The sequence below is a fragment of the Prosopis cineraria genome, unplaced genomic scaffold, assembly GCF_029017545.1.
Source record: "Prosopis cineraria cultivar Desert tree isolate PC_DT_omini unplaced genomic scaffold, ASM2901754v1 PC2, whole genome shotgun sequence".
Lineage (NCBI taxonomy): Eukaryota > Viridiplantae > Streptophyta > Magnoliopsida > Fabales > Fabaceae > Prosopis > Prosopis cineraria.
In genome coordinates this window covers 10189995-10328351 of record NW_026555333.1, presented here as the reverse complement: position 1 = coordinate 10328351, position 138357 = coordinate 10189995, and the positions used below count along the sequence as shown (strand labels likewise).

Below are 138357 nucleotides of genomic sequence, written 5' to 3'. Positions count from 1 at the left end.
TCCTTCTTTTTTTTTTTTAACGTCTCTAGATTGGATTAGGATGTTGTTTTAGACATTGTGATGTTGGGTGAATTTTGGCCATTTTATTGTCTTTCTTTCCCACTCACCTTGTGTTTCCCAACCCACTCAAATCAGATGGGGCTGTTTTAAAAATAATTGCCATGTGAGTGACTAAATGAATATTTTATTGGGTTGAGGCCACGCTAGGGAGTTGTGGGTTCCCTCATTCGGCTCGCTTGCATGACTACTTGCAAAAGCAGACCGCATGGCCATCGAAGTCCCAAAGATTCCAATACACAATATCATTAGAATAATGAAACTCCCTCCAAAGCCAACATCACAAGTCACCCACGCTGTTCCCAGCGGTTCACTCCCTTGTTTCTCTATTTTCTTTATTAATATTGTTTTCACTGTTTTTTCATTGACGTTACTTTTTTACGTTTTCTGACAACCTGCACATTATACATAACTAGTTGTTACCCGCTGCCGGAAGAATCAGAATTACTAGAGCTGAAGTTGGAGAACCAGGCTTATAAGTTTTATTTAAATAAGAATTTAAACTTTAGAAATTATTTTTTTTTAAAAGAATTGGGCTCGAGGGCCTGGCCCTAATAAGTCCTGTAAAAAAGGGCTAAAGCCCGGACGGCTCTCCAAGTCTTGATAAGTCTGATTATTTTATATATATATGCACATACATACATATATTTGATGATAATAACACAATTTAGTTAATATTTATTGTAGATGATCAAGAAGAAGTTATAAAGTTAATTAACATTGAATTTTTACCTTAATCTTCAACAATTACACTTATATCTAGAATTAAAAAAACAAGTTGAGCCTGTAAACTAGCCTATTTAGTGCATGTTTGGATTACTTGTTAACTGAGGTTAGAAGGACTCCAACTTCAGTTGAAATGAAAAAAGCTGATTAAAACATGTTTGGATAAAAAAATTTTTGAACTGAGCGTTGCTGCAGAACGAGCGTTAATTGCGAAGCCAGACAGGGAAGCTTTTTTGACGCACGTTATGAACATTGGCTAGACATTTATTGTCAAATTCCTCTCTTTGGTCCATATTCTCTCACCTTGCCCTCGCATTCTTCACGCTAGCTGGGAGACGATAAATGCACGATGGTGGGAGAGGGAGATGATGCTGGTGGTGGGGAGAGGGAGAATCAGATGGAGGGAAGTAGTGTAGAAGGGAGATGAAGTTGAAAGGTTTTGTGGAGACTCTGCAGGATAAGGAAGAAACAAAGGGCTTGGAGAAAAAGAGGAGGAAAAGGTGGAGGAAGAAGGTGCTCACTGTGTGTGTTTTCAGGTGTGTATGCGCGGTGCTCGGTGTTGAGGAGGAAGAAGATGATTTTGCTGTGTTTCATTATTTAATATTTAATATTTAATATTTAATTATAATTTATAAATTAATACAAAGTAAAGGAAGAAGAACAATTAAAATATTATTTCATTATTTAATTAAAATACACTCCACTTAATATAACTTTATTTGTGAAACATTAAATAAAGGGAGAAAATATAATAAGATTAGAATGAAATAATTTTGCATACTAAAATTAAATTGTAGATAATGTGAATTGAATATTTTATAATTTATGAATTTATTTTAGCTTCTTTGAATATTTCAAATTTTATTATTTAATCCTACCTTTTTAAAAATTAAGATATTTGACTAATTAATGTATTTTATATTTGTAATCTAATTTTTTTAAAAATTGTAATTTTAAAATTAATAATTTTTTCTTAAAAATATCAAACTAGTCAAAAATATATATATAACAAAACTCATGTCTATTTTGGTCATTATTCATCTCAACTGGCTTTTGAATCAAATCATCCAAACAAATTTTAATTTATCCAACTAACTTTTGAAAAAAAGATATCAAACGTAAATCACGTTACTTTTTTTCTAACCTCAGTTTGCTAACCTTAGTTGATTTCCAACCTCAGTTATAAATTTTTTAATCCAAACACACCCTTAACCTGCACAATTTGACAAATTAGGTTGAAGAAATTGACCCGTTTTTCAAAACGAGCTTGGTTAGCCCAACCCGCAAAATCACTGGATTAAAACGAGCTAGCCCGCTGGCTAAACAGGCTAGCCCATGGGCTAACATATTTTTAAAAAATAATTTTTTATTTTTTAATTACGTTATATCTATTTATAAATTTACAATAATGATAATATTTCTTAAATATATAATTTATGACTCTTAAATATATTCTTTACATTTAAAATATAGTGCAAATCTTTTTTACAATTTATAAATAAAATATTTGTTATAGTTTGTGAAGATGATTTATTAATTTTTATATAAATATTTTAAATATATATTATTTATTAATCTCATAAGATCTATTGATTGAAATTATAAATATAAATTCAATGAAAAAAATAATATGAGTTTATATTAAATTTTTTTTTTTAATGACAAAGATAGCATACCTAGACGAGAAGATGATTAATAGTAAAAATCTAACAAAATGAATTTATTTAGTTGAATTTTATGTTTATTTTATTTATTTACAGTTTTTTAATTACTAATTTACTTTAAAATATGAAATATATATATTATATTATATAAATTTTAAATTATTAAAAAAATTTGATAATTTTTTGCGGGCCAACTCAGGGGTTGACCAGCCTGCTAGAAAATGAGTTAGGTTGAATTTTCTAACCCATTTTATCTGGCAGGCTGGCTCAACCCAACTCGCAAAAATGCCAGTCAGTGCAAGATGGCTCGTAACCCGTTTGTCCAATGTTACTTACATATGAGGGATTTAATATTTTATTTGTAAATGATAAGGATGAGAAGGATTTGAGTTTTGATTGATGAATGTGTATTGTTTAGATTTTTAAATATATTGTTAATTTTTAAAATATTGTGTGGATTTTATTTTTTTAATTTTAAAATATTTTAATTAATTTATAATGTTTAATTTATTTATTTTTTGAACAAGGCTTTCGGGCCCGACACTGAACTCTTTATATAAGGGTCGGGCTTTTAAAAAAAATTAAAAATAAATAACTGAATTCAAAGACTTAAATTTTTAAGGGCTAAACTCGCGTGTATTTTCAGCTATAAAAATCACCAATCAATAATATACTCTTCCAATACAAACCCCTCAAAGTCAAATGTGTGTGTGCATTTATACAGAGGCGCACAAATGCACATTTACATCCGCAGTAGAGCGGAAATTGACTAGCATTGTCAGATGCGGTAAAATTAAACGCACATCTGCTCCGGGACAAGTCTATATATTAAAATTATTAAAGGAAAAGTCACGTCTCTCCTAGATACGTTATTTTTGATATCTTATACCATGTATTTTAAGAAACGTAATATGTGTGTAGATTTAATTGACTTGTGTGATTTATTTGCCGAGTATGTATTTAAAATTAAATGATTTTAAATTATTCAGGCTAAATATGAAATCTCTAGATAATGTAAACATGTCTCGTATAGCAATTGAATTCCACTTGGAAGGAAAATAGTGGGGGTGGAATGATTTGCAAAGTAAATGTGAAACGGTGAAGGCAAAGATTAGATAGCAGTTAATTAATTAATTAATCCATTGAAAGTGGGGGAGTGATGAGTGATTTACAGCAAAAAGGGCAATGAATGAAGAAAAAACAAGTGGGTCAGTTGCACATTAGCGTATGGAAGGAAGGGCGAGGCATTGTCAAATAAGCTGTACATGTTGCCATCATTATGCCCATCTCACCCCCTCCTCCTTTCTTTTTCTTTCTCTTTCCCTCGCATATAGCTTCACGTATCTACAAAAAAATTAATTCGCCTGCATTGTTTCTCTCAGGCTCAGACACACACACACACACACACACACACACACCTGTACCCATCGTCAACCACGGTGTGGGCATGTCACAACTCGCTTTAATTTGGTAATAGGGTGGAATTGAAATTTCACCCACCCAACGCCCAATTATTTTGATTTCATCCAGGCTGCAAATATCAACGTGCATGGATTCCAGAAACTGAGAGTAACTAGACTTTTGGGTCAATGTTTTTCAATATTAATTTTTGAAGCTCCGTTGACAATAATTGCCCATTTTATTATAAGGATTTTACTCGTATTCACAAAGCTGTAATTTCAAATTTTGTTATTACTGCGAGGATTTTATTAGCAAATAATTTATGAATACTTTTACTAATGTTCTCCGAGTCCGAAAGCACGTGAGTCTCGAGTATTCAACTTACTTCAATTTTTGTTTTATTTAAGAAAAAAGTTGAAGCTATCGTCTAATTTTTTTGCTGTTCCCAAGTTACAGAGCCAGGTCGGTGAGATAGGTTGACCGATTTAGAGAGGGTGTACAGCATTGCAATGATGGGCCAAAATAGGTGCATGATAATATTCTTAGATTCTATTTCTCCAAGTGGCAATTATATATGCATTATGTTTACTACCAAGCAATAGTGACTACATGCAAGACACGGTCAACGACCACGTTGAACAACCAGGAATGTTTTGCCCCCAATTTACATTTTTAGGCCAGGTTTGAACATAATTTAAGCCAGATTTAGTTGGCTTTTTTAATGTTTTTTTTCCACTCATAGAAAGTGTCTCCAATACACTTACCCTCTCCTATCATCCTTGTTACAAGAACATATTGGCAGTATTAAAATTTTAGTTTAGTTTTTAAAATGTTATAATTTTAAACTTACGCTGAATGAAATTTATAAGAGAAGAGTCAGGGGACAGGCAAATGAGCAACTGAACTGATCCTCAAGGCCGCGACACCACATAACTTGGACGTCACAAACTCACAATGACTAGTCACGCAACTAAAATTAAATCCCATCTTCAAGTCCTACAAGACAGAAACAACACGGAGGGACTGCTATAAAGTCCTGTACTTTTTTTTATATTTTAAATTTTTAAATTTTTTTTAGTGTTTTAAATTCCTTTAAATCTCTACACTTTATTTTTTTTAGGAATGACAGAACATTAAAAAATAAAAAAATATAAAAATTTATAATAAAATGCTAGCAAAGTGTAAGGACTTAAAATTGTATTTTTCATTATTCATTCATTCATGTACTAGGCACGTTTACTTTTTTTTTTTTTTTTTTAAGTTTCATCGGTGTTAACGACCTTCATTGGGCGCTAGAAGTACAGTAGATGATGATTGATGATCATAGGCTCTTAATTATGCTACACTCAAAAATTATAAGGCCCATTCTCACAACCCAACCCAAATAAAGACCCACGAGTGCCTGCCCCCTGTGCCAGCCCATCGCCCATCGTGTTTGGTTATGGCTAGACGACGACGGTTACTTGAGCCCCGAACCATCGCCCATGCAGTTACATTCATAGCAGTCGGATTGAACCCTCGATGGTGATACCTTTTAGAAGTGTTCATGGAACGAGGCGGAACATGGAATGGCCCCAAAAAAAAATCAAGATTAAATTTTAATTCTGTATTTCATTCCATCTCGAAAGTCATCCTGTTCTGTTAAGAGTCAGAACGGGACCGGGACAAAATCGGGACATCATGTCGTCTCGATAAATGGAATAATATCAAAAAAAGATTTGGATAATAACATTTATTAAAATTTTAAATCATATAATTTATTGAGTTTTAAATTTAAACAACACAAGCACATAAATAACAATAATTTAAAATTAATTATTGAATTATATTAGTCACAACTACATATTATAATAACAAATACAGGTGATCTTTATGTTATAAGATTAGCAACAACAGGTAAGTCAAATACAACATCAAATTATTATTTTTCTACTTTAGTGAAGATGTACTAAGCTAATTACTCTTCTAAAAATAAGCAAGAAATATGTTATAAATAAAAGTTATTCAATATATATATATAAAAATAAATTATATTAATATAATTAATATATTATAAAGAAAGATATCGCCATGTTTACTCCATGCCATTAAAATTATCAATATAAAAAAACTTTACTTTTAAATAAGAATTGTAAGTATTAAAATTATAATTGATATAATTAATATAAATATAAATTATATTAATATAATTAATATATTTAAAATAAAAACTAATATATATGATATTCGGGACGGGACGGGACGTCCGATGGTAATCCTATGTCTCGTCCCGTCCCGAACTCCTTTCCTGTCCGATCCCATAAAGTCCCGTCTCGATTATTTTCAGGTTGGGACAAGATCCGTCCTGATATGATCGAGATGATACGGGGTCAATTGAGATGGGTCCAAACTGAACACCCCCAATACCCTTTACTTTATTAATTGGGTAGTCGGATTGAGTCCTAAACCAAGTTCAGTTTCTTATTAAGAATTCATTAGACTTCAATTAAAAAAATTAATTATCAAAAAACAATATTGTTTGTATAAATTTTTCAAAATTAACTTTGATAAAATTAGGGATTGGATTTCTAAATGAAACAAAATTAACCTTCTTCCAAATGAAAGTTTTGAAAAAATTAAGGTGTTTTAATAAAAATTTCCAAAACTGCAATTTTGGGGTCAAAATTGATTTTCAAAATACATCCAAGTAGACCATGATTTTGGAAAATTGGTTTTAGTGCAATGCTCATCACTTGATGAGCAATTTGAACCATCCAAATTAAAAATTTGAACAGTTTAAATTTTAAAATTTTACTTTTTATATTTATTATAAAAAATTATAAAATTTTAGTAAATTTATTTTATTATTATTTTGAATAATATATATTAAATTTGTATAAACTAAATATTCAGATGTATTTTGAATTATTTCAATTTAATAATAAACATTTCTAGAATTTTTATAAATTTTTATTTTATTAAATAAAATACTAAAAAATAAACATAACGATGATCTTCAAACTGGCACTTTAAAAAGACTAAGAAAAAGTTGCAACTTAAAAATTTTAAATTCAAACTATCTAAAGTGTATATAGATAGTTTATTAGACCATTTAGATTAAATTTGTATCGTCCAATTGATGATTAGATAGATTTATTAAAAATTTATAATTTTTTATAATAAATATAAAATAAAATTCTATAATCTAGGCCTCCAAATTGTTCACCACATGATGAGCACCAAAACTGAATCCACATCAGTGTCCTTGAACTCCCTCTTAGATTCACCGTGAAAAAAAAGGGAGAATGACAATTAAGGACCTGTTAAGAACATTAATTTCAATTACGGACCGTGAAATTTTGAAATTTCTGTTAAGGATCATGGTCCTTAATTGTGATAAAAAAATATAATTTTTGAAATGGGATTCACTAATGTGATTTGAGAATTTACTAACCCAACTTGAAAAAATTAGTAATGTATATTGTGAAAACATGAAACCCCACTTGAAAATGAAATGTTTAACAAAAAATGCCATTTAAAAATTCACTAACTAAATTTGAAAAAAATTTTTAACGTATATTGTGAAAAAATAAAACCTCACTTGAAAATCATTAATAAAAAGTAACTTGTCTAAATTAGTGTTTTTTATTAAACAATCAATTTTCAAGTGGAGTTTCATGTTTTCACAATATAAGTTAGAAATTTTTTCAAGTCAAGTTAATGAATTTTCAAATGACATTTTTTGTTAAACATTTCATTTCCAAGTGAGGTTTCATGTTTTCACAATATACATTACAAATTTTCTCAAATTGAATTAGTGAATTCCCAAGTGGCAATAATGAATTCCACCTCACAAACTATATTTTTTTTATCACAATTAAGGACCATGATCCTTAACTGAAATTTCAAAATTTTACGGTCCATAATTGAGATTAATATTCTTAACAGGTCCTTAATTGTCATTCTTTAAAAAAAAAAACCAATAAAGAGAGAACTAATACCAGTATGCTTGTCTCATCTTATACCTCATAACATTCTTAATTACTAATTGGAAACCTGAGAATGCATTTGTTATTCAAACTGATTCATCACAACAGACACGAGTTTAACACAAACGTATATGTTTCTCAACTCGAGAGTTTTAATTTTTTTTTTAAATAATATCTTTACCAAATCCAGCGGCTTCTCTCTATCATCAGGAAATTGACGATTGACACTGCTAAATTAATTTAAACAATTTTTTTAAAGACAATTATTTTAAGATCTTCACAATACAATTAAACATTACAAGATTTATTGTCACCAGATGTTATAATATTTAATTAATTGTGTTAGAGAATGCGTAGGTGCCATCCTCCATTTATTTATGCAAAGCGTGTGTGTTAGAGAAGACTTAGAGTTGAGACCACATATTATTATTTTAAGAAAATGGGTTTCGGTGGGAATGGCACCGAGCGGCGTGCTCTCTCTTTTATTTAGAGTTATAGACTATTTGAAATTTGATTGATTCTTCCAAGACTTGCACAAACGAAAAGCATTCAAAATAAATTAAAATTGTCAAAAATTATTATTTTAATCTGTCGACTTGATTCCTTGTTTGGATCCGAATAAACATTTTATAGAGAATTGATGAATTCGTGATCGGATTCGAGAGCCGTCATCAACTCCGGGGGAAGACAGATTTCCAGGTCTATGCTTCCCCCTCCTTCACGTCCAGGATATGACGTCACCTTGCCATTAAACTTGTTTGCGTATCGACTTCGAACACCCACCGCTTTCCCCATTCCAAATTCATTCCCATACATGTCGAATCTTGGTGAGCTCCCCATCATCACGCTGTACGGCTCACAGTACCGACCCAGTTGAAACACGATCGGGCTCTCCAACCACTTCGTTACAAAACCACGCACTACTCTGTCGTCGTGGTTCGCAACGGCCGCATGTATCTTCCACGCTGCCCATCCAAGGTCGTGCTCTAGCAACTCCCCCGACGTCGTTTCCGCTGTTATCGCGTGGATCGAGTTCCCGAAGTACTCCTGCGGCAGAGGAGGGTCCATTCTTGATCTGTTATTTGCCGCCAACTTACAGCTTGTTCCCTTATCACCGGGGAGACTCCGCGCCCGTGTTATGCACCTCCATGCGAGTGCCGATAATGATTGGAAGGACGATATCTTGGTGGTGTTGGACTCTTGGTTGGCCTTTGCTTTCAGTTTCGCAACAGACTCTGCCGTGAAATGGAATATTCTCTCTCTCAGAGGCGGTGCTTCGAATCTGCTTATGAACTCGTTGTGATGTCTGAAGGGAAGATTGATGAGGCCCTCTGGGAACCAACGATTGTGAACCGGCGGGTGTGAGATGGGAATAGAAACATCATCACTGTTATATTTATCACCTTCCAGTGCTCGAAAGATTTTGGCCCACGCGTTGAAGAATCTCTAATAGGAAGTGCCGTCGGCGAGGCAATGGTTCACGGAACAACCGATGAAAACGCCGTCTACCAATTCGGTGACCTGAACGGACAGCAAAGGTAAGGTGTGACCGTCGTGGTTGACCGCCCTGTCATGGTCAAAGAAGGACTGGACAACGGAGGGGACATCGACGGGGGAGAGGATGTCGGAGACGGTCATGTCAAGAGTGGCGCAGATAAATCTTGCTCCCTGGCTGTTGCGGCAATCAACGAAGACGGAGTAGGAGGGAAGAGGTGTGGTGACTAGACGGCCGGCGAGGGGATAGAAATGTAGGAGGGCGAGAGAAAGGGAGTGCTTGAGGCGGCGGAGAAGAGTGTCGATGACATGAGGATGATTGGGAGGAGAAGGCTTGAGGAAGAGGAGGCCTTTCTGGATGTAGTGACCAGATAGCAGATGATGGGGTCAGGGTGATTGAGAGGAAGGGGTGGCTTGATGAAGCATTCTGAGATTCGTCGGACGGAAGGGTGAGAATTCATGTCTAGTTGGGTGTTGATCAATGTCTGAGTTATAACTCTCAAGCAGCAAAACGCAGTCCACCCAACTTGGCTCTATGTATATAATAATGGTGAAGACCTGGACCATACCATATCCTTTTTCTTTTTTTAATTTACAAGGATTTCTACCAAAATAAATTCACAAGGATGCCCCTTTGCTGCATGATGCTTGATCAGTAACTGTAAGTTGCTGATCGGATCATGGCTGGGACATCAATCCTAGATAACACAACAATGGTCAAAGATGGAGGCTGACTTTTTTTGAATGGCTTCCTTTGATTTACCATGCTGGAACCCTGGAATGACCCAACTCGGCCGCCTTTTAAAACCATAGTTAAAAAAAAAAATGAAAGAAAGAAAGAAAACTTTACTCTTTAAAAATGTTTTTATAATACAATTTTTTTTTATTTTATTAATAGTCTGTATTCTGAAAACTGTTCGTACATTTCAATTTTTTATGGATTTTTATGTAAAATAATTATAACTTTATAAGATATTAAATAAGAATGAAATTTTGATCCAATCATGATCAGAGGAAAAGAGAAGGAAGGGGAAAAAAGTTCATCTCTTATCTACGCAAAAGAAATGCATCATAAGCTACTGAAGTTTGAAAATTGATTTTAGCACGGGAGAAAAAATTTGAAAACAAACTAAATACATCATCGAAGATAGTCTAAAGTAAGCTACTCTCGCAGACTTTATTTCTTGAGAAATTGAATAACTTGTTTTATAATCTCTACAAATTTTATAGTACTTACCGACGTAGAAACTTTTATTTATTTCTTTTTACCGGAACAGTATAAACTCTAACTACAATGAAAACAAGTTACTATTTGTATGACTCAAAAAAAATTAGTATTGAAAAAAATAAGAGGGAAACTGATGTCAGCACGAACTTTCGGTAAAAATACGGAGCCTGACATGCAGTTTAAGTGAGAGGAGCTTGGCTAACTCGTGAAGAATGTGGTGGGCATAAATTTCTCAATTTAATGTTTGAAAAAACTGAAAAATCACAACCTTAAGTTTAGCTAACAAAGTTTCTGGAATAATATTCCTTCCCCGGGGAACATCATGTACTTTGCCCCACGCGGAGAAACAAAAAGCTATCCCAAACCAAGGGTGTATCAAAAAGACCGAAAAAAATAACAAACCAAACCAATCTAAAGATAGGAACAAAAGATCAAAACTCCATCTGAAAGAATTACCGTCAAATCGAGCAAAACAATCCTGTAGAACTACATTGCAATAAAAGGCTAAAAGCAAACTCGACCAAATAAATAAACTAAAGGATCCCGCAAATGAAACTAAGCCTAACCAATAAATAGAATACTCCATAGTTAAGAACAAAACATAGCTTCCCTATGCATTGACTGACATCAATGTCTAGGAAAAGGTTGGAGCAGTCGCAAGTAACCAGACTGCATAGATTGCAATCAATCGACCTCACAAACTCTTAAGAAACTAGATTATCATTAAGAGAGAGCGAAGCCAGTTGATCGGTTGGGCTGCTACCTTGCTGAGCAACATTTCTCAAAACGTCCATGGCCTCGGCAACTTTAGCCTTGAGAGCTTCTGGTGATTCAATAAGATGCAACACCTCAGGCTGGTCCATCTCCAAAAGCATGCCTGTTACCTTAGCTGCTGCATCATGCTCCAGCTGTTCTACTAGGGGGTATAAAGCTTCACCCAGCATCTACACAAACATTCGTGAGATGGAGTCAGCATGACAGAAATTCATCATCCAGTGCAAATAAAAGCAAAACAAGGGGCTTAATTAAAATGCAAAAAGTTAGAAGAAAACAAGACTTACGGTCCTCTGCTGTTCAGGTGGCGCATTAGCGAGGGCCGTTGCCAATGCCTGCCTGGGCAATGGTTGGCCTGCAGCATCCCGGATTGGTAAACCACTCATGTCATAAGGGGGAGAAAGCATTCCACCAGCTCCTCCTGGCATTGGAACATCTTGCATGCTGCGACCAGGAGGGTAACGATAGGCACGTCCTCTTGGAATCATCTAATTAAGGAACACAGAAAGTACCTAACTCATCAGTCATGCAGAATCACAAAGAAAAAATTACAAGCAAACAATGCAGGAACAAACCTGCTGCTGCATCAGTTGCATTGGTTGCTGGGATTGTTGCAAAGGACCTGCTGCACGGCGTCCACCAGAACGTGGGCCTTGTTGACCCTGCTGGACCATTGGAACAAAAAAGTTTGGCATTGCAGCACCACCAGGCCTCATCCCAGGAACAAGCTGCTGCTGATAACCAAACCCAGCCTGAATTGAGGTTCAGAAGGTTGATTACTTAAATAACTCAAAGCACACAACATATTTCAAATACAACAAAGGCAGACAATAGCAATCTTCAAGACAGCCTACATATGTAATAGATGCAGAAGGAATATACAATACTTCAATTACCCACACCTTTAGCCACTACTGTATGATTAAAATTTAAAAATTCAAAAGGTAAGCACAGTGTAATAAGGTGAAAACTATGGTAATAAAAAGAATAATGACTATCACATTGTTTTTGCACAAATTATTCAGAACTTCGAGACACATAATGACTATTACATTTTATTTGCATAAAGTTAAATCACAAGGCATATATAACTTGTGAAGAATTACTTGTGGAGGAATCATGGCAGGAGGTGCTTGCCCATACAAAAATTGTTGCCCAAGACCTGGAGCACCAGGAGGATACATTGGCATGCGAGGACCAACCGAAGGCATCAATTGAACAGGCCTCATTTGTGAGAATTGTGCCTGCAAGAAACAATTACTTGGGCTGGATAAACAAGAAATAACAAATAAAAATAATAGTTTTTTAAAAAACAAATTGAAACATGTACTTAGTTACACATAAATTTTTTTTACGTGAATACCTGTAATCTTGCTCTTCTGTCTTCTTTTCTTTGAGCATATGCAACATACAGAGGTTTACCCGCAACCATTTTACCATTCATCTCCGCAAGCTAGAAGAATAAACAGATATGTGAATGAATATACTAGTTCCTTGTTAAAAAGATATGAAATTGTCACAGAAAGATAATAACTTACAGCCCGAGAGGCTTCTTCAGGAGCCGAGAAGGCAACAAATCCTGATCCCCTACTTATTCCATTTGGTTCTCGCATAACCTGATATTTCAAGTCAAGAGAACTGCATTTATTAAAAACTTGCTGTGAAGACGATTTGATAGTTTGACCAAAAAATATACTGGGAGTATTGTATTTAGTTACCTTGCAGGATTTTACTGTACCAAATCCAGAGAACAGTTCCTTTAATTTCTCATCACTGATGTTATCATCCAAATTCTTGACATACAAGTTTGTGCCGTGATATTTGTCAAGTGCTTCCTTCATAACCTCCTCAAAACGTCCTTTCAACTCAAGCTCTCTTTCATATTTCTTTTGAGCTTTTCCAACATACCACTCCTTATTATCAAATTTCTTTCCATTAAGTGACTCAACAGCTTTGGCAGCATCATCTGCATTTTCAAAATTCACAAAACCAAAACATTTTGATTTACCATCTGCATCTCTCATTACCACAACACTAGTAATGGTACCATATTCTCCAAAAATTTTCTTCAAATCTTCATCCATCATTGACTCTGACAGGTTTTTCACATAGACATTATTAAATTTTTCCTTGTTAGAAAGACTTTCTCTATCTTCCTTTCGCAGAAAATGCCCTACGTAGACCTGTTTATCATTTAAAAGCATGCCATTTAACTTGTCAATGGCATTTTGTGCAGATTCTTCTTTGTCAAATTGAACAAACCCATAGCCTTTGGACTGGCCAGATGCATCTGTTGCTATCTTGCAAGAAAGAATATTTCCAAAAGCAGAAAAAGTATCATGTAAAGCCTTGTGGTCAATTGTCTTATCCAAATTCTGCACCACCGTTAGAACAGGAAATCGCATTATTAAAAAGAGATTAAAACAACTGACAGGAAAAATAGTACACCAAATGATCACCACTCGTAGAAGTACCTTGATAAATATATTGGCAGCACCACTCTTCCGACTGCTAGGATCCCGGTTGGAATACATAATCCTGATGGGCTTGTTGTTCAGCGGTGTGAAATTCAGTTCATCCACTGCTCTGGCCGCTGCAGATAAATATGACAACAAATAATAAGTAATCACTAACCCCTATCCATCGTTTCTCCTATCTGTGCAATTTTAGTAGTTGTGTGTGTGATAGAAGGGTGATTCCACAGTTACAAATAAGAACTAACAAAACAACCCACAATGCAAAGTTTATTAGCAACTACATATTATTCATAAGGAATCGCCTGCAAAAGTTTAAGACATGTGTCCACAACAAAGTTTCAACAATTCAGTGACTGCTGCTCTGAGGAAAATATTTCGGAGGTAAACAGAACGAAATACATCTCACGGATCAATAACCATATAGCTACAATTTTCGTTGGCAGGCGAGCACATAATATAACATTACAGTAAAGACTAATTAAAGCAAAATATAAAAGAGATACGACTGACCATCCTGAGTATTACTGTAATTGACATAACCATAACCAAGAGATCGACGGCTGGTGACGTCCCTGCATACTCGAACAGAAATAACTTGCCCCAACCGATTGAAGAGATCGTAGAGCTGAGAATCGGTCACGTCCAGGTCAAGATCCCCAACGTACAAGGATGCACCCGGGAATTGGTTCCCGGTAGGAGCCGGCGCTACACCATTGACAGCCGACAAGGGGTTCGGATGCTGCACCTGCATTTGCGCCATCTCGCACACAACAAAGAAGCCTCCGTCTATTCCTTCTAAACCTGCGCCTTTAAATTTGGTGTTTTGAGGTATTCAGGCCTACACCCCCCCTCTAGTTGAGGATGAAAAACTTTTAGAGAGGGAAAACGACAGTTACACAGTTTAAATCCTGAATAGATGATTATCAAAAGATACACACTGGTGATCTAACAAAGTGTCTATGACAGTTTATGGATTTTCTGCGTAAGTAACGATGAATAAAGATGAATAAAAAGGGATAAACCCGTCGGAGATCCGAACGGTGGCCGCGCAAAGAAAAACCAGAAACGGGAAGGTTTTTTTTTCTTTTTGGGAGGGCAGTCTCTACCTGCACCGCACCGGCCAATACGAAACAGTGTGAGTTTTATAGTGGCTTTTGGAAACCCTAGGTTAATTCCTAGAAGGATGAGGATTCGATTCAACGGCTCGGATCTAATAAAACCAAAGAGGACACGAAGTGGGGCCCGGGAAGAGAAATCAGATAATTCTCTCTTTTTTCTTAATATTCCGGAGAAATCTGATAATTCTTTTTCTCTTTTGATGATAAGGAGAAATCAGATCTGGTTAAAAATAATAATAAATCAGATAATTCTATCCTGGTGGTTTAATAGAGAATGTGCGACACGTGGCATGCTGACCACTTCTAAACAGACCAGTTTATGGCTTGAATTCTATCTCAGATATATTTCTTGAGAAATTTATTCCAAAAAAATATATTTTCAAAGAAAAAATTGTGGGCAGGAGCTGCGTTTTTTATGTCCCTTGTTAAAATTATAAATTATAAAATAATTAAAAAAAACTCCTCATGGTGTCTAAGGCTATTAAAATCAAATGTCAAAAGTAATCTTCAAAAACCAAAATTTAGCGTAGTTTGGTTGTTTGATTAGAAGCACCTAAGGTAGCCACGTTGGATGACGGAGTTTTTTAGGCAAACTGATGTGCCAGACTGATCTACGACGTGGCGAACATCATGGAAGACATGGAATTTGAGCGCATGCCTTGTGTGATGTCTGAAATTTTTTACCAACACACTGCAAACATTTAAAAAAAAATATTATCAAAATACTGCACCGTAAAAAACCCACATGCTATATTAAAAATTATTCGTATTGAGAACAAATTTATTATATAAAAAAATTATTCAGGTCAAGAATAATTTTATAATAAAAAATTATTTTTTTATTTAATGAAAAGTAAAATCATTTATTGAGTGAATGATTTTAACTTTTTTATTTATGTGACATTTTATTCATTGTTAATTGTGGAATTTTGCTTTTTTTCTTGTTTTACTTTCCTGCGTGATTCATTGAAGCATAAGATAAATAGTCACTTAATATTATTAATGCTCCTCCGGCTTTCGAATTTGACAGAACATCTGAGTGCATGCAATAATATTAAAATATACCCAACAATAAATCTAACATATTAGTAGTAATATTAGGTATGTGATAAGTTTTTTACCTTCTTCGACTAGTACCATCTTTTTTCTAATAATGTCTTATTGTTTATTTTAAGTTGACATAACGAAGAATTTATACCGGCTAATAATTAATTATCATTCAAAATGTTCTCATTACATTAATTATTGAGATATGGTTGCTCACGATCAATGCAACATCTTACTTGTAATGAAAGAATAACAATTTAACAGGAACCCTCAGTATACTCTATCAAGAGTTCAGTTGCCTCTTCTACAAATTTTTCAAGATATACTAAGCAAACAATGCGATAGCTATTTATCTACCCAACCATCAATTAAAAATGAAAATGTAGAAAAATAAGAGCCTCAAAATTTTAGTCAATTTCATTACATGCTAACCTATCATTATCATCACCCCCTTTCACCTCTCCCAATCCTATTCAATTTGAGCATCATTATGTACCACTCTCATCATCATCACTTTTCAACTCACCTACTCCTACTCAATGGTACTAGTGGAAAAGATAAAAAACTTACTACATACCTAGTATCACTACTAATACATTGGATTCACTATTAGGTATGTCTTTGATATCATTACAAGTACTCAGATGTTCTATTAGACCAATATTAGCCATCTATCCCATGCTTAAACGAATCATGCAGAAAAAGCAAAGCAAGAAGGGAAAGCAGATATCCTCATTGTTAACAATGAATTAAATATCATATCAATAAAAATGCTAAAATTGTTCACCTTTCATTTGTTAAAAAATAGTTTCCGATTATAAAATCATTCTTGGCTTGAATGATTTTTTCATACCCACAAACTCATTCCCAATATGAATGATTTTTAATATAGCATTTGAATAAATATTTTTCACAGTGCAGTATTTTATTAATATTTTTTTACTGTTTGCAGTATATTGATAAAAAAAATCAATATCCGCTCAAGGGCCCAAGGCAGGAGCTCTCGGTATCATCCCCCAACATGATGTTGTCTTATTGCATGGACCATGTGATCCTGAGACTAGAGAGTATTTTTTCGAACATGTTATCATCTTAAGAATGATATTTTATCATTTAGATTAAATAATATTTTCTAACGCTCTAATTTTATATTAAAAAAGTATTTCATGTACGCTTTCTAAATTTTAAACATTATTCTTTTAAAAAATTTCATCCCTTCTCTTATATTCTGTTTGGATAAAGAGAAAAACATGTGAGGAAAAAATGTAAAGGAAAAATATGAGAGAAAATATTTTTTTCCTTTTGGATGAGGAAAGAAAAATAGGAAAAAGGGAAGTATAAAAGAAAATAAGATGTGTGATGGATCATATTTTCTTCTCAAAATTTCTTTCCATCCGTGGAAAGATTTTGAGTTGTGTCTGCCGCTTTTCCCTATTGTTGTCTTCAAATACAAATTTACAGCTTGCATATATTATTTGTACAAGATTCATCGCCAACTCATCTTAGGAATTTTCTCTTCTTTTCATCAGCTAGCCTCTTTGTTTTCTTCAATTTCTGCAACTTACCTGATTCCATTCCATTGGCGGAGCAATATCAGCACCAAATCTGGGAGCGACTCGTCGCTTTTCTCCTTTTGTTGTTGAATTCTAATTTCGATTAAATGAGTTAATAATTTTTTTATTTTATATTATTATATTTGACTTTAGAAAATTATTCACTTTTAATTTTCAAATAGATTTTTTTACTAAATTATATGGTTCTAATATACTTTTACTAAATTATTTGGTTTTAAAATACAATGACGTGAAAATATATTTTTAATAAATAATTTGATGTTAAATTGTTTTCACGAAATTAATTTGAATATAATTTTTCCTCCAATTTATTGTTATGAATAAAATCATATGTATGTGTAAGTATGGACTAATTTAAACTGTGAAAATGTGAATAGCTCTTTTTTTTAAATAAAATTATATGAAATATAATATATTTTTATATAAAATAACAATCATGGTACTATTTGTTTATTTTCTTGTTTATATATTTTTTTATCAATTTTCTCTTTCATCTGTTTTAAAACTTTCTTTTTAATATAAAGCCATGAAAAACACATGCGACGGGAAATAAAAAGTAGGTCATGTCAGATTCCATGAAGGATCTGCAACCTGAAGGTGGATGGTTAAAAATAACAAGATCTAAATTTTCTTGGGAGACCTAGTGAGGGAGCATGTCAATGCGTCTATTAGTTTTCCTGAACATGTGATCAAAGGTAATGATTCAATCTTTCATGACAAAATCTCTAACTTTCTTGATAGTTTATAAAAGAAGGTGATTATCAGAGAAATTATGCTAAATAAGTGAGAGAGCTTTTATAGAATTAGAAGGGATATTGATTTTAGTAAATCACATATTCCAACAAAGTTGAAGCCCTTTTAAGATGCTCAAGTGTTTCACAGTGGCGCTAGATTGGTAGTTAAGATGTTTGAAAAACCCTTAATTCAATTACCTTTGTTGTCCTGTGTGATACCACCACAAGTTGCAGCTCCATTGGATCTGACAGAGAAGTCAACATCAAGGCGAATCCAACCTGCTTCCGGATGTCTCCATTGTACCTCAAATCTTTCGCCGTCACGAGATACCAACTCTTAATTGAAGTCTCATATCATTGATAATTTGTTGGGTGCTCGAAAAAAAAATGTCTATGTTCTAATTGATCTCTTCAAAATAAATATTTTTTGCACCATGTTTTCCAAATGTTCTAACAGATTTAAGTAAAAAGCCTTTGCCATGAGATTCTTTTCGTGTTCAAGTTGCCGACCTTGATTTTCGCATTTTAAAATATTTAATCATGCACAGAAAGAGAGAATAATGTATTAAGTTTAGAAGGTTTAACAAGTTTAAGTCAAACATTACTAGCTTCTTTACAGTCTCACATAATATGAATTAAGGAATCAGGTGAGTTGCACCTAAAAGTTCATGTTTGTTGAAGATTTCCTTTGATGTTTATGAAATTGATTTGAAGTCTATCCCATGCAACTTTCTACAGAAAATACTTTATTTTTTCATAAGCAGGCTACTTTCAAATCCTAAACCAGATATCAGTGTTGGCTTGATCCTTTTGAGATACCAAGGCCTTATAAACAAATTTAATAAATAAGTTTCCATTAGAAGAAGGTTTCCAAATAAGGACATCTTTATCACTATAGGGGCTAGGTGGTTGCACAAGTGCAGTATGACTCAGCACCCCAGGGTGAAGGTGGCAATTTAAGAGGTTAAAATTCCATCCTCCTAAGGGATTGTGTAGATCAAAGACTTTTGCATGGAGGATAGGCTTAGCACTTAGGAAGGCATATTTAACAAGAGGTTCCAAGAGAGAGGACCATTTATTGTACTAAAAAGAATTTTGGTCTCCCTTGCTAACTTTTCAATCAACATGAGCCATGAATTCAACTTAAATTTTACATGTATTATTCCAAGTGTAAAAAGAGGAGCTAGATATAAGGTCTTCCTTACTAATTCTCACTCAACTACAAGAACAAGGTAATCAAGAGACTAACTCAAAAAAAATTGCCAAGTTTGTAAGCGTTACAAACGGGATTTTAAGTTTTGAAAACTTAAAACACCTCAATACAGCTTCATTATTAAAAAAAAATAGAATTAACAATGTATGTGGAAGCATGAAATCTTTCACAAGTCAAATCATTTACAATAAAATTGAAAACAAAAAACAATACAGCAAAAAAAAAAAGGTGTGCCACGATTTATGTAATAATTTCATTAGCTTCATTAAACCCTAATAAGCCTAATTAAACCCATAAACCACTAACATAATCCTCACACTGTCTATTTACAACTTAGGATTTGCTTGAATCAATAAAAATTCAGATAAAATGCTTAAATAACTCATACCCACTGCTCCAGCAACAAAAATATATTTCTAACAACATTATTTCATCTCTCTATGACGGTCAAAACTTTTTTCATAGTCAAAACAACTATAAATTTGAATTTATAAAAAATTTCAAATCTTTCACTATCAAAAATTAAAAATAAAGTAGAGAAATAAACTCAAAATAATATTTATAAAATTTATCTAGTTTTAAAAAATCTCAAATCATATTAAAAATATTTGATAATGGAGTTTAACCTTAAAAAAATTACGTCCTAGTGTAAATCTCTTACGCTTGAACGCCGGAGAAGATGAATGGGAGAAAAAGCAAAAATGAAAGCTCGCCTTTAGGAATTTTAAAATAGGTGGTGTGGGTCCCACATCACTTCCCCAATTCACCTTTTTTTAATAACCCTATACCCTTGTAGCCCGTGAAGGTGCGCGCGCACGTACCTACATACATAATATTATCTATTTTATTATTCCTTTATTTCTTGATTTTATATTTCACTTATTTGCTTATTAATTTTTATTATTTCCTCCTAAAATTCAAAGAGTTAAACCAAATTTGTATATTTTTGTTTCAATAAAATGTTCATAATATTAAAATATTTATAATAAGCTAAGTTGTGATAATATCTTAAATAATTTAATTCAATTCTTCTTAACTTCATTTATTTTCTTCCCTTTTCTAACAACATGACTTAGAGAAAAGTCCGCAAAATTTAACCCCACATTAATCTCAATTAATTTCTAGCTTACTTTTGTTAGTTTAAATTTTTGAGATGTTATAACTTTGTCTATTGTTATTGATTTTAGGCTATCCTAATTGAAGTCAGGCCCAACTCAAGTTGGTCTCTTGCCCTCATCCAAATCAGATATATTCTTATCTTTGCCAAAGGCTTCAGCTGCTATATCATTCTCTCATGTGTGACTTCTCTTGTTCCTTAACAAATCTTTCCTTCTCTATACTTTTTTTGACAATCTTAGTTGGGGGTTTCATAGGTGGACTATTGGAGGTAGCTGAATTATTCGTCTTGTCATCATCCTTATGCTCTAGATCGATTAGGCCATCAAATCTAGACCTGTTTTATGGGTTAGATCCTTGATTTGGTTGGATTGGTCTATTAACCGTTAGAAGCTTTAAGTTTCATGCGTGGGCTAGTCGTCAAAATTTTATCCACTCTCCACATATTTCCTTTAATGGGTAAGCTTCCAACAACCCCTCTAGCGATTTAGCCTTCTTTTCTTTAGTTATCCGGGCTTCTTGTTGTCTCATTGTGTTTTGATTGTTACCTTGATTAGGATTGCTAGCGTCAATCTTGCTCTTCTTTTTCTTTGCATTTTTGTTCTCAGGACTTGATAACTTATAATATTTAAATGAATTTAATAGAGTTTTGAATACAATCAGAAGTTATTTTGTGCAGTTAATTAGCAAATATATTGTTAATTAGATAATTATTTGTGAGATTGAGGTGGATAAAGTTCAAGACAATTGTAGAAGTTATTAGATCGATTGTGGCATTAAATTTATATTTTATTCATATAGGGTTGCCCAATTTATAGGCCCAAAGCTAGCAATTTTAAAGCCCACAACAACTTAAATTATGCTCAATGATACTGCAGTGCTAATTTTGGATATCACAACATCAGACCAGTTTTCAGCAAAATGTATAGCTTTAGTTAAAATCATGTTCTAAGGGTTTCTGACTATCATTATTGTTTCAGATCATCTTGAACCAGCAGCTGCACACCAAGGGAGCATTTTAAGGTGGAGGAAGAGTTGTAAAAGCTTGGGAAACATTTGAGTCTTATGATTTGTGACAGAAATCATCCCTCTTAAGCTTTCTTCTTCCTTTTCTCTACATTTTGATGTATCTTTTATTGAATGTTGCTGATTTAATGGCTTTTAGTGACTAATTTTACTTAACCTAGAGTAACTATGAACTTGTTGGTAGATTAGAGATTGTTTTTATACATTAATTATGCTTAATGTTGATTTGGTTGCTCAATCTTGCATTTAACTGTCTATTTGATGTTTGGCCACTAGTAAATATGAATTTGGGTGTTGGGTTTTTTCATTAATGAAGGAAAATCTCATTTGAACCCTTAGATTGAGTAATTTGGTATTAAATTATTATCTAATTTGCAGTTAGGATAGAAACACACCTAAGTGCTCCATATAATCAAATTCAAGTGAGTTGGAGTTGAATTTGCCTCTTGAATAATTTTGTTAGAAATAATATAATTAATTTAAGAAAGTGTTATTTGATGTTCGAAAGGCCCTTATAGCCATCAATACTCTACATTAACAAAATTAGCATTAAAATTAATTAATTGGGTAAAAAGTAAGATTTATGAAGCTAGTAGGGGATTAGTAACTTTAGGTTTTCTTGGACATTTGCAGTTGTTAGATCAAGAATCTCATTGTATTTTACTTATTTCACTTTTTAACTTTAGTTAATTAATTGATTTTAATTGGTTTTGTTTAACGTAAATAAAAGTGAAAACTTTATTGCCTAATTACTATTGTGCTTGATTCCTTGTAAGATCAACCTTGACGCACTAATATATTGTATTCTAACCTGTACACTTGCAGTGAAACATTTTTGTATGCATCAAGTTTTTATATGGCTAGTTATTTTTGCTGTGGCCATAGCAACCACACCCAAAAAATAATAATGTTTAAGCTTCCACATTCTACATCATAAAGTTCATCTCTAATAAGAATTTTGGGCACAAGTTTCTTTTGAAGATCAATTTCAGCACTAATTTATACAAATTTTTTCCTTTCTATTCTACCAGACTTGTTCTTAGCATCAGCTTCTGAGAGTGTGTTTATATCCACCTTTAATGTTCTGCCTATGCAATTTCTTATTCTCCATAGGATCTATTTGTCATAGCATTGAATAGAAATATTGTTTAGTCTTATCCAAAGTGCTATCTCTCAAGGTTATTTGTGCTAGGATTGAAGCTTGGTGACTGACGCTGAACCATAATGCAATGATAAAAAATTATCCATGGACCTCCGTTGAGAATGCTTTGATATGCTGCTTGATTCTTGGTTTTGATTATATAGTAGCTATTAACCAAATTGATAAGTTCAAAGTCTTTAATCTGTTACATCTTTGCTAATATTGGCTTGATAGATTTATGATTAGTTAAGTTGTATTCCTAGAGTGTTAGTGACCAAACATCCATATGAGGTGTGCATATTTTCTTCCATTCCTCATTTGAATTCTGAGCACTAGGATACTGATTCCATCAATTTCTTAGTATATTCCAAGGGAGTCCACTTTTGCTCTAATTCCTTTGCTAAAGTATCATTATGTACTCATTGTCGTTCCCTTCATTGATACCATATCATTCATTATAACCTATCAAAGATTCTTTGTAAGAAATGTGAGTTTTAAATGCTTTGATTCCCTAGATTAATTATTCTTTGCTTGGATTTGCTTTTACGTCAGGAGTGCTATCGGACTTGTCCATTGGTTGAACTTGTTAATGTTTGCTTTTTGTTCCCTCGTCTATGATTTCTTCATCTACTTTGAAAGCATTTCGGTTGAGCGAGTCAGCTTCCTATTTGGATGCAAGTGGATCCATAATAGCATCTTGGGTGGTTGAGGCAGATAAGACGAAGTTTGGATCAGCACTAGGCTTGGAATTCATGGAGAAGAACTTTGTACCAGCTACGAAGGATTTCAGTCTCTGCGTGGGATATTATTACTCGGATACAAGGATATTCGTTTAAAAACTTTCAAACACGCACTAACCACTTTAATTATGGCCCACACATCAATTTTTTTTTAATGCAAACCTACGCAACATTGGAAATATGCATTGAATTAAATGTGCGGCGAGTTGTCAAAATAAACAAATTATTTTTTAGAAAATGAAAACACGGAGTTAATATTTTCTTTATACAGTTATCCGACATCCTACAACTTGAGCATCGTTGGTTGTAGCCTATTAGGGCGATGCATTAACCTTGGTAATTTAGTCAACCCAATCCGACCTGATCTCATTTAGTCCAGTCCAAGCAAGCAAAAAAAAAAAATGAATCAAGTTTGGGTTAGACCAAATCGGGTTGGACACTCGGAATAAGCCCGGGTATCAAATTGACCTTCCTACTAATCAATCCAATCCATCCAACCCGGTGGTTTATAACTAGTATCATATATATATATATATATATATATATATAAATATTATATGCGTGTTATATTATAAAAGCATCTCCAGAGTCTTTTATTTTATTTTATTTTCTTAAATAAAATTCCCATATTCTTTATCCCCTCTAGCATCAAATACTCCCTCTTTTCTCATGAGGAATTATTTCTGCTCCTCATCTCGCCTCTCACATCATACTTTCCCTCTTAATCTTCTTCATCTTTTTGTTTAATTATTCATTGAGTAGCAAGGAAAATCTTCGGTTCATCTCCACTCTCCTTCATCTCCATGTCTTGTCACCAACGATGATGAAAGATGTAGATTCTAGATGTTTGTCGACAACAAGGGTGAAAGTTTTGAGTTTTTTTGCCGTCCCTTTTCCAGATCTCACCTTGCGAGGCCCTACCTAGTTCATCAACTTCTCCTCTTTTATAGATTGAAAATTTTGCTATGCGATCTTTCTTCCTCAAGCTCTCTTTCGGCTCATCTTTTATTTCCTGCCCTAACTCCCAAGCCCATTAATTAACATTCAAATTCGATAGACCAGTCTCTAGCCCAGTAAGCCAAGCATGGTTTGGTCTTGTGTCAGGTTATCAGCAGGTTAGACCAAACCTCATGCCAACATGCCTAGTCTAAGGTGTTATCTAGACCAAACCTCGGGTTAGCTACTAGCCTGGTATGGTATGGTATTGGTGCAGCCATTTCAAGCCTATAACGGAGAGCATTTCTTCAACATGATCCTTTTTCAATATACAAAATTCAAACTATTGATTTTATTCAAAGTCAATCTAGTTCCTTCCACTTAATCCAATCACCGTATTAGTTAAATATTTTATACTTTATCGCATTCACAATTAATTCTAGGCCATCTACAGTGCTTGGCCCAATTATCGACAGAGTCAAATAAACATGAAAGACAGAGCGACAACATGGCTGAAACGTCGGATAAGTAAGGCCCAAGTGATCACATTGACCAGCAGATCTGAGACGATGCAATTCGATCCACGAGGCCTAAGAGTTTGTCGCATTTACGTGGTCTGCTTATTTAAACGGTTCTCATACCTCCAGCATTGTGATGGAAATGAATGAAGCCTACGGACCTTATTATGATCTTAATCAAAACATACCAAGTGATGGTTATGTTCACTGTTCAACGTTTCGTTTCATCTATAACCCAGGAAAACAAACAACGTTTCATTTATAATTAAATTTTATTTTTAATTACTTTTTGTTTAACTTTATTGCATATATATATATATATATACGCTCCACCTAAATTCGTTTGTTTTCTCAGGCTGGAAAAGAAGCCCAATGTATTCAAAACAAGCAACTGCAACACATGCATAGATAAAGAGAGAAATGTGCATCCCACAGAAGTTTGGAATAGTCGAAGAGACTAATATGTAATAAATCAATGTTCAAATTCTTGATGTGGGAGGTGTCAGTAGTTGATCAGAGTCAATTTTCTTATGCAAGTTTTTTTTTTTTCAGCCATGTAATATGAATATGAATGACATTTTAAAAAAGTAATTTTGATTTTTATCACGAGGTTCATTACAGTTAAGTTAGCCTTTACGTGTCATTTGTCAAGGAGACGTGTTGACTAAGATGATCTTTTCATCAGGCAACAGCATTCAGATTTTTATATGCTTTTATGGATGGGGTATTAATAATATTTTTATCAACGTACCAACATTTATGCCTCGTGTTCTTCTCCAATATTACTTTGGTGAAAATCGTGGCGAAAAGCCTTTACAATTTACTTTTAAAATGTGCTCCTTCTAACTTTTTATATGAATATGATCATGCTACCTCAAAAATTCTCAATAATTCATCAACTTATAACCTTTGTTTATATTTTTTTTCACTCCTAGAACTATTTTTGTACAATTATTTTTCATTTTACTATTAATATTAATTGATCATTCCTAAAAAAAAACTAGACTGAATAGATCTAAAATAGCAGTCAAATATCAAGGAATTCAATTGAAATTATTTGTTTTGTTGGGAAATTATCACAATGAACGCCGTCTATTTTAAAAAATACCATTTACTTCAAAGTGGCATGCATGGCTCCTAAACCATTATTACTTTCTAAACATTTCTAATATATTATATTTGTATAATAAAAATTATAAATAATCTTAAATTAATATTTTTTTAGTAATTGTACATTTAAAAATATTTTTCATTATATTGAAAGAAACCAAACAACTTTTAGTTTAATAAATTAACTTTTGAAAAAATTTATAATAAATTCCATGCTCTTCTTCTGGTAATAAAAACAATTATACGGTTCATTTGATGGGGGAAAAAGAGCTCAATATCGAGAATCGATAAGTGGAGTAATTCTGTCTGTCTCTCATCTTCTTTAAATGCCACAATTTGGAAGATTGCAAGAAGAATAATGACGCTTAAACACAGCGTATTGGATATGACCAAGGCTCGATTGAAAACGGAGAAATAGTTAGAAAGTATTTATGAGAATGGGGAGTAACTGCCCTAAAATTAGGGGAGAGAATAAAGGAGAATGACACAATATTTTAATTCAAAACCTCAATAATTAAATTTATGAGTAAATACTTATTTTATGGTAATTAATAAGCACAACTTTTTTTTTAATATGGCCTGTAGGATTTCTTTTATCAACTTAAATTTATTCATATTCAACAACCTAACAGTAAAAATTCAGCTGGAAATAATTTTTGATGGTCATGTTTATCCTCTTTTTATAAGGTCTCACGGCAAGGTCGTGGCAGGGCGCAGCCCTAGTGGTGCTCTTCCCAGTTCCTACATCTTTTTCCTCCCTCGAAGGGCATGGATGCTTCAGTATATAATCATTTTTAAGATTATTTTTTATTCTTCATTTTTACCTCTAATTTTCTTTCATGTTTACCCCCCCACAGTAATTTTCCCAAAAAGAATCGTTAATTTTGATAAACCCTTTAACCGTTGAACTAGCGATTTCGGTAATGATAACGTCATGACACAGAAAGCGAGAAGAAACCGGTTGGCGATCTCATAAGTTCAAATTGCTGATTCTCTCTTTTCCCTCCTAATTGTTGAGAGAAGTGAAGGAGGAGTGGCCCTACTGACCACTAATATTAAATATCGTGCGATAATTAATAAAAAAATTGCATGTCAATGATGGGAGTTCTTTTTTTTTTTAACTGAGTTCTCTTTGATAGTTGGTGTGCCTGCCAACTTTATGAAAGTCGAATGAATAATGGAGCAAGTGGAGTATCTAGTATGATTTTCTGTCAAGTTTTCGGCTAAAGGACAATCATGCTTTTTCATTAACGAGCTTAGTTAAGATGCAAAAGGGTAGCTTAAGAAGGAGAAGAACAAGTAGGTGCGTGGACTTCAGTGTTCGTAGCTTGCACTTTTAACCTAAAAGCTTCGATCCACAAGTTTCTGTAGTGAAAAGGGCAGTTTTTTTTCAAAGTCACACACCCACCCCAGGAAGAAAATCGAGGAAAAGGCTAAAGAGAAATGAAAAAGAAGGGCCTCGATCGGTTGCAAAGTCAGGAGAGGATACCATTAAGCGGTAGAGTACTGAGAGAAACAACTTTGTCTTTCTTCTTTCCTCAACACGAAAAGAAAGAAGAAAAATAAAGCAAAGCGCACATAATTCAATCAGTATTTGAGTAGAAAGATATCACGTTGGTGGTTACAAAAGCTGCAGGGTACAGATCAGAACATGGCGGATAAATGATGAAACCCCTTCATCTGCCTTCCGGGTGCAACGGGAAAAGCTCCAGAGTTCTATGTTCTTCCTCTTTACACGTCCTGCTTTGGTCTTGAAAGCCCTCGAACGCCCAGCTCCTGCACTTCTTCCTGTACGGACTATCCTCCTCTGCCCCCACTATTTCACCCTGCGTCCAAAATATTTAAGTAAGCACGGGCCCATATCAACCGGAGATGCTAATAAATGATCAGAGAATATTTATGTCCGGAACACACAGTCATAATAGAGGTACGTACCACCCTCGCGTCAAAAGTCATGGCAGTAACGGGGGTGGATACTGTGGATCTGGGACTGTGAGAGAGGCCGAGACTGTTGCGTTTCTGCTTTTGTCTCTCGCGTGCTTTGTGGTTTTGGAACCAATAAAACACGTTCTTGCCTTCGATCTTCCCGTACTTGCCAAGCTGGGCCGTGATCTGCTCTATCTGGTGAGCATTCGGGGTTCGCATCCCGCCTCGGTACAGCATCTCCAATATCCCAATCTGCTCCTGCGTGGGGTTCCATCTCGTCCCTCCGGGATGCGTTTCCACCTGCAGATCATGATCAAACCAAACAAGCATTCATGATCAGCTAAGCCTTCTTTATTTCACCAGAAACATTAAAACAGCGCATCATCAGCCAGGCTGCGTCGTCGCACCTGGGGAGAGTCCTTGTGAGAATGGTCTTGAGAGAGTTTTCTGGGGCCACTTTCGGGGCGGATGAAGGTCTTGAGGTCGAGTGGAGAGGGAGAGGAGGGGAGCTTGGGGGCGAGAGGGCGGAGACGCTTGCAGCCGAGAGAGAGGGAGGGTGAGGGTTCTTGCTCCCAGCAGAGTCCACGTGCCAGTTGGTGCACCTTCATGCTTCCCATGGTCGACTACTTGAGGCTACGCACCTCTCTAATTATATAGAACACGACACGCTCACTAAAGTCACCCAGTGGGGAGTGAGGTGGTGCCTGCAACAGCCAAGACCAAATCATGAGCCACGGTTGACTTTGGATTTCCCTCCTTTAATTAAATTAATTAATTACCCTACTCCCTCTTGTGTGTGTCAGTGTGTGTTGGCCCGTCAAATCCCTTTTCCCCCTCTCTTTTTCTTTGCCTTCTTCTTCTTTCTCGGTGTGTCATGATAAGGTCTCCATGCTTTTCGGTGGCCTCTTTGGCTCTCTCTGTATTTCAAAGCTTTTGGCGATTAAAGTGACCTCAGGGCAGAGGAATGAAAAAAGATTCCTCCAATCCCAAAACTTGAAAATGCACTCCTGTGATCTACTGCTTTTTTAGATACGGATTTTACTTATTTATATAAATGGATGGATATATGATATGAGGGAGAGAAGCGTGGTTTTACCGAATTCTCTCTCTCTCTCTCTCTTCCTTTTTTCAAGTGGCAGAGAGAATGTTGAAAACACAAACTTCATCACATCTGAAACCTATACTCACAATTTCCCACTCGTCTTTCGGAACTGTATCTCCATTTCCCATACTATATGCTTATAAAATATATGTAGAGACCCGACCATGCACATCTAGCTAGTTTCCATATTTACGCGCAATTTTAAATGCAAATCATTTGTGTATGTCCTACCACCAATGGAATTATATATACATACATGTAACGTGCGTGTGTGTATTCAATTTCAATAATAGGATTGGACAATAATTCTCACTTCCACGTAAACACATCATTGAGTTTTGAGTGCAGCTGGAAACCAACTCGTCACGTGAGTAAAGGCAAACAACTAAGCATTGAGGAAATATATTTATATATGGCCAACACAAAGCCACACACGTGCGTTTCAATACGTGCACACGAGAGGCACGCACCGCACACGTGTTTCGGTCAAAATACATGATGGTTAATCATCACAATTATGCACCCGCAAGCGAGGTTGCTTTCATTATCTATCTTCACTTTTGATTCTGTACATATGTGTTCATGAATTATGATGATTGATTTTCATTATTATTATTGCCCTTCTGCTGCTTGCTCCCATTATGTGAATCCCACCAGTGAGGAGACTGTCCCAACATATGAAAAGTGAAAACAGAAAGCTTTCTCGTTCCTGGCCATGGCTAATAATGTCCAGTGGCAATTCTTAGGTATGGTTCTATCTACTTCTCTGTGTTTCTCCATTTTTTCTCCAACCAAGTTACGTAGTTCGCTTGACTTCCAAAATTAGCTACTCCACGTTATGCGAATATTGTTGTTCACACATAATATTACATTAGCGTTTAATTTTTCACCAAAAAAAAAAAAGGACTGAGGACGATGTGATAAATTTCAACATCAAGATCGCGCATTAATAGATGGAAGGTTGAAAGAAAATACACGTACAGCCGCGCGCCACTAACTTTATTGATCTTCTTCGGGTAGAGTTTCTTATCATGGTTCGTTATTCGGACAAGTATATATCAATATATCATTTTAGTAAGTTAGCGATATCGTAAAAAGATAGATGAATGATTTCCTTTCAAATGTTAGAAAAGCCCTTTTAAACCTAGAAATGCAATAAAGAGGGGACTTCATATAAAACACTGATGTGAATTTCTAGCCCTTCTCGATTTGGCACAAGAAAGAGGTTGATGGTTTTTTCAAGAAAAATATTTGCTTATAATATAATCCTTGACGTGACCTTTATTGTGATCTCTTTAACCCTTCGAACGCTCCATAATCTTACGTCCGATGCCGACAGGAAATCATTTTTCTCCGATCTCCCGACTGTTTGCGTGCAACTTAATCTTGTTCTATATCCTTTTAAGGTGTATGAATTTTCTGTTAAGCTGATCTGTGTATGCTGGTAATTATTTTTTTTCTTATACAGTTTTATCCGGGGTCTTTGTATTTTTTGTTAAAGCAAAACGTCACTCTTATTTCCATCCTGGACTGCATGATTGGATACTTGCAAACAAATATCAATATATATTGGCTTATTCAATTCATATTTTGATGAAATATAGGTAAGATATAATTATTAGGTGTATCTTAGATAAGTATATTTGGAATTATTTTATTAACATTATTTGAAAAATAGTATTTAGAATATTCATTAATTTAATTAGAATTTAAACATTATCTAAAATAAAATAAGATATATAGACTAGCTAGATTATCTTATCATCATTTTTAAAATTTAGATAGATTGTAATTTAATTTTAAATTGTCTATAAAAAGAATATAAATATAAATTTTTATTTTTATATTTTAATATTTCCAGGATAAAAATAAACACGACTTATATAATTTCCTATTGTAATCCAACTTGGTTATTAAGTAAAGTATTTTAACAATAATAATATGTGTTTTCACAATATGATATCTAATATTAAAATGATGGATCTTTATTGCAGTAGATTTCTTTAAGAAGACCTAAAATGTCATTCTCCTCACAATAATTTCCGCAAGTTATGTTGAATGGCTACTTTTGATCCAGACAGTATCAAATTAAACCTGAGTTGCATGGTGTGAAAATATCAGTGCAGTGAGTTAATTATTAATATTCCTGGCTTGTGATGAAAGGGGAAATGTTAAGTAATTCGAGTTAACTTTAAATTTTAAAGCTGGTATGGGATTGGCCAGCTGTCACTGTATGTGGAAGTGAGAATGGGGGAGATAATGATACCAAAGTTGACAAAATGTAAATGTAGGGATTAAGATGAGAGGGAGGCCATGTTATTTGGCTTCATTCAACACAGATCCCGTATCTGATTGCACCACATTTATATCATATCGGCCTTCAATCACGACAACACAAAGCAACATTTTCTTCCCAGCTTCAATCTAGCCATACACCTAGATAGGCTTTCATGATCCTGTTCCTATTTATCTTCAAATAGCCAATTCAGGAATTTCTACAGCTTCTAGCTACCCCGCCAGCCTCTCTCCTGCCAGCTAATCTTACATCTCAATTATACCCCACGTCACTTCTTGTCTTCCTAAACCTACGCAATTATATGATGCTAAGTATTACGTGTCTGTTTCTGTAATTATAGATACAACTTTTATATATATACGTTTTCTCTGCTTCTTATATTATAACGTGCTTTCAACAAAATTATTCTCACCCATATACCAAAACAAAAAAAAAAAAACCTAGTTACATGGTTCGAAGATAAAATTGACCAACGTTTGGAAAATATTATACCACACTGTGTTATAGGTCTTACAAAGTTTTTAGAAAATCAGATCCCCTATAATGAGAATCAAAAGAAGTATATATGTTGATAATGGCAAAACACACCACCACAGGTAGGGGCAGAGCCAGAATTTAAGAATAATGGAGGCCAAGATTAAAAAACATATATACTATAAAATTGTTATAAATTTTAGCAAGACTGAAAATATATAACACTTATATAATATAAAAAAAATTTAAAAAGTTGATAGGCCTTGCTGGTCCTCCTCCCTCTGCCACTAACCATAGGTAGAAGAGATATCATTAACAAACTCATAATCATCATATAATTAAAACATAGGAGTATTATGAAGATATGCATGTTTATCCTAACACCTTGAAACAATAGTTCCATGAACTATGAATCATTTTAAATTATATGTATCCCCTTCAATTCTTGATCTAATTATAACATGCAAGACTTCTTTCAACATCCGCTCATGTTTCATGTGCCAACAAACTCAATTTGGCTTCCATCAAATTTAAAACGAAATGTTAACGAGACTTTCAGAAATTGCTTCCAACAAAACTGCATATATATTGCTGGTCATACTATTTGCTTCTTGAGTTCGAACATAGATCTTTTGTTTCTGGGGGTCCATGTCCTGGCCGATCCGGAACATTTTATTCAGTGGAAGCAGCCTCAATGGAAGAGAAAATAATGGTTTGAATTGAACTCATATAGTCATACGCCACAAACTCTCCTTCAAACAAATATAATTAAAGTTCTAAATTAAACTTTGAAGTCCCTTCATTTCCATGTCTTTCCAGGCAGGCCATTCCATTATTGTTTATTTGCACCCAGTTGCGGAAGGAATTAAATAGCTGTATGACAAATGTTTATGACTTGGAAAGGCGTTATTGGAACGCCCGCAAAGCTTCAGAAGCTTGGGCATGCATATATCATTTGTGGAATAAGCAATTAAAAAAACAGTTCGATGGTTTAGGCAAAGGGAAAAAAAACAAAACGAACAACATAATTGCGTGACTGCTACAGATGATTGTACGGTATGATGATGATGAGTGAGGGAGGAAGCGCCGTGAGATGAAACTAAGAAGAGGGGCAGAGATAACAGAAACGAAACACACACACATACACGCAGAGAGAGAGAGAGAGAGGTGGGGGGGGGGACAGATGAAGCGATGTAAGTGGAAGATGAGAAGGTTTTGTCGTGTAGAGAGTAAAGAGTAGGAATGTAGAACGTAGAAGGAGGAGGAGAATTGAGATTTTTTTTTTTTTGTTAATAATTGAGATTTTTGAATGTGGGTCAAATAAAAAGGTTGAACTTGGGTGGCATGATAGGAGGTGGATCCCACACAGTGGAGGAAAGCGGTGGGAATCCATCATTAGGGGAAGACAAGGCCATCATTTGCACGTGTCCATGGACCATCCATTTCAATCCCCATTCATGTAAACTTACACTGGTCTTTCTTCATTAATCTCCCTTTCATCTCCACTTGTGTCCTCCATTATTTCTCCACTTTTAATTAACTAAATATTGGTTGCCTCTTCCACAATTGTTAGTTTAATTTACTAATTAATTTCCACTATTATTCGGAAAATAGGTTTCATTAATTGAATTATAATTGGGTTTATTTTATTCTTTCTGTTTGAATATGTTAGTTTGGAGGCCCATGGGCAGTTTGCAAACTTTGTTTTCATTGAGTGTTTGTTCGGTTGCTTTAGTGTTACACTGGGTTTTCCTCTTCAAACCCTGTTTTTTCCATTGTAAATTGAAGGTTGGTTTTACAAAACTGAATTCAAGCATTGTTTGATTCAATTAGGGATTTAACCTCCCAAAACTGATACTTCAACATGCAATACGAAATTGACTTAGACTGTATAAACTCATACTTGAAATAGCTACTATTCATGGTGTTAGTTTTTTATATAGCATATAATATATACAAATCTATAGATGGGAGAAGGAGACTGTTGTTTTTTAGCTGTTATGATATGTTCATGTGTAGATATTTTTGTAATATATAGATGCTGAAACTCTAATTGTTAAAATTAGGGGTGAAGCCAGGATTTTATATAAAAAATGAGAATTAAAAGCAATGTATAAACTTTGGAAAGAAATGCAAAACATATGCTCCTCTTGTCCTATTTATAAGGTGGAGAGAGTATTAGCTTTGGTTCTGTTTAGAGGACATTTCTTTATTTTCTATGTTTATTTTTACATTTACACCCTTATTAGATATTTAAAAAAATATTAAAAATAATTTTTTTTGTCTTTATTAGAGGGCAGAAGTAAAAACTTATTAAATTTTAAGATAAAGTTAATAAGATTTTAGATTTTTTTTAGTTTTAATAAAATATATTAGAAGTAACTTATAAATAAAATAAGAAAAAATATATAATATTGAAAAATATTAAACCTTAAAGTCAAGTTCCTATATGAAGGAATTTTATAAATAAATAATATATTAAAAAAGAAGTTGGGTTAAAGTTTTATCAGATCCAAATGTTGTAAAATCTACTTGACAACCATATGAGGTCGGACTGCTAGAGTCCTTTCTAAGGTACACAGAACATATCTCGCTCTAAAGTGAGTTATTACTTAAGTCTCTCATCTTTATTTATGGTCTGAGGAGGTTGACATGAAAAAAGAAAATTCAATTGTCATAATTCGTCTAATAATGGAGGAAATAATTTAATTGGAATAATTATCACAATAACTGTAGGGAATGACTTTCTGTTTTTGAACGAATCAAAAATCATTTCAACATTAATCTTTATTTTCGGATCAACTTTTATTAATCTGGAATATGTTAGATATCCACTGATCGCTTTGATATAATGACCCGATTCTCATCAGAGATGGATCAGTAAATCCAACCCAGTGTTTCTCCATTCTATCCACCACTTGTTTCTGATCATAAACTTCGTCTATAATGGAATCAAACCCGTTGTTGTCGGGAAAAAGAAAACTCAAGCACGGAGATGCTGCCCAAATTAATTTAAATGAAATGAAGTCCGGAACCCAGCTTTTGTATTTGAATTTGATAGGATCGAACTCGAACAATTTACCAGCGTGGATGGTAAGCAAATGCAAAACGGTGGTAGGTGAAATGTCTTGATGCAATGACCTGAGGCGGAAATCATAAAATCTAGACGTAGGTGAAAATGACATAGCAAGATGTGTAATTTTATGAGTGGGAAGTGAGTGAGATGACTTTTTATTTCTATTCTCATGGACCTTATTTTGGTTGGAAACCTTTTAGCTTGGAAATTGATGGAAAAGGATTGATGGTTGCTTTAATGTATAAAGCTAGCTAAAGTGAAATGCGGGGATCATCATTGTTTAGATAGAAATATATTCGCAACTATATCTAGATGGGGCATCTTTATATTCACATAACTCATGACTTCTATGTTGCACAGTGTTAATTCCACCCTTTCCCTTTCCTTTTTTCCCGAGAAAGAGAAAGAAAGTTGAGGAGAAGAATGAAGAGCATGATCGCATAGTGAAACACTTGTCATTTCATGCAAGGGAAAGTGGGTGCAAATGTGCAGAAAAATTAAAAAGCTAAGATTTTGTCAATTAAGGGAGGGGGAGTTAATTAATCGACTAAATGGATGACAGTCCGAGCACACTTGGTTGAATTGATGGCATTGAAATGTCATTCACTGTACAAACTTTTCACCTCTTTCGTCTCATCATCTCATCTATTCCTTCTTTGCCTTTTAAATTCTTCCCTCCTTTTACTTCTTGTGTGTTGCTTTTTATTTACCTCTTTGTGCTGTTTGCACTTTGCACGAACTCGATTCACGATGCGTGTAATCTTCACCGCTCTTCTCAACTCCCATATGTCTCTCTGACCATCTTCCTTATCTTTTTTGGGCATTAAAATTTTTTGTATAAACGTTAGCCATGCACTTTTCTAATTTGGGGGTTAAGAAAAAAAAAATAGAAGGAACAAAACGCGCCTCAAAGTTAACAGAGAGGGATATTGACCTCGTCGATCTTGTTTTCCCGCCACAACACATGCCTATAATACATACATACATCTCATTGCCAGCCCATTGTGTCATGTCTATGTACCAGCCAAATTTTATTTCGGCGTCTTTAGTTAACAAAAATATTAATGCATGTTTTGACATGTCAAGGATATTAATTATTTATGCTAGCTCTGCTTTCTCGTACATGGGAACACGGAAACATATACTGAATGCTGATTAATCCATAAGTTGCATTGAAACACAGGGCTGGGACGATAAAACTCTCGAGCCTAGACTGCTGGTTAAGTTTAGTACAACCTTCTACTAACTGAGTAATGTGCTGGTTGGTTAAAAAAAGTCATTTAAGTTAAGGTACGAGCTAAGTTTATGCAGATAAGTATGCCGTCCAGTAAGCCGTAATAGAATGTTTAGCCAGCAGTAACCGTTGCTCCCCTGATCTATTTATCTCTAATAGGTTGTTCTGAAAAAATTGTTGAGAGAGAGGGAGTCATAATTAGATAGAAATTGCCGTGCGAGGAGCTGCCAGCCACCGCCATCTTTTTTTCAATTGTACTGTTTGTTTGAGTTTGAACGATTTTCATTGAAATGAGATTTAAGGTTATTCAAAACTGATCCAAATCAATTGAATTGAACCAAACTGACATGAATTGATCAAAATTGATTATAAATAAAATTTGGTTTGACTTTTTTTTCAGCAAAACCAATATGTTTGGTTCAATTCAAGTTTGTGTCTCTTAAAACATGAACCAAATCTTACTATATTTATTTTATATATTTTTGTAAATTTCTCTAAGTTTTTTTCTTTCATAAATCTAGTTATTTGTAAATCACTAATAAAAAATCTATTACAATTAGTTAAATGTTATCTACAATTGTTTTTTATAATTTTTTAAATTTATAATTATTTTAAAGATAATATATTAGTTTTAAATAGCTTAATGTGCTGATTAATTGTTAAGAAAATATTATTTTGTCCTCAAGAAAGCTTTTTTGTGTTGAAAATATTAATTAATAGTTAAAAATTATTAGTAAATATGTACATACATTCGTTGTAAAAAAGTCTCAAAAAAAATCTTGAACTTGAATCAAAATCAAACCAAATTGAATCAAATCACTCAAAAATCAAACCAAACTGATTAGAGGAAAAAAACTAAATAGATCTCAAGTTTTCGTAAATTGAGTGATCTGGTTCAATTTGGTTTTTCCTTAAAATTAAATCAAATCGAAGGTGTGTAAGCACCTTTACTTGGACTTGTGTGTAGAGGTAGGAATAGGCCACAACCTTATCAAAAGTATAATGAATGGCCTACTTTAAGCCAAATCTAGCCTATTTACTAAATAGATCCAAGTCATGTTCAGGCCTTTGATTAGGCATATGTAGTTTGTAGCATCCTAAAAAGTTAACATTGATTAAGTTAAGTTAAATGAATGTTTTGGATTGTGGTTTTTGCATTAGGATTGGGTTCGAAGCAAAGTTGGGACACTTGAACCTCAAAATTGGAGAAAAATAAGAGAAAGTATCTTTGTGCCACATGTTGCTGCGCACGAGCCACTAAAATGTGAAGCAAGCTTCTCTACACTATAAATTGGGTGCATGAACCAGACTTTGCAAATAAGTTTGCGACAAAATTCAAAAAAGGAGAAAGAAACAAAGGGAAAACAAAGAGCTGGGAATTTTCTCAGTTAGGGCTTGCACATTTAAAGGGTTAGGAGCATTTCTAGGCCATCAAACACCAAAGATAAGATTCTTAAGCTCCTTCCTTCTCTTCCTCTTTCATTTCTCTAGTTGAAAAAGAGTCAGGGTTTGTGCTGGGATAATGATTTTCTATTCACAATAACTATGAGTCCAAATCTATTGACTTATATAGAGTTGATAAAATTTTTTTAGGTTATTTAAACCTAGCATTGATGGTTTTAAAAGTATTTGGTAGGTGGAGGCCATAAATAGTTGAAAATGGCATTAAGTATGGTGGTTAGGATGAGTAGAATGTCATCAATGATGATGTAGGAACTTAATGTAGCTAATGAGAGCTAAAGAGAGCTATTAAACTCAATGAGTATGTTTAAAAGTAAGAGATTATGATTTTTGTAAGTTGAAAGTGTTGAGCTAGAATGAGAGGATTCATCCTAGTGAAGGTATTAATGATGATTGATGCAATTAATTATAGATTAATCATCATATGGTGCCATTTGAGCTTGATTAGAGCTTTGGAAGAAATTGTATTGAGGGGTAAACTTTTGACTTCTCAAATGTTTGAGGTAACTGAAAAAAATTAATTTATACAATTGTGTATTAATTGGTTGTAAGCATGTATAATTTGATTTGAAAATTTGAGTATGTCTTGAATTATATGAAAGGATGCAAAAATGGCATAAAATTAATGTTAAAAGTCTTTAACTTGAGAATGGACTTGAATTATGTGAAAGTATGTTCTTATAGAGCATGATGAAAGAGAATATGAGTTTATAAAGTGAGAAATTATGTTGGGAGTGTATAAGTATGTGAAATGGAGAGTGATATATGTATGTCTTGAATGTATTTGATTAGTAAAATTGATAAATAAAATGCAAAGAACATGTTGAGTGTGTGTATAATTGTATATGCTAGAATAAGCATGGATTGTATTGCATGATTATTTGAGGTGGTAGTTTGCGTATAAGAAAAGAGTAGATATTAAAAATCTATGTGATATGGCCGCCATTTAAAGCTCGATGGCTTTCCATTAGTTATTTTTTCCATTTATTCATTAAAAAAGTTGAACCTAATTAGTCTTCATTAGTTTATAAGGAGTATAGCTTAGAGGTATAATATTCCATGATTATTGGTATTGGGGCAAATCGTGACTCGTAAGTGATTGTAGTAACCTTAGCCAGGTAACTTCTCACAAATGGAAGGTTTGGATAATCTAATTACAGTGACAAAGCCCACTGAATAACCACTAGTTTTATGTCAAAGTTATCAAGAGAATATAAGGATGACATATGTCATGCATATCATACTTTAGTCACATAGTTGTTATTATTATGGCCTTACATCTCTTATTGAGAGTACATGGTTGTTAGTTTTGTGATCCTCTCATATTGCTATTGTCAAGTCACATGGCTATCAATATTGTGAACAATGACAAAGCAAAACCTGTGCTAGGAGGTGCATAATAATTTTAAAAATAATAATTCAAAAATAATTATTTATTTTTTTAAAAAATAATCATATATTTCATAATTGTCCCTTACTTATTGTCCAATGCTATTAAAAATATTTCCTTCTATATAAGTCACTAATTTATGATATTATTTATATATAAAAATTTATAAATATATAATCATTTTTAGCAAAAAATTAAAAAAAAATAAATAAGTATATTTTTTTTCTAAAAATCATATTAAAGTTTTAGATTTAATATATTCAAAACTAAACTTAGGTTAAAACATTCACCAAAAAAGGTTAAGATTTTAAAGGGTGTAAAATTTTGGGGCTGGAAAGGATAAAATAGCAAATTCTATACTACTTATTTATAATTTCTTCTAAATTGAGAGAGTGCATATGCCCCTTCTCAAGCTATGTAGCTCTACCATTGATTGTAAAAATGATGAATGTGATGATTATGTTGAGATAAATATGTGATAATTTATTAGTGCCATTTGCATCACTATAACTGACTAACATGCGTTTGTATAAATTAGATTAACCTTCGTTATTGAATGATCGTTCTCACCATATCTCTCTTCAGTATTTACAATTCCTAGCTCAAATCAAACAAAAGAAGAGCACTAGAGGTTTAGGGCATTGATTCCTAATTTGTGTGCCACTATTGTTTTTTGATGTGTATTTTGATTAGATAATTACCAACTAAAAAAATCATATTATTTTGGATTACTTGCGTTGTATGATTTTACACCAAAATATTAGTGCAAGTATGACATTCATGACATAGATAATTATAGAGAAATATTGTGAAATTTTATAGTAAACTGGCTCCCCCCCTTTTTTTTGTGATTAAAGGGTTAAGTATTGATATTAGTGATTTATGAGTTGTTGAATTGTTGTGATGTGTTGCACAGGTCCCTCATAATTTATTGAGTATGATTTAAGAGTTTTTATGTGCTTTTAGTACTTGGATATGAAACCGGACATCCTAGTATTGGACATAATAGCTTATAACATTATGTTAAGTTTAAGTTTTGGTGATGATAAATATAGTTATATTAACATAGTTAATATGGTTGAAAATATAGAATAGTCGACTATCTGCATTAGTTGTTTTCTTATATATATATATATATATATTAGTTGATTATAACTATGGAACAAGTTCCTTAAAGTTTTTTTACTTATATTATTTCATACTATATAAGATTTGAAAAAATGGTTTATGTATTTGAAAGTTATTTTGTTCTATCATATTTTTCCTTATCCTAAAGGGATTATATATCCAAGAATGATCAAGGTGTTATTTTTCATATAACTTGGATATTTACAATATATAAGATTTTTTTTATATGCATGGCATGATATAATAACTTTTATACTTATTCCCATGCATATTGATACTTGAACTAACCACTTTATTCATGACATATTAATGAAGGTTATCCAAAATAAAAATATGAGTGAGTATGAAGAGGAAGCCACTGAAGTAATCATTAGCATGCTTCACTTAAAAATAAAGAACACAAAGATGATGAGAAAGATAATCCAATCAGAACTCAAGTGAATAAAGACTTAAAAGCTTGAATCCATCAGAGTCTTTGTCCTGATAAATACAATATCATTAGGCTTTCTAATATTTATGTTAAATTTAATGTTTTATATGCATTATAACATACAGTTTAGTTTTAAAATAAACAGTGAGATATAACTTAATCTTGTTTTCAATCAATTAAATCTCACAAGATTTAAAAATTTTTCTCTTAAATATTGTTTGAAAATTAACTCCATAAAGTTTTAAAAGTTATATTTACTCAAAGTGGAGTTATATTATTAACGTTTGAAATTCATTAAGAGTTTAGGAGATATTTAGTTTTGACCTTGATTCAGTATTTTTTCTATATCTTTTAATATAAAAATCTATTTAATGTGAAACTTCTTTCATTTAAAAATAGACTTATAAATATTTTTAAAGATATTTATTTCATTCAAAATAGATTTTATATGAAGTAGATATAATTTTTTAAATTTGGCTGTTAAAACTTCCAACACTCAAAAAAATGCTACTAATCTTTGCTCACATTTTTTATCTTATATCTTAAAATACTTTGAATTTTTGAGTGGCTATTATTTCATTGAAAACTATACATCCAGAGCTTTCCAACCGTATGTTATTTTCCTATTTTGGATTTAAAATGAAAGAATTATAATTGTTAGAATTTGACCCATAAATTGTGTTATGGAAATGTCCATTTAGCACCGGTGCTGTGCTATTAACACTAGTGGTATTTTTAAATATATAATCATTTTTTAACAAAAAACCTCCTCTTTAGCACCCGTACTAAGTGCCACCTATGCTATTGATATTTGAGCACCAGTACTACTTTTCTACACCAGTACTAAATCATCTTTCTTCAAAAATTCTGGTGTCTATTTACATGTTTCAGTGGAAAGCTCCGATGCTATCTCTTCTGCCCTATTCAACTTGCTCTCTAAAAAAATCATCTAAGTTATTTTAACACCTATGATATTTATTATCATTAGTATTATTCTTCAAAGCTTTGAAATAGAAGATTTTGTTCAATTTACATTAACACTGATACTTTTTATCAATACCTGTGCTATAAATCCTCATTTGAGAAAAACATTTATTTTCATGAAATGAAAAATATCATCATCATTTACGAAGAGCCCTATATTGGTACCATCAAAATAACACCTATATTATTTTCACTGTGTTGTCATTATTCCTCATCACAACACCGATACTATTGCAAATAGCACTGGTACTAAATTGGTTTTTCATGCTCTGTTTTTCATTCTCAATTCTAAACTTTTCAAAACTCATTTCTTAGCTATTATTTTTATCTGTAATCAATTGTGTTCATTTAATAGCCTTACTAGAATCTATCTAAACATAATTATTGCTTGGATCAAACTCTTTGTAATTCATTTTTTATTTGCACCATCGATGCTAAAATGCTTCACCTATATAAACCTTTACCTGCTTTTATCAAAGCATTAAATATGTAAATGTCGTTATATTTGCTTGTAGCTCTAACATATAAACCTATCTAAAAAGCTGTCAATTCCTACTATCCTTTTCAAGTAACAATACCATTGTAAAGCAACAAAGCTACACTTATAACTATAATGATACAGATTGAGCAATCACAAAAAATTGATTTTGTCTAATGAATACTTTACAGAGATGCAAGAGAACTCTATTGAAAGAACTCAATAGACTTATACTTTATGAAGAAGATCATAAGAGATAAGGAGACTACTGCAATGTCTATATTAATAAGTCTAATGATTTATTTATCAACTTCAACTATAAAAAGACTCGTCTATGAAGATCGAAGTAGAGAAGAGAAGTGAGTAACATAAGCTGTGATATTTAATACCTTCGACTACTCTTTGTATTTGTTTAGAATATTATTTTACTTTAATATGTTTATTTACTCAATGAGTGAGTTTGTATTGATTAGGATCACTTTATGATCAAAATTTCTCTATCATTTATCTAAGTAAACTTAAGATCAAGGGATATTAAGTGATAAAATTACCTCTATAAGGGAAAGAGAAATAGACTTATAAGTCCGAGAGATTGTAAGAGGCTCCACAAGTGCTTGAATTGAATTTGTGAGATTTTTGTAAGAGAGAGTGATACAAACATTAAGTCTGAGATTATACTGTGGCTTCACAAGTGCTCAGATCAAACTTGTGGTTATAGTGAAAAATCTCAGGAGGTTCTTGGGGACTAGACATAAGCCAAGTAGATTGGGCTGAACCAGAATAAATTCCTTATGTATTGCTCGTTATCTCTCTCATATTCATTAGCTTTATTTATGCTCTCTTCATTCATATTCCAAGTTTTTGTTGTCAAAAGCTTTAAGTGAAAAATTCAAGGATACCAAACTCATCCCCCTCTTGGTTGACCAGCATATCTTACACCTAGTTGTGTTTGGATTGAAAAAGGAGTGAGTATACGAATGGGTGTCCAACTTTTAAGGAGAAATAATACGTGAGTGAGACTAGTGTTATTGGCTAGTGCCCTGAAAGAGCTTTCTATATATACTTAAATTACCTCAATCAAACATAAGATGAAGAAACGAGGCATGTAGAAGTTCACCTTAAGGAGTTATCATCTAACGACAATGATGCTGTCATAATTGTGTAATGCATCACGGCACATGGTATAAAGAAAAATGTGCCACGATACACATTTGTTTTACTATCTTTTCTACTTAAATGCAAATGCTTTTGACACAATTTGGTATTTGATACTTTTCTAAACATGTTTTGCTCTTATTCTCAATTACTAAATAATTTTAAAGCATTTTATGAGTTTGAAAATTTAGAATCTCATTTATGTAAATTTTACAAACTTAGTTATCCATTTCGATTAGCCCATGATTACCTTTGATTTTAGAGTTTGAAGTGGATTAGTAAGGAGAACTTTACATAATTAAATAGGTCGAGCATATTTTTACAAGGCTTAAGTTACAAGCCTAATAGGCTAGTCTATGTGTGCGTGTGTGTTATATGATATATTACATACACATTAATTTTATCATTTAATTTTTAATTAATTTATTTTTATTTATGTTTTCAATCTAGATTAGACATGCATATTGATTTTAATGTTATTACTTTATTATTGTATTGTTGTTGATAAGACATCTTAATTATTATATATTATAATTAATAAATAATGTTATATAGACTATAATAGTCTTGAGGCATATTTGAGATGTTTAAAATTGACATATAAGTCTACTTAAAAGGTTTATTTTTAAGTTTGTTTTTTAAATAGGCTTTTAGGCCATGTGAGGTTTTAGATAAGCTTGGATTTAAACCGTGAAAAAAAAATCATATACAAACTTCAGGTTAGGTTTAGATCTTAAACTTATCATATAAACTTAGATTAATTTAATTAAAGCCTAACTCAAGTGTATATTTTACTCCTACTTCGCGTGTTAAGATTAAGATTCTTTAGACAGGTCTATTTAAAATAAAATGAAAGTCCAAAATAACTGCCATGTTCGAAAAACGGCGACATAAAGCCGCGCTAATACAGAACGCATAGAGAATGGGCTCAAATGGGCCCCTATATCCTTGACGGTTCACTCTAGACATCGGATCTTAGGGAAGAGTAATGAGAAAACAATGTCTTAGGATTATGGATCCAATAAAAATAGCTAATTTTTTACAAAGACAAATTAAATTTTGAATTCGTTTGGAGACGCATGGAGATTTAATATTCGATATTACCTCTAAAAGGATTACCTTTAATATAAAGATAAACGTAGGGCAAAAAGGCCTGGGATTTAACTTCACGGTGTGGATTGAGAAAATTCATTTATAACCTGGAATAATGAGGCTAGAGGGAAATTATATTTTCTTCTCAAATATGCCAAAATTATTTTATTTATTGTATTAGCAATATATACGACAACGACTTTCAACCAGTGCCTTTGGTCTCTCAAATCAATATTGATGTATCTAATAAAAGAAGAATAAAAGTAATATTATTTTATCATTTATTCATGTGATTTGAACAAATATTTTTTTTTTATGTTAGAATGGTTTGAACTCTTAATTTTTTTATTTGAAACCCATCTTATTATTATTTTTTATATAACTATCTAACTAGGCTATATTTGAGCATTATCAAATTTAGAAGGGATAGCTCCTCCCAACTTTTTCCCCCTAGTACAGCCCTCCCATCTTTTTTTTTTACCTACAAGTATCATCTTATTAGAGGCAATCTTATTTGAGATACTATCAACCACTAAATGTGGGCTTATTTTCTAATAAAAATTTTAATTTTAATTTATTATGTCATGAGTAATTAGTTTATTCTACTAAACTTAATTCATGTTGGTCCTTCCATCTTATTTTACATCTCGCAATGATTGAAAAATGAACTGGGCCAGATAGAGTGTCCATTTAATATGCCAGAAGAGGTGAGCTGGGCTAGGAAAAGTCACCGGGAAAGACAGAGCCCAATTTGGCCCTCCGCCTAGCCACATATCAGATGGATTGGCCCATTTGTTTTTTTATTTTCCTCTAAAACTGTGCCAAATTTAATTGCCCCAACCTAGCTATATTGTCATGAGCACCACAAGTTTCTTGTCTCCTTTAAATCACATCGACGAATGTCGAATATATTGAAAAGTACATGATTTATTAGTATTGTCGAAAAAATTGAAAATAAAAATTAGAAAAGTAGAATAAGCGGGCTACCCTGCGAAGGAAATTCCATTCAAGCCGAGTTGGCATGCTTTCCTAATATACCGTTACAACCCCAGCAAGCTCCAGGTGACTGAGAACATTTTCAAATAATGCAGACTCATTTACCAAAAGAAAAAATAACAGGGAAGACCACTGTAGAGAATCAAGAGGTTCTAAATTTTTTTTTTGAAATTTTAATTCAATTTAGACGAGAAAATTCAAAAAAAATTTAGATAGTGAAAATATCAAAATACTTTTAACTTATTATGTAGAATAATTGGTTTTTAATTTTTTTATTCCACTTATTAATTTATAAATATGAATTACAAATTATATAAGTTAATATATCAATAATTATATAAAACTTGATATTAGTTTTTCAATCATAAGCAGCAGCATTAGTTGTTAAATTGTTAACTTTATTTGTTAATTTACTAACATCAGTTATAATTTACTAATATGTCTTGTAATTTACTAACATCAATTATAAATTACTGATAGATCTTATAATTTACAACTAGTGTTAATAAATTAGCAAGTAAAGTAAGCAAATTAATAATTGGTGTTACTGATTGTCTGACAAACGAATGTAATTTATAAGTGATATTGATAAATTAATAAGTGTAGTAAAAAAATTAATAACTAGTAATTCTACAGAATAAGTGAAGGATATTTTAGTATTTTTATTGTCAAAATTCTTTTAACTTTTTTCTCTTAGACTGAATTAAAATTTTATAATTTTTTTAAACTCACCTGAAATTAATTTTCTACAACAATCCTCAACTTAAATTCTCCCAAATAACAAAGTATTAATCTCTATTGTTTTATTGAGTTTTTTTATTAGTCCCTGTATTTTTTTTTGGCCTCAGGTCTCTATGTTTTTTTTTATATGCAACATTAGTTCATCTATTTTTTAAATAATCTCAAGGAGGCGATGATGCAATACTAACTATGTTAAATTATCTCACATAGAACTAATGATATTAATGGAGATGCCGATATGTTAAATCAAAATGAATCGATGATCACTTTTCAACAAAGACTAATTTTTTTTTTTTACTGAATTCAGCAAAGACTATTACAGCCACGGTTTTTGTCAACACAAAAAGAAAACAAGGTTGTCAGTCATTATAGGCCAGGTCTTTTACTTTTATGTGTCAAATGTTCTAAGCAATGGCCCATGGATTCTACGCATTGTGCTTCAATCGTTTAAACTTTCACCTTTCCCCCTAATTCTTTTCTAATTTATTGATTACATTGCTGCCTCATCCTTAATTATTTTAACATTAGATAATTCAATGTTGTAAGTGACATATCATTGTTGCTTTGAGAATATTTAAAAGTAAAAAAACTAATATTGCATGTGAAAAAAAGAGGGACTTGAAATTAAAAAAAGTACGGAAATCAACAGCAAATGTTATAATTATGTTTTTCTTATATTTAAATTTATAAAGAGTTACACTATCTTCATGACTCATAAACAACATACCTTGCATCTTCTGAGCACAAGTCCAAAGTCTATTTCATCATTGTATATTATATAAAGCATAATAAGACATCAAATAGTCACTGCGTAGTATATAACTACGTACATATCCAACAAGAATCATCATGTCCAATAAAACTTACTTATGATTTTCAAGTAACTGTTATAATGCCACGGGGCGCGGCCGGTGTTGTGCATGTTCGAAAGCACCATACTGAAAAAACGGTTATGCCTCCCACACTAAAATGATCTTTGGTTATATTTATCTTGAAACTAATATGTACCACGGGGGTTAAGATGAATCAATAAAATATTTATAAAATAGTACTAGATAATTACATACACAAGTGATTAATATTTTTTATGGACAAATTACAGTAAATCATTTAAAATAAGTCATCACTTTAAATATATATAAATTATGCAAAAGTATATTCATATTAAATCATTTAAAATAAGTATCGCATTATATAAAAGTATTTTGAGTAGTAAATCATTTTTTTTATCAAATTATTCCCCTGTCAATTAATATCATGTCATTGTTGAAGAAAGTATATTAAATAACGATATTTTAAAATAAAATTGTCACTAAAATTAAAAATATAATGTTAGAAAATAAGTATTACTTATGATATTGCGTGAAATCATGATACCCTATTAACTTCATATTATATTAGTTACATTATTGATCCTATGTGAATTTTTTTTTGCCATTCATAAATCAGTGACAACTAATCAATAATATAAATAATCTTCATGGGGGGAAAAGCGTGAATGCTAAACTTCAATTCGAAAAGAGTTTGAATACCATTCTTCAATAAAGATAAAAACACCATGCACCATACAATTACCCACACCTCTTCGCAATATTACACTTCATAAAGCAAGAGATTTCACAATAAAAAAAATTGCAATATATCTAGATGCATCAATGATGCAACATTGAATTTTGAATCTAGAAGAAAGGACATTGAAAGGTGGTTAAATTCTGAAATATGTGAATTTATGATTCCATTGCCAACACGTTAAGTTGGGGTAAAAACTATATTTAAAGATGAATTCAAACAATATGAGCAGAAGATTGTTAGAAAGAAAATTGAATGTGAAATTCTTCCTTCAAATTAAAAGGGAAAAGGAGAAGGACGTATGTACATGAGAATCACAACTTTTACAATTTGTAGCAATAAACAGTACATCTTGAAGGAATTTGAGGAAAAGCATGGCTTGATTGGTTTGAAAGAGAGGAAGATGATGCACCCATTAATACGACCATAGTGAACTTAGAATTTATTTGAAGCATGATATGGCATGAATATTGACAGATATGGTGCAAGCAATAAACAACATCAATAATGGCAACTGCTCTAGAAAATATAAAATTATATATGTGTGTGTGTGTGTGTGTGTGTGTGAGAGAGAAGAAAGGATAATAGAGAGAATTTCAGGTGTAGAGAAGTTAAAATAAGATATAGAAGTTAACATGGGAAGCCAAAAATATGAACCTAAAAATTAAGGGGAAGTTAGACTAAGGCATATTTATTACGTCTAAATAATATATTACACCAATTAATTAAATTAATTTAAATTTAAATAATTGTAAAATCTAATACATCACAAATTTTGAATTGTAAAAACGAAGAGAATATGATATTAGATAATAGAGATCATGGAATATGGAATTTATTCCAAGTTCAAAAATTTTGCATTTAAATCTAAATTTTAAAAGTTTAAAATTTAAATTTTAAAATATTTAAATTAATAAGAATTGAGGGGTAGTTATTAGAATGAGAAAATCTATTATGCTAATTAACTAAAATGACTTAAACATAAATAATTTTAAAATATGATACATCACAAATTTTGAAATTAAAAAATAAAGGAGTTACGATATTAGGAAACAGAGAGGATGTGAAAGTTATTCATGGTTTAAAATTTTCACATTTAAATCTAAATTATTTAAATTTTAAATTTTAAATATTTAAACTAATAGAAATTAAGGTGTAGTAATTAAAATGGTAAAAATCTATTATACGAATAAGATAAATTGAGGAAGTTATGATACTTGACATTTTTTAAGATTTTTAAAATTAAAATTTAAAATTATGAATTAGTTAAAAATTTATTATTGATATCATGAGAAAGAATATTTTGAAATAAAGGAAAGCAGTTTTTGAGATAATGTTAATATTATTTTTTAAAAATATCCTTAGAAATTAATGATGATATGGATAGTCTAGAATTACAGTTTTTAAAAATATATACGTGTCAAATTTAAAATAGTGCTTGTTATTCTTTATTATATATATAGATCTGTGTTACTTTATTTTAAAAAAAAAAACTAAGCACACTGCACGGTCAGGGAGTTATTTTTTAATTAAAAAAAAGAAGTAAATTCATGATGTGTGTTATGGTGGAGACTGATATATATATATATATATATATATTCTGTTCATTTAAAAATATAAGATATTTTTTAAGGAATTGAATGTTAAAAAATATAAGGTATTTTTAATTTTTTAAAGTGTAATTATTGACTTTTTTAAAAAATATTTTTATTAATAATGATTTTATATTTATTATAATTGTTTAATAGAGATAAATTAAAAAAATAAAATTAATTTAAAAATAAGTAATAATTTATTAAAAAATTAATTAAAAATATTTTATATTTTTAAATGAAGAGAGTATATATATTTTTTGTGTGTGAAAGTGATTTTCATTTCTCGGAATGTGAAATCACACACGCAACATCATCAACTTACACAAGCATACAGATACTGGTCCAGAGAAGAAAATGACATTTGATATGAAGGTTTATTCGCTTTGGGATAGAGGGATCTGTAGCGTCGCGTTGAAATTCAGTGGAGTTTATTGGTAAAGTCGGTGCTGTTACAATTAATTTTCAGGGCGGTATCATATTTAATGAGCAAGTTAAGAACAATTATGCAAGGATGAGAGGGACTACTTGTTGAGGAAAACTCGATCATGTCCTTGATTATTAGTTGATAAGGGTATTTCCAAAATAAAGTATAATATGATTCCCTGTATGACAGGTGCAGAAGGAGAAGCAAAAGGTTACAGGTGTGTTTGGTTTTCTTCCGTTTCACATTCAGAAAACAAAATTTTACTTTTAAAAAGTTAAAAGTTGTTTGGGTAGAATATTTTACAGGAAAGCACATCCTGAATTTTTGAAATGTAACTATTTAAAGCTTTTAAAAAATAGATTTGAAAAGTAGGATGTTATTTGACCATACTACCCTAAGTTTAATCTCTTATTTTTATTTAAAAAATAATTAATTCATTAAAAATATAATTATTATTTTAATAATAATAATAATTAGGTATCAATTTTTTTAGTATTATAAATTGAGTAATTAATCATGTTAATTTTTAGCATTAATGTATGATAAAAATTACAAATCTTTATTATATCTTTTAAAATTACAAATTAAAAAATACAAATAATTAGAGATCAAATTTTTAGGATTATAGATCAAAATTTATGTTATTTATAATCTTTATTATATTTTTTAAATATTTTAAATATATTATATTTGTATAATAAAAATTATAAATCATTATAAATCAATATCCTTTTTGATAATTGTACATTCAAAAGAACGTTTCACTATCACAAACCAAACAATTTTTAATGTATCAAATTGACTTTTAAAAAAATATATTCAAACACAAATTTTGTACTTTTATAAAATTGACTTTCACTAAATGAACTTTTACTAAATGAACTTTTGACAAACTGAAAATCAAACGCGCACTATCATGATCTCGTTTTCAGTTGGACGGATGATGTGTCTCCAATTCACTGGTAGGGTTTGATGATGAGCACCACCACACTCCGTGACATCATTTCCTTCAGTTTCTGTGCAAGGGATTTCAGTACAATTGAACAGCCAATGTAAGGGTGTTGACAGATGATTGAAAATTATATTATCATATATTTTATATATAAAATAATAAAACAACCAAGGACTTGTTTGCTTCGTGGAATTATCGATCAGGTGATGGAAAAGGAATACCGCCGTCTCCTCCCCATTGTCAATGGTCAAGCGCATTTGGTTGCTCCATGTCCCCTGCAAGACCGTGCATTAATTCTTGCATTTTCACATGACGTCGATGCGTGATGCTCTTTTTTACATTGGCAATGATCCTTGCATTTGATCTCAACATGCGCCTTTATTTTTAAGCAATACACACATACTTAAGAATGAGATCTCGTATTTAATCATCTAAAACTAATTTTACTATGTTTAACCCCTGCTAGTCAGACTATTTCTTTTCATCACGTCAAGATCTCTTTCCATTTCTTCCCATCAGTTTAATCTTAATATCCAGCAATCCCTGAGTTTTTGTTGATTGATGAAATGAACCCTAACAATATTTAAGTAATAATGCAAATTGAATCTTAGCTCTGCACAGATCATAATACGCACACCCACACGCACACGCACCACTTGAAAGGAAAACAACTCGAAAAGAAAAAGGGTTCTCTATTCTAGATCATTGGAAGTTGAATATATACTGTATATTAAGAGCTTCCAATAAAATTTGACAGAAGAATCGGACTCCCTGGGGGTGGCTTTCGTTAGAAAGAAAAATAGGAAATTAGACAAATATAACGTGTGTGCGTGCGCGCGCGCGTAGAGAGAGAGACTTAACTGATGCTGACTTCAAAAAATCTGCCCTATGTATGTATGAAGCGGGGATGGTCGTGTAAAATAAAGGGTCGTGATCAAAAGCGTTAGGTATCAGGGACTATTTGTCAGCTAGCTCTGGGATTTTTCTGCGTGATAAAGATCTCGGGTTCAGCATTCGATAAGGCTGATCATCCTTCGTGGAAAATGAATATCATCGATACATGAGCTGCATATCTAATAACTTATTCATAAATTTCAACTAATTTGTCTTGTACTTCTTGTTCGGTCAGAATTAGATAATTGATTTGGGTATGGCAGCACTCAGTCCCGTGCTTCCTTCTCAGCCGTCCTTTGTAAACTAATTAAACTTCATTTGAGCTTCTGTCAAATCTTTTGACTCGCTCGCCAATGCCCAGCAATCACAAATTGAAATATCTCTTCCTGGTCTCGACAGTCATCATATCAATCGATCACATATTAATTATTTCTATGATCTCCCCAAATCACTGTCCGTGCCTGGTTGCCGGTGCAAATTAATTAATTAATTAATTCTTATAATTAACATTCTATTCGTTTGAATTAAAATTGCGTCTTATTTTGAAGCTTTTAAAACACTTGTTGAAGACATGTTCCAGCTGACTTGAAATTAAACATGTTTATATATAACAATCTGAAGGGTCACTCGTACATTTTGTATCTTTCGTGTCCCGTTTTCAAAAGTAATAAAGAAATTTAAAATAAAATAATTCTCGCACTCATTGATGGCGGTGAGCTAGTTGGAATTCTTCAACAATGATTGGAAGGCAAATATATAAACAATGAAGAATAGTTACCGTCCACCGAGAATAGGTATATATACTACGTATTAATCTTGTTTTATTGGTATGAGCAATACACACACACACATAGAGAGAGACACACGCTCTTTAGGACACATGGAGTGCAGAAAGTTTGTAAAGAGGACAGATGGATCGATCACACGCCATATCAGAAACATTAAAAGGTTTGGCCAACGCCGCACTGGGATAAGATGGAATTTTGCAATTCATAAGAATAAACAGGAAAAGAAAAATATGACAGAGGATGCGGGTAGGGTCCCACGAAGGATATGAAACAGCGATAAACAAAGCTATTGTAAGCAATGCGAGGACGATCGGTGAGGGGCAACCTTTTCTGATTGAGGTCCACTAACTCTTGAACTTTCTTCCACTGTTGTCCCTCTTCTCTGTGTGGTCTCCACAATCTCCTCATCTCATATTTTTTGTTTTCCTGCTCATCAACCCAACTCTCCCTTATCTCTTCATCCACTTGTTAATTACCCTCAACATCGATTCAATTCTCTCTGTTTCCAGGCGGCTTTCTTCTTCCACCCCTCTTCCTATCTTCATCCCTCTAATCCCCTCCATCCTTTTGTTTTTCTTCCCTTCCCTCCCAGTTATTCCATTCACATAATCCAACACAGTTCCACAGAATATACAACATATATGTTATTCACATTAGCAATCAAAGCTTTATGTATGTATATATATTAGAACAAAATATATAGAAAGAACAGTTCTTTCTTTCTTTTCGAATAACCCGATGGAAATAAAATTAAAAACAAGGAAAAAAAATCTCCAGCAACAAAGAAGACAGGTCATTGGAAGACTACCAGATACAAACAGAACCATGTGCCCAGCGACGTGGAGCGGTACCATGTACCTTGTTACACCTGGGAATATTACACCATAAGCTTCACCGGGAAGACTAAGTATATCATATGTATACCTACTACTACGGACTATATATATCTACTGGAGAGCTAATTAGAGAGGACAGATTCAGGATCATAGTTGCTTGCATATGTATCAGCTAGTTCTAATCCTAGACGGAGTCTTCGGGTTGGGGGTACTCGTTCAAGTCGGGTTTGCAAGAGGTGGTTTGGGTAGAACTGGAGGGAGAGGAGGAGTGAAGGGCGGTTTGAAGGGCGTCAACTCTGGCGCCGACTTCGGTGGCTTTCTTGCGTATGGAATCGGCGGACATGTCGCCGCGAGAGAGAGCGTTGTTGTCTTGGAACAAGAGTTCGGGGAAGTTAAGCGAAGCAGAAGGGCCTCGGAGGTAATAAACGGCGGTGTCGTAGGCGCGTGCGGCGGCGATGGGAGTGGTGTAGGAACCCAGCCAAATCCTTGACCTCTTGTTGGGTTCTCTGATCTCAGCCACCCACTTGCCCCACTTCCTCATCCTTATCCCTCTGTATGGCTTGTCCTTCGCTGCTTTCTGGTGCTGTCTCTGTTGCTTCCGCTTCTCTGGGCTGCTTCTGATCGTCGTGATCGTCGAATCCCTCGAACAACAGTCTCTTTCTTCCATGTTGATTATTGTACCTACCCGCCGACTTTTGGGGTGGCAATCAACCTAGCTATCTTTCTCCCCCTATGAAGATGAAATATTAGAGAGCTATTTCTATTTCTTCATCCCCGTGTACGCATAGATCTGTCAAGAAATATCAGGTTGTGAGCCCTGAAAGTTAAGAGGAAGATTCTGTTTTCCACGCCCAGAAAAGGCTTGGCCCCCGAACCTGTTGCTGTTGTGTTAGTTTATATTTATAGACAAGAAATGACGGGGAAAGAAAGAAATTGGACAAAGAAGAAAATACCACCGTTAATCTTATTTATAAGATATAGAGTGAAAAATTTTATTTTATTTATGAATTATTTTATTAAATTTTCATCACATGTTTTCTTATTTACTTTTCATGAAATATTGGATAAAAAATATATAATTAATATATATATATATTTAACTGTGACAAAATGTAAAAAATTATTAAATTTTTAGGTAAAATTAATAAATTTTAAAATTTATTATTTTAATAAATAATTTATAAATAGTGCTAGAGTAAAAGAGACTTATTTATATAATGTGCGTGATAGTTTCCATTAACTATTTGAGAGAGAAGGGTTTCGTACTTGGCTGCTAGTCTGTCGACTGGATGCGGCCGCCACGTTGAGCTTCCTTTAAGATAAATCCAAACATGGCCGACACAATCCATCAGACCCATCTCTCTCTCTCCTTTGAAAGGCCAATTTGTTCCCAGATTCATCATACCCTCGAGCGCCGACGAGGACCGCTTACGCCTATCTATCTTCTTTCAAGAAACCCTGACTAGTGCCGATAAATATAATATTTTTTTTAAATTATATTTTAGAAGAGCAAAAATTTTACTCTATCAGTGATCCGTTTATGAAAGAGAGATTTTACTCTTTTAAAAAATAATTTAAAAAAAATAACTCACTTATTAATACAAGTCATCCAATATTTGTTAAATAAAAATGAGTAAAAATATACTTTAACTCTTATTAATATTATGGCATTCATTAATGTATATTCTTTCGATTCAGCATATAAGTCATTTTCTAGAAGTATAATCTGATCTATTTTATAAGTCATTTATTGATGGAATTATTTTGTTTCAAATTAAAATTTATAAATTACCTTTAAAAAGTAAGAGAAAGAAAGACAAAAAAATAATATTATATTGTTGACTTATTTTTTACTTTTTGCTTGAATGTTATGTTTAAAATTTCACTTACTTTTACTTTTTTATATTTTTATTGTATTGGTATTGATGATGTTAATAAAAATTACTTATAAATAAAATTAAAGGGAGTACTTTGCAAATATAAGCACTTCATATTTTGAAAATTTAATAAAAATATATAAATAACACTGCTCCCTCCATCCTCTAATATAGGTATTCTGCTATTGATAATTATTTCATGATTTTTAAAAAGGGCTAGCTAGAATTTTAATCTTTTTAAAAATTGCACTCCACAAGTCAGTGTTACGTTTCTAAATTTGGTTAGAATCTTGAATTTTTTTAAATTTTTTCATATTTCTAACTATATATTAGTTGACATATTCAAAACACTCTTATTAATTACATAAATTGAATATAATAAAATGAGAATATAATGAATATATATATATATATATATATAAAACTTATATCCATTATCTTATAGACTTATATATATATATATATATATAAACTTTTAAACTAAGCGAGACTTTAAAAAACACTCTGAATGTGATCCATGAAGAGTATGTCTTTTAAATTAAACCTTTATTAAATGTCTTGTATAAATACCTTAATAATAACAATTTATATTTCAAATAATAATAAATGAAATAAGGATATAGCTAGAAAAAATATAAAAAACTATCAAGTGTTCTATATCCTGAATAAAACAAGGCTTTTTAAAAAATATTCTATATAATGAACCAGAGTACATTGTAAAAGACTTGATGATTTTAAGTTCTCTATTATTATTCATGTTAATTTTGATTAGAGATATGATGTTGATGGTAAATTGTAATGAATTTTCATGGACACCCGTTTTCTCTGCTTCTGCGAGGTTTTTTTTTTCCCCTCTACGAAATCATGCTATAATACGTGTGTACGCGCGCGCGCATATATGCAAGTATGAAGGTAATTACGTATAATTGGAAATGGGATGTTCAGGCCCCCCAAAAAAAAAAAAAGAAATGGGATGATTAATGAAAAAAGGTGGAAAAAAATAATACTCCCTCCATCTCAAATTATAAAATACTTTTAGAGAAAATTCAACTTCTTAAAATATAAGATATTTTTATAAACATAAAGTTTCATTAATGATACTTTTCAAAATTATCCTTCTCATATATTATCTCTTTTTAATAATCTTTTATTAATGAAGTAATAAATGAAATGTATTTTTAAATTTTTTTATTTTTATTTTAAAAATAAAAAATTATAAAATATATTTAATAAATTTTATTAATATATAAGATTTTATTTAAAAATATTTTATAATTTGATACAGTGGAGTATTAATAATTTTGTGAAAGGGATTAAGCATGAGACGTGGGAAAACACATGATTTAGACGGGGGGTGAGTTAGTGAATGGTGATGAATAAGCAAGAGAGCGAGTGAGAGATGATGAGAGATATACGGGTGGGCGGAGAGTACAAGTGGACAATACGTGATGAGAGAAGTGGGTGGTAGATGGAAGGATGAGGCACGAGAAAACTTGAGGATTAACTTTCCTCCACGCAATGAAAAAGAGGCTTCAGGTTAACACAGCACAGCAAAATCAACAACAAAAAATGCATTTAATATTCTTAAACCCTGTTTCATTTGTTATGCGCGTTGAAACTTCACCACCAAACAGATGCATGCACGAGTTAAACTAAGATACAATATTATGCATCTTGCCAAACAAAAACAATATGCAACAGTTAACATGATTTAATGTTTTGAATAGATTTGTAGCTACAGTTACGATGGTGGTCTCGTGTCTGTGTCTGTGTATTACGAAATATTCTCTACCTGTAAGTTATCGCAAAGGTTTAATTTTTAAAAAAACTTATATACTTAAATCTTTATATAAATTTTTAAATTCACGATGTAAACTCAAATCACTCTTTATATAAATTGTCAAATTCACAATGTAAATTTAAATCATAAATTCATAAGAGTTTATTTTTATTAATAAATAATTATTAAAATATATAGTTAAATAATTAAAATATAAAATAGGATCATAATTTGATTTAAATATAAATTATTGAATTTAAATTTATTTATATTGACAGATTATCATACTCAACATAAAAATTTTAAAATAGGACAACTTATTTTTATTATTGTCTTTTTTGTTAATATTAATTTTTGTTTTTTGAATTTTATTTTTCTTTGAACTGTGTCTTACTGCTTCTTTAAAGCCAATTGTACATAGTATATACCTAATTTGTTCACTAATCAATTAAAAACCAACAAGTTTAACAAGTTTAAATGGTGATAAATTGACATGATTTTGCAAAGCTAAAAATATAATAATGATAAATTTGGAGAGTTAACTCATAAGTTTAACTGACTTTTCTTTAATCCAAATTTATAAGTAAGTTGACACGATTTTATAAATTAAAAATATAATAATGAAAAAAATTGGAGTCAACTTAAGAGTTTGACAATCATGCTTATATATTGTTTTCAATTAAATCAATACATATAGGTATTTAATCAATTATTTATTTTATAATAAATATTTATTATTAATTTTATTAACATATTAAAATCAATTTGTAATAATTTAATTGCATATGATTAAGTATATAAGTTTTACGGCAATAATTGAGTTGATCGTATAATTTCCTCTCAGGCGAGAACTCAATAATCTATCATTATGTGTACTCCATATGTCATTTTGATTAAGAGTAGATGGGGTGATTAATCACAAGTTGACGCGAGAAGCACAATAATTAATCGACGAGCCTCCAGAGACATATATATAGATATATATTAAAAAAAAAAAAAAAAGCCACCCTTAAACAACCAAAACAAGAAAAGGATATCTTTTCGGCCAAGCAACAAGAAAGGTGGAGAAACCAACTGAAAGCTGGGGAATGTGGAATTCATGGGACCACACCCACGCAAGGACCACAGCTTGTATGGCGGCACATCCCATTCTTAATTTCTACATCAATTCCTAATCAAACCACGACTTTAAATCTTATATATTCATTAATAATTATATATAATAGAGAATAGTCATAGAAATTCCAAATTTATAAAAAAATATATGCATAAATTAGATTTTGGAGTTTTGTTAATTTTCTCTTTTCTTTTCTTTTCAAACAGATAGGAATATGCACTACGAATCTACACGTATTACGAAAATTATCGTTAAAAAACTTTAAAAAGCTGTATCTTTTTTTTTTGGAATTTGTTCCTTTTAATTTCTACTGTTAAGAGGGGAAAGAAAAGGATTCGTTATTAAGACAAGTTAGGATTAATTAAGATAGTAAGTCTGAGATGTTGAGTCGCCATGGGCATGATTTATGGAGCTGAAAAGGTTGAGGTTGGGGGGCATACCATAACGCAATTAGGCTTCTTTTTTTTTTTTTTTTTCTTTAGGCCTGATTTAGACAGAGAGAAAAATGAAAAGAAAATGAGGATGAGAGGATATCTCTAAAAATAGTAAATTAGTAGTATTTTTCTTGGATTTTTTTCTTATAGTTTTTATCTACTCCCTGTTCTTCTCCCCATCCAAACCAAGAGGTAATGTGTAAAACTAAAGGAAAAACTTCATGCTTGGGAAGGAGAATGTATTTTTCTTATACTTTCCTCCTTTAGTTTTCTTTCATTCCAAACAGGGGGTTAGAATATAAAAAACAACCAATTAAATTGATCCAATTAAGCCGATAGGAATTAAGTCAGGTGAAAGGAGTTTATCCTAAATAATGTGGCAAGCTAAAGTTAAAAATTTCAACGTAAAGATATTTGCATTTAGTATTTGATTGTGTTTTGAATATAATTATTTTCTATAAATATGTATATATGTATGTGTATTAATAAAAACTAATCCAACTAGCAAGACACCTCACAAGGCCATGGAGTCAATTTTCACTAGTGATATATATATATATATATATATATATGTCAGTGGGTGATTCATAAGTATTTTTTTAGTTTTTAATATTTCACCATATATTTTGTTAATTAGGTCCTTTGCAATTTTTTTCCTTAATTTTTTTTGTAAATTAAAGTTTAAATGTTTAAAATAAATATATTTTTAATTTTTCAAAACTACTAATCTCTCACATGATCACAGGAAAAAAATGGCGATCAATTAGAGTGGGATCAGAAGAAAGAAGAATGAAGTGAGGAAGACGAACGAAGGACGAAGGGAGAAAATTTAGGTGATGGAGGATGTGGGCCTCCACCTAACTGCCCAGCGTGGAGGACGTTTAGTCGGCAGTCCATTTTGTCTCCTACTGCCGTCATCATAATCATAATAATACTAACACCATATAACCATTCTCAAATTATTTCACCTCATTATTATCATCGTGTCGCGCTTTGACATTACTACTCCACAGCGTCCTTATCAATGCCTAAAACACATTATATAATATATATATATATATCATTAAAATAAAAAAAAAACTCTCCGTCTCCGGCCGCCTCCTCCTTAGCTTTTCATCAGCCCATCATATTTAACCAGTAAAGATGCATGAATTGGCCATGAAATGGTCAAGACTGCAGAGACCCTGCAACTTGCACCCGCAGATTTATATATTCATGCTTCGCCACTTTACCACTTGATGGCAACCAGACTCTGAAGCCGTCCATTATGTATTACAAGAGTGCACGATACCAATGACTTACTTTTCCAATTTTTTTTATAAATCATTTCTTTTAATATTATCAATATTAATATAAAAAATAAAAAAATAAAAGTGTGTAAAATTTTAAATATACTCTCATATAAAGAATTTAAAAAATAATGTCATATTATCTTCTCTATTTCTTGAAGTGTATTTTTAAAAATATATACTTTTTAAATATTACTTAAAAAATTATATTATGATTTATAAATAAAACTAAATAGACTTTCTAAAACAAGTTTCATGAGTGGAATTGGAGGGAGTATATCTACCGATCACTGCAAACCTTAAATATACCAACGGATCATATCCTTCCAAGCAACATGACAAATAGAAAATCCCATATCTCTGTCACACCTTAGCGTTTTAGGAGCAAGATCAGTACTATATTGTATAATTCAATGCTCACTCGACCACCTCGAATCAAGGCATGTACCATCAATTAGATGAGGAAGATACTATTAAGAAAATATAAATAGGGTGGAGGAGAGCCTAAGCGGAAGGAAGCAGATCCCTCTTATAACTCCCTCTCTCCTTTTCTTCTCCTCGTCTCATCTCCACTCTTAAGTAATAAAATCAATGGTTTGGATTTAATTGTTCTGTTATCAACACATTTAATTATTTTATAAAATAATTATCATATAAAAAAATAAATTTAAATTGTTAAAAATTTAACCCGCATAGTTTACAGTTGCATATTGTTTATGAAATTTTTTATAAATTAAAATTTTCATTTATTTATTTTATGGTAGTTATAAATTGAGTAGGTTTAATTTTATTAGTTTAAAATTATTTTTTTATTTTATTAACAACATTTAGTTAAATTGGTTGAGAGAGTTAGATCAGTTTATTGTATAATCTTAGGTTTGAGTTTTAAATATGCAATTACATTAAATAAATATGACAAAAATATTTCTAAAATACACATGAAGCAACCATTGATAATACGGTAGCGAGGGTTTGTATTAATTTGGCATTCCTTGTAAAATCTTAGTGAAAATAGGATGAGGAGAATTGGCAAAAAAGAAAAAGAAGGTTGTGCAGCATATCGTATTGTAGAGGATTCAAATTCGAAGGCAAGTAGGTCGCCCTCCTGAAGATTAAGCTGGCCTACTAGGGACCGACACGTATAGGGGGGGTTGTGTGTGTGTGTAGAGTCTGATTACTAAATTTAGATTATTAGTTTAGACAGCTTGAAATATATGCAACTGCTACATTTCAAAGTCATGCCCCTTAATACCCTCAACTTCTCATATTGTTGTCTCTTATATCACTGCAGCAATAACTTCAAATGCTTCTTTAAAAGAATCGAGTTAGAGCTATCTCTCAATCGGCTTATATAAACAGCTAGTCAGATATAGAATCATCTTGAATTGTGAAATATAGTCAAGCAAATAAGTTGTCTCCGTCTTTTGTGTGTATAAATTTTCAACTTGTGCTAAAAATATTCACACAATATAAGAATTATTCATCATACTTTCTTTGTCAATTTGGTTGTTTGTTTTTTTATGAGTTCGTCAATCATTTTCTATCTTTTTATGTGTTATATTTGGTCTCATGCTTGATTTCCTACATTATATTGTAGTGGAGACATAACAACGTATGCCGGTCTAATTCCAAATCTCACACATGTTGATCAATTGTCATAAGTCTTTAATATTTTTACCTCAGGAGAGCTACCTTCAGTTGTCCATAATTACATTTTTTTCACTTCAATGCGACTAAAATTGGCTAGAGGAGAACATAGGCCTTAGTTAAGTATGGGGAATTTCAATGATTTTTTTGGCCTAAAGTGAAGAGTTGGGTGCTTGGATCAGAAGTTCATCAAGGATTTCCATGTTTCAAGACTTGGTGGATGAGTTTGGTTGGATGGATATGGGTTTTAAGGGTCCTAAATATACATGATGTAACAATAGGCTCAATGGTACTCATATTAAAGAGAAGATTGACTGAGTATTTAGGAACGTTGAGTTAAATAGATGGTTTCCTAAGTTGCAAGTTTTTTCATCATGGGCTTGTTGGGTCTGATCATCATTTAATCATTGCTGATCTCAAGTATGTTGAGCAAAGACTCTGAGGGACTTTAAGTTTGAAGCTTACTGAATTGATCATCCTAAGTGTAAGGGGGTGGTTAAGGAGGGTTAGCATGGAGTTGGGGAGGATAGAGTGGAAAGAGTTAATGTCTTGATTAAAAGGTTGAATAAGCATCATAAAGTGTTTAAAGTAGAGTAAGGAAGCCTTTCCTAATAATAGGAAAGAGATTGAGAAGCTTACATATAGAGTAGTTGGGTAAGGCTAGGGAGAGGGTGTGGTAAGAGAAGAAGCATGCATAAATTACTGGCCTTGTTGAGAATATTAAGATGTTAGGGAAGAAGGAGGAGAAATATTGGCACCATAGGCCAAGGGTAAGTTAGCTCAGATGTGGTGACAAGAACTCTAAGTTTTTTCACCAAACAACAGTTTAAAGATGGAAGAGGAGTAAGGTGCTAAGGTTGAAAGGGGAAGATGGTAGGTGGTTGGAAGACAAGGGAGAGATTGCATAGAAGTTTGAAATTATTATGAGGGTTTGTTTGAGAAGTTTCAATCGCGGCAAAAGGATATAGCTATGAATTCCTTGCACCTTATAATAAGTGAGGAGGATAATGAGGAGTTGAGGAAACCTATTGGAGAAGTAGAGATACATGAAGCTATATAAACAATTGGGTGGGTGAAAGGCTCCTTCGTGAGATCAGTTCTTTAGTATTTTCTATCAAAAATCTTGAAAAGTAGTGAATAATGAATTGGTGGAAATAATGTAGGATTTTTTAGAGGTGAAGGGAATATTGAATGTACAGATAGAACTGACTTTGTGTTAATATTAAGAATATGGGTAATTATAGGCTAATTTCTTTCTGTAACTTTTGTTACAAAATTAGATCCAAAGTAATGGTGAATAGGATGAAGGTTTATTGAATAAAGTAGTTTTGCCAACATAGAAAGCTTCTGTGCTAAACAAACTCATTTATGATAATATTTTCATTGCTCATGAGGTTTTCAATTATATGAAGAATTAGAAAATTAGATATAATGGGAGTTTGTGGTTAAAATAGACATGAGCAAGGCTCATGATCAGTTGGAATGGGATTTTTTTTTAAGAAGGTGGTGCTAAGGGTGGGATTTTGTCTATATTGGGCACATAAGGTGATGAAGTATGTGAGGTCTATGAAGTATCATCTTATTATCAAGGAAAGTGGTTGCATCAGTTGTTCTTAAAAAGGGATTAAATAGGGGGACCCTTGTCCCCATATTTATTCATTATGGTGGTAGATAATGGTAGAGCCACATGTTGATCTTAGGGTGGGCAAATCCCTCCCCTCGAATTTGAAATTAAATGCATATTTTTACATAACTTTAACTGAAACCCTCTCATATCTTAATATGCACCCACTGGTTGGAAAAGAGATTGTGAGGGAAAGTAAAGAGTGAGCGAATGGCAACATGGGATTGGGAAGGAGAAGGAAGAAATGGCAATGATTGAGTGTCATAAACAAAATGCTAAAAATAAGCTTAATATATAATGTGTTTGTGTGTGCAAGTCTTTAAAATAGTGCTTTCAGTTAATCAAACAATAACAATAATATTGTTTTATATTTATATTAGTTATCTAAGTCTTTATACAAAACAAAAAGTTATCCAAGTCTTATGAATCAAATTTTTAGAATATTAATTTAGAATATTTGCATCAATAAAAAGTTAGAAAGCATGTAATTTATTTAGTTATTACACACATGTATAATATATTTTACTTTATTTGTTCAAAAATATAAAGTATTTTTAATTGAATCTTATTCCAATAAAATAGTTAATTATTTTTTCAATTAACACAATCTTTTCATAAATATTGTTATTTAATAGAGTGTTTTAATTCAAAATAAATATAAAGTGATTTATTTATTAAGGAAAAGGAAAATGACAGCAAAATTCATTTAAATTAGGTAAATGATAGATTAGTTTTACGAAATGGTATAATTCTCCAGGAGTCCCTTAGGATCTTTTTGTCATTAAGGAATTAAATGAAATGATCAAATTACCTTCAAAGTAAATAAAAATCTTAATCCTCATTGAAGAAAATTCGCGCGCACTTAGGCTCTGCTTCATCTTATTCATGTTCTCATCTTCTTCTCTCCTTCATGATATTCTTCTGTATGTCTCTGTCTCCTTTTCCTTCTCCTTCTTATTCTTGTGTTCCATTTTTTTTAGTTTATGTACATGGGTTTTTTATTTTTTAGTTGATGTGTGTGGGTTTATATAAGCAAACATTTTTTCTCTATTGCATCTGTTATACATGGGTAAATTTTCTCTCTTCCTTGAAATTTTCTCCACCCATATGTGATAGTTGAAGTTCATATAGGTTATTGTGTATAAATGATTGAAGTCTTCATTTTCTCTTTATGTTTAAAGCTAAAAAATGTGGATACTAATACTTACTCAGAAGGTACTGGTAAATTATAATTTCTTGTTGTATAGCTGTGAATTTAAGGACAAAACTTATTAATATTAAAATCAAAGTTATGAATGAAGACTTGTGAATTTTTAACTCTGATGCATGTCTAGACTTGCACATCAGGACTTGTGAATTTAGGGACAAAACTTGTTAAAATTAGAACCAAAGTTATGAATAAAGACTGAATTTCCACCTCTGATGTATGTCTGGACTTGCACACCAGAATTTGTGAATAGCTAATAAATTGTTATGAATTTAAGGATAAAAATTGTTAATCTAGGAACTAAAGTTGTGAATGGAGACTTATCAATTGCTAAGCCTGATGCTTATTTGGACTTGTACATCAGGACTTGTGAATGGCTAATAAATTATTGCAAATTTAGGAACAAAAGTTATTAACTTAAGAACCAAATTTGTGAATAGAGACTTGTAAATTTCCAACTTTGATACTTGTCTGGACTTGCACACCAAGACTTACAAATGGCTAATAATTGTTGTGAATTTAGGGACAAAACTTATTAATATTGGAACCAAAGTTGTAAATGGAGACTTGCAAATTTCAAACTCTGATGTATGTCTAGGTAAAAGTGTCATTTCCTTTAATTTCCTAATGATAAAAAGATCTCAAGGGACTTCAAGGGAATTATACCATTTTGTGAAACTAATTTGTGATTTACCTAATTGGATTTTACTATCATTTTTCCTTAAGAAAACTTTAAAAAAATATTAATTACATATTGAAACACTAAAAAGCCTTACATTTTTTTAACACCCACCCCTAAAATTCATAGAAAGAGTAATATTTTTGTAAATATATTAAATTTTAACCTAATAAAAAACCTTGCCTTTATTAGCCTAGGGTTATAGCTTTGCCATTGGGGGCAGAGGTGCTAGCATATATGGTAGATGCTTGTGTTCAAAATGGCATGTTAAAGGGGGTAAAAGTAAGGGTGTTCACATGATGAGACGAGATCAAAACACTCCTATCTCGTGTCCCGTTCTAAAAATTATCAGGATTAAATTTTTATCTCATATCTAGTCCTATCTCGAAAGTCATCTTATTCGTTAGGAATCAAGACGGGACTGGGATGAGATCAGGACATCCTGTCATCTCGATAAAGTTGGACAATATAGGAGAAAAGCATAAATTATACATTCATTAATTAAAATTTTAAAACTAAAACAACATGAGTACATGAATTACAATAATTATTAAATAACATTAATTACAATTACAAATGTACAACTTAAATTCAAATATACATGAGACATAACACATTATGATAGTAATTACAAGTGATCTTTATTCTATAAGAGCAACAACAGATAAGCTCGTCATAACCTCAAGTGATTATTCTTTTTCTTTAGTTAAAATATCTTAAGCTATTGACTTTTCCTAAAATAAAGCAAGAAATATGATATAAATAAAAGTTATTAAATAGGTAAATAGAAGAACAATATATTGTAGAGAAAGATATTAACATGTACTGCTTATTTCATATCATTAAAATAATTATTATAAAAAAGTTTTAGTTTCAAATAAGAATAGAAAATATTGAAATTATAATTAATATAATTATAAATTCTACTAATATAATTAATATATGTAATGTATATTTTTAAAATAATAAATAATATATATATATATATTGGGGATGGGACGGGATGTCCCAAGAGCAATCCTGTGTCCCATCTTGTCTCGAATCCTTTTTCTGGCCTATTTTGCAAAGTCCTATCTTGATTGTTTTTGGAGCGAGTCGAGAACCATCCCCATATGACCAAGATGGAATCGGGCTAATCGAGATGGATATAAGTTGAACACTCCTAGGTAAAGGTGGCCTAATTTGCTCCTGTGGTTTCTCACTCTTTTTTCTCTCATGAAATATGCTAGCTGATGCTAGAAATAGAGACACCAAGCTCAAGTATGCTAGGGATCAGTGGGATAGACCCTTACTACAGTCAGACAAACTAAGAGCATCACAATCTCTAAGAATATCCTTAAGAAAAAAAATTCCTATTAGAATCCTAAGCTATCTTAGCCAAGAAATCTACAAAAGACATATGATCACGAGGAGCATATAAGAGTTTATACCTTCCGTGAGCAAATAAAGTTGCTTATACCTCAATAATGTCTTCAAAGAATGGATGAGTTTGATTAATGTTTATGTAAATATAGTTCACAGCATCTATGAAATTTGAGAATATTTCTACCTTTTCCAATTCATATTTGCATAAAGTTTCAAGCCATATTTGACGGCTTTAATTTCAGCAATTATAATTGGTAAATTATCTAAATTGCATGTAAACCTACAAGCTACTCACCTTTATAGTTTCTAGCTAACCCCCCACAAGCTGCACTGTAAAATTAAGAGAATGATGCATCCACAACTACCAAAACTTTTCCTTACATTAGAACAGCCCAATTATAGTCATGGTTGGTTCTATTGCTATGTTGAATTGTAATAGAACCCAAGTCTCTTTCCTCTATCAGTCTCTTTATGCATACGTTAAGGTGTGGTTCCTCTATTAGTCTCTTTATGTATACGTTAAGGTGTGGTTTCTCACTCTTTGATGATGACATTTTGTTCTTTACTAATGTTGAGGAAGGTAATTACCGCATGTTGAAATGTATTTTACACGACTATCATTTAGCTTCAGGTAAGAGGCGAATTTAGACGAGTCTAATCTTTTCTTCTCGAGTAATATACTGAATGATATAAGGGAGAGAACTTATAGGGTGTTGGGGATTGGTGAGTCGGAAGACCTTGGTAAATATTTAGGTATTCCTCTGTTGTGGGGGCGATTAAAGGTTAAGGCCCTGACTTATATAAGGGACAGGTTGAATGCTAAGGTGCAAAGTTGAAAGCATAGCTTGCTTTCTTAGGGTGGTAATGAGGTATTGCTAAAGATTGTTGCTTCAACAATTCCTGCCTATCCAATGGCGTGTTTCAAGTTCTTGATGCAAGTTTGTGATGATTAAAATTCAACTTGTGTTAAGTTTTGGTAGGGAAAGGTTAGCGGAAAGAAGGGTATTTATTGGAGGGATTGAGGGACAGTGACGAAGTGTAAGAAGGAAGGGGGCTTGGATTTAGAGAGTTTAATAATTTTTATCCGGCCATGTTAGCAAAAAGTGCATGGAGGATTCTGTAGCATCTTGATGATTTATGATACAGGATACTGAAGGCCAGATACTTTCCTAAATGCTTATTTCTTGAGGTTGTTAAAGGGCATAGAGCTTGGTGGGCTTGATCTAGCCTCCTTGAAGGTAAACATTTGCTCCAGCAAAAATTATGTTGGAGGACTGGCATGGGGAAGAAGCCCAGGTGTAGGTGGATAAGTAGATTCTGGGTTTGGATGGGGTGTTATTAAAAAAAGGGCTTAAGACATCAGAGGAAAAGAAGAAGCTGAGAGTGAGCAATATAATTGATGGGTATGAATGGAACTTGCATATTATTAAAGCAAGACTGTCAAAGAGGAAGGTAATGGAACTTATAGAAGTGCTTATTACTAGTGACAACCGATATGAGACTAAAGAAGGGTAATGATAAAGGTTCCTGGACTAAAATCTGCAAGATAAAGGAGCTTAAGAAGATCAATCATTTCTTATGAAGGATTGCAAAGGGAGTCTTAACGACGAGGAGTGCTTTATGGAGGAGGAATTGCAGGAGAGACCCTTTATGTCTTATTTGCAAAATGAGGTAGAATTTATTGAACACCTTTTTTTTGTTTGCCTATGGGTTAGGCGAGTCTGGTTTGGTTGCTCTTTATCAATTCATGTTGATTTAATTGGTTCAAAGAGGTTTGAAGTGTGATTGTGGAAAGTGGTCAATAGAGTGGATGAGTTTAATAGCAGTTTGATTTTTTTAATATATTTATTGGAAAGTATGGAAGGAAAGATGTAAAGTTGTGTTTGAAAGGGCTGTTGCTAATGCGAGAGAGGTAGTTGATGGGGTTAGGAGACTTATGGAGAAATTTTGGGCTGTGTAGGTAGGGGAAATTACTAAAGGAGTAAGTCCTGGCTGCTTAATGACTAATATTTGGGTTTCGTCGGAGGAGGGAGTAGTTAAAATAAATTATAATGGTTCATTTAGGGAGGATGGACGGTTGGCTGGGATTGGGGTGGTTTGAAGGGATGATTGTAATATTCTCAATCCACGAAACACAATTAAATAATAAAAACTCATGATAATTAAAGGATTAACCTAAAGAGTGATTACCAGGGTTTAACTCAAAGCAAGGGATTTAAAGTTTTATAAATAATAATGAGTTTAAATTAGTCAAAATCCTTCATATCAAAGTAAAATAAGTTTCGAAAGTATAGGATATCTTGAAAGTGTGAAAGAAATTAAAAACAAGTGAAAAATAACTTTTATAATGTGTGACAGAGCAGTGTGCTGTGGCTTGTGCATGCTGTGCCACGGCATGTTGCTCTCTGTGCTATACGCCGCAGCTCAGGCGCCATGCGCCACAGTGTGTTGCAAAAAAATTGAATTGATTCTGCTATCATTTAACAGCAGAATCGAAAAACTTCCAACATGCCTTGATTCTCTGTCCGACGTTCAAATGATGTTATCTAGGTGTATTGAAAAACTCTTTGCATAAACTAGCTAATGGAATGGGTTTTACTTCTAAAACAAGTCACACCAAGAAATTGGACACCTAAACATATTTTAATCACTTTTCACAACTTTCGCACAAAATAGGTGTCCAAAACCCTCAATATATGCCAAAAGCCTTTCCTAATACCTGGACCATATCCATTGAACTCAGGATTACTAGTACAACATATCACATACATTGAAACCATAATATAACAGAAATTCACTCATCGATCCCTTTTTACCAAAAATAGAGGAGGAAGTGAATTGGTATTACTTTACACCCAAAATAATCAAAACATGCTCAAATATCTATTTCTATACTTGCACTAGTATTTTGGCCCTATTAACAAATATATATACCAACATACACAAAAACTCAGGGCCCAAATGCAAATCTAACATTCCCAACAATAAAATAGTATAAGTGTGATGGCATGCATTTTAAAATTGGCAAACATATACTATTACACAAAATAAACTAAGCTAAAGTCATATAGAAAGGAATATACTAATTTCTAGCCTCTTTAGCCTTCTCCCTCTCAACACTAGAGCTAGAGCCTCAAAAGTGTAAATGAAAGGGGTGAGTCTAGCTATTCAGTAACTAAAGTAGTACCTACTCTATGTAGTTATATATTAATCATAAACTAAGTACATGCATAAGAAATTGAGTATGTAAAACATGCTCACATATATCATAACTTGTCATTTATCCTTTAATAACTTCTTTAACTCATATATACTAGGGGCATTATCACCATATTCTCAAATATGTGACCTTGACCCATTACTCATGTGACTTGCCACAACTTAGAACGTGTGACATGTCATATATTTATATAGGTAATGATCAACCAATCTTATATTCTCTTTATTTTTTAGACCAAAATCGTGGGCTATAACACTGATTAAAGTTCTGTCCATGTGATTAGACTACCCAAGCTCACCAAGTATAAGGTGTGACTCGGCCAAAGATCACATGGCTCACTCTTGGACCATGGCTTTTCTCATTCTTGAATCTCTGGGATGTCTCATATCTTAAGCTATTCTCCTCATTGAACTGGTGGAGATAGTTAGATTTTAGTCCCTCGACAAATTATGGGACAGTCCCTCGACAAATTATGGGATAAGGTTATACCGCCGTGCACGAAAGGGCAGCATAAATATCATATGGATTTTTTTCTACTTCCACTCCCTAGGTGAACTCCACTACTAATCATGCCATGATCAATACTCACTCATTTTCACATTTTCATTTTTGTTTACTCATTATCACAACAATCACGTTGGGTTTACGACCATGCGCTACCCAAGTATGTATTCTCATCATTTTTTAACATTATTCTCACTTATCTCAAAATCCATTTCTCATCAACACACATCCATCTCACACAATCATCACATTCATTTTTCAAAGGCATATGTAGGTTCATAGTCCGAAAACTATCTTGATTTTACATTTGTATTTCAAACCAAAAATAGCATCATGCACATTTAAATTTTCATACACCTATTGAAGCTAATACATGCTTTCACATTGAGAATCAATTCATGCATGCAACATTAATGATTAGTAATAAATTTATAATCAATTAATATATAATTACCCAAAATAGAGTTTTCCCTGATTATCTTAAACCTTTGAGAGGTCAAAGGTTCACCCCTTAATTTACTAGCTTTCAAGCTTAAATTTTCAATCTAATAGGTGACCAAGAGTCAGATACTACAATCAACCAAGTTTAATTTTATCAATATTACCATATCAAGCATCAAACCCTCAATTTCCTCTTCTAAATTGCCCAACATTCACTCCATAAAAATTTGAGCCTATCCCTTGGGTTTTATTATTACCTTTAGTCCCCAATAACATCAATGAACTATTAAATTCTCATTAATGATATCACAATCTTCCAACCACTTATAATAAATGAGACTTTTAGATATTAATGGTGCCCGACAACTCAAGATATCAAAACTTATTATACTTAAGTTTAGATACTCCAATCTACTCCCGTTAACTCTATTTAAGTCAATAAATTCAGACCCATAACTCATATGGATTGAAATTTCACTTTCATTATTAAACCTTAACCGTAAACTCATAAATGTGAAAGAGGTAGATAGATTAAGGAGTTTGGTACTTACCTTGGGTGTTTGTAGCCTTTAAAATACTCCCAGTGTCATCTACTTGCAAACCTTAGCAGAGCTTGGCACACCTCTTTCGGTTTCTCTTTTTTTTCTCTATATTTCTGTCTCATTTTCGCGACTGACATTTGTAGAAAATGGCCATGCGCCGCGGTGCATGGCACAAAGAGGTCCTCCCTCGCATCAAAAGTGTTTGTGCGCCGTGGCGGATGATCTCCATGCCTCGGCTTGTGGCACAGCAATATTACTCTTTATTTTTTTTTCTCCTTTTGATGCCCGGGTAGCATGCCTTAATGCCGGATCCACAATTAAGGCTGAAATATAATCAAATATGATTATTAGACTTCCCTAGCCACACACCACTTTAACTTATTTAATTACCTTAATTAGGTTTAATTAATTGGGGAATTAAAATTGGGATGTTACAATAATTCTGGAGGACTAGCTTGTTTTCATGTTTGGGGCTGAAGCTTTAACTGTTAAAAAAGGCTTATCTATAGCTATGGGCATGGTTGATAAGAGGGTGGTAGTGGAAACTGATAATGAGCTTTTGTATCGGGCTTTGGTGTGTAAGGATCGATAGTGGTGGTTGGGACTGGAGGAGTTTTCTGACATTGGGGGAGATTCTGGAATTTTCAAATAATCTCTTCACTCTCTTATTTTCTTTGGTTTTGGATTAGGGAACTGTGCTGCAGATTGTGTTGCAGTAAGGGCTGCGAAGGGGATGGGCATCTTCACTTGCCACTTTGTTGAGGATAGACTGGGACAGGTTTTTGCTCGAGAAGTAAGAGGGAAGTGGAATTGGCTGATGGTTTTTGCGTTTTTCTTTGTTTACTGTTTGTTCTTTATTGCTTTTAATTAGGTTGTATGAGTAGGTTTACTTGCTTTCGTTGTTTTTTTTAAATTTTTATTGTTGCACGGAGTATTAGTGCGTGTAATAACTTTTCATATCAATAAAAAAAACGTGATTAATATTTCATGCTTTCTTTTTCATTTCAGAAAAAAGAATTCTTATTTGAAGCATTCTTTTTAGTTAATAGAAGAAAGTGCCCACTTGATGGTGATACAGTTCCAATAAAGGTGTGTTGTAGAAAACATCTTTAGTAATTCAACATGTATATGGCACCTGATGTTTCGTCTATATTTCATTGGAAATGATAAAAATTAGGGGACCGAAAAGAACATCAATATATCAAAGGATACGAAACGAAATTATATCAGTGAACAACTGGTTTGAAATGGTAATTTTGTGTGTCTACATGACGTCTGTTTAGGGAAAGATCGTGATATTATTCTCTAAAAATTGATCCATCAAAGATATTTTTCTTAAATAGCTCACTCCCTTATGATGTTTGATGAAGCTTTTACTACAATTGAAATTTTTTCAAACATTGCCTCTGTCTGTCTAACTCCCTAGGCTACAATGAAATCTCTAACTCCCAAGGTCTCCATGACTCCACCTTGTTTGGATTTACAAGGTCCTCCCAACACCTGAAGCTTTATAGTTTCCAGAATCAACATACATATACTTCTTACGAGCTATGACGCGATGTTACTGTTCAATTCAATACAGAGGTTATACTTTTATATTGACTACATAAAAATATCGGATCGGTAATGTACAATAACCATAAAATATTGATTCAGATTTGGCCTTCAATTGGTGCATTTGTTTTGAAATGGTAAAATGAATTTCACTCACTACCAGAAGGGATCTGGTTAAAAAGAAGAAGAGCCTAAACTTTTATCACCTACTCATATCACATCATAATTAGAAATCTTCTTCATGATGGTATCTAGAGTATATTTTTCAAAGCACATCACCAACTTGGGAAGTTTAGAGGGCACGTTTGTGAATGGCCTCAGTTTTTGTTGGCCAAAAACAAAAGCTATCAGTTTCATCTCGTTGCCCTCTTAATCTATGAATGACGCTTAAGCGAGTTTTCAATGTTAAATAAAACTGGTAAAGTGGTCGTCATGCAAAAGAAAATTAAGGTGGCCAATTGAATAGCATATTTTAAATTATAAAGCAAGCAGCCTGATTTTATAAAAGTTTCCATGGTGCTATTTTTTTTTTTTTTGCTTGATACTAAAAATCATATAGTTGAATCGTGATCAAATCATTACAAGCAAAGCATTTTTATTGAATCGGTCAAAAAAATTTAATTATTTACGAGTTTAATTAGGCAGGTTAACCTGAATTGTTATATGATGACTTCTTGTCTTAAATTGATTTTTATTTAATCATGGTTGCGAAAGCAATCAAGCCAATTTGGAGAACAATTTAGGTCAAACTCAAATATAAAATGATGCAATTTTAGGCCTTAGGATAAGGAGAAAAGGAGGGGGAGGGAAGGGGCAGAGATCCAATTCTAGCCGGTGCTCAATGAGGAACAAGAAAAATCTCAAGTCCCATTTGCGTACTAGAAATAAATAGAATGAAATGAATTAAAAAAATAAAAATAAAAATAAAAAGCTCAAAAGGGTAGGTGAGCACATTTGTAAGTGGGAGGGGTAATTTAATTCATGGGATTGAAAATTATGATCCACAAAATTTTTGGAGAGTGTGATGATTTTTACATTTGTAATATATATTAATAAATTTTATTATATTTACCATGAGGATAGAAGTAATTTAATTCATTTTTTATAGATTTTTTTAATCTATTTCATTTCATTTTTTTTTATAACCAAATGGGACTTTAATTATTTCTGTTTATTCTTTCCATCCCAATATATAATTTTATCTACATTTTAATTTGAGTCTCGCTATTCTCAAGTGAATATCAGATCTTCATAGTCTTCCTAAAAATATTAATATACAGCAGAAAGCAGCAGGCGCCATATAGTGAACATAGCAGAAATTGAAGTTTATGGCTATATCAGGACACGACGCTTTTAAAGCATGGCATGCACCTCCAGAATATTATTACCAACAGACACTGACACATTAATGCCTAGCACTCTAGTAAATACCCCATGAAGAGAAGAGGCGTTGTGCTGACGCATGCGTGACACGTCGTTTTTGGCTGTTGAAGAGCCCATCGATCGGGCCCTTTATTGCAAGCAAACTTCCACAAACGGTTTAACTTATCCTCAGAGAGAACTCTTTGTCAGCAACACGAGGGACAAACCAGATCATGAGCTCTTACTTATATGTTATTTTGCCCTGTCATTCTGCATTGAAATGCCCTTGGCCTCATCATTAGTCATACCCATTTACCCTTTCTTTCCCTTTTGCTTTTCAACAAAAAGATCGTTTTTGTTCCCTTTATCTTTCCCTCCTCGTCTCGGTTCATCTTTTAAGGCAAGAGTGCTCGCCTTCCCTGTTTCGGTTGACTTGCTACTCATTGCCTCCCATTTAATTTCCCTCACTTTTTCATCTCTATCATCCTTCTTTTAGTTGATCCTAGTACTCAACAAGATTAACTGAGTTGAGTTTAACTCAGAAGAACTATACTATTGGTCAAGGGAATGAGAATTACCCATAATTCCCCACCATGACAAGGACGGCATATATAGCACCCGCGTCCACCAGGGAATAAAATAGAACACCAAAATTCTTGCTAGATTTCTTAAAAGGAACCAAATCCAACTCGCTGTTCATTCCGAAAAAAGAACGCAAAGTTCTTGACTTGTGGCGTCAATTTGTGGCGTCAATTTGCTTTACGACATCCTCTTGGCATCTTCAATTCCTGCTTCAACGTTTTTGTGGTCGTTCTTTGATTTTACGCTTTCACATAGCCACACACAATTCATAATCAATTTCCTTCTTTAACATTATTTGGAAAATTCTGAAAGTTCCATTGAAATATTGTCATTTGCAATTGGATTAATCGCCAATTTACACGTCATTCGGATTATAATAAATTTACTCGAGTTTGTCAACGTATTAGCAAGGGCACGCGATCCTGAAACTCCTATTGGTCAAGGCACTTGGGTTGATATTATGATCTAACGAGATGTAATAATTAAGTACCCTGCAACACTAAATGTAAAAGCCACCAGTCATAATGATTTAAATAATGATCGCCTCTTTTCCCAGCTGCATCAATCCAAAGAGAGGAAAAAAAAAAGGGCGTACAATGATGTACCGTCATAAAAATTAATAATTGGTAAGAGAATGATTATCAATTATAGGGTTGATTGCTCCTTTACTACTCCTAGCTCCAGTTTGTTTTGGATCTAATCAAGGCCCAGACGACACCGATCGTTTAACAACCTGAAAATTTATGAAAAACGCAGTGACGAGAAAGTCTACTTTTGAAGAGAAAAGACTCGTAAGTCTGCAACTGAAATTGAGACCGTCCACTAAAATTGAGATTGAATTTATAATAATTAGGGGTAAGCAAAACTTAATCAAACCCAAATCAAATCGAGTGAAATTGAATTTTTGTTATTTGATTTGATTTTTTAAAAAAAATATTTCAGTTAACGAATTCGATTTGATTATTAAAATCTAAATTTAAATAAACCGAACTAACCGAATTATCATGTATATATATAATTTATTATATAAATTATATTGAATTTTTAATTACTTTATTTTATTTATTTTTTAATTTTATAATTAAATAAGAGTAAACATATAATTTGATAAGTTGAAATCCTAATCTCTTATTAAAATGAGATGTTATTACTTTACGAGTCTAATTTTATATATAAGCTTTATTTATTTTAATAAAAAAAATAAAATTGACCTAAATTTAAATAGCCTCGCATAAAACCCAAAATTAAATTAGTCATGTGAACCAATTTGTTTAATTCAATTTGATTATTGTTTAGTTAAATTTTATTCATATTTTTAATGTTATTTGATCAATCAATTTTATACATTTTAACATTAGATTGATTGATTGATGCTTACCCCTAATAATAATGGAGTAAAGACCGCACTTATAAATATTGAATAGTGAATACGTATGGAAATGTGTGGCATGGTTGGTATTAAATAAATAGAAAAGAGAAGCACAAAAAAGGGACGAATGAAGAACTGGTGATGTGCTTGTACAGTACAATTGTGCCAGCTCCGCTTGATAAGATTTGGGGGTGGCACAAGTGAGGGATGGAATAAGACAAGAATAACATGTGAAAGTGTTTTGGAGTACAATATAGTTGCACCGTCCCATAAGTCATGATATTTAATAATTAAAATGGTCACTGGCTAGAAGCCACCATGGACCATGCAATGCAACAATAATGGCCATCGGATTTAGCGAGAGTTCCCAAAAAAAAAAATTGAATTATATCGAAACAGACCACGAGAAACAGTGCAAACATAAATTTTTCTGTTGGATTATCGAAAGTGTCGGTGATTGCAGCGTAGTTTTCTGTTTAACTGATTGTGACTGGACTAATTCTTGATTTACTTTATTTTTACCCTCATCCTATCCGCATGCGATGAAAATCATTTGAAATTGAAGTTGATGAATTTCTGTGAAGTTCATTTTTTACTTTTTTTTTTTATTTTATTATTTTTTATAAAATATAAAATATTTCCTCCCCTTCTTAAAAAATATCACAAAAATTTATCAATTTTAATTTCAGAAGATTTAAATGTAAAAAGAAACAAGAAAAATTAAATATTTAATTTTATATGCCAAAGTCAAAACTACTGTTTCTACTTTTCAATATAAACAAATCTTAACTTATTCACATAGTTTAAAAAAGTTAATATTAATAATTATATTTAAAATAAAAAATATAAACTAAAATGTTTATGTAATTAATGCTTATTTTTTTCATATCAACGATATGAAAAAAAAAATGATAATAAAATTTTTTTAAATTATGTAAATAATATTTTAATCTCTCAAAATGTTATAATTTTTTTAAAATTTTCAAAAACTTTTCTATTATCAAGGAATTAATATGAAAGATCAAATTATCCTTGATTGAAATGAAAATCCCAATTCTCATAATAGATATTCTGTGACCTTAATTTGTAAGTTTTGTTTTAAGATTTATAATTTTTTTTTAAATTACAAGAATTCAATAGCAATTCATTAGTTTGCATTTAAAATCTTGATATTCTTAAAGTGTTGCAAATATTAATTATCATTCACAAGTTTTATTTTAAGATTTACAATTTTTTTTGAATTTGCAAGAATTCAATAGTAATTCATAAGTTCACATTTAAAATCCTGATATTCTTTAAGTATTGCAAATATTAATTGCCATTCATAAGTTTTGTTTCAATGTTCATAACTTTTTTTCTTAAATTTGCAAGAATTCAATAACAATTCGTAAGTTCACATTTAAAATTCTAATATTCTTTAAATATTGTAAATATCAATTGTCATTCACAAATTTTGTTCTAATATTTACAATTTTTCTTCTTAAATTTATAAGAATTCAACAGCAATTCGCAAGTATATGTTTTGAGGCTTGAGATTTTTATTTTAATTAAGGACAATTTAATTTTTTACATTAATTCCTTCTTGACAGAAAATTTTTTAAGAACTTTAAAAAATTATGACATTTTGAAGGATCAAAATATTATTCAGATAATTCAAAGGGATTTTAATATCATTTTCTTATGATATTATCTATTTATGAGAGACAAATTAAAAAAATACAATAAATGCTTTTTAAAATTTATAGTTTTGGTTATAAAACAAATAAGGTATATGATAGTTTTTCTCATAATGAAAATAATGGAGCACTTTCAAATTTTAAGTAATAAAGATGAGTGAATTTAAAATAAAAAAAATAAAAGTATCGATATCAAAAGTTAGTTAGAGTGTATTGTATTAAAAAAAAAGTTAGTTAGAGTGTAAATGGATTAGAAAATACAATAGTCCCAATTTAATTAAAAACAAATATCATAAACATATAAAGTTAATAACTTACATTTTTTTTTTTAAACCTTTTAATATAAAGAAGCGATTTCATAGACAATCTACCTAAAAAAAATTTATAAATATAATCCAACAATGCAAGTGAAGATTTTGAACTACACAGAAAGCACATGAAAGGAATCTCAAAAACGTGATTAATCAAATATGATCGAATAACTAATATGTAAAATATAAAATTGAAATGATGTGCAATTTTTAATCTTCAGATTCTAATTAATCGGATACACGCACGTCTAACATATACGTGTACCAAATTGAATGTGCACAGATTTTATGTAACTTATCCCATTGATGACAAGTCAATCTAAACAAGTTTTGATGAAATCAGTCAAGGATTAGTTTAATTAAAATGGAATTAACTTAGTATCGTCCAACCCAACCATATAAAAGAAAGAGAACTAAGAGGAGGAAAACAGATGTTGAAAGTGATAATAATGTCAAAGAACAACATAATCAGGAGTGCTCGCGACGAAGTCATCTCTACTAATTACAGATAGACCGTTAGCTTTCTACTTCTACATAAGCCTCTTTCTCTAGATGATTTTTTTTTTTTTTTTTCCGTGGGAGGAAATTCCACAAGCCACCCCCCCAAACAGTGCAAACGAAGAAAACGCGTTCGTGGCTTATGAACGAGAGCTTGTCGGTTCGTATGCATTAAATTGTAGTTAGGGGTTAATCACAATCAAGTCTTGGTCTCAGAAAATTCGCTGCCGCCCTTTTTACTGTCGGGTAACACACAGTAAGCTGAGTTCTCTTCCTGCATGCCTTAATTGAACCAGTCTTATGGTCCACGCCTTCCACAGCCTCCACTTTTCTCCTTCCTTCATTCTTTTTTTTCTTCACGACAAGTCCTCCAAAACCAATCTATGCATCAAAATCTGATAGGAAAAGAAATCCGTCACAACAAGAGATGACCGAACGGGTGAATATTGCAACGGTGGCAGCCACCGTCGGATGTCTTTCAACCCTTTTGTTGGTTTTTGTTTTGCGTTGGTGTTATCGCAGAAAGGGAAGGAATTTCGTCGAGCCGGGAAGTCTCACCAGAATGACGAGCCTCCAAGCAGCCACTGATAGGCTCCATCCCCAGCATCTCCCCCAACAATCCAGTGTTCATCATTCGTTTGATCAGGGAACCAAGAACAGGGGCAATTATTTTGTGTTTCATCGTGGGATCTCCGGAAGGCCTTTGTTCAGTTGGGCTGATCATCCCTATCTGGCCGCCGATGCTGTGGAAAACGGATGGTCTCGATTTGCTTTCACGGCCTGCAAGACCCACATGTCGTCTCCTTCAAAAAGATCGACCCTTTTGGGAGTGTGTGCAGCGGGTGATCAAGGAAGAGAAACAGAGGTCGAGTTGACCTGGGAAGTGAGTCAGGGATCCGCCGATTTTATGCAGAAGATAAGATTGAATCCTGGGCTTAAAAGGGTTCATCCAAACAATCCTTCTTCGACTGTTGCTTCGGTGATCAGGACGGCTCTGCCTCTTCCCGGCCCTCCTCTGGGAAACCATTCCTTCCCTCAAGAGGCCTATTTTGAAATTACCATTCTGTATACTCGTGGGGAAGATTATGAATCGGTTGGGAAGAACAGAGAAGGCGAGAAGACTAAACTCATTCAGGAAGGGAAATCGGAGGCTTTGGTCCATGTTATCGGTAGTCATAAAATTAACAATGTCGAAGAGGTCAAACTTGATGGTAAAAAGAACGATTCTGTGATTTTTTCTTTGGGGTTAACAGCGGGAGGCTCTGTTCCTTTGAGAGTTCCCGGTAGCTATCCTGGGAGCATCGGCTTCAATTCCAACGGTTCTGTCTCTCTTGATGGTAAATTAACTGCTCTTAACTTCTTCTTCTTCTTCTTCTGGCTTTCTGTGTTCTTTCACCAATTCAACGAGGCGTTCATAGTCGGAGTTCATCCTATTTCTTTTGGTTAATATTTGCAGAACAGAGGACAGGGTCTGTAGGTGACAGTGATAAAATTTGTTTCACACTGATGTGTTACGAAGGGAACATCATAAACCCACTCAATTCACATTTTTCACTTAAAAGATTAACACTATGATAGGACCACAGGAAATGTTGCAGAACCCACAGTATAATGACACGACCATGAACAGAACCAATAGCGACATTTTTGTTTATTTGAAGCTATTCTCAGAAAAAAAAAAAGAAAAAAAAAAGAACTTGCTGACACATCACGCTCACACTGGCACAGTTACCCTCAGAAAATGGTTTTTCTATTGGAATATGTTATTTCTTTCGAGTAACGAGACACGTACATGTGACTTGGTGTTGGGCTTGTCGTTTCAGGAATGAAGCTGGTATTCGAGTCCGATAAGGCAGAATGGGTAGGAAGTGATAAGGTGATAGGGTGTGGGTTTGATCCGAGGCAGAAGAAAGTTTTGTTCACGTTGGACTCAGAGTTGGTGCATGTAATTCACTGTCAGTCAGAGGAATTTGGGACTCCGCTATATCCAACATTGGCTGCAAATATCGACATCCTAGTATCAGTAAATTTTGGACAAAGTGCATTTAAGTATGCACCTGCGAATGCACAAAGAACACCAAATCCATGCTTTGTAGCCCCTCTTGTAAATTCCCCTGCCAATACCCTCGGCTACGACGACAGCAAGGAATTGTTTTCAATGGGAAGAATTGATGCTCAGTGGCTGAATCGATCTGCAACCAAAGGCAGCCACAATGGTGGGGCCAATAATCGAGTGGTGGATTTTGATGAAGAGTCCGAGGCTGATCTATTTGAAATCGTCCTGGATGGTTCTGAAAAACCTCCTGGCTCAACGACGTCGTAGCTTCCTTCTGTACAGATGATGGTGCGTCTGTCATCCAATTTGCCCTGCTTTTGGCTTCTAACTTCGTTGCTGCTTGAGTTGTCCCAGTGAACTTGGCTTTTGCCTTGAGATCATACATCATGGGCTTTGTTTGAAACTGTGTTTCTTGTCCTGTCTCACATCGTCTCAGTGATACCTACCATGACGTGGGGCAAAATGCTGTATCATCAAATCCTTCAAGATCATACAAAATACAGAGACACAAAGGTTCATAGACATTGCAGACCTTTTATAGTTACACGTGAAGGGTTTAACTTCCGCTACTAACCTGTCACATACAGCTGTCTTCCCCCTCCCCCGGGGTCAAAATATAGTTTTGTCTTTTGCAAGATGACATTCTTTTTCTCTGTATATAATTTACGTTATAAAATTTGCCCTTTTTTTGAGTTCCCTTCCTCATATGCACGCATTGTCAGATATTAAAATAAGTTTCCAGTAAGACAAGTTATTAATGTAATATCAGAATTTTTTTTATTATAAAGGGTTTCTCATCATCTCGATTCTCTTAAATTAAACTATATTTTAAGGGTAATAATAGCTCTCTTTGTTTATTGTTATCTTAATAAATCAAATCATTACGTATGACTAAATATATGAATCAAATCATCAAATAAACTGCTAATGAATGTTGGTTTCATTAGTAAAGATGTCATCACTCATTCCAAAAAGATGCAATCTCAGATTTGAACAATAGATACATTTCGAGTCATAAGGCGTGCTTTAACTTTGATGAACCCCAACCCAACTTATATTAACTATTGTTTGCAAAAAAATGTGTCAAATAAAATAAACTGTCGTGTAAAAAATTAAAGAGTCAATAGACCACTAAGAGCCATGTTATTCTTCCAAAGCCTAAAAGGTATACCCAAGAATAATGCACGGTGTGACCAAGTTAGCCTGCAGAGATAATTGTGAGACAATCCTATTTGAACGTAGTCTTGACGAAAATGCGTTCAGTAATTATTCTGAAATCCGAGTCACATGAGAATAAATAATTGATTAGAAGTTATCTTCTGATTGATTAGAAATTTTATATGATAAAAATCAGAATTTAATAGTCTTAACTCTTAAACAAGAACCCCACTCATAGAATGTATTAACTCTGTCCTCCACATCAACAATGTCAACCAAAAAATCGAAACTAAACGATGTCACGGTGGAATTCCCCTCAATTATGCGATAACGCTACAATGACAAATTTCCCATGATGTGGAATAACGAAGAATACTGAAAATATTCCAACACTAATAGCCTTAGCACATCATAAGGTATTTTGTGCATTTAATTAACGTCATCAGTAGTCGGAAGCTGCCACTAACAGTTTAATATATCTTCATGCAGCCGTTATGGGCTGATGTTCCTCTAATTCCTTTTTATTATCATATCAAACCGAAATTACAGAGCAGGGAGAAATCCTTCCGGAATATAGAAAGTTGTTCACCCTCAGCACCTGAAGTGATGTTTCAATACATAACGTAACAGGAGAGAAGCATTCAACTTCAGTTACGACCACTCAGGACTGAGGCACCAACCCTTTTCAATGATCCAGCGGCCTTACGAAGATCTGACTCAGAATGAGATGCCGAGACGAACAATTTAATTCCTAAGGGCAATCGACATCCATCCACTTTTGATCTTTTGGAAGCCACCACCAACACACCATCTTCCTCCAAAACCTGTGATTACTATGCCATTAGTTACCAGTCAACCAATTGACAAGCCGTTAGAATTATCAAGCAAACTTTACTCACTCGCTGGGCAATATTTTCAAGCAGGCGTCGGTCATTTTCAATGCTACCTGTTGACTTCTCTAATTTCAAATAAATAATTGGTGATTCTGCACTATTTGTTGGTGTCAAGCCAGGTATGTCTGATACTTCTGTACTCGACCAAAAATGCATTTTCAAATCAGAGACTCTAGTCTAAGATCCTTGTTCTAAATGGCAGGCAAAGAAATAAACATGATAATCACCAGCAGTTCAAATGCTTTACAAAAAGCGCTATTACATTGATGCATTGAGAATGAGATCAAAGCCCACCTTCCCACAACTGGGCAATGTTATGCTTCAGCTTTGTTACCAGATTGGTATTTTCTTCAAGGATTTCAAGAGCTTTGGTTGCACCGCTTGCAAGATATGGAGGCAGAGAAGCAGAAAAGGCATAGCCAGCACCTGTCAATCGCTGCCGAGATTGAAACCATCATTACATATTAGCACTCATACATTCGTTACAGTTGGGACTTCTATCAGGCCTAGGAGAGCAAGTAAAATGAAATAAATAATCAAAATATTTAATTTCCGCATTCCCTTTCTTTCCCTCAGTATATTATGTTCTAGAGAACACGCCTATTAACTGTAGATGGTGATTAATATCATCACATGGACACTTTTATACCTGGTGAATTTCAGTTCCAGCAATTCCAGCACAGAATCCTCCTTCTGTGGCCAGTGCATGTCCCATTGCAGCAGCTATGATATCTACTTTTTCAGCCTGCAGTACATGACCAACAACCAACAATGGACATGCATTTCAAAGCATATTCGTACTGCACACACACACACACAAATATTTCCATTACATACTTGAATTCCAAAGTATTCGGTGAGACCTTTTCCAGAACTTCCAAGCACACCGAATGAGTTGCTCTCGTCCAATAAAACACGGAAACGGTGCTTCTCCTTCAATCTAATGATCTCATCCAACGGAGCAATTTGGCCTGAATTCTGAAATTTTCATGGAAGATAGATCATAAACATCTATTGGTCATGTAATCAAAATGTAAATATAAGCGGCAAACGTATACAGCCTGACAATAAGATATGTACTTGGTAGATAGCTTCAACAACTATGTAACGCCTCATTTTCTTGTCTCGCTTATGTTTTTTAGTAATATTCTCCAGTGTTTGTCTCAAAGAGTCCATGTCATTGTGCTTAAAGTACACCACTGTGCTTTTAGAGAGACAAAGGCCATTCTGGATCCCCCAGTGGACTCCCTCATCACTGTAAACGATGAAAATCACTTCTATATGAAACTCAAGTTTGAGATTTGGTATGAGAACTTCCAGTAGCAATAAGAACTCCAAATGTATGTCAAGTTTCCGTTGAGGTCATACAAAGCTTCAAGTGTAAGGAGGAATAGGAAAAACTGAATGGAACCATAAAGTTTATGGTCAAGGACTAGCTTATGGATACTTACACGACAACTATATCTCCTTTTCTGGAGAAAGCAGGAATTGCACTGAACATGGCACAGAGTCCATAAGAGTAAAGAATTGCATCAGCGGTTCCCAGAAATTTTGATACTTTGGCTTCAAAGTCGAGGTGGACATCTGGAGTAGAGAGAAGAGTATCATCAATCGGCGAGCTTTTCTTGTGAATAACTTGAACAGAAGAAGAAAGAAGGAAAATTAGAAAGAAAATCAATCGAAGTATAAAATCAAATCTTACCGAATGTTCCATAAAACCCACGAGAACTAGAGGAACCAACACCATATTTTTCTATAGCAGCAGTACAGGTCTCCTGAAACAGGACATTAGCAGTAAATATATACCTTAACTCGAAAGAAAATTTATCAATGATATTTATGAGAAGAATTTCCTGAGAACTTACAAGCAGCTTCTCATGACCTATCAATCCAAGATAGTTTGCCGAAGCAAAATTAATAATTTCTCTACCATTAATTATAGCATGTGGCCCAGCAGCACTGCATTAAACACAACTCATCAGTTGGATGACAAAAATAAAGAAATATGCATCCTTTTGCCCTTTTGCCTGGACTACACAGTCTGTACAATGACCTACCTTGAGGTTTGTATCGTGTCCAAAACAACCAATCTCCCTTATAATGACATTTTCAACTTAAAAAACCTTGAACATCTCTCTTATTTTAAATTTTAACTTGACATAAACCTCCCCTGTAATGGTCTAACAATGAGGGAGATCGAAATTATGAATCCAAGGAAAAAATTGGTCTGCATAAGTTCGTAACGTTGGTTTTTTTTTCCCCTTGTCCATATTCATAACTGTGAAGCTGACCAGAAGAAAACAACATAGATGTAATTTCAGTTGCAAGGGAACGATCAGCGAAGGAAACAAGGCGTAGTATGCAATTGTAACTAACGAATAACAGAAAAGAAAGAAACGAAGGCTTCTATCCTCTACAAATCATCACCTCTCCAGCACTGGCGGTTCATACAACATCTCTTTGGTTATGGGAGGAAATAGAGGTTCGGGAACCCATTGATCACATAAATCATCTATTTCCTGCAAACATAAGCACGAGTTACAATGTTAAATCACAACATGAGGAAATCCAAGTCTGAATTAAACATGATCAGCAGAAATCATGGCACAAGTCCACATCTGAAGAGCATTTCCCTTCAATAAAAAAGCCTGCAGAAGAGACAGTCAGACAGAGATCCGTTGAGGAAAAACAAGACAGTGAAACTAACCTTCGGTTTCAACTTTCGTTTTCGAGGCTTGGAACTTTTCCTGGAGAGTAATAAAAGGCCGACAAGCAGCAGAAGAACTTCAACAAACAAATGTGCTTCAACCAGATGGCAGGAAGATATAAGGAAAAGGCAAATATGTCAGTCGTTGTTTCGCCCGCGAAATAGAAAGATATGTTAGCGTGAGTAATTAATAAGGCTTTACCACCAACATAGGTTCCACAAACTACAGCTCGTGCAGATAAAGCCATTGTCACCCATTCTAACGCAGTGTTAAGCACAGCTAATGCCATTGCAATCTCAATATCTCACTTAGTTAGCCAAGCAATTCCTTCTTTCCTGCATGCGCGTGGGCCACGGTGTATTATTGCCAAAACTTAGAACAACAAACAACTACAATAATTCACCAAAGAAGAAGAAGAACCATCATTTGTGTGACTCGCTCACAAGTGCACACAAGTTAAGGATTGAGAACCACAACAATCTGATGGAAGGAAAATCGTCAACAGGGATGGGATGACACACAGCTAACGGTCGCAGCTTACTGCATCAACACGAGTTGCACCAACCTCCGAATGTCTGAACTTCTACCGAACACTTCTTATAACAATGGAGCCAGCAAATGCGTAACATCTCAAACTTGTCTTCATACAAACCAACCCCCACTACTGTCACTGAAGGCGATGTGAAAGTGAAAAACACGAAGACAGTGTTTGGAATTATTTTGAGAATTTTTTTTTTTTCTAAGATACCTTCGTAAGTTAATTCAATTGTTAGGCAATAATTGGCAATTTTTTTAATGTGCAGGATTCGTTATCCTTATTTTGATTTGTGATTAAGTTTCTTAACTTGATATAATTGTTTGATTATTAATAAAGTATTAGGATTTAGAACCTCTGTTGCCAAGCATCTTAACTTTTACAGTAACGTGTGGGAGACAACCAGCTCCTCTTACAAGTCCCATTTTGGATCAAGTGAAGTTGCATATTCACCATTTCATCCGAAGAATAATGAAAGAAATTGTGTACAGAAAAATCGGTTTGGAACCAAGTCCAATGAATTTGGAGGTAGCAAAAGAACAAAATAGATTCGATTACTCGCCTAAGCTGAGGGGGGAGTTCGAGATCAGATCTTTAATGAAGGACATTTTTTTTTTTTTAAGTTGGAAAGGAAAAATTCATTAAATAAAACTGTACAAGGTTACAAAAGGATCAAAGGAAACAAATTTACCTCAGTATCTTGAAAGTAGAGAATGTTTTAATGATACGGTGAACTAAAACTCTAGCTTGTGCTAAAATGTCCAAGCTTTCAAAATATCAGGTCAACCAAGGGCCAATAATTTTCCCGTAAAATTCAATGCCACGCCAGGTCAAGTAAAAGGTAGGTGGGATTTGATTTGATTTGGGAAGGGCAGTTATGGGCGGAATGTGGAGCATGCGGAGAAAGTGGGCTATGCACGTGCAGGGGTCCGTGGGAACAGGACACTTCAGAGTTATTTGATATTTCATCCATGTATCTATATATCCACATCCATATGGAATTAGATACATGCAGAAATTACCAAGCACGTAAAGCTTCTTCAAATCTAATGTGTTACAATTCTAGAATCCATAAAGATCCATTTATAAGTCAATCATACTCATGAAAAATGATAATTTAATTTATAAGTTGTATGTTATAATTTATAAAAATTTGAGTATATATTAATTTTTGCATTTGTAAAATATAGTATTAAATTTTATCATGTTTACTATTTAATTTTTTTATACAAAAAAAATATAGGTGAATTAAGTCTCGAAAGCTTACAAGAACTAAAATGTACCTTAAATTTAAAATATATTTACAAAGATATTTATCAATTGCTCATCAAAATTATTATATTAGCAGTAAAATTTAATCACATGAACTTGTAATTCATTTTGATTTTAATTTCTTTAATTGATTTCATTTCTAACAATCAAACCAGCCCAATTATTTAATGATTATTCTATTCAATTTCACAATATTTTAATACTTATATAAATCATGTAAAATTTTGACAATATTAATCTGAAAGTAACCTATAAGATGCACATCTTTTGAGATTCAACTGCAAAGATTATACCAATTGGAAAAAAAATAAAAAAGGAGATTCAAATATTATTCATAGCGATTGAAGACGAGACATCATTGAGATGCGGGCCATTCTAAGACGAAAGCGTTAAATGCTTATGATGGAAAACGGATATAACATAACACTCAAAGTTCTGATGAAATAACTATGTTTTTTAACAAAGCAGAGTCACTACGTCTGGTACCACACTCATCTCAGTAACTCGTGAGCTTCGCCCAGCACCTTCCACCGAACCGTGTCGTTACTAATAGGTGAAAGCGGCTTCACCCCAGATCAACGCCTCCGTCTCAAACAGAATCCTTAAATTGAATCTATCACGCCAGATATTAGATTTAAAAAATACTATAATACTAATAATTATTGTCTTATAACAGGATATCTCACGAGGCCAGGAGTGTGATCCTCCTCCATTCATGGCTGGCGAAGGAAAACTTTCCCCACTGCAGTATGTCAAAATGTGCAAGCAAACTCAACAGCAAGTAATATCAAGCTCCAAACTCCGCCCACCACAAGCACTTATATTTTCATTGAGTCGAAGAAAACAAAAAATTATTTAGGAAAAAAAAGCGCAATTCTTCTTTATCTTACTTGGATATTAGCGACCGATGGCCTTAATAGTCAGCTAGAAAATCGACGCTTGTCTCAAACAGAATTTTTAAAATTTAATTTTATCAAGTCAACAAAAAGGCCAACATATGAACAAACAAGAACAGAAAGCTAAAGAACCGGGGGGGTACTGTTTAGCCTGCTGCCGCACCCTTCGTCTATATTCAGTAGGAACCTGCATATAAACACAACATTGTTTATCATGGATTGCTCGCCAGCAACATTAGAAATTTCAGGGGTGGATCCAGAGGAAATGAAGAAGAACCTGGATGAAAAGATGATACCCATCAGTTTGAGCAGGATCCGCAGGGTTTGGTTGGTCCAGGAGATCTTGAATGCCCACGAGAATTTGCTTCACCATAATGGCAGGTCTCCAACCCTAAGAAAACAAATATGAGAATCAGAAGACATAATCCAATTCAATATAACAGAACCTGCACATATAATAAATAGCTGACTTCTGCTCTTACACTGTCCTCATTAAGGATCGAGAGGCATACAGTTCCTGAAGGATAGACATTAGGATGGAAGAAACCTGGAGGAAATTTGCACTTTAGGGGCTTGCTGGGATAATCCTCACTAAAGTGAAGAGTAAGGGGGAAGTAGCCTCCCTCCCAGTCAGTCTGCATCATTTAGACGGTTAATGGTTTTTTTCACAGGAATTAAAAGAAAACCACAAAGATAATATCTTCCAGACCTATAGCAACCAAAGGAATAAACCAAGAGAAGAAAATAACAATAACACAATAAATATCAGTCAGAACTTCATCAAGACTAGTTACCATAAGTAAAATAGAAAAAATGCAATTACACTATACGAGCATTTCCAGCAACATCCATGGGAAATTTGAATATTTAATAACATATCACCGCTTTCTTTGGTCAACTTTACAACTTGATCAAGATTGCGAATATACAGTTATTCATTATTTTGTGAGATGAATCTAGCATTTGAAAATAGTATCGCAGAACGAAGCAATCTTCCCCTATTATGAAGATACAGGAATCTGAAACAGGCTGAAGGTTGTCTTTTGTCAATTGTCATGTCTTGATGCTATACCAAGTTACACAGCTTCACTTGCAGTGGGGAGAGTGACAACCAGGGCAGCAGCAGAGGGATCGGTGGGGAGTATGACCCCCAAGTTTTCAATTTTTTCTTAATAGTCTCCCTCCCTAATTATAAGAGCCAATTATTTGACTCACAAATGCCACAAAAACATGTTAGGTTAGCTGATGTTAAAATATTTTTGCTTCATTCCAATTTTGCCCTCAATTAAATGTCATGATTTTCACGTCGTCATATGTCTTCAAATTTTTCCAAGGATATAGGCCATTAGATTATAATCATTTATTAGGGGTATGTGTGGAAACACTTTTAAATATTCCTAGAATTTTGTAGAAGGTCTTATAATTAAGGGCACCAATCTCTCAAAATTGGCTCTTATAATCAGGTACAGAAGAAGTATTATATAGGTGTTATATATCTACAGCCCTTAAAATTTATGCTTATATATGCTTTTCAATCTCGGCTGCTCTCATAATGAAATCATGGCTCCGCCCTTAAACTAGAGGCGAGCAGAGTAGAAAGGGAAGAAATCGGTATAACTTAACCAAGTATATGGAGGAAAACAACTAAGTGGCAAACACAGTCCTGAATCCAGGGCGCCCAACTGGCAAGATACTAACTTGTAACTGCACCCAGCACTGCTCAATCCAAGAATATATAAATTAGCTGACAATGGATGCAAATTCCAATTTGAAATCACCTCATTGACTAACAGAGCAAGCGATCCAAGACAATAGAAGTATAACAAATTTTAAAGGTACAAAAATACCAGAAACTTTTTCTCCAATGGTGCATTGTTAACTTTACAAAAGAGGTCAGCCTTCCCCAACCTGTTAAAATATGGTAACACATTGGGGAAGATTGGCTTCTTTCATAAAATTAATGGGCATACATGCACCTTAACCCATTTATTTGTTAAAATGTCTATGCTATTTTTGCACCTGAACCCATTTATTTATTTTGAACTCTTGTACAAAAGAGAGTCGATGGCTCAAAATTGACACCTAACTCTGGTTGTTAATAAGAAATAAAACTTTCAGTCGCCAATTAAGTTCTAACTTCCAAGCACAGTCTAGAAAGAATAAAGCAGAATATGAAGGGGAGCACTGACTCCGGCTTTGCCAGGGATAATGCAGTGCCATGCCATCAAATTCACACAGCCATCTGGTCCAGTTTCTGGCTTCGCCACGAAACCCTAAAGAACGAAAACAGTTGGGCGAGTGACTTGCGCAGAGAAAAATACAAGGGAGCAAACAGATACCAAGACAGTTATTGAAGCAGAGACGGAAAATGCGGGGTGATTCTTACGCCAGGCTTTTCGCTCCTCGGCTACGCGACCCCGCGCAATCCCACCAGACATCAGCCACGCTACAGTTGATAGTCCTTCGAATTTCGATCCTCGTTCCTATACGTATATGCCAGAGGAGAAATTCCCAGCACCGTAAAAATTTCAGGGACAATGACAAATAAAGAGCTCTAAGAATATTAATTTTAATTAAAAATTATAATATTTTAAAATTTTACTTAAAGATCATCATCCTTGATTGAAATAAAAAAATATAATTTGTGATATGAGATTTAATAATATCACTTAAAAATTTATTAATTCAACTTAAAAAAATTACTAACATATACTGTAAAAATATAAAACTCTACTTAAAAATTAATTGTCTAACAAAAAGTGTTACATAAAAATTCACTAACCTGATTTAAAAAAATTTAACATATATTATGAAAACATAAAATTTCATTTGGGAATCAATTTTTTATTAAAAATCTCCAATTTAGACAAGTTATTTTTTTGTTAAACAATCAATTTTTAATTGAAGTTTCATTTTTTTACAATATACATTAAAAAAATTTTAAAGTCTGGTTAGTAAATTTTTAAGTGATTTTTTTTGTTAAGCATTCGATTCCCAAGTGAAGTATCATATTTTTACAATACATGTTAAAAAATTTTTAAATTAGGTTAGTAAATTTTCAAGTAACGCTTTTTTTAAATAATTAATTTTTAAATTGGGTTTTATATTTTTACAATACACATTAGAAATTTTCTTAAATTAGATTAGTGAATCCTCAAATAGTATTAGTGAATCCCACCTTACAAACTATGTTTTTTTTCATCTCAATTACGGACCATCCTTAACTAAAATTTTAAAATATTATAATCCTTAATTGAGATTAATATTTTTAGAGAGTTCTTAATTATTATTTTTTCAAAATTTTAATTACCCCAGATGATAAAAGGACTAAAATTGTAAAAAATTATATATCTATATATATATATATATATGAACTGCCTTTTATGCCCTTCGTTAAACAAAATAATCCAAACGCAAGCCAGGAACTTTTCGCGGTGAAAATAATGTCATTTTAAATTTTTTTTTTTATCATATTTGTCTAAGTTTTTGAAAACTAAAAAAAATTAAATAAAAAACAGCGAGTTTCAAAGATGTGAAAATTGGACTAACTATTAAAGCAATTGAGTCATTAATTAGAAGACAGTTTCGTGGCCGGACCATGATTACATGATCATTATTAAATTAATATATTATTAGTTAGATATTGCTATTTGTAAGAGTTGCACTCAAGGAGGGAACCACGATTTATCACCCAAATCGAAATCTTATATTTGAGATTCAACATATGATGTAGAGGGATTAGAGGGTGAATCTACTATGGTGTGGTCATGATGTTAATGCTGTTGCTGACAAACTTGTCAAAGAAACCCTCAATCTTGCTAATGGACCTGTCTTCTTCATGGATCCACTTGAATGTATTTATGAATAGTCAGCAACTGATTTGAGAACTTAGTGCCCTTTGTGCTTTTCTTCTATAAAAAAAAATATTTATAATTTTAAAAAAATAAAATAATTATGATATATATATATATATATATTATATACTATCCTCATTTCAAATTATAAGACAATTTGGTTAACATTATATCATTGTTTTGAAAACCGGATCGGACCAACCGGTCTGGTTCAAAGGAAAAAATTGTTTTAAGAGTTGAGCCAGTTTGAGCCGTTTCGAATCAGCAATAAGATCGGGAACTGAATTCGATTTTCAAAAACCGGACTGTTCAAAAAAATTTTTTTATTTTTTATCAAATTTAAAAAAATGACTAATTTTTTTAATCATTTGATATTATATTGTATCATATGGCTTGTTAAGTCGTGATAAACTTAAAATATTTAATTTTTTTAAGTTAAATAACAATTTCATATGTATTTCTTATATTTAAATTATTATATACATATATAATTTTTTAATTTAATTATTACGTCACCGGTTGGACCATTGGTCCAACCGGTTGAACCATACGAATCGTGAACTGCTGACTTTTTCAGTTCAATGTCTGGTTCGGTTCTGAAAATATTGTATTATACATATCAATAAAATTCAATAATTTCATTTTACATATTTATTTTTTTCAAAATAAAGATACAAATTTTAAAAAATACAATTCATTTAATATAACTTTAAATTTACACACATAATCACTACACTATAATTATTTCAATTCTCTTTCTTTTTAAAGAATAATATTAAATTATTATTATTAATAAAATTATATTTTTATCAATTATATTTTAAGATAATGAAATATCCCTAAAATTGTCTACTAATGTGGAACGTAAATGGTACTTTTATGTGTGTGTGTGTCCACTATTTTCCTCTATTGTCAATGTAAATCATAAATTGAAAATACGTGATGACAGCCCGTAATATGTAGTTACTTTTTTTAAAAAAATATCAGTTGGAACCAAAACCAACTGAATTACCAATTTGTCAATCATGACTTCATTAATTTTCTTTTAAGAAAAATCACATTTAGATATAAAAAAATTTATTATCAAAAAGTTTTATAAAATTCACAAAATACTCTTAAGTCTTAAATGTATACATCTAGCACAATTTAGCTATCACAGGCATGCATACATAATCACAATTTCTCATATGCCATCATAATATTCAAACTTCTTATTTGTGATGATAAATAACATTTACCATAATGAACTTTTCTCATTCATTACAAAAGGCCACACTTGTATTTTATTTTTCAAAATAATAAATCAAGTTTATTTAACTAGAAAATACATTAATCATGTTCACAAACACTATAACTAATCTAACAAGCAATTAACACAAAAACAAATTTTTTATTATTATCTCAAACCTTTGAAAACTCAAATATTACTCCTAAATAATTTACTTCTCAAACTAAAATTGAGTTCAAATGGTATACTACAGGGTTAATATACAATTGATGAGAACCATAATCACATAAACATCACTTTCAACTCCTAAATTCACACTTTATTCACTAACACTAAACTTTCGAACTAAAAGTTAAATCGCATGTCTATTGAGTTTATTAACTTTCATTAACTCTGTTTAGCTCCTAATTGCTTAAATAACAACTAATATATTATCCAACAATCCAAATTCCTCCTAAAGTGGCAAGAGTTTATCCAAAACCTTAGACCCAAACTTATAACCTTATAGAATCTTCAAAATTATGTTTAGAATTTTAAAACAACTCTCATTAATCCCATTAGGATTAATGGTTCGGACCTATGGCCATATGGTTTGAAATCACCATTCTTATAGAGAAAATCCAAGCTGAAATGCATAGAAAAGGAGAGAGAAGATGATTACCTCAAAGTTTGGAAGTTGAAACCTCTCAAGAATGACCTTAAATGCGTGACTTAGCTTACACCTTCTCCCCCACCCTCTATTTCTCCTTCTCTTTCCTTCTCTTTTTATAGATTGTGAATGCAAATTGACTAGTTTAAGTTTTTGACCGTTTGCCACATAAAGGCTTGGTCCGAACTAGCTCATCAATTTCAGCCCAAATGATCCAAAACACCTCCGAACTGATTCAAAGATTATACCCAAAACTAAAAGGTTTGTTAGCTATCACTAACTATTATTAACCCCCTTAACACTTAATTTTACTTAATTACCCTTGATTAATTAGTTATTTTTGAATGTTAAAATTTAGGATATTATAGTACCAAATTAAAGTTTAGGGATTAAATTATACTCAAATCAAAATATATGAATCAAGTGATTTTTTTTTTCTTCATTCTATTTTGATTGGCTTTGATTATTATTGATTAGTCTCCTGGGTGTAATTTTAATTTAGATTCGGTTTAAGCTAGATACTTGTTTGTTAGTTTTACAATCAAATTAGATTGTTCAATTTGATTTACAAAATATTGATTAATGATTGATAACCTTGAACATATGCTTTAGCCAAAAGTAATTTTAAAAAATGAGGCTTGTCAATTATTGTATGTGAGCTTCATAGCGTATTTGGTTACAAGGGAGGCCTCTTGTTTAGATGGAAAAAATGAAAGGGAGGGCTCTCCTTCTCTTGTTTGGGAAAATTAACACAGAGGGGCTCTAAAACCTCCCCAAATTAAGGGATTCCTACTTTCCCTCCCATCCCCCTCTACCTCCTTTTTCCTTCAGATCAAATGTAGTTTTAATTAAGTAATGGATCATGTGATTATGAGTGTTAGTCTAGTATCAACGAGGTCCTTGGATAGTAGGGAGGATGTTGCATGGCTTGGCTAGCAAAAAATATTTTGGCTAAAGCAATTTATATCATGAGTTTATTGGCATATATCATAATTGCACCATTGTTAAGGGAGAGAGCTCTCTCCATTTCTTTATCATCATTTTTTCTCAATTTTTTAATTGTGATTATTAACATCACTGCATTAAGTGGATTTATTTTAGTCATATATTTGATCAATGATCATGATTAAGAAGTAGATGGAAAATGATAATAAAAAAATGAAGACATCCTTCTCCCCATTTAGCAACTCCAAAGTTTTATCCCTGAAATTGAAGTTGCAATTTTATAAAAATACTTATACACACAGACGTCAAGCAAAAAATTGCCAACCACAGACCATGGTAAAATAAACTCCTTTCAAATCGTCATAAGATAGACATAATAGTATAGTGTCTTTTCTAAAGAAATTTGTGTTCATTCATGCAATCCACACGCATGCGCACGTGCATGCTCGCACATCTAGTCCTATTTATAAGACACCTTATAAAAATAATTTTTTATCTAAAATATAGGACAACTTATAATAATTAAATTATTTTTTAAATTTTACCCTTTCTTAATTAGTGTAAAAGTATTTAATATAATTGTATTATTATTTAAAGTTAAGAGTAAAAATAAAAATATTTTTCACTTTTTTATGATAAAAAACTAACTTTTTAAAATAATTGAAAGTGTTTTATAAGAAAAATTGAAGGTAGTATATAATGATAAAACATAATATACATTTATACATGCTCCCATTCACATGCCATCCATCCCATGTAGAACTTGAAGCGTGTTAAGAAAAAATATTGACACTTCTCGCATGGAGTTGGTGTGAAGTGGGCCTGGCCCCAGTTCTCATGAAGCAGGTTCACTCCACGTCGTGGATCAACACGCCATTTCAGACTTTAGTTTATTCACGAAGGCCCAAATATCAACTGAGTCTTTGGGCTTCTCATCTTCCTCTCATCAGCCCTCCGATCAACAGCGAAGAAAGAAATTCACTCCACTGATTAAACTATCTTGACCAGACAAATGATCCTATCTTAATTATCAAGTATCAACGAACATTTTACAGAGGGGATAAAGAACATGTGAGCGGGGTATCAATCATGAAAGTTATTTGGATTATTGACACAACACAAATGATGTGGTGCACTTAATATATCCAAGTATTTCTTTTTCCATGTAACATTTCATTTTGCTATGAAAATTAAAAAGCGCGTATAAAAGGAAAAAAGTGATCGATTTTTTCTCTACTTGTAGCCATTAACTCGATGTCAAACCGAATACGAGAATATGTATCCAGAATAATATCGATAGATGAGTCACCAATAACCATCCATAAGCCACTAGTAATTGTCCTAAAAGTCGCATAAGTTACTTTTCTGGCTAGGCTTTCGACAGCTCATTGGCGCGCATGCTAATGATAAAAGCTTGCCACGATGCACATGTCGTGTCTGCAACCGGAGTCCCCAGCTCCGAGAGGGGGAGGATACTTAATATGGAGCTACATATTGAAGGTTGTGTCCGAGCCAATATACAATCAAACGCAGAAACACGATTAGATTGGATAGGGCCACATCTAATGATTATGTTATAGGAATCAATATCCTGGCAATGAAGCCAGAGATCATGTTGTTGACGTACTTGAAATGAGTGCAGAGGAGTGATTGAGCTGCGCTATTGGAGCTTAGTTAAGATAGGCCAAGTTATGTTGTAATTATGCGGTTAATGATTCTGATAAATAAAGGGGAAGGAGGGGTTTGGGTGGGAGAGAATGATAGGGCGAAAGGAGGCAGAAAGATTGGGGATTGGTCAGAAAAAGGAGGTTTAGGAATGATGTTAGTGATGGGAGCATGTGAGTTAAAGTTCCACATGGGGGATGAAAGCAGGGAGAAATTTGGTGGGGTAACAGAGGTTGGGCTTCAGAATAAAGCAAGGCACTACTATGCCCTGTTGCTGCTGCCGAGTTATTAGCCTCACTGAAAGCATAAAGCAAAAAAAGCTACTGCCCGCCTACTCACTGCCCCTTCTTCAAAAGAATATGAATGATATAGTTTTCTCTAATCATGTGCTTCCTGTCATTTTTTTGATGGATAAGGACCTCTCTTGCTCATCAAGCTCAGATATAATCCAACACACGCACACACAGTGAGAGAGACTGAGAGACAGGGACGGCATGAATGACAGGGTCATTTTGTTTGTAGTTTGGTAATTAACCCTGATCTTAAGATCATGTCGTAGTGGTTAAAAAGGTCATCATCTGAAGGATTGTGCCACTGTGACACACACACCCCTAGAAGAGACACTGCTATGAGTTATAACTCCCCCTTGATGTTACTAATTTCCTCTTAATCAAGGGTACTTAACAGATAAATGTTGCCGCGGGAAGCCGAAATAAACAGTTTGATGGGGGACCACTATGTGGTTGCTTTGTTTGCGTCTGAGCTAACGTTCGGAAGATGAAATCCAATGAATGTGGAGTTAGGTTAAAAAGGAAAATTGAGGTTGGGTTTTTATTTCATGCACCCACCCTCCTCTCCCACAGCTCTCGTTTCTTCCTTCTGAATAAAGAAGCCCAGAATTGCAGGAGAGGAAAAATAAAAGGCTTTTTTTTTTTTTTTGCCGCGTTGCTTTGCTTGCGGTCCACCACATGAAGAAAAATGCTAAAAAACAGAGGAGGGGTCATTTTCTGCGTTTTGATTGAACAATAAAATATGAAAGCTTATGCTATCTGATTTGAATATAAAAATCTGCCAAAACTTGGAAAAAGATGAGCCATCGACATATATAAGAAGCAATAGGAGTTGATTGTTTGTGACAGGGGCAACGGGCCTGGAGTATCGGAGAGTATGTTAATGCTCCAAATTGATGAATGGCTCCAAAGTATAACAGTGGGAAGCAGGAAATGAAGTTCCGGTTATGGCCCACTGCCACGCTCCTTGGTACTGACTCTTCGAAGAAATTTCGGCTTCCTCAAATTTTATTTTAAAATGTGAAGAAGCAAAAGGCTAGTCTAATCTAAATATTATATACATGTAAATATTTATAGATGAAGCTTCATAAATCTGGAAGCTCGTAGTCACTATAGTGCCTGGAAGTTGGAGACTGGGGGCAGCGTTCATGACCCAAAAAAGCTTGATATTTTCGCGGCAGTATACACCTACCTGCAACTCTTTGTCAAACCATCGCATTTAATACCGTCGGCTTCCTGCTTTATTACATCAAGTTATTCTCATTATGTTTCAACCTATAGTTCCATATCAATCGATATATAGTTACATATCCGTCACGTCATTCAATTTTTTATACAAGTAATTTAAAAGAAATGAATTAAATTTCAAAGAAATATAGATTTAGTTGTTTAAAAATGAATTTTGATGAATAAAAAAATAAAAATAATAGTATGTGAGCCTTTTTTAGTTAATGAGGTGTTTTCAATGAAAGATTTAAATAATATGGATCTTCAAAATGTGTAATCATATTTTTATATACTAGAGTCCAAATACGCCTGTAGTAAGATGTAAATGTTGAACAGTTGAAGTGATGTAAAATGAGGAAAGGAAAAGAGAAAGAAGAGAAAGGGGGAAGGGAGGAAAAAAAAAAAAGAGGAGGAGAAGGAAACTCTCACAATCTCTATTCATTAATAATAATTAAAGTTAAATTTAAATAAAAATTCTAACTCTATTTACAAAGTTTTAAAAATAATAAAAGAATAATAAAATAATAAATCTAAATCTTAAATTTAATTTTAAAAAATATTGATAAGAAAATAATATTTTATTTTATAAAACATAAATAAATCTAATATAAAAATAAAATCAAATAATAAATATAATACTAATGAATAAAATTTTTATTCAAATATCTCTCATAGATGATTCTAACATCTTAAATAAGTTATAATTATTCTAATTAACCAATATCCTATATTTTATCATGAGCTGACTAGGATTTAACGGTACTATTTATTGCTTATAAACAATGTAATTTTTGTGAATTTTTCATACACTCATATGTGATATGTTGATATATTAATTTATTGATTAATTTATACAATCAAATAATCAATTAAAATTTGAATATTTGATACTGTTAAATTACAATTGTTTAAGTTTGTTTGTTTGATATGGAATACACGTGGCTTCTAAAAATTTTGCCGTGGTGTTTGGTGAAATTAGTCATGATTCTTTTTGGTAACTTTGAGGCACGAATAAAATGAAGGGAGATGCTAATCATTTTTTCTTTTTGAAAAAAAAAAATCCAAAATCTCGATAGTTGTACTTAAAATTTTGAAAAAAAAAATTACATATAATCCTCTCTCAAAAAATTAATTACAGATAAGAGTTAATAATAAATTTATTTTAAAAAATAAGTTATATTTTTATTTTAACAACTTATTCTATGTTGGTTCTTATTAATAATAATAATTATTATTTTTTGCAAAAAGCTGGATGTGAGTTTTCCTTTTGAAAAATAGTCTCCACCAAGTTCTGCTGGATGCACTGTGGAGCATTCTTTCGAGACAATAATTCATTCTCCGCAATGGTCAATCTCCCTGGGGCTGAAACGCGACAAAGAAAACGTTAGATCGATCTCAAGACTGAATGATTCCATGTTTGCATTCTCTCTTTTCAGTATTGATCTAAGCATGTCTTCCATCTGGTCTGGCAAATTTTTGACACGGGGATCCAGGTCTGATTTATCAATCTAGTTCGACTCTGTTTCTGAAACCGCGAATGGGATGTATTGAGGCAGAGCTGAGATGAACTTTGTTCGGCGGAATATAGGACCTGGATTAGCTTTTGGGGTTGTGTAATCGGAATGTCCTAACCGTCATATAATAATTCTCCTTAATTTCAACGAAAAAAGGGAAGGAGTATTAAATAGCATAATGAAGCCTTTGAAATGGAAAGAAAAGGGAGGCAAAAAAGGAGCATGTGACCGTTGGGATCGTGAGCGTAGATGAGCTGGGACACCTAATTGTGTTCACACACACACACTGCGATGCTTAAGAGTAGCAAACTCCAGAGATGAATTAATTCGACGTCACAAAGAAATTGAAACGCCCAGAGTAGAGGGAGGGAGGGACCATATGAGGAGGCTGACCGAGGAAGTCTGGGAGGTTGGGGCCCACTAAATTGGAGAAGCAGAGCTTTGATCGCCATGTGAAGGTAGAGACCACACAGCTGGAAGTGTCCTATAGGTGGGTCACTTTCTCCCTCACCCTCCCTTTGCTTCCCAATGCCCTCTCTTTCCTGCCCCCACCTTTTTTCCCTCCGCCCTCCTTTACGTCTTTCGGTGCTGCCCCGTCCTCTTTTATTCCATGCTCCCACCCTTTTTTTCCTCTTAAATTAACTCGTCATAATTTTGATGCTCCATTTAATTAATTAATTTACATTGGCCAACAAAAATTATGTTACCGGTTTTTTCTTATAAAAAATAAAATACCCCAAGGAAGGCCAGAATTATGTGCATGGCATGATGCGTGTCATGTAAACAAAAGAAGCAGGGCACCTGTTAACCATAGTGACAATGATGGGATACCGTCTATAATGGTGTATCCGGTTCCGCATCACGTGGCTTTGTGCGCTGTGTTATTCCTTTTCTAATCTTCTTCTCAAATCTACGCACCAACCCACACCACAGTAGATTTCATTCTTGCCTACAAAATAAAAAGTCCTACTCCTACCTCCTTTATTCGTTAAAATTACCTGTGAGAATCACAGAATTCTGAAAAAAAATAATGACAATTTCGGAACTGTTCCTGAAAGACTCGCGGCACGCAACTGTCTGGACTGGTGTGCAGTGAAGCCGAAGGAAAATGATAGTGGTTGTTGTCCTTACAGTTACCTTGAGCAGCTCCGGTGTCCTCCGCTCTCACTGCCCCTATTTCCACAGCCACCCTTCATTTTCTCTCTCCCGCAATCTCTAACTATATCACTTTCTCTCTCTTACACTGTCCCGTGCTTTCCCTTCCCTTCTTGCTCCTGTAGTTGCTGCATCCCTTTCCCGTCCTGAAACTTCTCTCAACTCTCCTGCCAGCGTTGAGGACGGCTTTCCCAGCTCCTGGATCTTTTCCTCTCGCTGAACCGTTCATACTGCGGGAGCTCTCTCCCCTTCATTTTCCGTCTCTCCTTTTCTGGGCTGCTTCCCAATGGAAGCAGGGGAAGATTGTTGCGTCAAGGTTGCTGTCCATGTCCGACCGCTCATCAGTGATGAAAAGCTTCAGGGATGTAAAGACTGTGTCATTGTCGTCCCTGGGAAGCCTCAGGTGCACTCTTTCTCGACAATGTGATGGTTCCTTTCCGTCTGTCTGCAATGAAAATCATGTAATTGACTCGTTGGGGGAGGCGGGGATCGCTTTGGTGCTTGTTAACGGTTCGGTTTTGCATTGTATTCTGTGAAGCATATGGCTTTGACTTTTTTTTTTTTTTTGAGAGATCTGGATCCAAAATCGCTTGCTTAAGAAAAAGGCTTCTTTCAAAATGAGAGAGGAACGGAATTTGGGGTGTGGTATAACCATCTGCGTTTTTCAAGTTGATTTTGAAATTGCTTTTATTAATGATCCTATGATCCGTTGGTTCCCTAATTGGGATATTTTACTTCATCCAATTCTCAGGTAGTGTCGTTTTGGGTTTGAACATTAGCAGGGAACAAAAATGTCATTTTCTAAACATTCTTTTGGGGACTGAGGCGATCGGCGATGACGCCATTTCATGATGTATGTATTGAATCCGGGGAGGAGTGTCGCCACCAGTTTTTGTCATTTCGCTTCTATCTGTTAGGATCCTAGTTTGTAAGCGACTTCGAGTGGACGATATGACAAGGGAGTCTTGGTAAACTGAAGTGTCTTTTTAATCTAATGGTGCCATAAGAACTAGAACCTACTTGCTTGTCACATTGATTGTGCCTCTCATGTGTTTAGGTTCCAAATTTAGTTCAAATTGCGTTATTGTACAACGTCAGTTGATTTCTTTTATAAATGAGGACAATTTTCTTCTTAACAAAATCATCACAATAAATATATCTGGACGCGCTTTCTTCCTAATTGCCAACTCTAAATTACTAATGATTCTCTGATACTGAAAAAAGTTGGCATTCAGAATTCTTTGCTTGTTTCTTGTTTGCACGCTGATTGCATCAATTACTTTAGTCTTTAGACCCTCTGTCTAGGATAGCACCTTACCACACTATCCTTGAGCAGGAAAATTTGGTTGGGATCGCTTGCTAATTATGATTAAAATACAGGTGCAAATTGGTGCTCATTCCTTCACATTTGATCATGTTTACGGGAGTACTGGTTCTCCTTCATCCTCTATGTTTGAAGAATGTGTCGCTCCCCTTGTTGATGGTTTATTCCAAGGATATAATGCTACTGTTCTCGCATATGGTCAGGTAAAGTTACTACATCGGTAACGGAAGTGAAATTCCTCTGCACTTATTTCTATTTTACCTGAGATGTCACATTTTCACTTGATTGCAGACAGGTTCAGGGAAAACATACACCATGGGTACTGGTTTTAAAGATGGTTGCCAAACAGGCATAATACCCCAAGTCATGAATGTTTTGTTCAGCAAAATTGAGACTTTAAAGCATCAGATTGAATTTCAATTGCATGTTTCCTTCATTGAGGTCGGTTGATAAATTTTTTACAGCCTTATTTTGGAAGTTCCATTGTACTTTAATATCTGAAGCTGATAAAGTTCAAATGTTAGTAGTTTCAGTTTACTGTTTGACCATTTTTTTTGGTGTAAAGATTCTTAAAGAAGAAGTACGAGACTTGTTGGATCCTTCTTCCATGAGCAAGCAAGAAGCTGCTAATGGACATGCAGGAAAAGTGACCGTCCCTGGGAAACCTCCCATACAAATTCGTGAGACATCAAATGGTGTTATTACACTAGCTGGATCTACTGAAGTTAGTGTTTCAACACTGAAAGAAATGGCTGCTTGGCTGGAACAAGGGTCATTGAGCAGAGCTACTGCGAGCACAAATATGAATAACCAATCCAGGTTAATTATAGAAACTTATTTGCTGACCCTGATCTAGCGTGAAAGTGTTGCAATTTCAAAATTTGCCCTGCTCAGGATTTCTTCTGTTACTCATTCCTCTTCTGTTGTGTCTCCAACTAGTCGTTCACATGCCATTTTCACCATCACATTAGAGCAAATGCATAAACCCAAGGCTGTTATGCCTGGCGAGAACGGTTTAAATGAGTCAATTAATGATGAGTATCTTTGTGCTAAGTTGCACCTCGTGGATCTTGCTGGCTCAGAACGAGCTAAAAGAACAGGCTCTGATGGTCTGCGTTTTAAGGAAGGTAACCATCTCCTGCTGGTAGCATCTGAGCATGTTTTTTACGGTTGAGTAATAGCTAATTGTATCATATCTTAAACAGGAATTCATATTAACAAGGGCCTCCTGGCACTTGGTAATGTTATTAGTGCACTTGGTGATGAAAAGAAGCGAAAGGAAGGTGTTCATGTTCCTTACAGGGATAGTAAACTTACTAGGCTTTTGCAGGTTTGATATCTTTATATGTAGATTTCTTTTAGCATACACTTTTCTTTATAATAATGGTGAATATACATTAAGATGAACAAATAACTCATTAATATTGTTATTTGGTGTTCTTCATAAGATGCGGCGGCTAACTAATGGGTGATAATTGCATGATACAAAATTAATAAACCATTTATAGAACGTAACAAATAAAAATGTTGTTTCATAGCTTTTATCATGTAAACAATAACTTATGGAGTCTATTATTAATTTTCTTTATAAATGGTGCTTCTTCTCTCATGTTTCTACGGGTCCAAATAATGCTAATTCTTTTACCATCTCTGAGAAGGTTATCATATGAAAGTCATGGAAATTTCATTCATTAACCATTAAGCATAGTTGAACAATTCCCCATATAACATCAAGCTGTGAAAAATAACGTGACTGTAGATCTGATTGTTGGTGCCTCAAGATTGGTTATTTTTAAAAAAAATCATGTCAGCAATCAAAATCTGTCTGATAGTTCTGCATTTAGTGATCTGGTTTGTGCTTAGATTCTTTCATTTGTAATCACAATTGCCTTGAAGTGAAGAAGGAATAATTATTGTAGCAAAGAAGTGAATGGTAAAATATATATATATATATATATGCAAATGGAAGTTTTTGTATTACCCCTCATTCCTGCTTTTTTTTTTTTTTTGAGAAATATTTACTTTCCCTATATTTTATGTATTTAGATAAAGTTATATGATTTTACAGGATTCACTCGGTGGTAACAGCAGAACTGTTATGATAGGTTTGTTGTTGTTCTTGCTTGTATCCCAATCAACTTTAATTCTTTCTCACTTTTTTTTTTTTTGGGTGGTGCCCTTGAAAGGATGAAGTTTTAAATAAACAAATCTCATCTTGGGAAATAGAACTCATCTGATTTCTTAGTCTTTATACTCTGTAATGTACCAGTTTCTAAATACAGCTGAGTCTTTCAAAAACAGGAGAGAGGAACATAATATTAAAAATGAGTAAACGAATGCTTTGGCTATGCATATATGCTCAGTGTTCTGGATTTTGCATTCTCAGGCCTTCCTTTTCCAACCCTCTGGAAATGATTTTTCAGCACTGTTAAGTAGTAACTAGATTTATTGTGACTTCCCTTTGGCTATAAATAATTGAAGACAAGGGATTAAAATGCCTGTGTTTCTGTCCCTCTCTAATTTTTCAAGTTGCATCTAAAGCAAGCTGTGCTTGAATGGATTTATTTTTCTTACACAAAAAGATGTTTCTTTTCTAGCCTGCATAAGTCCTGCTGATATTAATGCTGAGGAAACCCTCAACACTTTGAAGTATGCAAATCGTGCACGCAATATTCAAAATAAACCTGTTGTGAGTACTTAGTATTTTGCCATCTCTTTCTTTCATTCAACAAAATTTGGACAGTTTGTTGTCTTTTATGATAAGTTTGGTTCTCCTTTTTTGTTATACCTTTCCATAGGTCAACAGAGATCCCATGTCCAGCGAAATGCTGAAAATGAGACAACAGCTAGAGTATTTGCAAGCAGAACTTTGTGCTCGTGCTGGGGGCTCTTCTGAGGAAGTTCAGGTATTTTGCTTCTTTTTACTGGAATCTTCAATGAATGGTTTGTAATTTTAGTATAATCCTATAATTAGTAAACTTTAACACTAAATGGACATGATTTATGCTTCATGGTTGGAAATCTTTTTTATCAATATTAGTCAGAGTATTTGTTAGTAATTTTTCTAGCCTAAAGTGGACTCATGCATCTTTTTTGACTCCTGGAGACTTGTATAATCTTTTTTTTTTTTTTTGTTCTGGTTGAAATAATTGTACTTGCATAATTTAGGTCCTCAAGGAAAGGATTGCTTGGCTTGAAGCTGCTAATGAGAATCTTTGCCGCGAACTTCACGAATACCGTAGCAGATGTTCTGTTGTAGAACAATGTGAAAAGGACGCTCTTGTACGTATCTTGATTCTTCTTATGTCACTGTTTTAACTTGTGTTTGTGTTTTTGTAAAACTTTTTGGTATGTCCATGTAATGGACTACTTGTATCTACTGTTAGTCTGTTATAGCGATAAGTGAGTTCAAGTTATTCTCTTAATAGGCTATAAATGCATGTTTTAAAACTTTTTCAGGATGGTAGCCCATGCATTGTTAAGACTGATGGGCTCAAGAGGAGCTTTCCTATCATAGCATCTGATTATTCAGTGAATGAAACAACAGGCAAGACTTATCTATTTGCCTGATTTTTTATTATCTGTCACTAATGCACGCACTAAACATCCTCTTGCCTAACCCACTCAATCTACTTTTTCATGCTACTAATTAATCAATGCGATTATAGCTGCTATAACTTAGGGTTACAATTGCCAATTTTAGCAGGTGATCCAAGAGAGATTGAAGAAGTGGCAAAAGAATGGGAGCACACACTTCTGCAAAATAGTATGGATAGAGAGTTGCACGAGTTAAATAAACGCTTGGAGCAGAAAGAGGTTGTTATAATGCATATAGGATCAGCATCCTTGAGTTTTAATACTGCCATATTATACACATTTTATACACCAAAACACATTTTAATCAATACAACCATGTGCAATTTCTGCTAAATCATGTTTGTCATGGATATCTTTTCTGCTTTAATTTCATTTTTCTTCAATCTGATTCCTATATCAGATTATGGACCATCGTAAGGTTTAGAACTTGAGCCCCACATTGGGATTATGAGTGGTTTTCTGTGGACATTGGGCTCTCCAATCTCATGAGCTAGTTTTTGGGGGGTTGTTTCCACTGGAAGTTCATATACATGGTATCAAAAGTTCCCTCTACCATCTACGTTTTCTCCCCCTCCCTCCCTCCCTCCCTCCCTTTCTCATGCAGCATGGGACGGACAAGCTACATGGCTCTCCAACCTCATAAGCTAGCTTTTGATGTGTGAATCTTCCAAAGGTTCATCTTGCATATTTTCCATCACGTGGGATTTCACCTTTGCAAGATGATAAATTCATAATAGCAGCAATGAGTGGTTTTCTACCATTGTTTTTAAGAAAAAGAAAATATTATATCATGAATGTTTTTAAAACTACCATCTGTATTTTTTTTCATACTAATGTAATTCATGATATTATTGTCCAGACTGAAATGAAGCTTTTTGGAGCATCTGATGCTGAAGTACTCAAGCATCACTTTGGAAGGAAAATAATGGAGTTGGAGGATGAGAAGAGAGCTGTCCAGGTTCAATAGAATATCTGCAAAGTTATTTTTCTTCGTCATTGAACTGGTATTCATATATATGTATAATTGATTTTTGAATGTAGCAAGAAAGGGATCGTCTATTAGCTGAGGTTGAAAATCTTTCTGCTAATTCTGATGGACAAACACAGAAATTAGAGGATGTCCATGCCCAAAAATTGAAATCACTTGAATCACAGGTGGAGAATTTAATTTCAAGTTCTATTGGATTTAATTTTCCATTGGGAACTTAAATGACAGAGATTTGAAATTGCAAGAATCATTTCAAAATTCATGAATGTCAGATTCTGGATCTGAAGAAGAAACAAGAGAGCCAGGTTCAGCTTATGAAGCAGAAGCAAAAAAGTGATGAGGCAGCGAAGAGACTGCAAGACGAAATACAATCTATAAAAGCCCAGAAGGTTGAATATTGTATTGTTCATAACTAGAGTAGAAATGACATGATACTTTTGATCTTATAACCTGATTGACATTGCAGGTTCAATTGCAACAAAGGATTAAACAAGAGGCAGAGCAATTTCGGCAGTGGAAGGCTTCTAGAGAAAAAGAACTCCTGCAAGTATGTCCAGCTTCCTCTGTTACTTTTTTTTTCCCCCTCTTTTACAACATTTTTTTTTGTGATACTTTAAATAAGCAAAAATTCAAGAAATAGCATTGCAGCTTATGGTCAATTTGAACTTGGAATTACAATTTACATTCTCTGTCAGTGCTACTGTTTAGCATGACTGTACACATTTTGATTATAATGTTCGATGTGGAATAAACTGAAACTGGACTTTACATCCCTCCATTATATTAATTATATTAGCAAAATCCTTGTAACTATTTTTTTTTTTTTGGCTAAAACAGTTACGAAAGGAAGGAAGGAAAAATGAGTATGAAAGACATAAGCTACAAGCTTTAAATCAGCGCCAGAAAATGGTGAGTATTTCGATGTTGTTTAATTTGCTGAACAGTTTCCCTTATTCTTTTTGTCTTACACACTGTCGCAAGTTAACATTATGTATCTTACCTATTTGATCTCCACTGATGTTACTGCCAATTCCTTCTCCTCTTAAGTGTTTATATCAGTTATCTTTTTTACCAGATACTCTATCAGTATTTCAAGAATGTCCCATTTCCAGCAATATGTGAACGTTGTTTGTATTCTGAACTTTAAAAAAGGTTTTTATTCAAATCAATTGGATGATATTATCATTTATTCATCAATTGCTGGACTGGGATTTTTCTGCTTATATTAGGAACAAATATTAAGATCAAGAAACAGCTGGAATTCCTTCTTTCTAGCCTGTCCCTTTTTTTCTTTTTTTTCTTTTTTTTTTTTTGGGGGGGGGGGCGGTGGGGGTTTATGCTTGTCTAGGTTTTTATAATGAAAAAACTGTAAAGCTTCAATTTAAACTTGCAAGAACAGACAACATATAGAAATCATTAATTCATGCCTGCACTAAATGTTATAAGTCAACTTCAGACCAAACTGGGTAAGATATTTCAGCCATTGTTGGGATGGTGTCAGTTCAGTCAATTTATAAGCAACAATTGACAGATGTGAGCAAAACATTAATAAGGCTAGATTACGAGTCATAATCAACTCTAAACAATTTCAGATAACTGCTTTGTTGGCAAATGAAATATTCAAAAAGGGAAAAAAAAATACGTGGACCATTCATAAGTTTTTTTTCCTACTTAGTTGTAACTTAAAATCGTCATATCCAGGCTCACTTATAATTAATTATTTATACATGCATTAAATTGCCTATCTCCCTCCAGAAAATGTCAGATATTCATATAAATAGATATATATATATGTATATTATCATGGTTTCTTGCCTGGTTATAAAAAAATTATTTTTATTAAAAAAAAATTAAACCAATGTGCTGAATGGTTCTGTTTCTTTTGCATCTGGCACGATTGTGACTAGAATAAAAAATGTTAAGAAAAGCCCATTCTCATTGTTGACTTTTATGATTGTCATTACAGATATGAGATATATAAATATGTATATTTCTTTCAGGTCCTTCAAAGAAAGACTGAAGAAGCTGCCATGGCCACCAAGAGACTAAAGGAGTTGTTAGAAGCTCGGAAATCTTCCAGCCGAGATACTTCATGTATGACCCTGTTGATAATGGACATAGGCTGAGATTTAGAGACTACTGCTGAGACAAAAGATGCATGATTTAGTTATTATCTTGAAATGCCTTGTGTTTGTACACATGCTTATACACACACATCTTCCCTTTTGTTTGATTTTTTTTCTTTTATTTCATCTCCCAGCTATTATCAACGGAAGTGGAACAAATGGACAGGCAATGATCTTTTCTTCCTCCTTCTAGGTTTCTTTTACTGTCTATGAGATAAAAAATAATTGAAGTTTCCTTGTGTCATTAGAGCAATGAGAAGTCCTTACAACGGTGGCTTGATCATGAGCTAGAAGTCATGGTGAAAGAGCATGAAGTCCGTTTTGAGTATGAGAAGCAGAGCCAAGTGTAAGTAAAACATTTTTATCCATGATATTCATACTGGCTGATCTGGTCTAGTCTTTAATTATTATGGTATAATCTTCAGGCGAGCTGCTCTTGCTGAAGAGTTAGCCATACTGAAGCAAGTGAATGAATTTGCTGCAAAGGGCCTCACTCCTCCAAGAGGAAAGAATGGTTTTGCTAGGTATGATTTGATTTGATTTGTTTATGCCTACTTACCTCACTCCCTACCTTCCAATTGTGCTGTGTTCTTTACATGATACCAAATTAAAAGGAGAACATGCCTCTTTATGTTTGATTTTAATAATGTCTCATTTCTCAGAGCATCCTCCATGTCACCAAATGCAAGAATGGCTAGAATAGCTTCGCTGGAGAACATGCTGAGCATATCATCTAATTCACTAGTGGCAATGGCTTCTCAACTTTCTGAAGCAGAAGAAAGAGAACGAGCTTTTACTAATCGCGGACGCTGGAACCAACTGCGCTCAATGGGAGAAGCCAAGAATTTGCTTCAATATATGTTCAATTCTGTTGCAGATGCTAGGTGCTTTTTTTTTTTACCATTAATTAAATTCTTCATCCCAGCATCCACAGATTGCATGTTTGACATCAGGTGTATCTGAAACTGTGAATAGATTTTTATGTTACTTGCTCATGCCTAGATAGGAAGTTCTGCATAGTATCCACAATATTAGAAAACAGATTCTTTCATTCTTTCTTTTCAATATAATGAATTGAGATATGTTGAGATAGAGAGGGGAATGACTCCAAGATGCGAATGTGTATAGGCTGTTCACAGTTTTCTGAGTTAGATATCTCTATCTGGCTTTGTCGTGGTTGTTCTTTGATATTGCTCCTGAACACCCACTGTTTTAGATGGAAGATGCGTGTTAGATGTCTCAACATTGTTCCTTACTAGAATGAAGATAAAAGAATTCAATCAGTAATTAGCAAAAAAGAGAATTATTTTCAATTCTTGATTGCTTTGAATGACCTATTTTCCCTGGAGATCTGAATATTTATTTATCCTTTGACGTATGACTTGTTGACCAATACAAATGAGAAGAGCCAACAAGGACTAGTTTTCAGATCTTACTCATTCTTGCTGATAGAATAAGCTTATTTAGTCATCTGCTTGATGAATGGGAACAAAAACGCTTGTTCAATGATAAAAGTGGAGTACATTATTCATATCAAATTATGACATGCACTCATTGTTATATTGGTATATTTAGTCGAGTGGTTTATAATGGTATATTGGTATATGTTTTTGAAGTTCAAGTTTCCATTTTTCTGCAGATGCCAACTGTGGGAGAGAGATATGGAGATCAGGGAAATGAAAGAACAAATTAAAGAACTTGTAGGCCTATTACGGCAGAGTGAGATGAAGCGAAAGGAAACTGAGAAGGAGCTGAAATTGAGAGATCAAGCGCTTGCAACCACATTGGCTACACCAGCTTCTGTAAGATTGCATTTTTCTTGGTCCAGTTTATTTTCTCAAAGCTTCATATTACAATTTTCATCCTTTACAACTTGGCATGAATTTAGCATGACATATAAAAGCTTGAATTTAAATGAATTTGACAGTGGTGTTACCTATCAAGCGTCCTATGTAAGTTTGAAGCATACGGGAGTAATTTATTGCAATTAGGTTACCATTACTCGACATTATAAAAATTTGTAGATTCCTGAGAAAGTTGTAGTAGCCTGTGGAGATTGTTTGTCATGACTATCTCCTGCAATTAGTTTTTCTTCCCCCCGGTAATTCTCAATTGTGTCATGTTGCCCTTGTAGCTGTCACAATATTTATGGTTGTTGTGAAAATTGAATTTTTGGCATTCTCTTATCTTTGTAAATCGTTGTTGTTGTCATCAATGTATTTCTTTGATTTTTAGTGGTTATCTCACCATTATTTGATTTCAACAGGGGAACTCACCAAATTCAGTGAAACACTACGTTGAAGATATGAATGGATCGTTATCTCCGGTGTCTGTGCCAGTACCAAAACAGCTCAAGTATACCCCAGGAGTCGTTAATGGCCTCGCAGGGGAATCCGCAGCATTTATAGATCAGAGTAGAAAGGTAAGATTTTTATTTTTGTTTACAATAATTTTGGACGTGCCTCTTTTACCAGGAGGAAAAGGACGTTAGGTTTGCTGTCAATGCAGATGGTACCCATGAGGCAACTATCAATGAAAAAACTAGCATTTGTAGGACAAGCTTCAGGGAAGTTGTGGAGGTGGAAAAGAAGTCACCACCAATGGTTAGTACAATTCAAGTGGAAGTGGCAAAAGCCCTGGAGGCTTTCAGAATGGATTCGCCACAGTGATGAGACAATTATGAGAGCAAGGCCACGGCCACAGGCCTTGCCACGTCCCCTATGAACCATGAGCATATACGATCACCGAACAACTGTCACCTAGTATTCATTTTTGGACCAACGAGAGTGATCATAGACACAGGACTTTGGAAAGAGCACAACATTAGGTACATGTAGCGATCTCTGGATTTTTTTAGTACTTGAAGCCCTAGACTACTCTTAATGTTTTATTTCTTTTCTTGAAAAGTGCAATTTATGTTGAATAAGGACCCTGGAAAGACCCATAGTACTTTTTCATTCAATTTTCAGCTAATGAATCATATTTTACTTAATGACAACCATCCAGAAACATTTTTGGTCTTGGTAAGAAAGAAGCATTGATCTGACTGACACCAACCTTTTCGTGCTGCAGTGTAACATACTAATTTTAGTAGCCGCTCACCATACATACCTATAGTATTGGATAATGCTATCCGAATCTTGGAAACTTGCACATAATTACTGGTAGTGGAGCATCTCGTGAGGTTTGTTGCGATGTTGCCAGCGGTAACCCAAATAATTGCCTGAGTAGGAGGAGACGGGGGCTTGCTGGACAAGTTTTTTTTTTTTTTTTTTTGGCATAAATACTCTGTTCATTCCAACATGAGTAGAGAAAGGGAAAAAATTATTCATCAATTCTTGGAAATGTGTACTACGGGTCTTTTACTCTTATATTCCTTGTTGTAATTGTAATTTGTTGTTGTCTCGTTGTGTTCGAGTCCATTATTGATTTTGTTGATAGTTTGTATACTGTAGTGTTTCTGTTACATAACAGTAGGGAATTCTTCTATAGCTGTTTTTTCGATTGTTGGGTCTTCATGTGTGTAAACTGTCAAGAATTTATAGTTGTTATATATATGTATATTATTGAGAGTTATTCTACCCATGCACATTTTCTTATAGTGGCTTTTTTTGGGTAAAATTCTTGGTGGCATTTTTTTGGGGTAAAAAGTGGCATTTATTATTTATTTATTCTCGAATATCAACCCCGCTCCCACTCCCACCCAAAAAATAGAAATTCACTGCATCCTTTGAAATTTGGGCTGGCGAAACAGCCCAGTTCATCCCTGTCGAATTGACTGGCTTTTCTCATTTAACTTTCATGCTGACCAGAAGAAGAAAAAGGATCTTCGGACTTCAGATCGTTGTGGCTTTATGAGCTCGAGTGTTGGTTACACGTCTCCCGAGTCACAGTACTATATGTTGTTGTTGTCATTATTATTTTTTTAACACGTTGAGTGTGGGCAAAGCCCTATTAACATAATTTGCTACGTTCAAGATAAACCTCTTGTAACGAGATTTAGGACATTTGAGATTTATTTTGATAATGTAGAATTTTATTAAAAAAAATATATATTTAATCTTACATACTTAATGTATTTATTTTTAATTAAATCATGACAAGAAAAATATTTGTTTTACATTGATATGTTATATTTTAAAACATATCGAGTGTGGGCGAAACCATATTAACATAATTTGCTACATTCGATGCGCCTCTTGTAACTCAATACGCAATATAGGACATTTTAGATCTACATTGATAATGTGAAATTTTATGTAAAAAAAAAACTTATATTCTAAGTCTTTTATATATATATATATATATATATTAATACGTTTATTTTCAATTAAATCATTACTTGAAAAATATTTGCTTTACATTGATATTCTTTATTTATTTTTTCCTCTTTCACGGATGCTTTTAGATTTGATAATTAAGTCTAGCCTTGACCTTGAAGAGCCATGGCTAAAAAGGCTAGGCTCAAAAAGGATTGAGAATATACTTCAAGGTTAAAAATTTTTAAGCCCAACCTTAGCCCTAATGGCCAAGGGCTGGTCCTGAATTTTTTTTTAAATTTAAAATTTAAAACACATTTATAATTCAAAAAATATTCCACACAAAATAAAATATGAAAAAAAACAAACAACTTAATAACAAAACAAAATCAATTCACAACCACAAGAAATCAATAACAACTCTTAATAATACAAATAACACATTAAAAATTAAACATTTACAGCAATTAGAGCCGTGAATAAGGGTCGGGCTTGGAGGCTCAAGCTTGGAAGCCTTATTTGAATAAGGATTTGAGCTTTGAATTTTTTTTAAAGGAATCAGGCTTGAGGCCCTGGTCTTGCTAAGCCCTGTGAAAAAGGGCTTAGGTTCAGGCAGTCCTCCAAGCCTTGATAAGCCTAATTATCTTATACACACACACACATACATATATTTGATTGATAATGATACAATTTAATTAATATTTATTATAGGTGATGAAGAAAAAATTGTAATGATAATTGACATTGAATTTTCACTTTCATTTTTAACAAGTGCACTTACATCTGAGGAATCTAATGTTGTACTTGTAGATAGTGAAAGATGAGGAGGATTTAAGTTTTGATTGATGAATGTATGTTGTTTAAATTTCTAAATATGTTGTTTAATTTTTAAAAGATTGTGAGGATTTTAATTTTTTAAATTTCAAAATATTTTAATTAATTTTTAATTTTTAATTTTATTTTAATTTTTAAATTTTTTAGAACAAGGCTTTCGGGCCTTGCCCTGAACCCTTTACATAAGGATTGAGCCTCAAAAAAAGGGCTAAAAATAAAAAACTAAATTTAAGGGTCAGACTCACTCGAATTCCCAGCTCTAACAGCAACATTATCATTAAGAATTAAGCTTATCATTGTCGTCGTCATCACCTTAATATTAATATAATTTAATCATTCTCCTCTTAGTACTTTTTTAATGGAAAAAATATTAAGTTTTTTATATCTTCCTTCAGCATCCTTTATTATTAATATAATTTAATTAATTTACATTTTTATTTAAAATTTTAAAAATAATAATGGGACTTAAAAGAGTTGGCCTTAGGCCCTGAACCCAAATATTCTTTTTAACCCCGAAATTCCAAGGCCAGCCCTGCCAAATTCAGGGCTTAAATAGGCCTGCCGGATGAACCTAATTTATTTTCGTTGTATCACATAATAATTAGTGATGTACTTTCATCCTCCAAAAATTTTTTTAAAGAGAAACCACTTGATATTTACGAACACTGATTAATTAGAATTCGAATTGGGCTAAACAGAAATTAAAGAAAGCTCTGTCACTATAGATTCTTTCAATCTAAAAGACGTTTTGATTTGTTTGTTTTATAGTTTGTTATTCGATTTTCACAATGTGTTTCAAATTTTAAGTGGCCGCTCATGACCTACCACAGGTGCGACAAGCTCAAAAGTGCCCGACGGATAAGATAACTGCAATGGATTGGGCGGCTGCACTTTGATCAAGCCCACTGTCCCTGTTTTCATCAATTTCTTTAGTTTCCAACGGCCCACATTGAAAATAAAATAAAATAATTGCTTCCCCTCTGCAAATGTGAATCAAGTTTATTGTCAACTCTAACAGTGGCATGATCCACTCTTCGAATTTTGTAACGTTTTTAGTTATAATAATATTTTATTAACAGCCGAAAGGCCTCCACAAGGTTCTTTGATATTTTAAACCACCAACAGTGCCTACTGACTTGGATTTTATTCCTTTAACGAACATCATATCCTTAATTATAAATAAGAATCATGCTTCGTTACGCTCTTTTTGAGCTGTAACGCATGCCCCTCCCTTACCCGTCATCAGTGTCCCTCTTGCATATTGCAAAAATGATAGGAGTACGGGACATATAAAAATAAAAATTCAGTAACCTTGAAAGAACCACCAGATGACATAGTGTCTACTGTCTTGCCCAGCTTTAGATATGCATGAGATAATGCAATTTTTTCCTTCACTTTTTCATATCTAAAGGTTACTCTCCCATACACGAATAAGGGACCATTCACTATTGGTCCCCACCTAAAATGAGGAAAGTTTTACAACATATGGGACCAGACTCCTCACGTCGATTTGAGTCTCCTTTGCTCATTAAGGTTGTGTTCTCTCTTATGACACAAATCCTATTAATATTTGTCGATGTGAACAGAGTGGTTTGGAAAACGGTGGATCCAGTAATAATAGTTTTCTTCAGTAGAACTCGTCACCTTTGATTTGCTGGAGCACCCATTTGAAGAGCACCACAAATCAATCATGATAATATTGTTTTCTCCTAAATTATTCGTGGACATAGCCCATATCACATTCATTAAATCGTTACAGTCACCGTTGACCTGGTAACCACGTTCCTTGTCATCATCATAGAATGGTCACGATCATGGCATAAGTTCCAAGTAATTTCATTTGCGTCTTGAAAAGTAGAAATAATTGAAGGGAAAATGGAGGACGGTAAAGTGCTTGGCATAATTACTCACTACACACGAAGGAAAAGGAGATGATAAAATGTTGCAGTCCATGCCTTAACATTGAAGCAAAGAAAGTCAAGGATAAGTAGCCATCTAAGGAATGGCAGAAGCTGAAGACTTGTGGAAAGGAAACTTACAAGGAATGAAACTATGAAACCACATGTGGGAACACATTCTGGGGTACACAAAGAAATCTGCACACTCAATCACTGATCTCTGGAATGGAAGATCAGGAATGCAATTGTTCTTAACATCAAGAACCCCTCGCTGAATTAAGGTCCTACACAGGGGTCCTACATGCGTGAAATAATTATCTGAAAGTGATAAATTGACCAAATTCTCTAGTCCGCACAACACCTCTGGTACCATACCATACAGGAGATTATCAGCCAAATTGAGGAGTTCCAACTGCTCAAGGCAACCCAAGGACATGGGCAATGGACCTGTTAGCCGGTTGTTTCCAGCATCAAACACTCTGGCCTCCTCAAGAAACCCAATCTCATATGGGATACAACCTGTTAACTGGTTGTTCAGGAATAATACCTCGGTGAGAGTAGACAGAGCTTTGGGGAGGCTTCTAGGTATTGGACCCATGAATTTGTTGTTGGCTAAGGTGAGATAAAGAATATGAGTGGTGCCTAAGTTATCAGGCAAGCTGTGAGTGAAGTCGTTGTTGTTGATGAAGAGGACATCGAGATTCTGGGTGAATATCTGGGGAGGGACTTGCCCAGAGAACAGGTTGAAGCGAATGTCCAAGAATGTTAGGGTGTTCATGCCCAAGACGGCCATGGGAAATGGACCAGACAGCAGATTGTTGCTTACATCAAGCTCGTAAAGATAAGGAAGCTTGGAGATTTTAGTGGAGATGGTGCCTCTAAAATTGTTGGAATTTGCATGGAAGAGAGCAATATCAGGAAGCTGATCAATGAAGCCGTCGAGGGTAGGAGCTCCAAGTTGAAATCCATTGAAATCAATGGAGGCCACACCAATGGCTGATGTGTTGTCCGGGGGATTATCACAGTAGAAACCTTTATAGCTGCAAATATTTGAGCCTACCCACGATTTGATGACGCCTAGGGGGTCAGAGGTGATGGTGGATTTGAATTTTTGGATAACCGGGTACACAACTTCAAGTCTCTGATCTGCAAATACCAGACCATCTGTTTGGAGAGGTAAAACTGGAGATGCTTCAGTGCCTATTGACGTTTGACATGGGGATGGGAAGGGTATTGGGTGGAATTCATTTTTGCAGCTTTTGCTGGAGACCTCACCTCCACCACCTTGGCTGCTGTAGCCACTGTTGAATTCCAGTGGATCTGTGTCAGCAACATGTGCTAGAGTTTGGACAGGAAGGGACAGTATAAGGATGTACAAAGTTGAAACTACAATTTTTGGAGGAACCCTGATCATCTTTATCTGCTCCTCAAAGGTGCTTTCCAAATGAAAGTTTCCAAGGCAAGAAGAGGTGGAAGAAAGAAGTGGGCATGACTTTCTATAGCTAAGCCTTCAGTGTTTATAAGGAAAGAAAATGAATGGGCTGAGACGGAACAGAACAACCTGAAAGCAGTATCACGAATACTAAAATTTTCAGGGAGAGAACGAATCGTGCTTTGGGTTGGTGAACAATTATGTCGCTCATCACACTTTAAAAAGTGGAAATAGGGCATCACCATCACCATAATCGATCCAAGTGAATTTTTTCTTTTTCCACGTCCTACAAAAATGTCACTTTCACTGGGATAAATGTACCACTTGCTCTTGCGTAGGTCTGTCTTCAAATTACCTCGAATGTACTGTATATTAGATTCCTAACTCGAATACGTAAGTTCACCATTTATCATCATCTACAATGCTAAGATGGGACTCGGTTTCATGCTCATCTTAGGATGAACATCGTGGTGCTCAGCACCTTTGGCAGTGCTTTTTTTTTTTAAACTGCAAACTCATTATAATAATAATAAATAAATATTATAAATTATTATTTTAATATTTAATAAATAAATAAATATTAAAATGTTAAAATTGAATTTGAATAGTTTGACTTATTAAAATTTGACTTGAACAATTTATATATAAATTTTGATCTGAATAATTTAGAACTGTAATAAAAAAAATAGAATTGTAACAAAAAATATTTTATTTTTTTATTTTATTAATTTTGTACAGTTGTCTATTCGTGAAAATAATATTATTCAAAGCATAATCGGGTATTAAATATAAATATTTTTGTTAATAAAAATTCAAATATTGATTTGTTATGATGTGAGAAACTAGCTTATTTTGATAACCTCAACCCCAATTTTAAATTCTTCGAATCATTTTTTTATTTTTTTATTATAATGATGAATTATTCAAACTAAAATTTTTATTTAAACTGCTCTAATTTAATTTTAACATTTTAGTATTTATTTATTTATTAAATATTAAATAATAATTTTATAATATTTATTTATTTATTATTATTATGAGTTTGTGCTTTAAAAAATAAAAATAAAAAAACACTGTCAAACGATAGTGTTTTTGGTGCAAAACCAATTCCTATTAAGATGCCAACACTTGAAAAAGAATCAAAAAAAGATACCAGCACCTGAGCCGAGATTTTAGAAAAGCTAAAACCCACATATTCTCAGAACAAGTAGTGGAGCAAAATAATGATCCGTCACTTCAGAGTTTATGAGCATATTTGGCAACCTATTCTCAAAACATATTTTTGTTCTCTAAAATAAAAAGCTTGTTTAATAACAAACTTTTAAAAAATAAAAAAATAAATATTATTGTGGAGAATAAAAAAATAAAAATAACTTTTGATATTCTGTAATTATTATTTTAAAGAATAAAAAAGAATGAAAAAATATTTTTTTTTCAGAACATGTTTTATAAAATATAAATTTTTAAAATAATAAAATAAAAATAGTTTTAAATTGCAAAAAAAATATTATAAAATAATATTAAGAAAAGAATTGGTTGAAAAAGCATGAAATTGGATCGCATAAAAATGAGGGAGCGAATTTACTAATGTCCACATAGCTGAAAGCAATAACATGAATTTACTATTTGATACAAAAAGATGATAACAGACGATGGGAAACTAGTGAATTATGCGAGGGGGTTAGGTAATTTCGATTAGCCTTTTTAATTGTTTATGTACAAAGGTAAAAACACAATAAAGATTATGGTTTTACGTGCTAAAATGGTTCGTTCAATACACCTTGAAAAAAAATCATCAAATGAAAAGGCAACCAAACAACCCATCACATCAATCAAATAATTTCTGTTCAAGTGTTCGTTAAAGGGAAACATGATGCTGAGTTAGTAGGTTAGGTTCATGGCCGGATTTGATTAGCCTGTTCTCTCCAATTGAATCTCTCAGCCTGCAGTGTCTAGGTTGCTGTATTGTATTATTGAATGGCTTAGGGATTTGTGAAGAACCCAAAGAAGATACCGGGCCTAATTAGCTACTAGTTTCTATCAACCCACTGAAGTTCGAGGGAAGATTGGTCTTTAAAATGTTCTCATGATGCATGAAATTAAATACTGCCATGAAGTTGAACCCCCAAAAAAAAAAAAATCTGCCATGAAGTTTAAAGTTGAAATTAGACACTGTATTTTCATTGTAACTCTTAACACCAAAATATAATTAAATATACATTTAATAATAATTTTATTTTATATATATTGATTTTAAAGCCTCTCAAGAAATTTTTTTTAAATATCTTAACGCGCCGCAACCGTTGAGGTTATTTTAACCTTGTGCATGTAATATTCAAGGGAAAAAATTATTTCTGAAAAGCAAATCCAAAATTTATTTATTTTTTAAGATTTTTAATAGTAAATAATCATAATTCTATTTGTAAGTTTGTCCGGTTTCAACGGTAAATATCCTTCAACTTATAATTTTACACTATTTTAATGATAAATATTTACGACTTAGTGGGTGATTTTGTGTTATATAAATTATAAATCTAGAACCTTTGAAAATTAAAAAAAAATCTTAATCTCCTTTGAGATATTATCACCATGTACAAAGACATCGTCGCAAAAATAATGTGTTATAAATTAAAGCTGGATCCCTATAGTCACCAAATTCTGACAGCAGCGTGGCTGAAAATAACCTCCCCCTGTGATTGGAATGGAAATATATTTTTTTAATATTCACAGTTCCACGCTTGTTTTACCGTATTCGAGGTTTTTTTTTTGGGCCAACCTAGCATATTCATGCTCTTGAAAGACAATACTTTCATTAATTAAACAAAAAACTGGATACCCTTCAATGTCAAGAAAATAAATAAATGCAGTTTTAGAGGAATACGCAAAAATACATATCTCTTCATGCATACTACTGACATGGACAGACAATACCCACCTAAACTTCTATTTTTCAATACACAAATACATGTCTGCATGCATATACCTTTCAACCTTCATCAATTTTAGAGCAGGGGTTATAGCCCTTCCTAAATCTTCAATTCTTCCTCATACCATAGAGGTGTTAGGATTTTTTTAACCTCTCCTCGCAATCAAATTTCAGCTCCACCCTCTAGTTGCGACCATGGAGTGATGGTGTTTGGTGGACAATTACAGTAATGAAGGAGCGATATGGACATCATTGATAGACTCGAGAAATCAATCAAATTAGAGCGAAGGAAGCACCGTAACAACGTTTCAACTCTTTCAAGCGTACTTGATTATTGCGCTTGCTTGCCAACGTGTGTCGCTTTAGGCATCTAAAGTCAACAAACCCCACTCGTTAAGCTGTCAACATATATTCTAAAACGCAACCATTCCTTCCCTCTTCGTCCATTCTCTAACGTACAGTCCACGAAACGTACTCTTCAAACCAATCCATTCCCAACATTTGTTGTCCGCATGCATTCATTCCTTTTTACTCTGGAAAAATAAAAAATGTAACCAACACCCCTATTTCGAAACACTATCACACCTATATCCATATCCGGCGCTGCTTCCCTCGCCTATTCCTTTTCCTTAATTATTCTATGATCCATCTAAACAAGGTGGCAACGTTGTTCTTTCTTTCTTTCTCTCTTTCGGATCAAAAACCGTCCTTTTTTGGGGGGGGGGGAATGGAAAATCTATCCTTCAAAGTGAAATTAAGGACGCATTATTATAGTTCATGAATCGTGATGGCAAGGAAACAAAATGGTGATCAAATTGTGTATTTGACTGTATTAAAGTTAAACCCACCTGTACTGTTTATACCTTATAGTAATGCAATTCTGGAAATCCAGTCCAAAAGAATGCAATTCTGGAGAAACTAATGCAAAAGGAAAAAGAAGATATACAGGCCACTGATTAACCCAAAGAAAAGAAAAGGACGAATATTACATAAAGGTACTAAGTACAGGTAGTGCAAAACTCATGAAAGTTGATGGATCAGATAAGAGAGCTAGGATGACTCGAGGACGGCGGCGGCTGCAACCTCAATCGAGTGATTATGATCAGCTTCGTAGGTGACAATGAGCATGGTAGGATCGTCCATAGCACGCTCCACGTGTTTGCGTGCCGGGCAGCCTCTCACGCTGCTACACTTGTAATAACCCCTTCCAAGTTCAAACACCCAACACATTTCAGAAAACCCCATGTGCCACCACTGAAACTTGCGAACCCAACACTGATAATAACACTGGACACAACATATATATATATATATATATATACCTGGGGTGAGGAGAACCCTTGATAGGCTTCTGTCCATATTTTCTCCACGAATATTCATCAGCCGGAATGTCAGCCAACTTCGAGCTGATTGCTGGTACTCTTATTACTCTTCTTATCTTTGATTTCCTGCATCCATTGAATCTGGCTTATGTATATGCCTCGGATAATAATAAACCAGATTAACATAACAAATTGTAACAAACGCGATGGGACTGCCATCCTAGTTTTATTCTAAGAATCAAAAATGCAAAAAATCGATCCTTGAGAAGGTGGTTCTACGCCTATACCTTTTCTTAGAGCAATGGCAGCGACCAGAGGATGATCCACACTTGAGACCGGCATCGTCCATTGAATTGCATTTCCTCTTTAAAGAACTCGAACACAAAGGTGGTTTGCCCAGGTAGGATCCCTGCTGCGATCTCTGACTGTGAATGATTTGGAACCCCGAAGAATGACAAGAGCGTTGCACACTATCAGTATCCCCTGTTAACGCAGACATATACGAATTGGCGGCGGAAACAGGCGGCGACACCGAAAATTGAACACTGCCGTTCGCCTCCTTCTTCTCTGGCCGATGGAAGGGGGGAGGCTGGTGCGCCTGGTGAGGCAGAGGCGGGAGACGTAAAACCGGTGTAGGGCAATAGACCTTGAAAGCAGAGGGTTGTTCTGTTCTGTTCTGCTGGCGTTCTGTAACAGGAGGCAGTCCGGTTTCGGAATCCGGCGTCTGCCGCAGCGGGAGAAGAGGGATCGAAGCCTGTGTTGCAGGAGCTTTTCTGAAACGAGCGTGGCCAATTCTCGGCCTGTCCAACAGAGAGATGACCCTTTTGAACTTGTTCATTGCCGTATCTGCCAGAGCTTCCAATTCCGAAGGCCCTCGGGAGCTAGAAGCCTCCTCGTCCCGGCTCTGTCGTTGCTGAGAAATTATTGTCATGAGCTTCTTGACGCTGTGAATGCCCGCGGCCGTAGCTTCCTGCACCGCGATTGTGTCGTCTAGTTCCGTCCTGCCTGCAAAACTAACATCCCCGCAACCCGATATAAGCTCCACAGCCATTAATCCAAGAGCATGAAGGGCAGAAGCAAAACCAAACTCGCAAGCTTTTTTTTTTTTCCTTTTCTTTTCACTCGAACTGACCCTTTTACTTCTTTCAATGGCTAGATGGTTGTAGAGGAGGAGAAAGTCGTCGGGGAATAATCATGGGTTGAATCTTTTATTACTTACGAAGCAAGAGAAATGATTGAGGAGGAAAGAAAAAAGAGGAAAGGGAGGGAGAGGGAAAAAGAACAAAAATTAAAAATTAAAAAAGAGGAAGAGCATTGAGAAAGTTTGGAGAGGGAAGGCGGTTTGGAGTCAAGGGGGATGCGTTGTCAATGGAGAGTAGCTGAGAAGAGAGGGGCCGGTCAAAGCCATGACGAATGAAAGAGGTACACGTGGCAGAAACTGACAGAGAATTGACCGTCTAATAAACGTGGGTCCGGGTTAAGGGGTAAAAACTGTAGACGACAAACGGAACCGACTGACGAAGGGCAGGGAATGGAGATAAGGTCAAAAGCAAGGAAGTAGCCGTTGGAGAAAGAGAAGGGAAAATGTCAGTTGGGGACAGTGAGGCAGAGTTGACCTTTAACTTCTTTTAATGCGGAATGGCGAGTTCAGGGACTGAGAGCGCTCGGTGGGCGGGTCCCACTGGTTTCCTCTTTAACCGGACACCGGAAGCTTGACTTTTAAAACCCTCCTTTATTCTTCAAAAATCAAATATGTTGATTCTTTTTCTCTTTCATCAGACTCCAGGATTCGTGTTCAAAAATCAAAAACCAATTACCAAACCTCCACTTCTTTGTTCAAACCCGCTATTTTTTTGGGATAATTACATATCAGTCTTATGTAAAAAAATTAATTATTATAAAATTTATTAACAACAAACATAAATTTATATCAATTATTAATAAAATTTTTCATAATTAACTTCTTTATATAGTATTTCAACATAATTTTCTTATATTTTTTTGTAATCCTAATTTCATTTTTTTGATAATTATGCTTGTATCATCTTCTTTAATACTATTTAATTTTTAAAAAATATTGAAAATTAAAACAAATACAAGAGTACAAGACCTAATATGTTGGCCAAAAAGGACCACGAAAAATATGAGTATTAAAAAAAGTATTTAGATAGGTTAGGTACATCATTTTTATAATATATTTAATTAAAATACTCTAAATAATATGAATAAAATATTGTATAATACTTTTTTTAATTTATTGAATCTTCATATTATAATGTAAATTTAATTTTTTATCTTTTCTCTCTCTTTATTATTAATATTAAAATTAATTTATTTTAATATTATTTAATTATTATATTTTTACTGAATAGATTATAAATAATGTGATGGATTTAGTCTATTTAAGATTTCTCTGAAAAAAAAAACGTTGCAATCGGTAAGCTCGGCGAGAACCCATGAACAGAAAACAAGACGGAGCATACAACGAAAATAACAATGAGAACAGCAACAGGAATTACCGGGTGTGTTGTGTGAAATCTTGCAACTCCGAGCACAGGACTGAGTGTTGCACCCAATATAATAAAACTCCACAGTGCAACGGAAACGCAGGTTTTTTCCGCTGTGAGAGAGCGGGAGATTTTGTACGCTGTCTTGGTCGTCAAATCAACGGGTAAAAGATGGTCAACCATTAAATTTACGGGAAGTTACAATTTTTGCCCCGTATTCAATTGATTCGATTTTATTTTATACTCGTCTTCCTTGGTCAGTTATATTCGACTGGATTCTCTTTCAATACTGTATTCAATTGCCGTTAATTCTTACATTTTTTAATATTTTAAATTTCTATATTTTTATTCTTCGTTATTTTAGGCCCCAAAAAAAAGTACAAACCTAAAACAGAAGTAAGAAATTTGCAGGCAAAACTCATCGGAACACCTCAATTTTCTCCCTTCTGTTGCCACATCGAATGCCTCTGTTATCACAGGCAGCTCCCTTTTCTCCCCTCCAACCGCCCTTGCAGCTTGATTTTGAAACCCTCCTCATTCCCCATCTTGAAATTCAGACTTTCTCGTCACTGCCTTAATCTTTGATACGATTGCCATGGCCGAGTATTTGGATGTGAACATCGACCATGTTTTCCTCTTGCTCTCGAACATCCTGGACATATCGAACTCATAAGACATGGATGGGATGAACTCAAATGCGTTGAAAAACTTGGGCCGTGAAGGTTTCATTTTTGGGTTTGCGAGTTTTGATTTCTATGGCCCTTTATCATCGGCGCTCCACAAAACGGGTTCCTCTGGTTGAAAAGCAAATGGCTTCTAGAAACCTTTAAGAAACCATGGGACTTGCATTATTGCTGGATCTTGTCTGTCTGGGTCAGCCACAAGGATTTTCGAAATCAATCTCCTTGATTCCGCAGAAAACCATGGAGGAAACTGGAATTCGACTTTTAAAATGGGGTGGTTTTTTTCAGGAAGAAGAGAGGGTAGAGATCAGGATGAAGGAGAGTCTCAAAAAGTAGAACTGATGGGAGGGGTAAACGAGTCATTACACTGAAAAATATAATTACAAATGAAATGAGGTCTTTAAGCTCTTAAAATAACTTCATATTTAATTGAGCTTTGTGCAAATTTCTTACTTTTGGGGCTACAATTCTCCCTTATTTATTTGCCATATTTGTCTCGTGAATTTTAGCTCAGAAAAAAAAAAATCGGGAAATCATTATTGAGGTCCACAAAAGCATTCTAATTACTCAAAAGTCTCAGGGAATGAAGAAATTAATTTTGTTGTCCCAAGAAACTTTGGGGTAAATAAATTTTATTGCCTGATTACTAGATTGCCCTCTAAATTTTCCTATTCCATATTTGAAACTCTCTCCAATCTCCATCCTTGTTTCCGCCAAAAATGTCGTGGTTCCCGTCTCCGACAAACGGTGTCTCGGGAGGAGATTAGATAATGGAAGGAGCGTGTGCTGGTTCAGGTAGGCATGAGTTTTTTTTTTTTTTTTTTGGGACTGAAAATCCAATATATGAGATTGAAAGAAAATGTTCCCAATGCTCATCAAGACTCGGTCAAGATTTAAAGCTTTTATTTTTAATTTTTATATTTATAAATTAGTTTAAAAATTATCGTAATTATTGATAAAGCTATTGATCACCAATTTGGGGGGTTTAAATTTAATCTAAATGGTTCAATAATATTAAAAAATTATATTTTTTATAAATTGACAACTCAATCATGCTCAGTAAATCCGTATTTAATATTAATTTTTTAAATTTTTATTTTAATAAATACAATATTAAAAATAAAGATGATCTCTTGATTAGAACTTTTTTAAAAAATAATTTTAAAAATTTTAAAGGTTAAAAATTTTAAACTTGAATTTTTCAATATAAATCTGGATATTTAATTTATAAAAATTATAAAAAAAATTGATATTAAATTTGAACCTTTTAAATTAAATCCAATTGGTTATAAACAATTATAAACCAAATTTATTAAATGTTTTACAATTTTTATAAATATTTATTTTAATAAATATAAAATAAAAATAAAAACTTTAAATTAAGATCATGCAATTAAATTTGAATTGTCTATATTTCATCAAGGGTAATGAGTATCGTGGTGTCATCTCCTTAATGAATACTGAAAGCTGGATTCATGAAGCCGTATGCTTTTGGTACACGTTGAATGAGAGAACCCTAAATTTTTTATTTGAATCTCCAATGATCAACAATGTGAATACTTGAGCCTTTCCCATTTCAGTTTGGGGGCTGATAAACACAAATGCTCGAACTTTTAAAATTGCTTGGAAAGGTAAATTTAGGCAATGAGAATAGGAGTTAGAGCCTAGGTGGTTGGTGAGTACCTAACCTACACTCAAACCATTTTCATGGCATTTGTGTATCCTCTATCAATACTGTAATCTTTACCCCACTTGCTTGTTTGATTTTGATAAAAGCCAGGAGGAGGAGAAGATTCAACTGTCAATCTAGTAATTAGGCAACAAAACGTATTTACACCAAAGTTCCTTAGGATTTCAAATTAGTTTCTTCATTTTATGAGCCATTTAAGTAATTAGAATTCTTCTGTGGGATTCAATAATGATTTTCTCAAACCCTTAAAAAAAAAGGAGACTGAGTGTCCTACTAAGTGCAATCATTGGATCCATAGTTTGGGTTTGAAGGTTAAGGTTAGTTGGTTTTAGTTATCTCCCTTGAACATCGTTGGATTATATTAGAGTCAACTATAACTTGGTTTAGTAGATAAATTACTTTTTTTTTCAACGTGGCTTTCCTGCCACTGTTAAAGCCGAAGAAACATTGTAGCAACGTGGCATTATGAGTGAAGGACGAAGGGTGAACTTTCAAAGTATGTACCTCACGGAGAAATGAATATCAAATCAAGAAATTTAAAATTTATTCAAAATCATGGCTTATGATGTTTGCCTCAATCCAAACATGATCGATAATTATGGTTTAACTATGGTTTTATAACATTGACTTTCAATATTTTTTATTTCGATCCCTTAAATGGTGAAACTCAAGCCTCCAACATTTTAACGAGTCATGGCTATTACAGTTTGGCTGTGGTAATGAGAAACCAAACATATTTGGCTTGATATGTTGAGAAAACAATTGAGCATGGATATCGTCATACAGAGCCAAAATTTCAACACCCAAAGTTTCAATCGTTTAATCATTCCAGAAGATTCAAGACAGAACTCACAGCACAAATCAATTAAAAATAAGAAATGCTGACCAAAATAAGAAGAATGTGAACCAGAATAAGAAGCATACACCAACACAAACGCAACCCAGAATAAAGCAGATAGAGGCAAAAATAAGAAGCAAACAACAAAAATCAATTCTAATTGGCGAGTGTGAAGACTCAAGAGCATGCGAACAGTAATGTGAACTTCAAAGCTTCAGCCTTTAGATTGGTGTGGAGGAAGGAAGGAGCTGTCGTGCTCAACTCTCTGAACTCAGAAGCTTCATATTGTTGTTATAGAGAAAGCGAAGGTCTGACTCGATGTTTCAAAGTGAAGTTTTTATTCATAGTTTCACTCTTCTTGATTCAGCATGTGTTTGGATTAAAAAAATTTCAACTGAAATTAAAAATCAACTGAGATTAGTTAATTGGGATTAAAAAAATCTATAATTATAACATGATTTATGTTTAGATTTTTTTTAAAAAAAGTCAGTTAAATAAAATAAAATTTGTTTGGCTAATTAGATTAAAAAATCAGTTAAGATATATAATAATAAAAATAAATATAAGTTTTCTTATATATATTTTAATGAAAAATATTAAAGTTTAAGTTATAATTTAAAAAAAGGAGTTCATATACAATTTATTGTTTGTAAATTATAAAACTCTAAAGTAAATTCACAAATTACAAAACATTAAAGTATAAAAAAACTAAAATAACCCTATATACACGTAGTAAAAAAAGTCATTTTAGAACCAACAGTTGAAGTCTAGAAATATCCAAAAAAAAAATAGAGAAAACAACTGAAATAAAAACTAGATAAAGAGCTTAACAAGTTAAAAAATATAAATGATAGAGGCCAAAATTATTCAAAGAGTATGAATGTCAATAGGAGTGGATAAGGGACATGATTGTAATTAACAAATGATGAAATAATGTAAATAGCATTACATGCTGTTAAGACGTGTCTACCGCAACGCTATTTACATTTTAAACCAAACAAAACATAATGAGCTTTCTAAACCCAAATCTCAATTAGAATCCTCTGAACTTCGGTTAGAGTCTTATCCAAACATGCTCTCTGTCAACATCGACGCTCAACTTTCACTCGTCAACCGTATCTGTATTCTCTCCAATCAGGGATTGTTCTGAACGAAGGGATTAGGCTAAAGGCACAGGGGTATTTTTGTCCATCCATGCGACCTTTTTTTGAGTATTTTAATGCATTTGGTCATTTAATTGGCTTTAGTCCTAAGACTGAATTCTAACGTCCTTTTCGCTAATTCTCCCTTTTTTTAAAATCTTCTCTATTTTGTTTCCTATGGTCATCCGTCACTCTATCCCCTTCTTGTTGTCCCCCCCTCCATATTTCATCCTCTCGTTATCATCGTTATAACATTTATGATTATTTATTATTATTACAATTTTTTTCATTCTCTAAAAATCCTAACTTAAAATTATATCCTAAGTTAAGCTTAATAATCCTCTCCTCATTAATTTAATTTTCTTTAACTATTCTTTCAAATTTTTATTAACTCATTGAATGTTAAAACTTAAATTAGAATGTTGTATGGTTTGGTTCAATTTTTGTCAAAACATGAACCGAACTGAACTAACTAGTTCACAGTATGACACTTAATCAATTTTTTTAATTAAAATCAGTTTGGTTCAATTGTAAGTGATTTGGTTTTGTTTGTACTTATATCCATGGCCGTGTATGACACTAGGCAAATGAGGCGATCGCCTTAGGCCTCAGGAAAATATTCACTTGTGTTCTATATAAATTGGTCATTATTTTTTATTAAATATTAATATTAATGATATATTTTCATGTAGAATTCATCACTTGCTTATATCTCTTATATAAAACCAACCATGAAGAAAAGTGAAATGAAGATAGATAGACAAATAATACTTCCTCTGGTCTCTGTTGTAAGATGATTTCTACTATTTCATTGGAATCAAAAAATGACAATTAACTCATTTAAGATTTCAAATGAAAAAAAAAATCAACTTTACCCTATTAAAAATAGGAAGAGAGATATACACAGTATTATATGACGAGTTCTAAAATTAAATTTACAATAGAGATAACAATGAAAACTTATAATAAATGATCATCCATATGTCTTATATTAAGAACCAAAGATTTTTTTAAAAAATATATCTTATGATAAGGATTGAAAACTGAAAGGAGTAATGCCTCTTAAATAATTCTGCTTTAGACCCCAAAACTTCCTCACACAACCCTACATAGATCAAGTTTCAATATTTTTTAACATATAAAATCATAGATTAAGGTTAAGTATAATTCTTTACTCTATTTTTTTCTTTCATATTCCAATTCCAAGTCACATTCTTGACTTTGTCATTCATGAATGAAAATGAACATCATACCTAAAATAAAAATATTCAAATTTTATTGTCAATAGACGCCTAAATATATACATTTGTAAGTAACATAACCTAAATTTTATTATGAATCATCTTTATGTCTACCATGAAAAGCTACTCATTTTAAATAAAAAAAGAAAAATTATATGTTTAAAATTATCTAAAAAATCATGAAGTAACACGAGTATATGTATTTGACTCTAAAATAGCATAATTGAGAAATGAAGGATTAGAAATTAAATTAAAGTCTTTTTAAGTTTGGGTTGGCCTTTAATTGAAGTTCAATTTCTTTAAAAAATAAACATTAATAATCAAAAATTGATAAAAAAAAAGGTATACTTAAAAATATAAAAGGTATGGTTTAGGTTTAGTTAAGTTAAAAAAAAAAATCAAAACCATAATCAAACCATTTAGTTTTCAAATTTATAGAACCAAGTCAAGTTTTATTAATGGTCAATTTTATTTAGCTTTTATAAGATTAGTTTGGTTTTATCCAACTTTACTCACCCTTTATAAAAAATTACTAGGAGAATGTGCAGGAAAAGAGATGGAAAAATGTACGGGAAAGGAAAGCAAAGTGAAAGGAAAGGCTTTTGCAGGCTATGCCATATGCCTATTGTTAGAATATACAAGTAAGAGTGAGTAGAAATTAATCAATGTAAGAAGTTTTATAGTGGATAAAACTAGACTTAATAATTAATATAAAATAAAAAGTAATGCTTGTAAATTCAAGACTTACATTTTGAGTTAAGATGTAACATATTTTACTACTCTTCACCTACTTGTCCCCTCTCTCCATTTCTAATAAATGGTATCACAACTTAGTTTCACCTAGAGACAAAGCTCGTTATTGTGCATAAACTTTTTGAGTCCCAAAGTAGGATTGGTGATAGCTACAACGAAGACTTGTATGCATCACGTTGCTTGAAGCTTGAAAAATTGGGCTGGCGTAATTGTGAGAATATGGATTTAGTGTTTAAGGCATTTTTCAATATAGAGCAAGTGGACTCACACTCAAGAAAATATTGTTAGGTTTTTCAAATATGAATGGATTTAAGTCGATGTGAAGTTATCTTAGTACCTTGTGCAAAATAAAAAAAAAATTACTCATACACTTGAGTTTTAAAAGTTCAAATTAAGATGATACGTCCTTCCATTATTCTTATCCACTTGTCATTTTTTGAGTGATCACACCCTATTTCTATTAAGTAATGTTATCGATAGGTTTCACTTCAAGACCTATAAGCCCATTATTTTGAGGACATTTTTAGTCCAAAATGGGACTGACACAAAATTTAAGAGGGACTTGTTTTTGTGCCAAGAAAGCTATCGTCTGTTTCATACTAAAAATTATCATAACCATGATTTTGATTTTTCTTGGAAAAATTAATATATAAGTCTTTTTAGTCTTCTTTCATTTTGAATTAGGTTCATATAGTTTCTTTTATTTTAATTAAACTTTAATAGTTTGATCAATTAAACATGTTAATATCTGAAGGTTAAAATCCTTGAATTTCCCCTTTCAAAAATGAAAATAAGAAATTTTATCTTTCTATTGAAATATTACATAAATTTATAATTAATTACATATTTTTAAATCTCAAAAATTATATAATTAGATTATGTATTCTAAATAACTTTTATGCATATAGTTTTTTTATAAATATTTTAATAAAAATGTAAACATGGTATTAAATCAAATTATCTTCCTTTTTTTTGGCAAAGGTATTAAATCAAATTTTCTATAAATTTTAAAAGTCTTTTTGCTTTGGAAAAGTTAATATTTCATTGATAGTTTTAATTTTCAGATACTAATGTATTCAATCGATCAAATTATAAGTGTTTGATTAAAACGATATATATTATAAAGATCTAGCTCAAAATAAAAAAAAATAGAAAAACCTGCAAAATAATTTTCTTTGTTTTTTTTTTTTCAAGTACAAAACCAAAGACCTACGTAGCTGAACTTGTTTTTCGGCCAATAGTATTTCCGTTAAACTCCACAGATGTGGTATAGACATTGGACCAGTCGCAAACACATCAAGTTATCATTTAAACGAGATGTATCATTTTCTTTTTTGTTTTTTTAGGAACCTCCTAAAAACATCATGAAATTATAAGAATGCTAAACGCACATTTCTGTTTCACAATGGGCCCAGTAATTAGTTAGTCTATTGGGCCTTTGAGCCATTTGTTACGGACGCCTGAAATTGCTTCTCCATATAGGCAAGCCATTGGCAGTTTCCCCCGTCCACCGTGGAACAAAGCGCCACTTTTAAGTTTTAACATCGATTTGATTTTGTTACTATTATACATAAGGGAAAATTATACATAAGTCTTATTATTTATACATAAGTCCTATAAAATTTAAAAATCATAATAAGATCTCTTGATACCTAAGTGTGATTTAAAATTAAAATAAAAAGATAATAATACCTTTATTAAACATATATATATTAGATCAGTCAAATAATTTATAATTACTTCATTCGAATTTTACAATTATAACTTTTACTTTTTACAACCGTAATTCTATATATTCAATAATTAAACTGATCAGTTTAAATATTGAATATATAAAGTTATAATTGTGAAAAATTAAAGTTATAGTTGTAAGTTATTAATAAAATAGTTGTAAACAATTAATATTAAACTTGTTAATAATAAATTATTATTTAATTATTAAATATATAAAATTACAGTTGTAAAAAGTTAAAATTATAGTTATAAATTGCTAAATATTTAAAGCACAACCGACTCTCCCTTCAAAGGCGTGGGAGCTCCAACTCTCCCCTTGGTTGGAGCCTTAATTGGCATCCTCTCTTATTCTCCGGCAATTGTTAAGGATGGCTACGTGGGTGGCCGTGCTTGTTATAGAAGAAGCTAATTGGTTTCATCATAATTTCAAAGAGGAGATTGTGGAAGGGACAGAAGAGGATTGGAAGGTAAAGATTGGGGCAAAATTCATCTAGGAGAAGGATGATCTGGAGGAGATAGTTCTAATCAACCTAGATAGTGTTGATTTTTGACATGGATTTGAAGTGCTAGGGTAGGATCGTGAAATGGACTATCTTATTTGGACTATTGGCCATGATGTATCAGTCAATAGAATTAGTAAGATGTTTACTAATGGTGAGTCATGAAGTTATATGAAGGATTTTCTAAAGTTAATTTGGATGTTTCAAATGTTTGTTAGGTTGAACGATTTGAGTCTGAATCAACAAGTAAGACATGCTTTACTCATTGAATGGCTAGTTCTGAATAATCATCCTGATTGATGGAGATTGAATATGAATATAGTAGATCTGTTGTGCAAGAAAATAAGTGACAATGAATAGGTGTTGGCTGTGTATGAATTGATGAATGTGTCTATATTTTTTGAAACAGTGTGTGAAAATGGATTGGTTAAGTAATTTCCTAATTGAATATGGGCTTCCTATTAACATGGATAGTGGTCGTGATATTGTTATATTCTCTATTGATTCTATCTCATTTTGTGTGTATCTTTGGTTGCGATTTGATGGATTTGTCAAAGCATGTTTCATGGTCTGCCTAATGATGATTCAAGATACGGTAGTTAAAGGTCTCGGGAAAGCATATTGTGAGAGCTCATATGGCTGGCTTATAGCCACCAAAGTGCCATGAAGACTAATTGGTGCAGGTACCAAGGGCTCGGGGCTCTCTTGTTGGTACTAATGAAGATCATTTTGCCCTTAGTAGTTAGCAGAAGTGTTCTTTATAGGCTTGTGTCTGTGTCTTTTTTATTTGTTAATAAGAGAGACTGGTTCTTATAGATCATTTGGCTTTGTTGTGGGCGATATTACTTCAGTCCTATGGTGTTCTTTGTTGACCTAAAAGTTATTTTCACTTTCAGTGTTGTTCTTTCCCTCTTATAATGAGAGTGGTTGTTGATACTATTCTAGTGAATGCAACTTTCACGCATAAGGGTGTGGGCTCAGTGTTTGAGCAAGTCTTTAGACTACCACCCCTTCCATTCGTTTCCATGGTGATTATCATGGGCTTTAAGACATATAAGACTGTCTACTATACCTTGGCTAGCTTCTTAATGTGCAAAAGAATTAGTCTTGACATCGATGTGTTTTTCAATTTTTTTGTTAGGGCATTTTCAATTTTTGTTTGTTTCGGGTTTGTTGTTGGGTTTTGGTGATTAGTGCTTGTATTCCTCACTCTTGTAGTGAATTGTTTTTCCTCCGGCAAAAAAAAATTGTTATAAATTATTGATGAAGTAGTTGCAAATTAATTATTTAATTGATATAATATATGTCTAATAAGGATATTATTATCTCTGTAACTTAATTTTAAATTACACTTCGGTTTTAAAAGATTTAGTTATAATTTTTAAATTTTGCATAATTTATTAATAAATAAACCTGTTCCATGAGACTTATATATAATTTTCTTCATGTATAATGTTGATAATGATTGAGTGCTCTTGATAATGTGGCCGATGATGATAATTTTTGTTAATTACAATAATAAAAGCAGCCTCACTCTTTGTTCTTACCATGATAACTTGCAAAGTATCGAGAGCAAACAATTAGCGTTTAAACTTATGAAAAAGGCAGTAATTGACTTGTTTAGTCTTCTAAAAAGAGGGTGTGTCTCAGATATATAATTTTGAACATTTTACCAAAAAAGATATATAATTTTGAACCCATCATGTTTCTTTTATTCTATTATATGTAATGACGTTTTGTGTTGTATTTTTTGTTTTTTAATTTATGCTCATAGAAACGCCTTAGGCCGAATGGATCCGATTAATATATATATATATATATATATATATATATATATATGCGTGCATGCATAGTAAAAGAAAAAACCTATATTAAGATGTGGTTTCCTTTCAATCCCTGCATCGATATCTCGAATACTGAAAGTAAGTCAATTCAAGGGGAAAAAAAAACAAGAAGAAGAAGAGAAAATAAAAAAGGAAGAAGAATACTGATGGCAAGGATGGAAACCGAAGAAAAAGATAGGGAAATAGTTGCGAAACCTTCCAAAGAGTGATGTCTATTCTATTAATTCAAAAATTCAAAAGATACCCCACATGCCGTGTATCATTCTTTTACTTTGCTTTAGGATGTACAGGGACGAGACGTCGGGAATTTAACCCAGGAAACAGTCAAATATTGCTGCTTCACGTTTCTTGCTTTTATCAACTTTTATTACGACTTCGTTTAAATTTTAATTGAATATTAATTAATTAATTATAATTAATATCATTGATTTTGAAGATGTTTAGATACTTTTTTTTAAATTAATTTTAATAAAATTAAAGATGTTTAAATAATTGAGTCAGAATCAATTTTAATTATATAAATTATTATAAAAAATATTGTATTTTAAAATTAAATTATTGATCAATTTGTATCTATTATTACTAAATTTTTTAAATTTTATTTAAGACATAAAATATATTGTTTAAATTATATATCTGACTAATTATAAAATTTTAAATTATATTAATAGTAACAATTTAATTTATAATGGTAAACTTCATTCAGAAGCTGCCAAATCCAGATTATGGCAAAACGGGATTCCAGGCCTATTAATCAATTAATAAGATTTTGTGGTGTTTGGATAACTTCGGGCAAAAATCGATTATGGCCTAAAAATTGATTTTTTGACCTATCCAAACAAGGCAATACATATTTACTATGTTAAAAAATATAAGACATTTCTTGAAAGATTGAATATTAAAAAATATAAGACATTTTTAGTATTTTAAGGTATAATCATTATCTTTTTTTTAAAAGTTTCCTTATTAAATAATCACTTTGTATTTATTTTAGAGAGAAACATCTTATTATATAGGAGTAAATATAAAAAAATAATATTAGTTTGAAGACAAATAAACTATTTTATTGAAGGTAAGATTCAATTAAAAATATCTTATATTTTAAACGAAGGTGGTATATAAACCCAAATGGAAAGAAATTTTTTGCTTTATTATTTTAACTTGATATGCCTTACAAAGAAAACAAGGGTCTTATTTATACTATTATGAAAGGGACAAAACTTTAACTCAAATGGAGGAGTTACAACTATTACAATTGTATAATTGAGGGGTTACAGATGTTATGACTGAAGTTATGGATGAAAAGAATTACAGACTTGTCAATGCTCAACATTCATTTCATTTAGACCCTGCTCTGACACCAAACTAACTTAGGAGCTAAGGGGAAAAAGAGAACACTCTTACTTTAATAAAAAAAATTGTATTATTTATTTGTGATCTTGAGTACAATGAAATGAGAGCTATTTATACTAATCTCAAGTAAGTAAGAAATTAATGTTAGTAGAGAGATTGTGGAATAACTTAATTCTAAATGAAAGGGTTACAAGATTTAAAAGTACTTAAAAGCATTCATTAAAAGCTTAAAAAAGTTATAAACACTTGTTATAATTTATGGATGGAAAAGTTATAGAGATAATAGGGGTTATGGAGATGGAGTATCCAATTCTATCTTAGGAGAAAGTATCTATTATGATTAAAAATGAAAGTTAAGATGTGTGGGAGAGATTTAATACTACCTTTCAAAGAGTGCCCCTTTAGATTTGTTACCACTTCTATCCCAAATTATGACACTTGTAAGAGAGATTTAGTGTCCCAATATATAGGCTCATTTTAGCTTATATTATAAAAAATCAATTATTTATTCAAAAAATTTATACAGTAAGTTTTTATAATATTTGTTTAAATTTTTAAAAATAATCAAAATTAAAAATATATGTCTCTAATTATTTTAAGAAGCTATATTGAGTACCTCTTGAAAAGAATTCAATGGCATAGATAAAAGAGAATGTTTTTCAGAAAGTAGATGCATGGAGATATTACAAAATTTTAAAATAATTTAATAATAAATTATTTTTATAAAATAAAAATTATCAAAGATATCATAAAATTTAAAAAATAAATAATAATAATCATTTTTATTAGAGTAACCAAACATAAAATAATATATGCTTTTTATGAAATATCTGCAAAATAAATATCTTTTTATAAAATCTTTAGATTATCTAAAAATTATTTTTTTTAATTCTAAACAAATGGGCCCAAAGTAAGGTTTAATTAGTGATATTTTTTAATATCACAATTTACATTATTTTATTTTTATTTAATATTCTTCAAAAATTAAGTATTAAATGAATAACATTTTTTAAAGTTTATATATATTTTTTTAAAAAAATAAGATTATAAAGTTTATTTAATAAACTTTTTATTGATATGTGTTTAGACTAATTTTAGCGCATTAGGTATAAGAGAAGAGTTAGGCTAAGCCTAGATCAATTTTGCAAGATAGAAGCCCATCAGTTTGACTATTTGTAACACCTTGATTTTTATTAGAAAATTTAATTGAGGAAGACATGCATAATTGAGGGTTTTAATTGATAAATTATTTGTGACTGAGGTTGATTAATTATTTAAATACTTAATTATGATTTGAATTGGGCCTAAAATTATCTATGAGTATTATTTGAGGTCCAAAATATGTATTGGGCTTAAATGAAATTTTTTATCATTGTATTATATGTCACAATACATAGTACATTTTCAAAATTTATAATCTATTAAGAAAACAGACATAATAGAAGTTAGGATAATAGGATTTGGTGTGAAAATAATTTTATTTTTTACTAGGGTTTGGTGGCTACCATTGAATGAACTTGTTTTTGGTTTTCTAATAACTCAAGAAAAACCTTCAAAATCCCTCCTCTACCCTCTAAATTTCATTTTAAGCCATATATTGTTATGGGTTTAGTTTGATTTTCATTTTTGGGGACACTCAGTCGTTGGGTTTGAATTTTATGATTGTTTTAAAGTTAAATAAGTACTGTTTAAGTTGCTTAAATGGTGTTTATAGTAATGGGAAGCTTAAATTCAAAACCTTAGCCCAAACGGATGGATTTTTATAATAATTCAAGGATACAGAGGCTAAATAAAATAATATATAAGTGTGATGATGATTAAGTTTAAGAGTTTGGATGGATTTAATAGTGATGGGTTAATGAGATTAATTAACCTAATGTTAAGGTGTGATTAGTAATAGTGATGGGTTAATGAGATTAATTAACCTAATGTTAAGGTGTGATTAGTGACTAATCACAAATATTAATGATTTTTAATGTTGTATTATGTTTAGATAAAGTGTTGAAAGTGTTGGCAGTGAGTAATCACTTGTTTGGAAAACTTTGATTGCTAGGAGCAAAGATAACCTTGTGTGTTATGATGTGTTATGTGTGATTTGTTGTGAAATGGAGTATTGTTTGGAATGATCTATGATTGAAAATGTATATTGTTGTTTGGAATTTTTAATTCTAATGGGATTAATTTACACAAGAAACATCATTTAGCTCAACTAATTTGGCATTAATTTTCTAGAATGTTACAAGGGCTGTGACGTGTCTTGTGTCTCTTGTCCGTGTCGAGTCAATCAGTGAAGGAAGCGAGAAGTGAGAAAAAATGCTATCATTGAACATCCAAGCTTAGACAGCTATATTAACAACATATATTGCATGTAGGCAATAGTTTAAAAAATCAAATGCTACATGTCAAAACTATTGCCAATATTAAAATAAGCAATAGTTTCAAAGGGTTGCTTAATAATTGTATTCTAAACTAGAGATTAATGGCTACAATTAAAAACCATCCTCTATTCATATTGTAGGAATCATTTTTATAATTGTCCTCAGAAAAACTGTTGCCTAAAGGTAAAAGTGTGAAGTGTATTTTCCTTACTAGTACACTCAAAAGGGCACTCAACATTATCATTAATCCCTAGAGAAACTCTGAGCTGGTTCATAGGTGAGACCTCAATGGAAGCCTGGCATAGGAAAATTTTGATTCTTTCGGGTAGAGGCCACTTCCAAATACCTTTAAATATATCCATGTTGGTTTTTAGAACTAGCTCTAATGAAGTCACAAGCATCCTTAACTAAGAACATCCCATCACTGGTCGGCCTCCATAAGAAGGAATCAAGTTGGTTGCTATGAGGAGGAGGGTGTGTCAAGATGACACCCATCATAGAGGGAGGGGGGAACTTTTCAAGTTCAACAACGTTGTAACCTCTATGGGGTGAGAGGAAGTCGCGGACAGTGGCATTGAGGTTAAGCAAGTCCTGGTTCCATTGAACATGAGCAGCAAGAGGCTCGTTTAAAGGAGACCACAAGTCTAACTAGAATTTATTGCTTTAGCCGTCCTTAATGTGTATACTATGACCCTTGGAAAAATTGTCCCAGCCTTTAGAAATGGCACGCCAAGCATGAGAAGCATTTCTCTCTGCATTAACAGCAGGCATGATCCCTTGAC

The 138357-nt window shown here is 33.0% G+C and overlaps 9 protein-coding genes and 1 pseudogene across 17 annotated transcripts; 2 read left to right on the top strand and 8 right to left on the bottom strand.

The window, feature by feature from the left end:
• Positions 1 to 8391: 8391 nt before the first annotated feature.
• Positions 8392 to 9771, bottom strand: LOC129302873 (uncharacterized acetyltransferase At3g50280-like; annotated as a pseudogene).
• Positions 9772 to 10956: 1185 nt separating this feature from the next.
• On the bottom strand, positions 10957 to 14916 carry LOC129302872 (polyadenylate-binding protein 2-like). The gene is made up of 9 exons (XM_054941750.1): positions 14300 to 14916; positions 13787 to 13905; positions 13031 to 13687; positions 12851 to 12928; positions 12676 to 12765; positions 12419 to 12556; positions 11888 to 12064; positions 11600 to 11800; positions 10957 to 11482 (listed from the first exon to the last, which is right to left on the bottom strand). The coding sequence occupies exons 1-9, from the start codon at positions 14547 to 14549 to the stop codon at positions 11243 to 11245; spliced, it is 1950 nt and encodes a 649-aa protein (XP_054797725.1). The 5' UTR covers positions 14550 to 14916; the 3' UTR covers positions 10957 to 11242.
• A 12611-nt stretch (positions 14917 to 27527) lies between these two features.
• LOC129303788 (WUSCHEL-related homeobox 4-like) lies at positions 27528 to 28627 on the bottom strand. Its single transcript, XM_054943306.1, has 3 exons — positions 28396 to 28627; positions 27998 to 28288; positions 27528 to 27888 (listed from the first exon to the last, which is right to left on the bottom strand). The coding sequence occupies exons 1-3, from the start codon at positions 28603 to 28605 to the stop codon at positions 27739 to 27741; spliced, it is 651 nt and encodes a 216-aa protein (XP_054799281.1). The 5' UTR covers positions 28606 to 28627; the 3' UTR covers positions 27528 to 27738.
• A 24273-nt stretch (positions 28628 to 52900) lies between these two features.
• LOC129301745 (ethylene-responsive transcription factor RAP2-1-like) lies at positions 52901 to 53976 on the bottom strand. The gene has a single exon (XM_054940339.1). It carries the CDS (start codon positions 53748 to 53750, stop codon positions 53268 to 53270), a length of 483 nt encoding a protein of 160 aa, XP_054796314.1. The 5' UTR covers positions 53751 to 53976; the 3' UTR covers positions 52901 to 53267.
• Positions 53977 to 78272: 24296 nt separating this feature from the next.
• LOC129301700 (uncharacterized) lies at positions 78273 to 80909 on the top strand. The gene is made up of 2 exons (XM_054940299.1): positions 78273 to 79498; positions 79985 to 80909. The coding sequence occupies exons 1-2, from the start codon at positions 78589 to 78591 to the stop codon at positions 80482 to 80484; spliced, it is 1410 nt and encodes a 469-aa protein (XP_054796274.1). The 5' UTR covers positions 78273 to 78588; the 3' UTR covers positions 80485 to 80909.
• A 681-nt stretch (positions 80910 to 81590) lies between these two features.
• Positions 81591 to 85552, bottom strand: LOC129303419 (long chain base biosynthesis protein 1-like). 2 transcript variants are annotated; one of them, XM_054942708.1, is made up of 13 exons: positions 85397 to 85552; positions 85178 to 85311; positions 84976 to 85070; positions 84696 to 84787; positions 84134 to 84227; positions 83971 to 84043; positions 83720 to 83852; positions 83349 to 83523; positions 83106 to 83246; positions 82918 to 83013; positions 82563 to 82704; positions 82275 to 82402; positions 81591 to 82199 (listed from the first exon to the last, which is right to left on the bottom strand). In XM_054942708.1, the coding sequence occupies exons 2-13, from the start codon at positions 85263 to 85265 to the stop codon at positions 82023 to 82025; spliced, it is 1434 nt and encodes a 477-aa protein (XP_054798683.1). In that variant the 5' UTR covers positions 85266 to 85311; positions 85397 to 85552; the 3' UTR covers positions 81591 to 82022. The 2 variants fall into 2 exon arrangements, with proteins under 2 accessions (XP_054798683.1, XP_054798684.1); XM_054942709.1 differs by having other exon boundaries at positions 85420 to 85438.
• A 2170-nt stretch (positions 85553 to 87722) lies between these two features.
• Positions 87723 to 90204, bottom strand: LOC129299249 (SUMO-conjugating enzyme SCE1-like). Of its 4 annotated transcripts, none has more exons than XM_054937726.1 (5): positions 90066 to 90204; positions 89869 to 89952; positions 88162 to 89395; positions 87957 to 88070; positions 87723 to 87866 (listed from the first exon to the last, which is right to left on the bottom strand). In XM_054937726.1, exons 3-5 carry the CDS (start codon positions 88321 to 88323, stop codon positions 87762 to 87764), a joined length of 381 nt encoding a protein of 126 aa, XP_054793701.1. In that variant the 5' UTR covers positions 88324 to 89395; positions 89869 to 89952; positions 90066 to 90204; the 3' UTR covers positions 87723 to 87761. The 4 variants fall into 4 exon arrangements, with proteins under 4 accessions (XP_054793701.1, XP_054793694.1, XP_054793688.1 ...); XM_054937719.1 differs by having other exon boundaries at positions 88162 to 88314; XM_054937713.1 differs by having other exon boundaries at positions 88162 to 88226.
• A 9770-nt stretch (positions 90205 to 99974) lies between these two features.
• On the top strand, positions 99975 to 111817 carry LOC129302995 (kinesin-like protein KIN-4A). Of its 3 annotated transcripts, none has more exons than XM_054941966.1 (26): positions 99982 to 100609; positions 101587 to 101733; positions 101822 to 101971; positions 102096 to 102349; positions 102470 to 102657; positions 102736 to 102860; positions 103599 to 103635; positions 104128 to 104219; positions 104329 to 104436; positions 104699 to 104812; positions 104990 to 105077; positions 105237 to 105346; positions 105987 to 106085; positions 106169 to 106282; positions 106388 to 106504; positions 106582 to 106662; positions 106953 to 107024; positions 108116 to 108209; positions 108376 to 108407; positions 108490 to 108587; positions 108667 to 108765; positions 108904 to 109125; positions 109881 to 110043; positions 110508 to 110663; positions 110750 to 111068; positions 111314 to 111817. In XM_054941966.1, exons 1-25 carry the CDS (start codon positions 100493 to 100495, stop codon positions 110963 to 110965), a joined length of 3093 nt encoding a protein of 1030 aa, XP_054797941.1. In that variant the 5' UTR covers positions 99982 to 100492; the 3' UTR covers positions 110966 to 111068; positions 111314 to 111817. The 3 variants fall into 3 exon arrangements, with proteins under 3 accessions (XP_054797942.1, XP_054797941.1, XP_054797940.1); XM_054941965.1 differs by having other exon boundaries at positions 105234 to 105346; XM_054941967.1 differs by lacking the exon at positions 111314 to 111817 and having other exon boundaries at positions 99975 to 100609; positions 105234 to 105346; positions 110508 to 110893.
• A 2891-nt stretch (positions 111818 to 114708) lies between these two features.
• On the bottom strand, positions 114709 to 116861 carry LOC129302028 (uncharacterized protein At4g06744). Of its 3 annotated transcripts, none has more exons than XM_054940690.1 (2): positions 115374 to 116861; positions 114709 to 115289 (listed from the first exon to the last, which is right to left on the bottom strand). In XM_054940690.1, exons 1-2 carry the CDS (start codon positions 116644 to 116646, stop codon positions 115171 to 115173), a joined length of 1392 nt encoding a protein of 463 aa, XP_054796665.1. In that variant the 5' UTR covers positions 116647 to 116861; the 3' UTR covers positions 114709 to 115170. The 3 variants fall into 3 exon arrangements, with proteins under 3 accessions (XP_054796665.1, XP_054796666.1, XP_054796667.1); XM_054940691.1 differs by having other exon boundaries at positions 114709 to 115244; XM_054940692.1 differs by having other exon boundaries at positions 114709 to 116860.
• Positions 116862 to 120420: 3559 nt separating this feature from the next.
• On the bottom strand, positions 120421 to 122185 carry LOC129303503 (probable WRKY transcription factor 7). The gene is made up of 3 exons (XM_054942862.1): positions 121200 to 122185; positions 120913 to 121038; positions 120421 to 120794 (listed from the first exon to the last, which is right to left on the bottom strand). Exons 1-3 carry the CDS (start codon positions 121961 to 121963, stop codon positions 120641 to 120643), a joined length of 1044 nt encoding a protein of 347 aa, XP_054798837.1. The 5' UTR covers positions 121964 to 122185; the 3' UTR covers positions 120421 to 120640.
• Positions 122186 to 138357: the final 16172 nt, after the last annotated feature.

What these genes read in the sequence shown, in the direction of transcription:
- LOC129302872 (XM_054941750.1), bottom strand. Translation starts at nt 14,549, where the DNA reads ATGGCGCAAATGCAGGTGCAGCATCCGAACCCCTTGTCGGCTGTCAAT. An exon ending in TTACAGTAATACTCAGGATG is followed by an intron (nt 13,906 to 14,299) that starts GTCAGTCGTATC and finishes ATTTATCTGCAG; the next exon opens with CGGCCAGAGCAGTGGATGAA. An exon ending in CTGAAGAAGCCTCTCGGGCT is followed by an intron (nt 12,766 to 12,850) that starts GTAAGTTATTAT and finishes TTATTCTTCTAG; the next exon opens with CTTGCGGAGATGAATGGTAA.
- LOC129303788 (XM_054943306.1), bottom strand. Translation starts at nt 28,605, where the DNA reads ATGGGAAGCATGAAGGTGCACCAACTGGCACGTGGACTCTGCTGGGAG. An exon ending in CTCACAAGGACTCTCCCCAG is followed by an intron (nt 28,289 to 28,395) that starts GTGCGACGACGC and finishes CATGATCTGCAG; the next exon opens with GTGGAAACGCATCCCGGAGG. An exon ending in TGACTTTTGACGCGAGGGTG is followed by an intron (nt 27,889 to 27,997) that starts GTACGTACCTCT and finishes TTTTGGACGCAG; the next exon opens with GGTGAAATAGTGGGGGCAGA.
- LOC129301745 (XM_054940339.1), bottom strand. Translation starts at nt 53,750, where the DNA reads ATGGAAGAAAGAGACTGTTGTTCGAGGGATTCGACGATCACGACGATC.
- LOC129301700 (XM_054940299.1), top strand. Translation starts at nt 78,589, where the DNA reads ATGACCGAACGGGTGAATATTGCAACGGTGGCAGCCACCGTCGGATGT. An exon ending in CGGTTCTGTCTCTCTTGATG is followed by an intron (nt 79,499 to 79,984) that starts GTAAATTAACTG and finishes TTGTCGTTTCAG; the next exon opens with GAATGAAGCTGGTATTCGAG.
- LOC129303419 (XM_054942708.1), bottom strand. Translation starts at nt 85,265, where the DNA reads ATGGCATTAGCTGTGCTTAACACTGCGTTAGAATGGGTGACAATGGCT. An exon ending in TAGGTCATGAGAAGCTGCTT is followed by an intron (nt 84,044 to 84,133) that starts GTAAGTTCTCAG and finishes GTCCTGTTTCAG; the next exon opens with GAGACCTGTACTGCTGCTAT. An exon ending in TTGTTGAAGCTATCTACCAA is followed by an intron (nt 83,247 to 83,348) that starts GTACATATCTTA and finishes TGAAAATTTCAG; the next exon opens with AATTCAGGCCAAATTGCTCC.
- LOC129299249 (XM_054937713.1), bottom strand. Translation starts at nt 90,117, where the DNA reads ATGTCTGGTGGGATTGCGCGGGGTCGCGTAGCCGAGGAGCGAAAAGCC. An exon ending in TTATCCCTGGCAAAGCCGGA is followed by an intron (nt 88,227 to 89,868) that starts GTCAGTGCTCCC and finishes AATTTCCTCCAG; the next exon opens with GTTTCTTCCATCCTAATGTC. An exon ending in GGTATCATCTTTTCATCCAG is followed by an intron (nt 87,867 to 87,956) that starts GTTCTTCTTCAT and finishes GTTTATATGCAG; the next exon opens with GTTCCTACTGAATATAGACG.
- LOC129302995 (XM_054941965.1), top strand. Translation starts at nt 100,493, where the DNA reads ATGGAAGCAGGGGAAGATTGTTGCGTCAAGGTTGCTGTCCATGTCCGA. An exon ending in CAGCAGAACTGTTATGATAG is followed by an intron (nt 103,636 to 104,127) that starts GTTTGTTGTTGT and finishes TTTCTTTTCTAG; the next exon opens with CCTGCATAAGTCCTGCTGAT. An exon ending in GAGAAAAAGAACTCCTGCAA is followed by an intron (nt 106,663 to 106,952) that starts GTATGTCCAGCT and finishes TGGCTAAAACAG; the next exon opens with TTACGAAAGGAAGGAAGGAA.
- LOC129302028 (XM_054940690.1), bottom strand. Translation starts at nt 116,646, where the DNA reads ATGATCAGGGTTCCTCCAAAAATTGTAGTTTCAACTTTGTACATCCTT. An exon ending in GTTTCATAGTTTCATTCCTT is followed by an intron (nt 115,290 to 115,373) that starts GTAAGTTTCCTT and finishes TTCAATGTTAAG; the next exon opens with GCATGGACTGCAACATTTTA.
- LOC129303503 (XM_054942862.1), bottom strand. Translation starts at nt 121,963, where the DNA reads ATGGCTGTGGAGCTTATATCGGGTTGCGGGGATGTTAGTTTTGCAGGC. An exon ending in TGCCATTGCTCTAAGAAAAG is followed by an intron (nt 121,039 to 121,199) that starts GTATAGGCGTAG and finishes CAATGGATGCAG; the next exon opens with GAAATCAAAGATAAGAAGAG. An exon ending in AAGGGTTCTCCTCACCCCAG is followed by an intron (nt 120,795 to 120,912) that starts GTATATATATAT and finishes TGAACTTGGAAG; the next exon opens with GGGTTATTACAAGTGTAGCA.